At 39.8% G+C, this 144,179-nt stretch overlaps 1 protein-coding gene across 1 annotated transcript; it reads right to left on the reverse strand.

Annotated features, from left to right (window-relative positions):
- Positions 1–312: 312 nt before the first annotated feature.
- On the reverse strand, positions 313–120,895 carry SCARA5 (scavenger receptor class A member 5). The gene is made up of 9 exons (XM_081322813.1): positions 120,739–120,895; positions 105,299–105,411; positions 87,081–87,209; positions 48,941–49,618; positions 43,044–43,124; positions 40,122–40,211; positions 25,631–25,687; positions 14,619–14,816; positions 313–1,130 (listed from the first exon to the last, which is right to left on the reverse strand). The coding sequence occupies exons 2-9, from the start codon at positions 105,408–105,410 to the stop codon at positions 994–996; spliced, it is 1,482 nt and encodes a 493-aa protein (XP_081178939.1). The 5' UTR covers position 105,411; positions 120,739–120,895; the 3' UTR covers positions 313–993.
- Between the last annotated feature and the right edge of the window lie 23,284 nt (positions 120,896–144,179).

Consider the following 144,179-nt stretch of genomic DNA (forward strand, 5'->3'; position numbering starts at 1 on the left):
AGATTTGGAAAGAAGGGCTGTATGAAAATGTGCCTGAGGAATCAGTGATGAATCCACACTGAGATTACTTGAATACATGTGATTGTTGTTGTTTTAAAAGTGGGTGTTCAAGTGCATGAGAGAGAGTTTGTTATTAAATGTTAGGTTTTTCCCTGTTCTAGGTTCTGTATAATTCTGCAATCTATGGAAAATGACTTCTGGGGGCCCATTTCCACTGGCCACTGACAGTTTGGAGCTCATTTATACTGCCACTGTACCACAAATATATGTTCTATCTGCATGAACTATCATCTTTTTCCCTGACAAAAGAACTGTACATTTCAGCATGTACATAAACACCAAGGGCTCTATCCCTATCTTTTATAATTATAGTACAGCTCTTATTGTTATGCTAAATACTATACTCTTTCATATGTAGGCCGCCTCCTATCCTATATAGCTTTGTAAAAGGAAGAACCTTTTTTCTTGTGCAACAAAGAGAAATACAGAACATCTCAAATATTTTTATTATTCAGAATGCAATAATCATCAGCTTGCTAAGCAAACAGGTTATTATGTCTGTAGCTGCTCAGCTTCTCCCTGTATAGCGTATCTTCAGCTCCGGAGCTGTCCTGCCGGTTTGATGGCTGCGTCACACATAGCTTGCAATAATATGTTCATCAACCTTTGTTATTCAAATTCTATGTAATGAATGGAAGCCTTAAATGGCTTGGCTTCTTGTAACTTTGTTGTATACATTAGGAAAAGTGGAGGATATAAGGATGAAGGATGAAATGGCACCTCCCCCGGTAGCATTACAGGCTGGATAGAAGAATTACAGTAGTTTCTACTGTAGCACCTGAGTCATATAAAGGCAGAAGTTGGGCCGTTCCTTTTTGATAGCATTGGCAATAAGAAAGCACAGTATCTCTGCTATTCTAACAACCTCTGAGGTCTCATAGTTTCTTCTCCAGTAAGTCCTTTGTTCACTCTCTGGTTGTAAAATTTGTCCTATCACTGCCTAAAGCACTTCACTCCAGCATCCTCAGCATGCCCACAGTTTGTTTTTCCCCAGCTGGAAAAGCTACATTGGAGAAGACTATCTTCTGTTCCCTTGCAGGCCACATCATCCATCCAAATCCGTCCTTTCCCTGGGAGAAGAATTGAATAGAATCATTAGGTTGCAATGGTTAATAATCTTTCATTTTTGCATCAAATTGCAATAGCTATGAGAACATTCACACTTTGCAAAATCTAAATCTGTGTTTCTCAACCTAGGCAACTTTAAGACATGTGGACTTCAATTCCCCAAATTCTCCAGCCACCCATCATTCATTCTGTTGAGAGTCAAGCTTACACCATTCTATGCAAGCTTTGTATCTAATCTAGAGATTTACAGGTCAACATACTGTTCTATGTAACCCAAGAGCTTGGACATATAAGTAATGTAATGACCTATACTCAAGATGCACAAGTCTATAAATTCGTCCAACCCAATGATAACATTTGGAAGCATTTTTAAGGCTGCCATCATATAAATAATAGCAACTTAATCAACTGCGAGTAGATAAATAGGCACCACTTTGAAAGCAATGGGGACATGATAGGAGGCCCCCAACTGGGTGTTCCCTAGGCAGTGGTGTTATCACTGGTCAATCCTTTCAAGCTCTTCCAGTACATTAATATAAAATAATAGATGAGCCATGGCAGGGGTGAATCTAAAAGCACAATCCCACTCTGTGGGCAGCACTGCAAGGTTGCATAGATAAATAATGTATATAAATACTGTGAAAGTTGCTTTCTGTCTTGCAGTTCTAAAAATTAAAATGGGTATCTTCAATAACCATTTCTAAAAATGAATAAATGTGAGTTTTTCTGAGATAATTTTAAGCAAAATGCTCCATTGCCTCACCAACTGGTTTCCAGCAGATCCTTCATGTCCAAACTGCTTTGACTTGTGTCATTTTGCTGCATAAATAGGACCAAGGCCAAACCACAGAAGATGTTCAGAGATCTGTTACTGGGATGCTAAAAGTCATCTCTGAATGTCCCACAAGGTTTTTTAGGATAGGACCGCCTCATAGCCTAACAGAAAGATCTTATCCCAGGCCAATGCTAGTCTTTCCAATTCCCTGGAAGACATGAGTCAGGACTCTCCCTTTTCCAGCCTCTGACTCACTAACTATAAAGGAGATTCTACATACAGTTCAGGGCTCTGTAAAAAGCTCTCTGGAGAAAGTGGATAACAAGAATAAATCCCAGCCAGAAAAAGCACAGTTTGGCTTTGGTGGTCCAAAGGGAACAAGTTTTCAAGCATCAAAGGAGGGTAGAGCTGGAAAGATTGTATGTAACAACCACAGGAACACCCAGCAAAGTTTGGAACTACAGCTGGACCAGGCACAATTATTTATCCAGCATGTATCATGCTGCCTGATATGACAGATTACCATTGGTAGAAAAGCCATGTTTACTACAGAGGATTAATGGGATTCTTTGTTTTGAGTGGGCAGTTGAGGGAATATTTCAGGACTGTCAAGATACAGCCAGTGTGCTTTCCAATGAAAGATGGGCAGGATGAGTAGATTCAAGGGAAAACAAATGAAGAGTTTCCTAATTCCCCCATCAGAAAGAGTCTGAGAGCAGCTTTTCAAACTAACACATTTTGTTCAAAGGCATAAGCTTCATGAACCAAAGTTCCCTTCTTTAGAAGGAGAACAGCTACACTGATACAGAATCTCAGCGAGGAAGAGGTGTAGGTTTAACCACTTCATGCATCCAATGAAGAGAAGTACAGCTCATTAAAAAAACTTATGCTTGTTAATTAAATGTCTTACTCTAAAAAGCTGTTCTCAGATTCCTCCTGATTTTGGGCAGCCATAGAGCAAAATGGCTCCCCTCTTATGATGTCTTTGTTCCCAGTGAGTATTGGCTGGAAGCTCCTGCAGGAAACAAGAATCTAGAGAAAACCTATATGCAACTGTACCTAAGAATTAAATTCCAAAATCTAAAATACCATGGGAATATTGGAAACACCAAGGTAAAAGTTGGTGGAGAATATTAGTTAGTCATGGGGATATCCTTTATTTCTTTGAAGCACTGTTAGCTCAGCTTTGAGTAGTTTTATATCCTATCCTATTCCCTGTTTATTTATTTTGCTCAGATGGCTAACTCAGCCATGCAATTTTATGCAAAATTAACTTCAACATATACTCAGATCTGCATTTTGCTGCTTTTAGTAAAATGAAAACCATTTCCTTGATCATTCCTACTTTGAGTTTGCAAGCTGTAACTGCAGATCTTAAAACTATTTGGACAGTGGTGCTGGAGAAGATTCCTGCAAGTCCCTTGGACTGCAAGGTGATCAAACCGGTCAGTCCTAGAGGAGATCAACCCTGACTGCTCTTTAGAAGGCCAGATCCTGAAGCTGAAACTCAAATACTTTGGCCACCTAATGAGAAGGAAGGACTCACTGGAGAAGAGCCTAATGCTGGGAAAGGTTGAGGGCAAGAGAAGAAGGGGACGACAGAGAATGAGGTGGCTGGATGAAGTCACTGAAGCAGTAGGCGTGAGCTTAAATGGACTCCAGAAGATGGTAGAGGACAGGAAGGCCTGGAGGAACGTTGTCCATAGGGTCGCGATGGGTCAGACACGACTTCGCAGCTAACAACAACAACAAAATGAAGGTAAAAAATGCAGCCATTCAGTTAAAAATTTATCCCTGGGAAAGAGGGGTTTCCTTCTCTGCCTGTCCAGTTTCCAGGCACCTCCTCATCCAAGAACAAACTATGCCAGGTTCTAAAAAAACAAGAAATACCTGTTGAGATTCTTCTAAGCAGGTTCCTTGCCTACAGACAGATATCTAGCCAAAACTAAAGCAGACCTTGCACCATAAAACATATACTCTGGTAACTATTGGGGAGAAGCCATCTTTGTTAAAGAATTTATTGTGCAGAGGTCTCCTTGTGCTACCAAAGAGTTGCACAGACAAGGAAGGGCACTGAGAGCAGTAAAAATCACACACAGAAATACACTGAGTTCTAAAAGCAAAAAGTAGTTTACTTTTGAGGTGGTGTAAAAACAAAAATGCACAGTCAAAAATAAACAGTCCAAGTAGCAATCCAAAATACAAAGTCTTCTTACCGGTCCAGAGGTCAATACACAGTTCAGCTTACAACAGTAGTAAACCAACAGCAGAGCAAAAACAGTAACAGTAGAAAGCAGTGAATTCAGAGAGAGAGAGAAGCTACGTTCCTAGCTTCCTCTTATGGCCATGAGAACACTTACACACCCATTGGCCAATTAACTTCTTAAAGCCATAGCATTATGGTTAATATATTTTCAACCCAACATTGTAGGCTAGCACCATATGCCTAACATTCTCCCCTTTGGGTAGAATAATATATAACTCTTACAATCTTATGCACATTCTTTCACAATTAGCATTGTGTTTCACAGCACTTTGTACCTTCGTAAAATGGTCTGCAATATTTACATCAGATGGACAATACTCTAACTGTATTAATTTATCTTTGACACATTGTCTGACATTTAAATAACGAAGATCAGTATGTTTAGATCTTGTTCTTACTGCAGCATTATTAGCCATCTTTATTGCAGCTTGATTGTCCTCATACACAATGAATGGATCATTTACATTTAAACCCATATCTAACAATAATTGTTTGTACACTAGCAGTTCTGTACATAACACTGATAAACATGAAAATTCAGCCTCCATTGTAGATAAGCTTATGTGTTTTTGTCTAATAGACTTCCATCCAATCAAAGAATCACCCAACATTACAGCCAACCCTGAGGTAGATTTACGACTGTTTGAATCAGAGGCAAAACTCGCATCTGCATATGCAGTAAGGATTAACTCACGATTTGGCTCTAAATATAACGAGTAGTGAATAGTCTGCTTCAGATATCTTAATACTCGTTTAGCTGATTGCCAGTGTCTAACAGTTGGATTATTGTTGTACCTAGCTAATTGGTTTATACAGTAAGAAATATCAGGTCTAGTCCAATTACTCAGATACATAAGACTTCCTATCAAAGATTGGTACATAGTCTTATCAAATACAGGACTCTCAACATTAGTGTCCTTAATATCCATAGCCATCGGAGTTTTTGCTGGTTTACACATTTCCATATTGTATCTCTTTAATAACTGAGATATTTTACTGGCTTGTGACACCTTAAAACCCCTATTTGTTTTCACAATATCTAACCCCAAATAGTGGCTTATTTCCCCAAGATTTCTAATTGTGAATTCAGTTTGCAATCTTGAAATGATAGTTTGTGCTTCTAACTCAGTTTTTGTTATTATTGCAATATCATCTGTGAATAATAAGAGAAAAGATAATGCTCCGTTGTGTTCCCTTCTAAACAAACAAGGATCAGCATTACTGGCTACAAAACCTATTGCACTTAACTCATTAACTAAACATTTGTTCCACTCATAGCCTGATTATTTCAATCCATAGAGGCTTTTCTTTAACTCCCAACAATCATGGTCTCTATCACTGGTCAATCCTGGTGGTATTCTTAAATAAATAGTATGTTGCAATGGAGCATGTAGATATGCAGTTTCAACATCTACATGATTAACCATATATTGGTTTTTAGCCGCCCATACTAAAGCTGCTCTTAAAGTAGTTGCCCTTAGACTGGGTGCAAACACTTCGTCATAATCCTCAGTAGTTTGGGCAAAACCTTGTGCAACCAAACGTGCCTTATGGGTTATAGTTCCATCTACACCCTTCTTTATTTTATATATCCATTTACAACCTATAGCTTGCTCACCAGGTGGCAGTTTTGCTTTCTGATAAACCTTAAGATTCTGCAAAGACTTCAACTCCCTGTTCATTGCAGCTTTCCATGATGCCTGTTCTTTTTCAGGATACATCCTGATCTCATCATAGTTAGAAGGTACTGAACTAACTTGACATATTACACTGGCTTCATAGCGATCAGGTGGATGTCTGATGCGCGTTGAACGCCAAGGAATTACAGGGTTTTGAGTTTCTGACTCCTTTCCTTCCTCTGATTCATCTATTATCTCCCCTATCTCCTCTTCATCTTTTATATTTACAGGAGATGCATTATCATTACTAGTTACGTTATCAGAGGAGTCCTCAAACACTAGAGGATCAGTATTAACAGTTTCTTGCTCTAACCTATCCCAACCAACGTGCTCAAGGAATTTTGCACTAGCACTGTTATATACATTAGTTGTGCCTCGTTCCCAGAAACGATAGGATCTGTGGTTAGCTTCGTAACCTACGAAGTATAATTGCCTAGCCCTATGTTGGCCTTTACTCCTGAGTTGTGCAGGAATGTGGACCCAAGCTGGGGTGCCAAACGTGTGCAGGTAATCAAGGTTTGGTCTTCTACCATGCCATATAGTATATGGTATTTTACCAGTAGAAGTATTAACAACTATATTCAGAACATGGTTTGCACATTTTGCTGCCTCCCCCCACAGTCTATCTGTTAAGCCAGAATCTCTTAACATGGTTCTCATCATGGCTTGTAACGTTTGCCCACGTCTCTCAACAAAAGCATTATGTTGAGGCCTATAAGGGGCTGAATGTTTATGCTCAATGCCAGCTGATTGTAGCATATCAACAAAACGCTTATTTGTAAATTCAGTACCATTATCAGTAATTATGCACTGTACCTTTCTCTTTGTTTTTCTCTCCACGAACTTCAGCCAGTTTGCAAATTGTTGGAAAGTATCTGCCTTTGACTTAAGCAGATAACAAAATCCATAACGAGAGTAGTGGTCAAGGATACTTAAAATATAACATGACCCTCCTAAACTTTGTTTCATGGGTCCAATTAACTCAGCAAACACAACTTCCAAAGGAACAGTTGTTTTGAAGCTGTTTATCCTGTGTGCAGGAGTTGCCTTACTCTTTTCCTGATTACAGGCATTGCAATTCAAATACTTACTACATGGCTTCAGTTTAACTCCCTCTACTAATTCCACTGTTTTACGTAGTGAGTTAAAGTTTACATGCCCTAACCGCCTATGCAATAAATGTATACATTCATCATGTGGCTTCTTGTTCTCACATATCGAGTTAGCTTTAACTGTACTAACCTGGTTACTTGTGAGAACGAATAAACCATTTTTCAAATTAGCAGTTACACAGGTTCCATTCCTCTCAATAGTGCATTGCTCCCCTCTGAATGTTACCACAAACCCAACTTTAACCAATTCCCTTACAGATAACAGGTTGAATCTTAGCTTAGGTATATATAACATAGGTAACTGTTCATTAATGCATGGACAATAGGAATTACCTTCACCAGAGGCCTTCATCCTCCAACCGTTTGCTAGTGAAACATATTGGTTGCTGTTTTTCATATTAACAAACCTCTTTTTCACTTTAGTAATGCATTGTGAAGCCCCACTATCAACAACCCACAATTCATTATTTCTGGATGTTGGTTCACCTGAAACAGCCAAACCAATGCCCTTCTTAGCCTTCCCACTGCTATTTACATTCTGTTTTTTACCCTTTCTACAGAATTTGGCTATATGCCCTCTAGCCCCACAAGAATAACATTTCTTGACGTTGTAAGCAGTGGAGAATGGCTGCTCCTCTTGTGGCTGTGTCTCTCTCAGCTGGTCTCTGTCACGCCTCCTTCTGGACTCTTCCAGCAGTCTCCCAGTAATGTTAGTCAATGTCAGTTCCTCTCTGGTCAGGACTTCCAAAGAAGAAACATACCCATCATAACTCTCATCCAAAGATGACAGAATAATGTAGACCTGATGCAACTCTGAAAAAATCAGCTCCTTTTCATGAAGCTCTTGAAAAGTTGCCTTCATGTAATTTAAATGGGTCAGCATATCTCCATTCTTCTGCAGACGAGCCCTAAACAGCTTACGTGTAAGGTGTATATGTGCACCCACACTGTCACGAACATAAAGCCTTCGCAAAACATCCCAACACCTAGCAGCAGACTCCTCACCACGAATATGGACAAGCTGCTGGTCATTCAGTGTTAGTCCAATAATGCAAAGAGCTTTCTCATTGCTACGTTTAAAGTTGTCTAACTTCTTTGCATCCTCTTCATCATCTGGATCCCAAGCAGTAGTATCTGGTGGGTTATTTACAACAGTCCATAGTCCTTCCTTGCGCAAAAGCAAGCAGCATCTTGTGGACCAGGAAACATAGTTTGTCCCATCCAACCGGGTTATCCAGGAGATGCCTGACAACAGTTCCTGTGCCATTTTACACCAAATACAAACTCAGCTAGGAAAACTGTGTGTACTTACTCTCAGTACAGGCCTGGGCCCATAACCAGTGTTAAAGAATTTATTGTGCAGAGGTCTCCTTGTGCTACCAAAGAGTTGCACAGACAAGGAAGGGCACTGAGAGCAGTAAAAATCACACACAGAAATACACTGAGTTCTAAAAGCAAAAAGTAGTTTACTTTTGAGGTGGTGTAAAAACAAAAATGCACAGTCAAAAATAAACAGTCCAAGTAGCAATCCAAAATACAAAGTCTTCTTACCGGTCCAGAGGTCAATACACAGTTCAGCTTACAACAGTAGTAAACCAACAGCAGAGCAAAAACAGTAACAGTAGAAAGCAGTGAATTCAGAGAGAGAGAGAAGCTACGTTCCTAGCTTCCTCTTATGGCCATGAGAACACTTACACACCCATTGGCCAATTAACTTCTTAAAGCCATAGCATTATGGTTAATATATTTTCAACCCAACATTGTAGGCTAGCACCATATGCCTAACAATCTTCACCCTCTTTCTCTCACATAAATGATCTAAACTGTGTTGCCTCTTGCTCTTCTGGAATGCATTCCCATGCTCCTGGGAATCTGAACAACATTCCATCATACTGTGGCACTGTGACCTGCTTGCGCATGACCCTTTTATCTGCAGGAACTATACCCAGACCTCCAGCACTCAAGATAGAGGGGGAGTAAGAGAATTGGTAAGATTGTATGTATTCTCCCCTTTGCTTCCTGCTACAGTTAAACATAGCCAAGCTCAACTTGTACAACTCTCCTTGTTCTGCAAAATAAAAAATGTTGACTATTTTGAAATACATTCTGCAAACTGAGATTTTGGCAGGTTTAGAATAAAGAATTTTTGCCATATAAAGCCTGATTGCTCTGAGAGATACACCTTAAGCTTTACATGGATTCCTTATATACATAAAGACATTGGTGTTCTGGTGTACCAGTTGGTGTTCAAATCAATACTTTGATAGTTTCAGCTGCTGTGAGAAAGTAATGTGGCAGGTGCCTTCGCCTATTATCTTTGCCTGACATGCCATCGGAAGAGAAATATCCCATGTAAATAGAGTGAATCAGTGCCATTTTGGGCAACCCATAGAATTCTGAAGCACCCACTTGCCAAGATTATGGACTGAGAAATTGGGTAAAACAAGGAAAAGTTCTGCCAGTCTCCCCTTCTAACCAAGTGACCAGAAAAATAGGAAACTTATCCACCAGAATTTTATAAGTTTGGGAAATATCTCCCCAAACATAGCTGGAGGACAGCCAGTACTTCCCCCTGTAGCCCTTTTCTGTTCTAAGTTACCTGAAAGATAAACAGATGTTTCTGGACCAAACTCTGCACCATGAGATGCTAGAATTAGCCTTCAGTGCAGGAAAGTTGTTGCTGTATGATTGTTGCTATTTTGTGCTATAGTAAATTAGCATAGGTATCTCTCAGGAAGGAATCAAGATTATGTAAAAACACATTAATTGTGTTTACGAGCAACAGCTAACAATAGGTTTCTTGTAATCTTAATAATTCATCCTTAGTAGACTAAACAAGGGGAGTACATACTGTAGGTACCTCAGTTATATTTAGGCGTTACTTCTTAGACTTCTTAGCAGTAAAACTGGTTTCTCTGTATTGGCATTCAGAATATCTATCATCTATCTATCTATCCATCCATCCATCCATTTTCTGATTATCAACAACCTATTTAATTTTCATGACATGCATAATCCATTGAACTATAAACCAGTTAAAGAGGTTGGATTTAAACAATAGGCTAAGCCACATAAAACCTAAGCAAAGTTAAAACGAACCAAGCTTAGTAGGTCATAGAAATATATACACCAGCTCTTTCTCTGGCATGATTAAGCATATTTTGTGAACACAGCCATGGGGAAAGCGATTTGCTTTCCTATGCAAGCACACATACTGGTTGAAAACAGTAAAACGGCTGGAGATGGATCACATCCCTAAACATATTTCTACAAGCTGGTCGTGAGAATATCGAAGTATGTGAATAAGAACATTTTCCTCCTCTAAAAAAAAAGCAATAAAAAACACTGGAGTGGTGCTAACATTGCTTTACGCTTTGGATTCAACCAGGACACCTCTCCTTTCCCGTTACATGGGATTTATTCTGGTGTTACTCAGTAGGTTTTGTGTGAAACAATTTCCCTCCAATACCTCTTGTGCGCCCCTCTCTCTCAAAAGAGTGCCAGGGTAGCCTCTCGATCCCCTCAAACACGTGCGCAGTGCCAGCCCATCAGCTAGAAAGGCACCACATGGAAAACCTCTTTATGCAGCTAAACATTTATGAGAGACCTTCATCTAAATCTGGGAACTTGTAAAATTTTCCCCAGTTCCTGTTTCTCATAACCTGGGGTATTTAGAAAAACATGAGTAATATTGGAGCATCACTACGCTGACGTTTAGAATTGTGCAATAGACTTGCAATCTCAAGTGTCTTGTTTTTCTTGACTTACAAAAATAAAGCAATTTGTGAATGCCTTAAACATGCCAGGTTTGGAGTGAAACTTTTATTAACTGAACGTTTTTATAGCAGGGAATAATTAAAGCTCTCTGGGCCCCAAAGCAAACCTGTCATCTGAACTGAGCTGAGCACACCAAATGACAGCTAGAAGGCAGCAGAGTGAATGTGTCCTGTATCTCTTTCGTCAGGAGATCTTTGTAGGCCATATATGATACTGTAATCTTGAAGAATAGAATAGAGCTGGAAGGGACCTTGGAAGTCTTCTAATTCATCCCCCTACTCAAGCAGGAGGACCTATACCATCTCAGACAAGTGACTGTATAGCCTCTTCTTAAAAGTCTCCAGTGATGGAGTGCCCACGATTTCTGGAGGAAAGCTGTTCCACAGGTTAATTGTCCTCACTGTCAGGAAGTTTCTCCTTAATTCCAGGTTGCTTCTCTCTTTGATCAGTTTCCAATGATTGCTTCTTGTCTTGCCCTCTGGAGTTTTGGTGAATAACTGATCCCCTCTTCTGCATGGCATCCCCTCAAATACTGGAATACTGCCATCATGTCTGTCCTAGTCCTTCTTTTCTCTAGACTGGCCATTCCCAAATCCTGCAACCGTTCTCCATGTGTTGTAGTCTCCAGGCCTTTAATCATCTTAGTTGTTCTTCTCTGATTTTTTTCCAAACTCTCAACATCTTTTTTGCGATATGGTGAACATGATAGCAGTGTTCCAATATCTCAGAGGCTGCCACAAAGAATAGGGAGTCAAGCTATTCTCCAAAGCACCTGAAAGCAGGACAAGAAGCAATGGATGGAAACTAGTCAAGGAGAGAAGCAACCTAGAACTAAGAAGAGACTTCCTGATAGTTAGAACAATTAACCAGTGGAACAACCTGCCTCCAGAAGTGGTGAATGCTCCAACACTGGAAGTTTTTAAGAAGAGACTGGCCAGCCACTTGTCTGAAATGGTATAGGGTTTTCTGCCTGAGCAGGGGGTTGGACTAGATGACCTCTAAGGTCCCTTCCAACTTCTTCTTCTTCTTCTTCTTCTTCTTCTTCTTCTTCTTCTTCTTATTATTATTATTATTATTATTATTATTATTATTATTATTATTATTAAAATTGGCTGCAGTATTCCAGGTGTGGTCTTACTAGGGTTTTATAAAGCGGTACTAATACTTTGCATGATCTTGATTCTTTGCCTCTGTTTATACAACCTAGGATTGTGTTAGCTTTTTTGGCTATGCTGCACACTGGTGGCTCATAGTCAACTGATCGTCCACTAGGACTCCAAGGTCCCTCTCACAGTTACTGTTTTTAGGCCACGTCTTTCCCATTCTGTACTTGTACCTTTGCTTTTACCTGCCTAAATGTAAAACTTTGCTTTTCTCCACATTGAAACTCATTTTGTTGGATAGGGCCCATTATTCAAGATTGTCAAGATCTTTTTGGATCCTGAGTTTGTCTTCTGGGGTGTTGGCTACCCCTGCCAGTTTGGTGTCATCTGCGAATTTGATGAGTTCTCCTTCAATTCCCTCATCTAAGTCGTTGATGAAGATATTGAAGAGTACTGGGCCTAAGATGGAACCTTGTGGTACCCCATTGCTTACTTCTCTCCATGTGGATGTAGTGCCATTGAGGACTACTCATTGAGTACGGTTTGCCAGCCAGCTACAGATCCATCTGGTAGTGATGTTGTCTATTCCACCTTTTTCTACCTTACCAAGGAGTAGGTTGTGGTCTACTTTATAAAATGCCTTACTGAAATCTAAGTATACTATGTCCACAGCCTTTCGCTGCTCTACTAGTTTATTCACTTTATCAAAAAATGAATTAAAATTGGTTTGGCATGATCTGTTTTTAACAAACCCGTGCTGGCTACTAGTTATAACTTTGTTTGCTTCTAGTTGTTTGCAGATCTGTTCTTTATCTTTTCTAGGATCTTCCCAGGTATTGATGTTAAACTGATTGGTCTGTAGTTTCCTGGGTCTGTTTCCCCCCCCCCCTTTCTTGAAGTTGGGAACCACATCAGCCCTTTTCCAATCTTCAAGTACTTCCCCGGTGCTCCAGGATTTATGAAAGATATGGTGCAGTGGTTCTGAGATAACATCTGCCAGCTCCTTCAGAACTCTGGGATGTAATCTGTTGGGTCCCAGTGATTTATATTCATCAAGGTCAGATACTCTTATACTCCTTATACTCTTATACTCTTTATTCTCCTCCCATTTCTTCAGTCAGGAAGGAGACGAGTGAAGAGTGAAGAGAAGTAGACAGCAATTAAGGGCAATCCACCAAAAAACCAGCAGAAACTCTAAGAGCTCTTCTTGTAAGTGTAGGTTGCTGCAGTTATTGCTGCTAAGTCAATCGGGTCTTGAATAAGAGATGTGATAGTAGCATGGGAGTTTTTCCTTCTTTGCCTCATCCTTCATTCTGTACTATTATTCTTTTATTCTTTTGACCCCACAATTGGCTACAAAAATGTTCGGGATGCAAAAATCTAGACACCCACTAGACAATGTAACAAAGAGATGCAAAAACTCTTAACTCAAAATCTTAGCTGCCATGAAGTATGGACTGAAAAAAAACCCTCATCTGATTTTTTTCTAGTCAAGATTTGATAGTGGAGAGGTTTTGTGAAGATGAGGGCAAGGAACGGGCAGTAGGGAAGTATAATGGTACCTGGGACTGAAGTTGGGAGATGAAGAGATGCTGAATAGGGAATGGCCAGATAAGAGAGAGCATAGCCAGTTAGCTGGATAGTACGTAGGGCAAGAGGTTCAAGAAGGGACTCTCTCTAGTTTCTTGGGCTATAAAGAAAATGGTGGGGGAACTGTACTCTCAGACTTACAACATTCTGTTAATGTGGCTTTACAATAAAACAGAATTAGCTTATCTGGTCATGTTTCCTATATGGTCTACCTGATAAAGCAGGCAGAAAGAGGCTACAATCGCTCCTGCTTTTTGTTAAAGTTGCAGATCATGGAATGGAAAAACCCAGGGACTCGGTTGATTTCAACCAAGGGACTGAGTTTTCTGCCTCTCTACTGTCCTCTGGTGGTCCTCCAGATTTGTCCAGCTCAGAGCAGTCTAGTTTTATTAGCCCAATATGCTTAATATGTTGAATGGACTCAGTCATTCTGAGCCATGAGTCATCTAATCCTGATGAATTCCCTTTAATTGGATATTGAATTGGCTTCTTACACATTCTGAAGTGTTCAGATTATTTTGCAGAGTTATGTTTTGGTGCCAACAACTAAACAACTCTGAGCTGAAAAATCTAAGCAGAATTGGACCTAGTTAGTACTTGGATAGGACTTCTATGAACTATCGGGGACAGAGACGTTGGAAAACATCCCCGAAGTTAATAGAAAACTACTTCTGTAAAATCACCGTCATCTTTTTATGATCCTGGATTTATCCAACAAACAACCCTATCTGGTAGGTCGCAGGCAACATATTCTCGGGAAAACCTGTCCAAAAAAATAAATGGAAGTGTGGAACTCGTCAGGCTGCAAAACCTAACCATGAAGGAACAATAATTATAAATTTCCAGGAGCCCTGACCAAGAGGAATGGGGCTTCTGAACATCAGCTGACAAGACTTACCATTGGACCTTAGAAAACCTGCTATGGGTGCTTCCGAAAAACAGCACTGAGCCAGGATTAGATGGCTGAGTTCATTAGATTTTTTTTTCTTAGTCTCTTCTGAGTCTGGTAAAATCTATTCAAGTTGTCACAGAGCCCAATTTGAAAAACATCCTACAATAAAGGCACTACATAGTATTTGTTTTATTTGCATTAACACCCTTACACTAAATTCTTTGGATCGGTTTCCTGGGGTGTGTTCTACCATCAGTGTAACTTATTTAATCTCAGGAATGTATTTATTTTCTTACCCTGTCCAAATGCGGCCATTCTGTAAATCTCTTCAATGCCTCGGAAACCCAGCATCCGGCACACCACATCCCCATCTTTCTTGTCCCATCCATCGTCACACACAGTTCCCCATTGTCGATCATGAAAGACTTCCACTCGCCCTTCATGAGGACCGGAGCCATTCATCAAGCGGATAATTCCCTCCTCCAAAGTAAGAGCTGTGCAGTCATGAATCAGGGGAAGTAAATATATGGGATTAGAAATGATTTTCTGCTACCGATCCTGGTGAAATATTGTAGAAACACCATTAAGTATTTCCAAGTACCACCTTAAAGAAGTAAATAAAACTGTTCAGTGATTTAATGCAATCAATCCAAGTGATTCTTTGCAAAATTCATAATCAATGTATCTGTTCTTATGTTCATATCTATCTTTTCTTTGAGATCTGAAGGTGATGTGTTTGAGAATCTTCCCTTACTAGTAGTCCTCACTTAACACATGGTTGCTTAGAGAACATTAGAAGTTATGACAGGCCTCCAAAATGGTACTTACGACCCTGTTCTGGAGTTCCAATGGCTGCAAACACCCTTCCCCCATGGTCACATGATTCTATTTTGGGAACTTGGCAATCAGCTTGCATTTACAGCTGTTTGCAACATCCTGCAGTCACATGACCACAATTTTGGCATTGTTTGCCAGTTTCTGGCATTTACTATTGCATTTGTTTAATTACTGCAGCATTTGCTTAATGACCGCTACAAAAAGATAATAAATTCAGGCACAGTCATATGGTGATCTACTTAACCATCATAATCATCACAAACTTAATAATCATCTACTTAACCAATTACAACCATAATTCCACAGTCAATTATGGTTGTAATTGAGGACTACCAGTATTACATTGCCCAAACAACAAACCTCTGAGATCGCTCAACTGAACAGAAGTGACAAGACAATCCACTTTCTTCCAGCATCCACTTCTTGTAACTTCTACTGCAGGGCAAATAAAATAGACAAGCCTCTCCTACATTTCCTCCAGATTCTGCCCAACAAACTGTCATCACTGGCCATTTCTGCCAGTTGCTTCCTTCTAAATCAGGGGCCTCCAACCTTGGCAACTTTACGACTTGTGGACTTCAACTCAGCCGGCATGGCTGGCTGAGGAATTCTGGGAGTTGAAGTCCACAAGTCGTAAAGTTGCCAAGGTTGAAGACCCCTGTTCTAAATGACATCACTTAGTTGGAGACATACTGTAGCAATATCTTACAGTCTTGAAGAGGCAAAAGAGTTACAGCTCTGGCAACAGCTGCTCTTTACTCCAGAGTCATATTCACCGGCTTTAGCTGTGAGGAGAAGACAAATGCATTCCTGGTGGAATAGTTCCCTGGCCAGAACAGCAGTTTTATGCAGTTTTATCTCCAGACTGATATATAGAGTGGAAACATCCCAGAATTGAATATTAAACAGTACTACAAAATGTTCTGGGAGGAAATACGCTTTTTTCATGTTTGGCTTAATAGCAAATGGATTTAATTCAGAACAAAACCAGTGTTCAGGTTTAGAAGTGTCCTGGTTGGCCACTCTCCCTGACTGTTCCTAGAAGTGCAGCTCAAGGGCTACTTAAGTACAGGCATGAACTGTCAATTGTTAACACATGCCTGAAGGTCTGTCTTTGTTCACGGATGTGTTTAACTGTCAAAGTTACACCTACAAGCCCGCAACCCAATCCCACGAGTCCTTACAGTTACATCAAGCTTAGGTTGGCTCCAAAGACCTCATGATCTATTGTTTAATGTCTACCCATGGAAAAAAGTGCATACTTTAAAAAATGTTCAGTATGTACACTGCATAGAATACACAAATTGCCTAAGTAAAAAAATATGCAATTTTAGCTATTTTACGATGGCTGTGGGCCATATCAGGGGTGTCCGTAGGGTGCGGTTAAAAAAAATCAGAATGGTGGCCATGATAATTGAAGTTCTGCCTAGGTTTTTTTTTTATTAAAGAGTTTTACAATATTTTACAATATATCCCCAAATCCCTCCCACCCCAACCCCCCCACTTCCCCCCCCCCACTTCCCAGAGCTAAATACAGGATTATAGTTACAACAATCATATTCTAAATAAAAATTTACACAATATACAATCAACCAAATTCGTACTGCGCTTTAACTCTCTCTTAGCATAACTACTAACAATAACAATATCCCACTAAATTCTACTCATAAGCTAAATGGAACTTTTTGGTCCCATATTTGTTTTCAATATAATTTATCCATCTCCTCCAAACTGAAATATATCTCTCCTGTGAGTGATCCTTTAAATAAGCAGAAATCTTGGACATTTCTGCAAGATTAGAAACTTTAAACACCCATTCTTCTACCGTGGGCAGATTGTCCTTCTTCCAATATTGTCCCACCAGTAACCGTGCTGCCGTTATCATATTCAACATCAGATTAGTCTCTTTGACATCACAATTTACAACAATACCCAGTAAGAACAATTGCGGGGAAAACTTTATCTTCCTCTTAAAAATCTTTTGAATGTTCCACCAAATTTTAATCCAGAAGGCTTTTATGTTTCTACAAGTCCACCACATGTGGAAATAGGTAGCTTCTAAGCTACCACACCTCCAACACTGAGACTGCAGATTAGGATACATGTTGGACAACTTCTTGGGATCCAGATGCCATCTATAAAACATTTTGTAAAAATTTTCTCTTAAATTTTGAGCCTGGGTAAATTTAACATTTCTAACCCAAATTATCTCCCAGGTGTCCAACGAGATTGGTTCCTGAATATTTTGTGCCCATTTTACCATGCAATCTTTAACCAATTCCGTTTCCGAATCCAATTCAATTAAAGCATTATATATCCTCTTTATATGTGCACATTTTGAATCTCTAATTTGCTTTACTAAATTTTGATCTGTAATTGTGATACCAACCTTTTGATCTGACTTCCACCTAGCTTTCAATTGGGTATATTGAAACCAAGAGTAATTTATGTTTTCTTGTCTTAACTCCTCTGCTGATTTAAGTTGCCAATCATTCCCTTGCAATTTGAGTAGTTCCTTATAAGAAACCATATCCATACTCACTCCCATAGATACACCCTCTATCGCGTGTCCAGGAATTCCCCAAATCGGTATTTTATAATTTAACTTATTATAGTACTTTTTCCAGACATGCAGTAAAGCACTTCTAAGAATATGGGATTTAAAAGCCCTGTCTACCTTCTTATCATAAAGCAAGTATGCATGCCATCCATATACCAAATCCCATCCCTCAAGATGAAGTATTCTCTTGTTAGTTAAATTAAGCCAATCACTAACCCAGGTCAAAGCAGCCGCATCATAGTACAATTTCAAATTCGGCGCCTTGAATCCCCCTCTTTCCCTGGCATCCTGTAAAATCTTGAATTTAACTCTTGGTTTTTTCCCCGCCCAGATAAATTTGTTAATACCCTTCTGCCATTGATCAAGGTTGGCATCCTTTTTCAGTATAGGTATCATCTGATGCCTAGGTTTTTTTTTAACATACATCACATATGTTCATTATACAGTTTAGCCTCCACATCCTCTTGTGAACTTTGTTGCTCTTCTCCACACTCTTTCTAGGGCCTCGGCATCTTTTTTAAAATCAGAAGTGGATGCAATACTCCAAGTGTAGCCTCACTACTGCAGTATAGAGTGGTAAGTTCAATGTACATACAATGGAGTTTCTTCAGTGACTTTTCTGGTTGAAAGTTGGCAATGAAAGTTGCACATAGCAGTCACATGACTGCAGGATGCTGAGGTACCTAGCCAAGTGTGGTGCACCTGGATCGTGATCACATGACAGATGGAACTTCAAGAACAAGTTGTAAGTAACCCCTGTTTAGTGCCGTCATAAGTTTGAACTCTTGCTGAACTAGTAATAGTTAAGTGAAGACTACTTATATTTGCATCTCTCATGAGAAAGTTGAAATGGGACACAAAGACTAGATGAGAAGGCTGGGTCTCCTTTCACACTGACTCAATATCTCCAACTTTTTAGTCCATTTAAAACTGAAAATGGGCTTCTTTTGATACTTAGAAATGTATAGCAGTGACTGCTGTTCTTGATATTCTATCTTATTGCCTGAAAGCAACCATTTTATTGCACAAGTGAGTGCACTGACTAATCCACCCCTTTCCATGTATTCCAAGAGATTCCCCATGGATTCTATTATTTTTATATATATATTTGTTTGCATAAAGCCAATTACAACCCAGACTTTTTTCCCAGGGGAGAAATATAAGGAAAATACTTAAACATTGCTTAAAGAAACAATATCTCAAACTGCTGCAGCTGTACAAAGATAGCATTGGCTTGGATAATTGGGACCATGTGTTTATGAGGGAAGTGGAAGATTTATGCCTGCACAGAAGTACCACTGCTTTCCATTTTCCCAGCCCCACCTCCACTCAGGAAAAATAATCCATTTTTCATTCCAGTCCACTAGGCCCAGGAAATGGACTTGGTCTAGGATGCCAGAATTGAAATTCCTGAGGAATGTGTATGTGGTTGTCTATGTCTTTGTGTGTTTATTTGTCAATAAGCCTCCTTTGGTATTTAGTATGAAAAAAAATTAATTTCTACCTCAGCTTTTTTTCCAAAATAAATACCATATATAATATATGCATGAGAAAGAGTTACTTCTATTATTTATTTATTTATTATTATTTATTTTAATCCCATTTATATCCCGCCCTTCTCCGAAGACTCAGGGCGGCTTACAATCTAAAGCACAAATCAATGTGCTTAGCAATAGCCTTCATTCTATGTATATGCCTGCTTATTAGGGCTTTTGCCCCCCCCCAGCGACATTATTACAAAGTCAGCTTATTGCCCCCAACAATCTGGGTCCATAGTCGTTGACTTACAACAGTTCATTTAGTGACTGTTCAAAGTTACACGGGCACTTTTTTACAGTTATGACCTTTGCAGCATTTCCATGGCCATGTGATCAAACTTCAGACAGTTGGCAACTGACTCATATTTATGACTGTTGCTGTGTCCCAAGGTCATGTTATCACCTTTTGGGACCTTCTGACAAGCAAAGTCAATGGGGAAGCCTGATTCACTTACAACCATATTACTAACTTAGCAACTGCAGTGAGTCACTTAACAACCATGGGAAGAAAGATCATAAAATGGGGCAAAACTCACTTTTACAAATATCTCACCTAACAACAGAAAGTTCGGGCTCAATTGTAGTCCTAAGTCAATGACTACCTGTATATGGAGGACTATATATATTTATATAGAGTATCATAAAACTACAGAATCATGAAGTTGGAAGGGATTTTAGAGGTCATCTTTTTGAACCTCCCACTCATTGGAGGATCCACCAGCATCACCTGCCACTGATGACCCTCCAGACCATGTCCGAATATATTCAGCACAGCAAAATTTCCCACTTAAAATGGAAAATTGTTCCATTGGCAAACACCATGTACAGTCAAGAATTCCTCCTAATGCGCAGTCTGAACTTCTCTCCTTCTAAAACCATTGCTTTTGTTAATGCCTTCTGAACTATAGCAAACAAGTTCACTAAAAGTTGAACTCCAAGCCATCCAATCCCATTTTAGTCACATAGTAATGTGTATATCAATTCAGTTTCAGACTGTTACTCCCAGTGCTTTTTTTGTAAAAGAAAAAGGTGCCGGAACTCACACGTCATACAACCCGCCTTGCCTACCCTACAAGGTTCCATCCAAAAAAGGTGCCGGAACTCCGTTCTGGGCGTTCTATGAGGAAAAAAAAGCCCTGGTTGCTCCTCTCTGGTGGCTCAGTGGATTTGACTTGGAAAAAAAACAAAGATCAAGAGAAGGGTCATGCTATTGCTGAATGTGATATTGGGATCCAACTGGATTAGTGGGCAGGGGAGAACAAGTAAAAATATATAATGAGAGCCTGTGAGAAGCAAATTTTGGTATTTTACTGCACCACAACACAACAGCAAGTGTTGCAACAAGTCCAGTAAGAGCCCTGATCAGAAAATGCTTTATTGGAGAAACGGTTTCTTTCTCACTTATGAACATTAGCTGAATTCAAAATTATGATTTAAATCCTAGGAGTTTAGGAATGTTGGGAAAATTCCTTTTGTCTGTTGCTTTATTTTTTAAATTGCTGGTTTTTCTCTGGATTTTAATTATTGTTTTTGGATGTTGACTATTTATCTTTCTGTGCCACAGTCATAAAGAAAACCTAATGTGGTATGTGGTAGCTAGGCTTCAAAATGACTTGATCAATCAATCAATTCCCTGTGTATCACTATGATTGTGGCATTATATAATGTACTGTATATAAAATATACATTAGTTCCAGTCCTTGGGTCTCTTCCTCCCTCACCCTCCTTTTTTTTTATCAGGAAGAGTTCTTTTATCAGTCCTGAAAATGTCTGCTTTTACTTATTTACACAGTGGCTTGTGAGAATGAGATATTCTTGCTTCAACAGCTTCAGTCCTTACACTTATAGTAACAATCTTGGCAAGTGGAATGTTGGACTTTGATTGTAAGAAGAACAAATGGTAAAGACTATTATGAATGAATTTATGAATGAATGAAGAGTGATATATTGTCTTTTTACTAAACAAATAGAAAGGGGAAGAATATAATAGATTTAACCATATATGGTCTGATCTTTGTGATGTGGAATGGATAAATACCTGTGGAAAGTGAAGATATAGCATTAGTTATAATGAAAGGGCTAAACTACATGTCAGGAAGTATAAAGTGGTGTCATTAAGGCTTTTAAGGGTGTGTATGAATGTAAGAATTCATGGATTGCTGACTAATTGTATGCTGTGCTTCAGTGAGTGATTATTTACTTATTTGTTTTTATTTATCATATTTATATAGCCAAGGCTTGGAGACTAAAACATATGAAGAACAGCTGCAGGACTTGGGTTTGGCTAGTCTAAAGAAAAGAAGAAATAGGGGCGACATGATAGAACTGTTGCAGTATTTGAGAGGCTGCCACAAAGAAGAGGGGGGCAAATTATTCTCCAAAGCACCAGAGGGAAGGATGAGAAATAATGGTTGGAAAGTGATGAAGGAGAAAAGCAACCTGGAATTAAGGAGAAACTTCTTGACACTGAAGTCAATTAACCAGTGGAATAGCTTGCCTTCAAGAAATCATGGGTGCTCCATCACTGAAGGTTTTTAAGAAGAGACTGGACACTTCTGAGATGGTATAGGTTCTCCTGCCTGAGCAGGGGGTTGGACTATAAGACCTCCAAAGTCCCTTCTAGCTCTAGTCTAGTCTAGTCTAGTCCAGACCAGTCCAATACAGTCCAGTCCAGTCTAGTCTAGTCTATGTGAATCTGGGTGGTGTACAAAAAATAATGTAACAATCAGAGATGAACGTCAAGGAAAAAATGTTCTATGTTCAGAATGAATGTGGAAAAAATATTCTGTTAGGTGACGTGATCGGGACTGAGATCACAAAAGTCAGAAAAACTGATTGGAACATTTAGAGATAGAAGAATGAATGAGAATGGGGACTACTGTGTACTACTCTGTGTGCTTAGGAGAAAATAATTTGTTTCAAATACACAATGTGTCTAGAGAGGAGAAAATAATTGCAAAGAACGTAATCAAAGATAGCAACCTTAAGGTTAAGAGGAAGAGAAGATTCAGAACAATTATAAAATAAAAATGTGGGTGAAAAAAGAATTAATAAGGAACATTCACCAGAAAGAATGGAACTCAAAATAAAAATGATGAAATAATTTGGAATGAAATTGAAGTGAGACAGTCCTGAAAAGAATGTTTTTAGCGATTAGTTTGGTGATGATAATGATGTTAAAGAGTACAGTTGAAAAGAATGCTATAAATAATCCATAAGTATGTTGAAAAAGATGGCATAAATGCTGTGGATACGTTAAAAATGGCAAAACTGCAGGAAAAGTCTTATAAATGAAATAACATTAGAATAATGGATGTAATTTTTTAAAGAAGCAGCTATCCAATTTGTTTAATGAAGCCTGCATCTGTGCTGGACTACTGAAAGAAGGCCATTACTGGTAATAGAGAAAAGTAATAAAAGTTTTTGCAAGACTAGACAGGGATTACCTCGTTAAATGTAGCTGGGAAAGTATTAAGTAGAATTATCTTTGAAAAGTACAAGTTACAACAGCAATCAAATCTAGGAAGTGCAGCCCAGCTTTACAGTGGGCAATGAGTACATGGATCAAATTTTGCTCTTCAGTTGCTCATTGACAAACATATGAAAGTAATAATATTTATTTATTGGTTAATTTAGTGAAAATGTATAATGAAATAAATGGGCTTGACTTATGGCCTGTTTTCCACAAATGAAGAGATAAAAGTTGGCTGCTGAATGAGATTAAAGTGGTATTGGATGAAAATGACGCATGCATAAGATTATATGGAATGCTTAGCAAATGGTTCAGTGTTGAGCAAGGAACAAGAAAAAGATCTGTGGTACACTCTTGGTTGTTTAATGATTTTTGGATAAATGTATAAGGAATGCTTGTGATGATGCTACTGATGTGTTCATTGGGAATGTAAAGGTGTGTATACTTTGTACATAGATGATGCCCTATTGTAGCTGAGAACTCAAATGTTCTGTAATGAATGTCAGATAGATGGTATGATGCAATGCAGAGTACTGATCTGAAAATTAATGTATCAAAAATCAAGGAAGTCAGGTTTCACAAGGAAAATAGAGCAAACGATTGCAAGTCACATATAAATGACAAAATATGATGTAATATTTATTAAATATAGGGAAAAGAATGGAGAGATTTGAAAATGTGCAAATGCAAAGTAATGAGTGGTCTGCTGTAAAGAATGACGGTTATTTAAAAAAATGAAAATAGCTATGAGAATAGCTGCCATGCTATATGGAAATGAGAGCTGAGTATGGCAAGGAGGTACTTCAGACTTGTGTAAAACAAGAAGAGACAGAGTTTAGAAAGAAGGGTATATGGAGAAGCATTTTGAGATGCCTTTCTCGTACAGAAAGTATGAAAGAGTGTTAAAAGGGAAAATATGTATATGATTGATAGTACGTTCAGAGAGGACGACTTAAAAAGCAGTGGTTGGGTAAAGGAGATGTGATCTTCAGAACGGAGAAGGTGAGGATTTTAAAGAACAAAAGGGAATGTATGGATTTAGCAGAAACAAGAATGGTGTGCAAAGACAGAAAATTATGAAGAGATATATTGAATGGTGTTGCTTTAAAGTGGATTTTGCTGTGGGTTTTTTTCCTTATCTTTGCTTTACAATTTCTTACTCCTTTTCTGTTGTTAGCATAGCATTGCTCTAAAGAAAAAGAGCTTGATGGGTACAAGCAGTGCTTTTTTGGGGAAAGAAAAAGGTGCCAGAACTCACACATGTCATACAACCCACCTTGCCTACCCTACAAGGTTCCATCCCAAAAAGGTGCCGGAACTCCGTTCTGAGCGTTCTATGACAAAAAAAGCCCTGGGTACAACGCATTGATAATTGAGTAGTATGCAGAAAGTGCCACTCTGAGAGATTAGATTTCATATCATAAGTCATTATTTTTCAGAACTCATATTTTCAGGACCTCCACTGATCCCTCCAAATCTTGGTAGGACAATTGCATGGTAGAGGCTCATAGTAATTTCTCTATATCTGTTATGCTGAATCTGAGTCACCAATTATCTCCTCTTCAGTAATTTTTCTCCTCTAGCAATAGAACTGTAACAGACTTGTGTTTTTAATAAGTTAACTAGCTAAGATCAGTGGGATGGGAATGCAGGCTTCTCTGGCTTTATGCTAGAACTCTATTCCCTCAAAAATTCACATGGTGACTTCACGTGGAAAAAAGAGGCTTGTAGGTGTGTTAACAAATTCTGTAACTCAGATATTTTGATAAATATATCTGTCAAATATATGCCTTCCCTGTTTTGTGTTCTATGTATAGGGAAAGCATTTTTTCCATCCTTTCTATAGCTAGATTTCTAAAATGTGTGGTTACAATATCATAGAATCCATCATAACACTACAGTTTTTATTAGCATTCTTCATTATGATGCATACAGAAATTTGCCGAGGTTAAAAGCCGGTCCTGGGGTTGAGGATCTATCACCAGCTTGGTGTGAAAGAATACACTTCACTTTGTTTGTTTGTTGGGTAAGGAGGTTGAACAAGGTGTTGATGCCCCATTGTCTGAATGTAACCATTTGCAAATATGGTGGTGGTAAGTGAGAGATAGGACACACTACTGGAACAGCAATACAACAGGATGGTAAGCATGAGGATAAAAAGGGAGGTTGGTAGAAGGACTGGCCCATTTCCAGACCTTTGGTGCAAATTGGCTATGGTGGCCCAAATTGTATAAAAGCGGGGGGGGGGGTGTTCCACATAAAGCAAATTCTTGGACAAAAATGAGTAATCACATAAAGTGCTTTCCATACAGTAAACAAAATTTATGCTCAAAAGCAGCAGAATACAGGTAGTCCTCAACTTGCAATTGTTCATTTAGCAACCATTTGAAGTTACAACAGCACTGAAAAAAGTGACTTACAACCAGTTCTTATACTTACAACCGTTGCAGCATCTCCACAGTCCCATGATCAAAATTCAAGTGCTGGGAAATTAGCATGTATTTAGGATAGCTGCAACATCCCAGGGTTATGTGATCACTATTAGTGAACTTCCCAGCCAACTTCCAACAAGCAAATCAGTGGGGGAAGCCAGATTTGATTAATTTGCATAATTAACATAATATCCATGGTATAAAAGTTGTAAAAATTAGGTGTGACTCGCTTAACAATCACCTTGCTTAGCAAATTCTGGCCCCAATTGTGAGTCAAGGACTATCTATTCCAGAGGTCTTCAAACTTGGCCACTTTAAGACTTGTGGACCTTAACTACCAGAATTCATGGCTGGCTGGGGAATTCTGGTAGTTGAAGTCCACAAGTCTTAAAATGGCCACGTTTGAAGACCCCTGATCTGTACTGTGAAAATCTAAGGCAAAATAAAATGTATGAAATTTAAGATATACCTGTTTCTCCAGCTTGGTCTCCTTTCTCACCTTTCTCTCCCTTTGGGCCCCGTTCACCTGATAATGGAAGAAAAAAGTATCATGGAGAAAAGTATAAACTTAGAAATCAGTATTAGGAGTACATGGCTCCCACACATTTTGAGGGCCAACGACAATCCGCTTAAAAGACTGCAGTGCTCTTGCTTGGCCCCCATTCACTGCAATAAAGCTTGTGTGGAAGAACTGTGCTGTATCAGTCAAGGAGAGAAGCAACCTAGAACTAAGGAGAAACTTCCTGGCAGTTAGAACAATTAACCAATGGAACAACCTGCCTCCAAAAGTCATGAATGTTCCAACGCTGGAAGTTTTTAAGAAGAGACTGGACAGCCATTTGTCTGAAATGGTATAGGGTTTCCTGCCTGAGCAGGGGGTTGGACTAGATGACCCCCCCCCCCAAGGTCCCTTCCAACTTTATTATTATTATTTGGAACTGTCAGTCTCCTAAGCTGCTGTCCTTATTGATATATTGAAAACAAAAACTGCTAAGCTAATAACCCATTTGTTACCCTAATTCCATCCATTTATTTATGTTTGGCATGCATAGCCGGATAAAAAGCTAAAAAATAAATCTTTGTCAAATTTTCTGTCCTACAAGGCTCAGTTGCAGCTTATTTACTAGGGGCAACAAACAGTAAATGATTTGGATGTTCCCCCATAATGGCATCCCAAATTCATCAGTCCAATTGCCTCTGAGCCATGAATGACATGTCACATAATTAATCAGTGCATAATTGCTTCATTCCAAAGCAGTCAATGAATGTGAATGATCAAGAATAATGTATACTTCCTTTGAAAGGCTGTACCGGATCTATGCCCAATTCTCAGAACTGATTTTGATCTTTAAAAGCACTAAAGGTAGTGTTGCCTATTTGTTGCTTTTATTATTGTTGGTTGCACAGCCAGCCATGTATTTTTAGACTGGATGTGACATTTTTGCCCAGCTACTGAGTCCTTCCCAAATATCTGGGATAGGCAGATGTTGTATGGTGCTGTTAAAGGTATTGTCACAGGATGTAAGCTGTTCCAAGAAAAGCTGCCTTTTGCAATTGACTGATGGTGATTTTGTCAATGTCAGTGGCACTCAAGTGGTGCTCCAGGTGTTTTGGGAGTGCATTCAAAGTGTCTATCTCTATTCTAGTCTTTCTTATCAAGTATTATTATAAGGGTGACTATCCTGAAACAGAGAAATGCTATGCACAACTGTCAAGGTCATTTTTTTCTCTCTGTAGCACTCTGTCAGTGCATAGCTTAAACCTGGAGAAGACTTCTACATCATTGCATGTCAGGGAACGTATGCATCTGCCATTCAGAGACAGTTGCATAGCTGCTGCATTTATATTTAACCCTCTAGCTGTTCCCTTTTGTCATTTGAATGTGCTGGCTGCCTCCCAAGAGGAGGTCGGATCAACCAATCAGCATACAGGATGTGAATCTCCATGTTCTGTTCCAGCCTACGACTGGCCTGTTTGAATATCAGGGGCAACCCCTTTTTATAGTCAACAGGCTGGAAAACCCCAACCAAATTTATTTACAAAGAAATCAAAAGTTCAAACAAGAGTTAAACCAAAAGTTCAAACAAGAGTTAAACAGGAATAACAGACCAGGACTCTAGCAGAAGATCTTCAAACGGTTGCCTTCAGAAACCAGCACCTCCCACACCTTCCCCTTTTATCAGCAGTCCCAAGGCGTGGCTTCTCATTGCCTTCTCCTCCTCTCACTGAGTTGCCTCATTGCCTTTCTCTGTTCTGCTCTACTGGATTGCCTCCTGCTCCTAGCGTCCCTGAATAGATCCAGCTGTGAATCATCTACGTCCAATACCTCGTGCTCACACGGCTGTGTCTGATGAGGAACATGACAGGAGGGGCCAGGCTGAGAGTCCTGCAGTGCATCAGAGCCTCCCTCTGACACCAAAGGCTCTCCAAACCCCTCCTCCTCCTCTTCAGAATCATCAGACTCAGCTGCCGGTACCACAGGCTGACGCTGAATCACCCCACCCCACACAACATGTAGTTGAGATTTGGGAGGTGTGCACATCAGCCCATCTGCAACCATCTGCAACCTATGCTTACTCATCAATCCCTCTGCAGCAGAGGTAGATGTCAACCCCTACATGCAGTTGCAGGCAAGTCTAAATCAAACTTCAGGAAGGTGGACAATTATACAGATGAAAGGAAAATAAAGTTTAACTTCCTTACAATTATCTACAAACTGGCATGGTGGTTTTGAAATAAAGAATAATAAAAGATGTTAGAGCAGGTAATGGGGGTGGGTGGGTGGAGTGTCTTCTTCTAGGCCTGGCAGGATGTGCTGTTGGAGTGACAGGGCATGAAGCATAAAGGAAGCTGCCTGGGAAAACCAAGACTCAGACCATCTTTGGCCAAGGAGAAAAACTGAGAAGGAACCTATGACAGCTGAAGCCAAAGAAGGAATCTACCAAATGAGCAGAAAGGAAAATTTGGCTCTGGAATATAGATAGTAGCAAAGCAAGAGGTTCAGGGCTGGATAACTTTTCAGGTGTGCGTTAGGAGAGAAGTTGATAGCATTTGGTGCTAAAAATAAGTAAGTATGGGAGGGAGCACAAACCAGCAGCTAAGCATTTTGTATTATAAAGTAAAAAATTACATTTTTTTAGTTACATTTTGTTTACAAATTGCATAGTTTGTTTTATTAGTGTACATATTTGTGCTAGATCACCAAAGACAGATAGATACGCATAAATGCTTATGTCCTAAAATTTCTTATAAATACACCACACACTATGCTTACGAAGCAATAAACAGATTTTACATACTTGTTAGCTGCACATGTGAGCCTGGCCTCATCCTTATCTATTCCCACTCTCCAACTTTATTTTTGTTGTTTTCTTATTAGAAGAATTAGAGGCCACCTGATTTCAGAACAATTCTGGATGACTTACATTAAAAATAAAACAGAAAACAATAAAAAGCAAAGCCTATGGATCCATGTAAACATAATACTGAACAAAAGTTACAAGCCCCCTAAATCAGGCCTAGGGAACACTGCCAAAATTTTAAGTACTTCCAGAAAACCATCAGGGTGAAAGTCAAACAGATTGGGGGTGGGAGGGAGACGGGATATCAACCTTTATTTTAAACTAAAAATTTCTGCATAAAGTTGATGTCTTCCAAATGAGTTGACCCTTCTCAGAATTCCTACATCCCAACACAGCTGTCTTCGAATGCTCCCAATGGAGGGGAGCCCAGCACATTTCTGGTAATAGTTCCAATGTCAAACGGCTGTTACTCACTTGGCCAGAAACACATTTTTAGTGGGCATGTTCGCCCCGTGCGGGAAAGGATGTTTTATATTCAGTTTTGAATATTTAGTACAGCTAAAAGGTATAGTTAATTTCATATCCAGTGATAAGAGAATTGTGTCTTAGCTGATAATGAACGTAACTGCTTGCTTGCATACAGGAAATCAGACTATTACACTATCATTTAGGCATTCATACACACACACACACACACACAAACACACACACACACACACAAACACACACATTCATATATACATGTACAAAGAATGAACTGGAGCTCTAGAAACTGCATCCCCATCAGCATCCTAAGTAAAGGTAAAGGTTCCCCCGCACATGCGTGCTAGTCGTTTCCGACTCTAGGGGCCGGTGCTCATCTCCGTTTCAAAGCCAAAGAGCCAGCGTTTGTCCGAGGACGACTCCGTGGTCATGTGGCCGGCATGACTAGACGCCAAAGGCGCACGGAACGCTGTTACCTTCCCACCGTAGTGGTCCCTATTTTTCTACTTGCATTTTTACGTGCTTTCAAACTGCTAGGTTGGCAGAAGCTGGGACGAGTAACAGGCGCTCACTCTGTTACGCAGCACTCGGGATTCGACCCGCCAAACTGCCGACCTTCTGGTTGACAAGCTCAGCGTCCTAACCCACTGAGCCACCGTGTCCCTTATCAGCATCCTAGTACTGTATAATTTCTCAAATCAACTAAAAGGCCCCTTTTTAATATAAGACATACTGCATGCCATGCTGGACCCCTTTAGATGAGTATAGAAAATGATTAGACCATGAGTAGGCAAGTAGGTTGCCTGTCAACTTGTCAAATGAGCATGGCTGCAGCCATCTTCCTTATTCCTTTTCAGTTGACACATTGATAGGAGGGAGGGGTGGGGTGTTACCAGTTGCTTCGCTAGCCTAAATAAAGTTTTTGTCCCATGGGAACTAAGCTCATCAGCAGCTCCTGAGATTGCAGGCTGGACGTTTCGTGAAAAGCCCGCCAAGAAAGATGTATTGGGGAACGTAGTTGCTTGCATAGCCTTAGGGGCAGTGGCGTAGCATGGGTTGTCAGCACCCGGGGCAAGGCAAGTAATTTGCGCCCCCTAACCTGTGGATTTTAGGACTCGAGTCTCTTCCACTAGCTCAGGAATTCTGGGAGTTGAAGTCCATGAGTCATAAAAGAGCCAAGGTTGCCTACCCCTGAGTTAGGTTCAAGGCAAAAAAGGGTCTCTGGAGAAGAGGGAAAATGCTAGTTTAACACTGAAACAAGGCAACTTTAAGGTGCCTCAGCTGTGATTTAGGATGAGACAAAGAGAGGACATGGCGTTGAAAATGGTTAATGGGGCATGTTTGTTCCACTCTTAGTGGACGTCAGGATTAACCCCACGAGAGAATGACCTTACAACAGATGTGAATAGGCTTGGACTACGTTTGTAGATTGAGTGCATACATCACATGGAGCGATGATGGGCTTCATCAAGATTTATGATCCCACAATTGGCTAGTTTTCTCCATCTTGTCCTAAACCCTGGATACCAACCACGGTTTATGGCTTAGCATGTGGCGTGGGGTTGACCCAACATGTTAGGCGACAAACAATGACTTCCAACTTACAATGCCTCAGCTTCCCAAGGTTATTCCAAAGCCGGAAAAGCCAACCAACCCACCCTGCAGCTTTGCCTGCTTAGGCTGAACCCCAGGAATTCATACTTGCTGCGGCGCCCGACCTATTTTCTGCCCAGACGCTGCTTATCCAAGCCAAGCCGCCTCCTTCTCTTTGGCACCTCACCCCAAAGATTCGCCGGCCTGGCTGGAAACTCTCGCTGCTGGCGATGTGTGTCGGGGGGGGCGGTCCCGATCGCCGATGCACGGTTGGATCGGCAACCTGCCGACGCAGCTTTCGTTCCAGAGCAGGGACCCCCGGAGAGACGCTGCAGCGATCCTCCCCCCGCGGGAAATCCACCCTCTTTCAAGCCCCGCCGTGCCCCCCCCCCGCCTTTGGCAACCCCGGGAGCGCCTTGGGAGAGCCTCCGCAGCGGAGCCCCGGGCTTGCAGGAGGGCCGCGCTCTGTGCACGGCAGGAGCCGCCTTCTCCTTTGCGGGGGGGGAGGAGGGAGAGAAGGCTTCCGTCCAGTGCTGGAGCGAAGGCGGAGCGGCCTGAAGGAGGAGTCACGCTGTGTGGTTGTGTGTTTGTGTGTGTGTGTGGCGCGCCGTGGGGCGTAAGGCCCTTCCCGGCTGGGGCTCCGGTGCCTCCGCCCTGCCGGATCCCGGCACCGTCGAGCGCGCCCCCCCAGATGTTGCGCCCGGTGCGGCCGGCCCCCCCTGCACCCCCCACGCTACGCCACTGCTTAGGGGTGGGATTTCTTAACTTTGTATTGGGGAATTGTCACCTGTGTCTTCAGACTTAGTTTCACTTTTGACATGCCGATACATGGGTAACTAATAAACATGTTCTTTGAGGAATTTCCAAGCCTCCGAGTTCTGCTTTATTTGTCTCTGTCTAAATGGTTTGCATATCATGGACAATCTCACAAAAGTGGGATTTGATTGGTTGTGACCATTCAAAACAGATCCTATTATTGGAAGGAAAATGGATCAAAACTGCTCTCAGCTTTTGTCTCCCACAATCTCAGTTCTCTATTTGGTTTATTGTTTTTCAACAATGCATCCAAGCATTATTTCTGTTTTCTAAGAATGCCTATGGGATCCATGGTTTAGATACCAACAGGCATTTTTATAGCATAGCATATCAACTTGCCATCTTATTTTTTTAATTAAAAAAAAACTTTTTAAAACTGTTATTTTTCCATTCAAATGCTGGAGACTGTTGTTTTCACCAGTCTGCTTTTAAGATAGATCACGGCTGGGCATAATGGAAATAACAGTTATATTATTTTCATGGGACGTTGCCAAAAGAAGATACACACTATTGATAGAAGCACAGAGGCTGGAAACCCAGCCATTTTCTAGTGCATGGAGGAACTAACTCAAGCAGTATGAAATTGACCAGATGGGGTTTTCTGACTAGATCAGGTTGTACAGTTTAACACAGAACTGGCAAAGCACCAAAAGAATGTTGGAAGGGAGGCAAAAAAAAACCCTTTGATTTTTGCATCTCCTAAGGTGCCTAGAAAAAAAAACTTGATTTCTTTCTTTAAAAAAAACATCCCCTGTATTAAATATGCAAAACCCAAGGAATGATAACTGAAACCCCAGCCATGTTTCTATTGGAGAGTCCATTTCTGAAGTGTTAATTCTTTACCATTTTTATGCTATTTTTATTCTATTCTAATCTGTGTAGTGGTAGAGTTAGCAAACAAACAACTCCCTATTTTCTATCTTAATCTCTCCTGTATTTCCTGGCTGGGAGATTTATGCCCTTTGGTTTTTCTTTCAGACTGCCTCCTACAGATTGCGGAGATTATTTCCTTTCATCTCCTCTTTTCTATCATAAGGCTAGACAGCTCAGAACTGCAGACCTTGTATTGGAACATAGAAAGTATTTTTTTTTCCTTTTGGACCTTAAGCATTCATCCTACATAGATGCTATTAATAGGCTTAATTCTACTTAGTTAGTCCTTTGAGTTCATTAGTTCAGACAAGATGCACAACCGTGAATGCGACGGTTATGGTAGCTTTGTTATAAAGTTCCACCAAAAGAACCTTGCAAGACTGAAAGTATTTTTCCCCCTCTTCTCCTTTTACTCTCCATAAGACTAGGGAGGGTCCCTTTTGAAATGCTTCCCATGCCTCCTCCCCTTTCGTGTGCTGAGATATCTTTTACATCCCAATTGTCTAGTCTGCAATTTTTTCACCTATCTCTCAAGGTCATTCCCACACATACCATTACAGACTAAACTGGTGATGACCTATAAAGCCCTTAATGGCTTGGGTCCGGGTTATCTGAGGGAACACCTGCTGCCGGCATCAAGCTCCCTTCGTCCCGTGTGCTCCCACAGGGAGGGCCTTCTCAGGATACCGCCGGTTAGGGAATGCCGGCGGGTTATTCCCAGGGGAAGAGCGTTCTCTGTGGGCGCGCCTGCCGTCTGGAATGATTTACCCGTGGAACTTAGGACCGCCCCCGATCTGTGTTCATTTCGCCGGGACCTGAAAACCTGGTTTTTCGATCTATCAGGCCTGGACTGAAGGGGTTTTAGCTTTTTTTAAATGTTGTTTTAATTGGGCTTAATTAATTTAATGTATTTTAATTCTATATTATTTTTATATTGTATTTTATGCTGCCCTGTAAACCGCCCTGAGTCCTTCGGGAATAGGGCCGTATAGAAATTTAATCAAATAAATAAATAAATAAACATGTATGCTTTGCTAAAAATGAACCAGAGTGAATGCACAGATAGAATTCAATTGGCTCCAAAGCTGTCTTGGAGCTCGCTCTCTCCTGCATGCATCTTATGCTGTATAAGCTTCATAGTTGCCCACAAATATATTTTCTGCAAAAAAAAAAAGGTTTGCACAACTCTGGAGAACAGAGAAAAGCAACAGCAGCAGTGAAAATCCATAACAGTCACATGCGTCAAAGCCAAAATTTATCTCTGTACTTCCATAAGAAAAACATTTAAACAAGTTAAATAGTATCATGTGATTTTTTTAAAAAAAGCAAATATCTAGTAAATACCATGAATCTGAAATATGGGTTTAATACCAAAAGATAAAATCTTCTTTGAACCACTGACTCTGTTTGCCCAGCTTGACATCCCTGAGTCTGGGAAAAGTGTTACGAACAACCCAGCTGGATTCCCTTCTTACTTTTCAAGTTTATCTTGGCCTCAGGGTGTTACCCGTGTCTGTTTGCATTGGCAGAGGGGTCAGCAGTCTGCATGGTTCTCTCATTTCCCAAAACTTTTATCTCTCTTTCTATCCCCTGAAGACAGATTGAGAACAATCAAAATGGCATTAAAAAAGTCAATGGCTAGCAGCAACTGTTTTTCCAAGGACATCTTTTTAATAGTACCATAAATGTCTATGGACATTCTCAGTACCCAGGTCTTTATTTTATTTTTTTCAAAAGCATTGCTATGTAAAATACTCAGGAAAAATTATCTAGTTCACCTTCATAGGATGTGAGTATATTTGCTAATATTCTTATTTTATAATGAGGAACTGAAACCAAAATAAAAACCAAATTGACCATGTTTCCCAAATTACCAATAAGAACTTTTCTGGCTGCTGGGAAGCACTTATTCAATCTGTATGCACCCCTATAACTCACTTAATTTTAACTTGCACTTTATTTCTGAATTCAAAGAGCTTCCTTGGTTCACTTCCAAATATAGTGGCTTCTACAGGCTGGAATATAGAATCTTATTCTAAAACAGGGGTCCTCAACCTTGGCAACTTTAAGACTTGGGGACTGCAAAGCTGGCTGAGGAATTCTGGGAGTAGAAGTCCCCAAGTCTTAAAGTTGGTTGAGGACCCCTGTTCTAAGACATGCGAGCCATAGGCATATACCCCAATGATGCTGCAGACAGGATAAAATGGTGGGTGAAATGCAAAACTGTAGATCTGTTTGACTGCCCTACAGGTGAAACTCGAAAAATTAGAATATCGTGTAAAAGTTCATTTATTTCAGTAATGCAACTTAAAAGGGGAAACTAATATATGAGATAGACTCATTACATGCAAAGCAAGATACTTCAAGCCGTGATTTGTCATAATTGTGATTATGGCTTACAGCTCATGAAAACCCCAAATCGACAATCTCAGAAAATTAGAATATTGTGAAAAGGTGCAATATTCTAGGCTCAAAGTGTCCCACTCTAATCAGCTAATTAAGCCATAACACCTGCAAAGGGTTCCTGAGCCTTTAAATGGTCTCTCAGTCTGGTTCAGTAGGAATCACAATCATGGGGAAGACTGCTGAACCTGACAGTTGTGCACAAAACCATCACTGACACCCTCCATAAGGAGGGAAAGCCTCAAAAGGTAATTGCAAAAGAAGTTGGATGTTCCCCAAGTGCTGTATCAAAGCACATTAATAGAAAGTTATGTGGAAGGGAAAAGTGTGGAAGAAAAAGGTGCACAAGCAGCAGGGATGACCGCAGCCTGGAGAGGATTGTCAGGAAAAGGCCATTCAAAAGTGTTGGGGACTTTCACAAGGAGTGGACTGAGGCTGGAGTCAGTGCATCAAGAGTCACCACACACAGACGGATCCTGGACATGGGCTTGAAATGTCATATTCCTCTTGTCAAGCCGCTCCTGAACAACAAACAACGTCAGAAGCGTCTTACCTGGGCTAAAGAAAAACAGACCTGGTCTGTTGCTCAGTTGTCCAAAGTCCTCTTTTCTGATGAGAGCAACTTTTGCATCTCATTTGGAAACCAAGGACCCAGAGTCTGGAGGAAGAATGGAGAGGCACACACTGCAAGATGCTTGAACTCCAGTATGAAGTTTCCACAGTCTGTGTTGATTTGGGGAACCATGTCATCTGCTGGTGTTGGTCCTCTGTGCTTCATTAAGTCCAGGGCCAATGCAGCCATCTACCAGGAGATTTTGGAGCACTTCATGCTTCCTTCTGCAGACGAGATTTATGGGGATGCTGACTTCATTTTCCAGCAGGACTTGGCACCTGCCCACACTGCCAAAAGCACCAAAACCTGGTTCAATGACCATGGGATTACTGTGCTTGATTGGCCAGCAAACTCGCCTTACCTGTACCCCATAGAGAATCTATGGGGCATTGCCAAGAGAAAGATGAGAGACATGAGACTGAACAATGCACAAGAGCTGAAGGCCACTATTGAAGCATCCTGGTCTTCCAGAACACCTCAGCAGTGCCACAGGCTGATAGCTTCCATGCCACACCGCACTGAGGCAGTAATTGCTGCAAAAGGGGCCCAAACCAAGTACTGAGTACATATGCATGCTTATACTTTTCAGAGGTCCAATATTGTTCTATGTACACTCCTTGTTTTATTGATTGCATGTAATATTCTAATTTTCTGAGATTGTGGATTTGGGGTTTTCATGAGCTGTACGCCATAATCATCACAATTATGACAAATCACGGCTTGAACTATCTTGCTTTGCATGTAATGAGTCAATTTCATATATTAGTTTCCCCTTTTAAGTTGCATTACTGAAATAAATGAACTTTTGCACGATATTCTAATTTTTCAAGTTTCACCTGTATGTTCTTGATGCAAGCTAAGTACAAGATTTAGGAAACAGCAATGAGGATACGCAGAGCATTAAAAACTTAGACTTATGAAGAGAGATTGCAGGGATGTGAAGTGTTTTGCCTTGAGATAACTAGACAGAAGTCCTGATGACATTCTCCAAGAACCTTGTAAGGAAGTTACATAGAGTCACAGCTTAACTTGCATTATTCCAGAAATAATGGAATAATAGATCTGTGCTACTGCAAACATCCATCTGGGATGCTTTAATTGGGTTTCCTATACAGTGCAGAATTGGACTTGAACTCGAAATGGCCCTATTCAGTTTTATGGCCTTTATGATTTATTCTCAGGACATTATTCTGCAAAGAGGAATTAGACTAAGCAGATGCAGATCCAGATGAACTTAGTGCTCAGAGGGATATTGTGCATGGCAACCTCATCTTTTCAAGGGAAGCCATTCACCTCTCTTGCTTATTTCCAATAGATGTAAAATCATCTTATTTATTTGAATATTTTATTTAGCAAACAGCCATTTTTAAACAGCAAAGTAGGTATAAATAAGGGTCCAGCACTTGCATTTCTTTATTATATAAAAATTCAAAGCCAATCTTCAGCCACATGTTAGATCTCCAAAGATCTGTAGAAACAGCTGACAAGCAAATTGGATGATACTGGATTCAGTAGACCATGTGGTCGGAGGCAATAATTTTGTGGAATAATTCTTTAGGGATGCGGTGGCTCAGTGGGTTAGGATGCTGAGCTTGTCGATCAGAAGATCGGCAGTTTGGCGGGTCGAATCCCGAGTGCCGCGTAGCAGAGTGAGCGCCTGTTACTCGTCCCAGCTTCTGCCAACCTAGCAGTTCAAAAGCACGTAAAAATGCAAGTAGAAAAATAGGGACCACTACGGTGGGAAGGTAACAGCGTTCCATGTGCCTTTGGCATCTAGTCATGCCGGCCACATGACCACGGAGACCTCCTCGGACAAGCGCTGGCTCTTCGGCTTTGAAACGGAGATGAGCACCAGCCCCTAGAGTTGGAAACAACTAGCACGCATGTGCGGGGAAACCTTTACCTTTTTTATGCCAAGGAAGAACAGCTGTGCATTTTTTTTCCCTTGCTCTTGATGGTAAACAGTGAGCAGACATGCAAAAATATGTTTGTGAACAAGATTATTTCTGATAGAGGAAAAAAAGATCAACCCAAAATGATTACAAGTTAGATAAGTTCCTCTACATGGAAAGGATGTAGATTTTAGAAGCTTTTTAATTTAGAAAATAAGAACAATACTGTAACAGGCAAAATGTTGTTTGCACAGATGTGTGCAAATTGATGCAAAGTATGAAGTAGACAGGATAATATTTTCTCTTTTTCTTATAATGCTGGAATTGAGATATTATCCAAAGAGGCAATAGGAAATGCTAATTCATACAGTTCATAAGCTAGAACTCTAAAAGAGAATTAGACAAACTCACAGAGGAAGAAGAACAGGAGGAGGAGAGCACAACCAAAAGCTACTCATCATGATGACTGCACTATTTCCATGCTTCAGTATATTAAATTACCAGGGAGGAAAAGCTGAAGAGAGCCTTACATCCACCTCCCAAACCTGCCTAGGATCTTCTCACAGTCATCTGGTTAGCTATGTGGGGAACAGAATGGTTGATTAGGTGCACCTCTGGCCTAAACCAACTGTAGGTTCCTTTTAAGTTCTCACTTTTTTTTTAATGGGGGCACTCACAGCATTCTTGAGCCAACAAACACTTGGCTCAAGAATGCTGCAATTTTCATTTTAGAAAATGCCTCCACCTCAAGAAGTTCCAAGAAATTTGAATATGTGAAATCCAGCACCTGCAAGGCTGGCTCTGACCACAAGCAAATCACCCTCATTGGCTTTACCTTCCAAGAGATTGTTCTGATAAGAGGTTGAATTTCAAGGGCCGGTTTTGTTTTTTAAACATGTGGTTTGATTTGGCAAGTAGCCACACATATATAACGGAAAGGTTCAGCTGTTTTGTGTACCTAATAGCTGCAATGGGGGCCTATCAGGAAATTTTTATGTAGGGAATTCAGACTTACATCCTGGGAACAGAGCCAAGCCAGATGGTCTTTCTTTTCCTTAGCTTAAGAGTTCATTGCTAGCATGCCATCTTAAAAATCTTAAAAACACCCTCTCGGACTGTTTTCCTTCTGCCCGTTTGTTCATTCTTCCATCCCCAGATTTGTCAGTTTGCAGTACCCAGATTGCATTTTATTGGATTCCAGATGCTGTGAGCAAAAGAGGAGCAAGGAAGCTGTGTTGCCATCACCTTAATGGAGGGCTTAAATGCTAGGGGGAGGGAGGGAGAAAGATGATCTATCTTACCTTTTCAGCTCCTCCTGCTGTTTTAAAATGCTACAAGAGAGCCATGATTTAGCTTAAACAGAGTAGGATTGGAAGCCTCCAAATAAATCAGAGGCTACAGCTCTACCCCGCCTGTATGCTTTTTCAGAAGCTTCTGACAGGTTGATATTGGAAGCAGAATATTATGCTGGATGGAACTGCTGGTCTGATCCAGAAAGATGTTTCTTATATTTGTATAGGATCTGAACTTCAATACCACTGAAACATCTAAAGTGTTTTCTGGGCCATGCCACCCACCCAAACTTGGGTTCAGGAAAAAAAACCAACCAAAATATGCATTTAATTGAATGTGTAGTTAAAAGGGAATTGCTTGGCTCATATCAAAAGAAAATTGACTCTGATCTTATGTTTTTGCACATAACCTATCAGGTTGTTTGCCAGCAATCACCAATCGACAGGGGAGAAGGGGAAGCAAGGGGCAGTGATCCCCTCCAAGAAGATGTGGAAGTTATGGGCTTAACTATAACAACACAGTGCCACTTACTTAAATTTAAAAAAGCACCAACCCCTTGATTGCAGACAGAAAGTTAAAAGAAAATGTTGCCTGTTTTCCATTTGGTCTATTGGTTAAAGCACCAGACTAGAAAGTTGGAGATCATGAGTTCACCTTCCGTCTTAGCCATGAAAGCCAGTTGGATGATCTTGGGCCAGTCACTCTCTCTCAGCTCACGTCACCTCACCTCACCTCACAGGGTTGTTGTGGAGAAAATAGAGGAAAGTATGTTGATATATTTGCTACCTTGAGTTATTTGTACAAATTATAAAGGTGGAATACAAATAAATAAATATTCTCCTAGTTTAAGTCTCCACTTTATCAAAATGTTTTTGTGTCATGGAATCCAGAACATGGACACTTTGCTAGGTTAAATCAAGTTGGAGCCTAACCAGTAAGAAGGAAAGACTTCCATAAGAAGGTAAAGGACAAACTCTTCCAGCAGTTCAAATGTAAAACAGCTGAGCTTCAGGAAGGCATTTTTATTCTGAATCTACATTCTAGTTGTAAGAGATTTGTAAAACTGTGGTTCATTTGAACATAGAAGTTATCTATGCAGTGTGAAATAAGAAGTGGCAAATAGCTTGTAAACAGAGCTAGCCCATCCCCAGTTCTCTGTAGATTAAGGTGATAGATGGCACTGGGATATGCTTGCTGGGTATGTATCTTTTTTGTACAGTAATATTTAATATTTAGCTTTAATGCTGTATTTAATATTTAGCTTCCAACAATATAACAAACTGTATTGTTTCTAACTTCTAACGTGCAATCAAATGTAATATTTTCAGACTGATCGTGCTAATTTAAGTAATCAAAGCCCTAACAAGATTCCAACTGGGAATTCAATTTGCTGCCAGATTTCAACATCAAATTCCAAATGCAAATTTGAATTCAAATTCCAAATGTGAATGTTTTCATAATAGTAGTTCACTTCAAGTTTTTCAACATAGGCAATCATTTAGGCTACAGAAATAATAAATGGAGAACTGCAGGCATAGTTTTTATCTATATCAGAAATCAACAACTTTCTTCACCTAGAGTTTTGCAAGGAAGACCAATTATGAAATTTGAACAAGCACTCCTTTCGGTGGATTATGGTGGTTTTGTATGGAGTTTTGTTACCAGAGCATCAACAAGCAGCAAATATAATACCTGTCATTCCACGGAGGCCAGGTAGCCCACGTTGGCCAATGTCTCCTTTGTCCCCTTTTGGCCCTCGTTGTCCTCTTTCACCAGGATGCCCTACATTCAAGATGAAAGAAAAAAAATCCAAGAAGAACAAGTCTCAGACATTTGCAGTTTGCTTTTTTTAAAAAAAATGCATTCATAATGCATTTGCATAATGCAAAGAATAATAAAAACTAGCAGCCTAGCCTTCATGCCATGTAGCTTTTCTAATTGTGGAACTATTAGACTGTGCTACATAGGCTTGCTTAGTAATTACAGTGCTCACTAACTATGTCTTTGTTGAGTTGTCGCAGGAAAAATTATAAATACTGTATGCTGCTATTTGCTTTGCAGGGCTTGACTGAACATTTCATTTCATGGCTCTCTTGTAAATTTTCACATCCCAGCACACCTGTATTTCCAAAAAATAACACACGGCTACCCAGAACTAGGTCCCATTCAATTCCAAGTAGACTATGTCCTCCATACTGCTTAACATTAATATGAGACCATTGGGAGCATCATTCGGGACTGGAATCCCCAGGAAATTGAAGATACAATAAAAAGGGGTGAGTGGATTCATTTGCTTGATTGTAGCACCTATTTTGAAGCCAGTGGTTCTGGCTGCAGGGGCCCCTGCCATAGATGAAAAGGTTAGATCGGGAGTTAGAATTAGCAACATTTGGACAAGGAGTGGCTGTATTAAGGACTGGCAAGGCAAAAATGAAACCAAAGAGTTAAAAAAAAGATATATAAATGGAACCAAGTGCAAGAAAATTAAATGTCCAAAGGAGGAAGGAGCAGAAGAGAAACAGTTTGGCCTGGAGTCATGGCTAAGAGAAAGAAAAAGAGGTAGCTTGACGCAAGCAGCAATCTAAGGGAATAAGGGAATACAATAAGAATAACTCTGGGTAGCCTTTCTCTTTTTGAAACAAGGGATAAAGAAAGACTGCTTATGAGCAAGCAACAGATAGAAGGGAGACAGAATAAGTTTTTTTTTTCCTTGTGGCATAGTACTTTGCCCTTCTGGGTTCTGCACCCTGTGTGAAGCAATAAGGAAGCTCAGGGGGCATCAGTGGGCATCGGTCAGTCAACAGAAGAGAGTCTAACAGCTTTCATAAGGAGAGGATCGCCAAGAAATTCTACTGGGGAAAGGATCAAAACTTGGAAGTGTCAAAAGGAACAATGAGAAAGAGGTACTGACTGAGTCAGGTGGATGGAAGTGGTCCAAACCCCATGTAAGCAGAGGGAAAGTGAGGAAATTGCCACACATTTGCTATGCTACATACTTGGAGCAATTTTCATGGGAAGAATGGTGGCATGTTTAACATGCACTGGGCTTCTAACATGTACTGTGGCGAGGAGATTGTTTAGTCAGCAAATGAAAAAGGGTGGTTTTCTAAGCTTACAGCCAACTTCTTTGCGGGGTGAAGAATATAGATCCAACTAGTCCATAGTTTAGAGCTGCAGAGAGGCTGAGGAATTTTGGGGATTTTCTTTGTTAACTTCCGGGAGGAGGCTTCGTGGTATCTGAAGCAGAACATACAGATTCAGCTGCAGTTTTGTTCCATACAAAAAGACCTCCAAGATCCCTTCCAAATAATTATTTATTATTATTATTATTATTATTATTATTATTATTATTATTATTATTATTATTATTATTATTATTATTATTATTATTATTATTATTATTATTATTATTATTATTATGTTGGACTAGAAGACCTCCAAGGTCCCTTCCAACGCTGCTATTCGGTTAAGCTGTATTGTATGGTCTTTGTTTACAACATAGTTTCTTCTGGTTTTGGCTGCTTCCCTGATCATCTTGATGATTAAAAGGAGTTCACAAGGAGTGCGGGAATAATTATTTCTGAACTGAATTGTATTTCAACGAAGGGATCCCCAGAAGGGCTGGAGAAATCCCCCTTAGGACTCTCAGGTAAGAGGGCTTCTTAAACCCTGGACAGTCTGCTTTAAAATAGTGGCTGCACATAGTGAAAGGACTGCTTCCATACATCTCAAGGCAACTGATTCTCCAGAGCTTCTCTGTCTTAATTCTAGCAGAAATTTAAGCCAATTGTGAGCAGTTAATAATGGCCTGGTGCTTTGGCCAGAAGCTTTAAGAATATATACAACATAACCTTCTATTTAGCTTGCAAATCTCTTTCAGGGATTTAATTTAATTTCCCTTTACAAACAGTGGTTTCAAAAGAGGGGAGAACTGTTTCTTGAAACCTTCAGAGGCTCACTAAGAACCCACAAAATGAACCCCACCCTCCTTCAGGCACCAAACATCTCTCTCACTTCCCTGTTACTGCAACTGAAATGCATCTAAGAATTAGTTGCTAATGATGCAGTGCCAATATAAACTGAGGATGATCCATAAAAGCCACAATAATCTTTTACATGTCTATTGTTTGCTAGAATAAAAACATGAAGAGGAATTTCAGGCAATCAAACGCAATCAAGAGGAATTGCATATAATCAAATTAAAGCAGGGAGCAGAGAGAAAAATTTGCTTCACCAGTACGATACACGCTATTACAATTCTATAATAGCAGTTTTGTGGGGGTTTTTTAAAGGCTCAAATCTTAATGCCACCTATTTTGACCTGAAAACAGCTTTTTAATCAGATCAGATTCTCTGTCCATTGAACCGCTGTGATGTCTACCTGGAATAAGAGTAGGTTTTAGGATCTTGAGCAAAGAGCGATCTTTCCAGTCATCTTATTATCTTTTTTTAGCAGACAATGCCACTTAAATTAGGGAGAGGTTTTTTTTCCCTTTTAGGGTTTCCTCAAGGCAATTGCAAGGACTGAGACAGCGTGGACTTTCTTAGTCTCTGCTATAGTCACTCAGTAACAGCACAGGATTCACACAAGCCCTTTGAATAATAACACACTACCTTGCAATCCAGGCATACCAGGCCGGCCAGGTTCACCTTCCATTCCTTCATTGCCTTGATCCCCTTTGGGTCCTGGTGGCCCTAGAATGTGGGGAAAAAAAGTATTGGTGTATGGCTTCATGTTATAACTGTCAAAGTTTAGCAAAGAAACCATCAGCTGTATTTGGGATTCAGGGGCAATCAGACTCATGAATCTCAGCTGAAGGTCCTACCAGCTGAGTATCAGGGCCTCTTCTCATCTGCAATATTTTAATGGTTCTGTCATCTGGAGCAACCAGTCAGTTTCCTGTCCAAAGTTACAATCACATTCTATCAAGTTTTAGCCCCAAAGCTAAAACTTTTTAAAAACTTGACCTCTCCCTGATGATTTTGTCTACATTCCCATCCCTAGCCCCTGTGATCCTTTTTTTTATGTTCTGGAATTTAGCCTGTGAAGTAAATAAATATACAGTGCAGAAGATGTCATATTCTAGGAGGCTAAAACAACACTTAGTTTAAGGCAGAGTGGGGAATGATGGCCCCTTTATGATTTGTGGACTTCAACTCCCAGAATTCCTGAGCCAGCGTGCTGGCTCAGGAATTCTGGGAATTGAAGTCCAGAAGTCATAAAAGGGCCATTGTTCCCCACCCCTGGTTTAAGGGTCAGAATCATATATTCAGAAATATATATTTAGCAGCCTGATGCAGGGGAGGGATAAGGTGCAGGGTCTAGTCATTCAGGGAAACAAGAAGAGGGTGGGAAAATCAAAGAACAGCAGACCAAATCTGACAGACTGATCTCTGTATTCCAATAGCACCATGGAGTACTAGTCATCTAATTCACAAGGGCCAATCGTTTTGCTCCATGACTTGGAAAATCTTCAGCCAGAGCAACTTATTCCTGGTGTCAAGATACTGTCTAAGCTCCTGCTTGTATTTAAGCATTCACTCTCTTTTGCATTCTCTTTTTGTAGCATTTCTACCCTGCCACAATCTAGGCCGGTCACAGTAATGAAATCGTGAAAAGCTAAGCCAATATAAAAACATAACATCATCAATCTATAGAGCATAATCAGTGTAAAAGATTGTCATCACAGTTCTCAGAACACCATAGATAGCATTACCACTCTTGTCACCAATGGAAAAGAATGGTTTGTTACCAGATTCTTAAATGACAGAAAGGAGAGGGATCTTACTCTTTAATTCCAAAGAGTTATGACACCCATGGAAAAGGCTTGTCTCTGTGTTCCTGTTTCGACACCATCTGGGGAGGTGGAATCAGAAGCATACTCTCCCAATCAGAGTGCACAAAATAAGAAAATTTCACTCAGAGCAGAGATTTCTACAAGAACTGTAAATCTGAACCCTAAAGGGTTTTATAGATAGTTCTTAACTTACAATCACAATTGTGACTGGAACCTCCACTGCTAAGCAATCAAGTCATTAAGTGAATTGCACCCAGTGTTATGACCTTTTTTGCTGTGTTAAGCAAATTCACCTTTGGCCATTGACTTCGTCTATTGGAAGCTAGCTGAGAAGGTTGCAAATGGCAATCATGTGACACTGCAACTGTCATAAATACATGCCAGTTGGCAAGCACCCTAATTTTGATCATGTGACCTCAAGGATGCTACAATAGTCATAAGTTCATGGGTGAGTCAAAAGTCACATTTTCAAACTTATTGTACTGTCATTAAATGAATGGTTGTAAGTTGAGAAGTACCTAAATAGGTAAAGTCTAGCATGTTGACAGGTATCTGGAAATTTACTGGAAACCAATCCAGCTCTTAAAGAATAGGTGTCGTTGTGTTAAACAGTCTGACCCACTATCTGATTGTAGTTTCTAAATCATATTCATAGGCAGCCCCAAGTAGAGTGCTTTACCGTAATCCTCTAAATCATTAGCAAGATGAGCAGAACTGAGTGATCGTTGCGAGAAAGTATGCATTTAGTGCATTTAAAATGATAGCCAGCTTTCTGTAGCTCTGCTGAATTCATCTTTCTGAAACCTACTCCTCATTGAAATAGCAAATGGGGAAATGTTATGATGGGATTGTTCTCCACTAAAAAACAGGGTAACAATCTAGGTCCAGAACAGTCAATACAGAAAAAAGGCAATAGCACTTAGACTTCTATACCGCTTCACAGTGCTTTACAGCCCTCTCTGAGCAGTTTACAGAGTCAGCATATTGCCCCCAACAATCTGGGTCATTGTTTTACCAACCTCGGAAGGATGGAAGGCTGAGTCAACCTTGACCCGCTCAGTATTGAACTCCTGGCTATGGGCAGAGTTAGCTTGCACAATTGCATTCTAACCACTGAGCCACCATAGCTACCATTTATCTATGGTAGCTATGTCCTTTCTTTTTACAATACTGTTCATCATATATTAGGAGCGTGCCACAGTTTGGGGTTCTTTCCATATCAAAATAATGAAAAAATATGCCATTAAGGTTTGGCAATCACACTTCCAGCCGAAGGCTGCAAAAGAGCAATTTGTAACCACATAGAGCTCAGTGGGTTAGGACGCTGAGCTTGTCGATCAGAAGGTCAGCAGTTTGGCGGGTCGAATCCCAAGTGCCGCGTAGCAGAGTGAGCGCCTGTTACTCGTCCCAGCTTCTGCCAACCTATCAGTTCGAAAGCACGTAAAAATGCAAGTAGAAAAATAGGGACCACTGCAGTGGGAAGGTAACAGCGTTCCGTGCGCCTTTGGCGTCTAGTCATGCCAGCCACATGACCACGGAGACGTCCTCAGACAAGCGCTGGCTCTTTGGCTTTTAAACGGAGATGAGCACCGGCCCCTAGAGTTGGAAACGACTAGCACGCATGTGCGGGGGAACCTTTACCTTTACCTTAGAGCTCTAGGGCTGCAGTTGGCCACTCTTGCTGTAAACTAATTTAAACAGGGCCATCTGTTAAATGCTTGTTTTTGTTGTTGTTTTTAAAAAAGCACAGGATGTGGAATTTGGATTAGGGTTTTTGTGTGAGGGGAAAGGATTAACAGTTTTTGTCTTGTGCTATTTACATTATGTAAACTCATTTGCCCAACTTGCTGCTTGCCTAGATGATTGACTGATTGACACACAAACAGCAAAATTTCAGGTTCTACCTCTGTGTTTTGAGACAAATAAACAATGCATTTTCTTGGGAAATATAAAAACTCTCAGTTTCAACAAGATCACTGAAAGGTTAACTTGCTCAAAAGCAAACAAAACAAGAAACACAACAGGACTCAGCAGCTGTTTACTATGCATGTGTGTGATATCTCCTATATGTATTCAGTTTAAAAAAAATGAATGGGAATTGGTAAAATAGAATGGTTTTTCACAATGCAGTATACACCAGGAATCTTAGACAACAGCCAAGTTGTTAGGGATTCTAAATATTGTAGGCTAGCATACTAAGAGGGTGAAAATATATGGAAAGTTGAACAGATTTTAAGAATGCTTGAAAATTTTAATTCTTTATAACTAATGATTAAAATGACTTGTTAGCTCCTGGACTATTGTGAAATTTGTAATGTAATTTTCCTTCCAATTCTATGCTTCTCTAGATTTTTAGGTGCACTTTTCACCTTCAAAATTTTACCAAAACTTTTTTAAAAGCTATATTTGAAGAAAAAATAATCCATAAATGAATGATTTGGGTGAAATACATTTATAAAAACATACTGTGACAGGAAATCCATTTTGATATATATTTGTGTATTTTTGTGCATTTAAAAATATTGCATTGTAGTCTGGAAATTAGATTAAATGGATTTATGGGTAACATGTGTGAAATTGACACCATCTGGAAATAGCCCTAAAAATATGATTGAGGCAGAATGAATGACCATGTGTGAAGCTGGCAGAATGATCTATCCCTAAGCAATTAATGCCAATTCAAAACCCAAAGTCAACTTCTTGGTCAAAATCATATTATGCAACATTGACCACTGGGAAGAAAGTGAGGGGAAAACGTATTACAGATACATAACAAACAGAGCATTTGATGGCTTTAACTGTTCAATCAAATTGCTAGTATTTCAAGCATAGCTTAATTTAGAATTTGATCAGCATCTGAATCCATGGACCAGAACAACAATACCAGAACTATTTTGTCAAATATCCATAATTACATTTTGTTCTAGAAAAAAAAAGCCAAACACATCAAGTCTTGCCACTAGGTGGCAAAGTTCCCGTGACCATGAAGCTAGTTGCAAAGGAAGCATTTCTCCCTTTAATTTTTCGTGTAAACTGAAAACAGAATTTCTCTGTTCAGAGCCACTGATCATAAAGGCAATATGGATGGGGGGAAATCTCTTTGTCACATAATAATGTCACAACCAGAAATGATTGAGAACAATATTTTTAATATGAATATATTTTCTTGATGGCACCTCATAGCTAATTATCAGCTACCCAATGATGTCACAAATCCAAATAAGAATTTTAAAAAATGCTTTCTGCCCTCACATTGACTTATTCAGGTTTCTCACCTGATTTTAAGAAATGTTTCTCCCATAGTTACAAGATATTGATTGATTAATTTATACAACGTCTATGTGGCCAACTACCAGTAACTCTGGAAGTCTTAAAATTAAAAGTTCAAAAATTACAAAGCATAAAAAAGAATCATGAGCAGTCCCAGAAACAATATACAACCAAAGAAAATGCAAACACGGGGGTAAATTTTCATTCTGCCCCCAAACGTGGAAGAATGGCTAGAACAGGGGTGTCAAACTGGCGGCCCGCAGGCCAGATGCGTCTTGCTCAGGCCATGCCCACCCCAGTACTGCAAAGGCAAAAAACGTCATGATGCGTCAAGATACATGACGTGATGCAATCCAGTTTGACACCCGTGGGCTAGAATGTTACCAGGGGAGAGCCATATGGGTCTCGGGGGGGGGAAATATAATTCCAGATTAAGTTAATTAATAATACATATATCATGCAGAGGATGAGACTTCACTTTAAACCTCTATGATATGGTCCATGATTAACTTGGAATGGTCAAAATATATTTTATTTTAAAAATGTATATGCTACCTTTCTAGTGTGCTGGATGTTAGCAACAGCAATAGCACATTATTATTATTATTATTATTATTATTATTATTATTATTATTATTATTATTATTATTATTATTATTATTATTATTATTATTATTATTTATTGAATTTCTATACCACCCTTCTCCTAAAGGACTCAGGACACATAGACTTATGTACTGCTTCATAGTACTTCACAGCACTCTCTGAGCGGTTTAAGAGTCAGCATTTTGTCCCTAACAATCTGGGTCCTCATTGTATTGACCTCAGAAGGATGGAAGGCTGAGTCAACCTTAAGTGGTCAGCATCAAACTCCTGGCAGTCAGCAGAGTTAGCCTGCAATACTGCATTCTAATCAGTACATCACCACGGCTCATGTACAAAGATTAGCTGAATGCATTCTATGTAGCTTTACTACTATGTTCTAAGCTACATATGCATATAGCGACTAAGTTCTCACAGGTTCCAAGTGGGCTTACAGAATGCCACAATAAAGTTAAAGACATCCAACACATAAACACCTCCAATATATCATGATAGTACCAACCAAATAGGGCAGGCTAAACCTCCACATCCCCAAAGGCATTCCTAAAGAGCAAGGTCTTCATGGCCCTTCAGAAGCCCATTCAACTAGAATACAACAAAATAATGAGGAATAGCTGTTCCGAAGACTTACCCACATGATCCCTATAGATGACATCTCTTCAAATAAGAGACCCTCAGGAAGCCCATTCTTTCTGATCTCACTGGGCAGGCAGATTCTATCCAGAGAAGATGGTCACATAGGTATGCAGGCCTTGAGTCATGAAGTGCCCTCAATTTGACAACTAGCACCTTGAATTATGCCTGAATCCAAGAGGCAATTACATTTGCTGAACTCCTTACCTCGTATCACTGAGATATCCTTCAAAGCAATGGAGTGCTCCCAATCCTTGAGCCTCAGATCCTCGGTCACATTGTTCAGAATGGCCAGTTCATGTTTGAGCTGCTGTTCCATGGCGATGTGGACAAAGCGCATCTGCCGAGCATCTTCTGAGGCATTGCTGATGAGGACTTGCAGGTCCTGGATACGGGTATGGTGGATTCCCACGTCATAAGACAGAGTCCGGTTCATGCTACCCACCTGACCACCTACCTCTGTCAGTTCATCATTCAAGCTCTCCACTTGAGATGTCAGCTTAGAGAGTAAGTCCTCATGGTGCCTCAAAAGCAAACGGCTACTATTTCCCTCTACAGCAAGCTTGTAGATTTCCATTTGTGCCATGTCGTTTTGCTGGCTCAGGCTATCGTGTAGGCCTGAAAGGACTCGATCTGCCTGAGATGCCTGGGCCTGCAGGCTCCTGAGTGCCCCTTCCAACTTCTGAAGTGAGCTGCTCAACATCAGCAGAGAGTCAGAATGATTCTGAAGCATGTCTTGCAGGCTCCAAATTTGGTCCAGGATGTCTCCTTTGACAGGTAACTGCTTCCCTGTTTTCAACTGAAGATTCTGAAAACTTTCATTCAACTGATTCACACTTCCCATTAGCATCTTCAGGTCTTCAGGAGACCTCTGAGGTCTAGAAACTACAAAACATAGAAAGGAGATAGCAGAAGTTAGAGATAGGAACAGAGTGAATGTTCTAGAGATGGCAGAGAAACAATTTGAGAGGTATTTTCATGATCATGAGATTTTTTTTTCCAGGATTTTTTTTAATAAAATAGAGGAAGGTTAACTTACTGTAAGATTTTTACACTGAATCTTGTAGTTACAGAAACAATCATTTTGGTAAGGAGGATAATTTTGTATCCCTGATACAAATGTGTGCCGTGTCATTATCTGGGAATTTAGAGACATTTTGTTTTTTTCTGTTTACATAGTAAAGGGGTGTTAAGATCTTCTAGGATGTGATAATGCAGAGACACTTATTTTTCTTTTGCTGATTCATACTTTCTTACAAGGTCAGGGTCAGCTTCTTTTAACTTCTTATTGCAAACAGTCTTGGATTAACACAGCTGCTAAATAGCTGTGGCAGTGGGGAATCTTCTTATTCTGAAGCTTGTAAACTCTTGAGTTTGTACTGTATCATGGAATGAAAAAAAAACGATCTTTTCTTCTCCCTTTGATTGGAAAAAGATGCGTCACTTTTTATTGATGTGACATGCTGCATAAAAGGCTCCTTTTTAGAATAAATTTGTTATCTTTTTTTAAATATTGTTTTTGACAAAGGATTTTTTTTCCAGGTATCTTGCATGTTTAACTCTAATAAATGTTACAGTACATTGTTCCTAAGGGGCTTTGGGTGCGGGAATTGATAACGTATCTTTGTTCCTAATAACGCATACAATAATCACAATATTTTATGTTTTTTTCATGTTCCTGAAGAAGAGCAACAAGCTGGGCCATAAATATAAAGACTGATCACTACAACAGGTTGATTTTTTCCCCTCTTTCCTCCCCCTTGAGCGCTACGTTTCCTCTCATTTGCACGAACTTACCTCCATATTCCTCTTTTTACCCCATCCCATCTGTAAAGCTTTGGATTAAATTTAAAAAGCCTATCCATAACATTTTCTTGAGCCAAAGTATGGCAAATATTTAATACACAGGTTAAATTCCCAGAACACATTAAATTCCAGAGCAGGGCTAACAAATCACAATTACTTGTTCACCAGAAATATTCATTTTCAAAGAAACTACATTATGGCTTAATATAATTACCCAAGGTGTTAAGAAAATGACTAGGTCCCACAAGATGCCAAACTGCAACCTACCGAACCCCATTTCAGCATGAAACCATGACACATAATAATGTAATTAATTGCATTTAATTCTAATTAAAATATATCTTCTTAAAATTTTGTCTTGATCCCTATGCAATTTCTGGAGTGTAACTTTAGTGATCTGTGCAATTAAATCGCTATATGTGTTATGTAAAGTAAGTATTGGTTTGAGGGTTCTTGTTGCTCTCTGAGCTTGGTTGTTTTCTTGAAGATGTTTCAATACCCAAACTAGGTGGCATTGATGATGCCACCTAGTTTAGATAATGAAACATCTGCAAGGAAACAACCAAGCTCAGAGAGCAACAAGAACCCTTCATTTCAACCCCGAGCTACAAATATTCTCCTTCATAAGTATTAGTTTAGTTGGATTAGCTTTTCCCAAACCCTCAACCTCACCCTGAAGTTGGATTCCCATTATTGTCTTCCAGAAACAAAAAGCAGCAGGAACTGAAGTCCGACAAATCTGGATTGGTAAATGCCAACCAAAATAGTTACTGATATATTGACAGAGGAACTGAAATTCAAAATATTTAGAGAGAATCAGTTGGGGGCTGCTTCTCTTGTTGCATCTTAATAAATCTCTCGTGGGGTGAATCTCAGACTTAGTACCACTTGTATACCTAACTGATTTATTCTAATTACTTGTTTGTGATTATTACTGGGACATCTATACTCCCTGATTACAGCCCAAATGCGCTGTAAGCACTTGAGGAAATGAATGGAGGATAAGTGGGAAAATATTGCAGGAGGCAAAAGAATGGGTGTGAGCAAGATCAAAAAGCTGAAAGCAGATGAAGGGTGGGGAGAAACTGGGTTCACCTCGAAAGCTGAACATCAGAAATGGTGAGCAGATTCCAGCCTGCCAAGATGGAGATAACAAGAACACTGACGCTGCTACACTAAGGAATTTGCTAATAAAAGACTTGTAATGTGAAAAGCAGATGGCCAACCCCCCAAGCGAGAAGTAGGATGACTTAAAAAAAAAACACTTTTGAAGCCTGCATGCCTTGACCTCCAAAGAAATCCATCATACCCTGAGAGAAGACCTCCTCCATTGTAGCATAAGCATGTGTGAGTATCAGTAAGGATCTTTGTTAACAAAGAATGATCTCTTTTAAAAAGAGTTGTACTAAACTCTGGTATGTTGTTGTTGTTAGTTGCAAAGTCGTGTCTGACCCATCGCGACCCCATGGACAACATTCCTCCAGGCCTTCCTGTCCTCTACCATCTTCTGGAGTCCATTTAAGCTCACGCCTACTGCTTCAGTGACTCCATCCAGCCACCTCGTTCTCTGTCGTCCCCTTCTTCTATTGCCCTCAACCTTTCCCAGCATGAGGCTCTTCTCCAGTGAGTCCTTCCTTCTCATTAAGTGGCCAAAGTATTTGAGTTTCAACTTCAGGATCTGGCCTTCTAAAGAGCAGTCAGGGTTGGTATACTTTGGTATACTAGGTCTCATAATTGGATTACTCAATACCCCATTGCAACAACTCTGGATATTCTAACCTGTATGAGAGTAGGTGGCAGGGGTGGTAAATCACATAAACTGAATTCCTTGGTAAGTCCACACTTGGAATATTGCATCCAGTTTTGGATGATATGAAAAAGAAGTTGCGACTCTAGAAAAAGTGCAAAGAAGAGCAACAAAGGTGATTAGGGGACTGGAGCTTAAAACATATAAAGAACAATTGCTGGAATTGGGTAATGTCTAGTTTAATGAAGAGAAGGACGAGGGGTGACATGATAGCAGACTTCCAATATCTGAGGGGCTTCCACAAAGAAGAGGGAGTCAAGCTATTCTCCAAGGCACCTGGAGGCAGGACAAGAAGTAGTAGATGGAAACTAATCAAGGAGAGAAGCAACTTAGAACTAAGGAGAAATTTCCTGACAGTTACAACAATTAATGAGTGGAATGACTTGCCTCCAGGAGTTGTGGGGGCTCAGCAATACTGGAGATTTTTAAGAAGAGATTAGACAACCATCTGTCTGAAATAGGGTTTCCTACTTGAGCAAGAGGTTGGACTAGAAGACCTTGAAGGTCCCTTCTGTTATTCAGTTATTAGACTTTAATTTTACACATGACCATTTTGTGTACTGTAACACTGGTATCGACCAAGCGTGCTAATGATAGTAGCAGTAGTAAGAGCATCCAAGAAGGGTTTGTAGTAGCTACTCCACAAGAAGAGAGACTCCTCTTTAGTTATCTTCACTGAAAGCTAGGCTTTAGCAATTTCGGGCAAACTGTTTTTCACCTATTTAATGGATCTCCAAAGAGGGAAGCAGGACAAGAGAGCCAGATCTGCAGCCTATACATATTTAGCTGAAGCTGAGTATGGGGCCACTTGCAACTCAGTGCATATAATTCGGGACCATAGAAGCAAATCTTGATTGGTAAATTGGAACCTGACATGAACTCGGGCTGCTGTAATTAGCCCCAGCTGGTGTAGGACTGCTAGGGGCAGCACTCCAAGAGCTGCCAATCTTTAGGCAAGCAAAAGGTTAAAGGGCACATGAACCTTGAGAGAAATCCCAAACTGGACTACCTTAAGACTGTTTTGCTCTGATGATCTGCATTACCCATGACTGTTTCCATTCAGGTGTGGTAACCAGAGCATCATCGGATCTCCCATTCTGATGGCATGCAAGAATTTATGATAGGTCTGGCTATTCTCCTGGGCTTTGGGATAGAGTGGAGCTTGAGCACCTGTTGGGTGGAGTTGTTTTGTTTAGATGTTTGCTGCACAGTCCTTTTTTTAACTATAAGCCACCAAAGGAGTCGGCTGACCCTGGAATAAATAAATAAGTAGACAAATATCTGTAAAATGGTACCCTACAGAAATAAAAGAAAAGGAGACCCTGCCAATTTTACTCCACCAGTGGTTGTTGATGATAGGGGACAGTTCCCATCTCAAGGCCATTGAGCCAGTGCTGTCCAAAGGCTTTTCCATGGTCATGTGGCCAGCATGACATCATGGAGAACTGTTTCCTTCCCACCAAAGGGATATCTATTTATCTTATTACATTTGCATGCTTTCAAACTGCAAGGTGGGCAAGAGCTGGGCAAAGATGGGTGCTCACCCTGTTGCACGATGGCTGTGGTCTCGAACCCAGGCTGACAAGCCCAGCATGTTGACCACAGAGCCACTGGGCCGTGCATTTTTATATTTTATATTTTCTGTAAAATAGTATTCTAAAGAAATAAGATTGAGTTTTATTCCATGGAAGTCATGAATAAAGTGTTGAGGTTTATATATTTTCTGGAGCTATAAATGTAGAACATGCCATATTTCTGGTGGGATCTGATGAGAAGTCCCTAACTAGAAAATTAAACCAGGAGATTTGTGCTGGTTTAATTTATCTTTCAGAATAGCTTTTGGATCTGAAAGTTTTATGCTCTCACTGAATGTTGATTTGAGTAATGTGATTTCTTCAACTTTTTATTTGACATTCTGTGAGTTACTTAGCATTTACAGGACTTAGTGACATAGAAGTCCAAATAAATAAATTGTAGTTATTTTTAGATGAAAGGAAAGAATTAAGAAAGAATCTTAATTCTTTCAGAAAGAATCTGAAAAGTAGAGAAATATCAAGTATGCCAATCAAGTAATGACTAGCAGGCTAGTGACTGGATTCATTAAACTAGCTTTGTTTTAACTATATTTTGTTTATTCATCTTAGTGACCTGCTTCATACATATTGCTAAGCCATAAGCTTATTTACAAACTTCATAGTGGTTTGGTGTGGTGTCTGGCTTCTGTTTGAGTTAAAACCTTGCCATTGGCATCACTCCATAACACCTTTGGCAACGTCAGACTTTGCAACATCCCAAAATAAGCTAAAGACACCCTCAGATCTTGCCCTTGGAAAACAGAAATTGCCAAACAGAGTTGTGAACCTTCTAAGCAACTTCAAATTCAATTCATCCAAAAATGATATTTTGAGAGAAATGAACACAATTATATGAGGACAGTAGGAGGAAATGGAGCATGTTTAGTCTAGAAGAAAGAGGATTAATGCATGTGTACTTTTTTCAAATATTTAAAAGGATGTCAAAATGAAAAGAGAGGATTAGCTAAAGAAGCCACTTTTCTAAAACAGTTTTAAAAAGGTCCCCCTTTTTTGGCCTGGCTTCTTCTGTAACATTTCTCATCTTGCCCCTAACCACAGTGTGAAAACACACCAGGCAAAAGCTCTTTGTCTGCCATATCCCCATGTCATTGCCTTTGTCCCCAGTCCATGAATGAAGAGGTCATTCTTAGCTGCACTGGGGCTAAGATAGTGTTTTCCCCAATATGCTAACAGCAACAGCCCCAATTTGGATAAAACTGTTGAACTTCACATTCATAACATCTAGGTCCAGGGCTTTTTTTCTCATAGAACGCTCAGAACGGAGTTCCGGCACCTTTTTTGGATGGAACCTTGTAGGGTAGGCAAGGCGGGTTGTATGACATGTGTGAGTTCTGGCACCTTTTTCTTTTACAAAAAAAGCACTGTCTAGGTCAAGTCAGAGAACTAGCACTGGGTAAAGTCAAAGGCCACTAATTGGTAATTTCAGAGGATGTAGGTATCCATGCATCCTCCCATCCAGGTCCTGGACAACCTGTCCCTATTTTGCACTTGTTTTCATCAAAATCTGGATATAACAGTGTTCTAGGCATTTGGATTTATGCAAGAGCAGTAGAACTGTTATTCCCAGCACAGAGGTCCCCTCTATATTCATTGTCCACCCACCAATAGCACAAATAGTTACGTTTCATGAGAATAGTTCCACAAGAATGCATATGCCTATATTTAGGGGTGTTCTGGAGCTGACCTGCAGGAGCCAATTGGTAAATTTTGTTGTAATTTGCAAACTGGTTGTGAGCAGAGCCGAACCACTACGCCAGTCAACTATTCCATGACCAACACCGTGCACCACAATAACAGTGGTACCTGCAGAGCCAATTTTTATGTGTTTACCACCACACCACTGCCTATATATCACAATGTAGCATGGGAAAGACACAATTTTGCATCCTCCACAGCAGTGTTTTTCAACCTTGGTAACTTTAGAGTTGGGAATTCTGGGAGTGGATGTCTACTCATGTTAAAGTTGCCAAAGTTGAAAAATACTGCTCTACAAAAAGATGGAAGGAATGGGCCACTGCTAAATGCAAATGGCGATTAATCAGAATTGTGGAATAGCACTAATCTGCTCAGTTGGCAGTACTGCATATACTTTAACTCGATGGCTATTAGTTTAGCACAAGGCAGAAACAGTATAATTTATTATTTATTTTATTTATTTTATTGAATTTATATACCGCCCTTTCCCGAAGGACTCAGGATGGTTTACAGGGTGCTTAAAACATTGATACAAAAATTAAAAACAATTAAAAAGAATTAAATTTAATCCCTGAAAAAGTATAAAAAACCCCAATTAAAAACTTTCAGCCTGGGCCGGAAGCTCGAAGAGCCAGGTCTTCAGGTCCTGGTGAAATGAATGAAGGTCGGGGGCGGTCCTAAGCTCCACAGGCAGCTGGTTCCAGAGGGCAGGCGCACCCACAGAGAAGGCCCTCCCCCTGGGTGTTACCCACTGGCAATCTTTAACCGGTGGCACCCTGAGAAGGCCCTCCCTGTGGGAGCGCACTGGACGAAGGGAACTTGATGCCGGCAGCAGGTGTTCCCTCAGATATCCCGGACCCAAGCCATTTAGGGCTTTATAGGTCATTACCAGCACCTATGGGTCATTACCAGCATCGGAGGGCAACCGGAAGCCAATGCAGCTCGCGGAGTAGAGGTGTTACATGGGAGTGTTGGGAAACCCCCATCACAACTTGCGCGGCCGCATTCTGCACCAGCTGAAGCCTCCGAGTGGTCCTCAAGGGCAGCCCCATGTAGAGAGCATTGCAGTAGTCTAAACGGGAGGTCACGAGAGCATGAGTGACTGTGCGTAGGGCATCTCGGTCCAGGTAGTCGCAACCCAGAATGACTAGCCCAACCCTGTTGCCTGCCCAGAAAATGCCATTTGTTGACTGTTTAAAGGAAGGAAAGGAAGAGGAGAGAAACCCTAAATAAAAGCACTGCTTGTGACTCCACTTGTTTCATGATCCTGATCTGTTTAGGTTTGATCTGATATTTTATTTAACTGGAGCTATGAGAGAACTGGGTCAAAAGAAGGAGGAACAAAAGAAGCCTAGAAAGATTAGACAGTCCTACAATCAGGCTTGCCCTATTATGCTCCAATGCTGGGAATTGGTTTCTCATTGCTGGTGACCTGCTGAAGAGGGATGGTAGCAAAACTGATTCAGTCAATCTATTGATCACTTTGCTCAACAAATGCTACACACACCCTTTAGAACAGAAATAGCAGTGATTGTGAATAGATGCAACAGCCAAGAGAGGGAGTGGAATTTGTTGATTGATTCTGTGACTCCTAGTGACATATAGACTTTATTCTATGATTCCTAACCTTTTCTTTCATATCTTCCAACGATGTACTGAATAGCACTGTTACAGGGTTTCTGTCTGCTGCAATTATCCAATTCCTGCCGAGAAAAGGTCCTTCCTATGACAAATGGCTCTTTCTATTTTGTTTAAGCCAGCTCTGTGAGTCTTTTCTTACTGTTTGGTCCATCCATCTTTGAGGGGAATAAAACTTGTGGTTCTCATTCAAGGCATAAATGAGCAGGCTCAGTTTTTTAAACTTTGGAGATATCATGCAATGATCTAACACTTTGGAGAAGGCTCTGTTGCTGGGAAAGGTGGAAGGAAAGAGAAGGAGAGGACAACCAGCAGCAAGTTACATTGGTGATGGGTAGACTGTTGGAAGGTATGAAGGATCATTGCAGGGACAAATTTTCATGGGGAAGAATCTATCTATGTGGTCACTAAGAGTCAAATGACTTTATGTTATATAAACATTCAATTGAAACCTCTGGAAATGTTTTCTTCTCTTCACGTTTTCTTCTCTCTGTTTGCTACACAATTTCTTAATCCATCTAAGCAGTGCTTTTTTTGAAAAAGAAAAAGGTGCCGGAACTCACACATGTCCTACAACCCGGCTTGCCTACCCTACAAGGTTTCATCCAAAAAAGGTGCCGGAACTCCATTCGGAGCGTTCTATGACAAAAAAAGCCCTGCATCTAAGTAATAAAAACTGCATCCTTAAAATGCCTTGAAGCAGGCATTGCTGTTGGAAAGTATCATTTTACATTCTGGAGCATATATTCTGAAGTCACCCATTCAGAAATGTTTTAGAGTATATATATTTATATCTCACTTTCTCCACCCAGACGTAAACAATATTTAGGTCAAAGTACTGTCGGTTGCAAAGCATAAATGTGGATACAATTAAAAATAAAAGCACATAATAAAAAACAAAGACAAAATTACATAGTTCACCTGGCAAATTTAGTCAGTAAAAAAAAAGAAAAACAGCACAAACCCGTAATAAAATAATATGTTTATCCTGAACTATAAAGGGTTCCTCAACACCCAACAGCAAGGGGAAAAATACAATATCTGAAACACTTGTAATTGTCAGTCCCAGAGAGGGCCATCCTGGGCATCATAACACAGAATTTTGTCTCCATTAATGAAAAATAAAATTCCAAAGATGTAATATGAAACATATTTTATTCCTGCTTCCAGGTAAATATAGCAACTTAGAAACCAGCCTTATGCCAACTTAGAAGACTGGTCCATCTAGTATTGTCAATGCTTGCTGTGTTCATACAATTTGTGTGCCATGATTTGCTTAACTGTGACACAGAATAAAACCTCAATTGACTAGGCTCACACAACATGTTAACCCATGAATTATAGTTTACAATGAATACTAGTTGCCTTTGTAAAGCCTACAAAATAAAAATAAGAAAAGCACATTTTTGCCAAGTTCACACATTACTCTAAGTTAGGACTTCTCAAAATGTGGATTAGACCACATCTGTATCTGTGTATTGTCCTCAAAATGGACTAAGTTTAATTAGTTTTAACACTGGTTGTGGCCTTGGTGTGCAAACCCACATTGTTACTTAGCTTAAGAGTCAATATATTGTGTGAGCTCAAAAAAAAGGCAATTCACTATGTTAACCCAAGCAATGAATGTATGAAATTGAACTTATCAATCTGTATTTCAAGATCTGTTTCCCACTAGACCCAACCAGGAGTTTAAGCCAGGAATCAAAAGGAAACCCACTTTTCCACTGTGCTTCTTAATAACTGATTGTCAGAATAATTTGGGGTTCCAACTTGAGCCGAGTTGCGCAAGAATAAATAAAAATGAGATCCCGACAGCTGTGAGAAAAGAAGAAATATTTATTCCTAAAAGTAAACAGTTTGCCTTTAGAGGTAATTGCAGAGAAATGGGGTACAGCAGCAGATTTTTATAGGGGGTGTGGAAGTGTCTACACATTGATTCTAGGCTGACATTTGAGGAGTGTGTGTGTGTATTCTTGTGAACATGCAGTTCCGCTGGGAGACTAATTTAATTAATTAATCTATTGTGTTTGCAGACCTTATCCTTTGATATGTGGATTAGGTCTGGGTAAAGTATTTGGGAGCTTGAGGAAATTCAGGCAAAGGATTTTCCCATTTGCTACTTTTACTTGATTAGTTTAGTTTCAGTTGGACTGTCAATTATCTAGTGGAGACACTGATTCTCAGACCATTGTGGGTTCTGTTAAGGTTTTAAGGGAAGATGGAAACAGTATAAAATAAAATATATTTGAATATAAAATGTCTCACATGATAGTTACCAATATTTTACTTCTGAACATAGGGAAGAGTAAGGACGGAGATGGGGACCCTCCATTGATACATTAAAAATGTTATATTTTGATAGTCCTCACCACTGCCACAAATTTATCTAATTCCTTGACCAAATTCCACATAATATTAATCATGCCTATTAAAAAGTGCACTTAGCTGCCAAGACCTTGAATTGGCACTGTCCTCCTACCCAAATGTGACACTTATACTTTGCTCTGTTGTGGGTTTTTTTGGTAGGGTGGGGGAAGGGCAGCAGGTCTGTCCTGAATCTGTGGCCAATCAATGTAATTGGATTAGCATTCAAATTCTAACTGTGAAGTAAATTTTCCTCCTGTGGGAACTGCTCCAAATTGTTGGTAATTTTGGTTGCCATCTATTAAAAAGGTAAAAGTAAAAGTTCCCCCACACATGTGTGCTAGTCGTTTCCGACTCTAGGGGCCGGTGCTCATCTCCGTTTCAAAGCCAAAGAGCCAGTGCTTGTCCGAGGACGTCTCCGTGGTCATGTGTCCGGCATGACTAGACACCAAAGGCGCACGGAGCGCTGTTACCTTCCCACCGTAGTGGTCCCTATTTTTCTACTTGCATTTTTACGTGCTTTTGAACTGCTAGGTTGGCAGAAGCTGGGACGAGTAACAGGCACTCACTTTTTTACGCGGCACTCGGGATTCGACCCACCAAACTGCTGACCTTCTGATCAACAAGCTCAGCGTCCTAACCCACTGAGCCACCACGTCCCTTGCCATCTATTACTTGGTTGCAATTATCTAGATCTATTCCATCCCTTAGACTCAAGAAAGTCTTGTTAGAATACAGTCGTACCATTTAATTTTAATAAATGTAAAGGAGTCCCTGCCGATTTTACTCCACTAGTTGTTGCTGACTATAGGGGGTGGTTTCAAGGCCATTGAGCCAGCACTGGCCGAAGATATTTCCATGGTCAAGTAGCCAGCATGACATGATGGAGCACTGTTACCTTCCCACTGAAGTGGTACTTATTTATCTACTCGCATTTGTATGCTTTCAAACTGCTAGGTGGGCAGGAGATGGGGCGAGGACAGGCTCTCACGCCATCGCATTGTGCTTGGGTCTCGAACCTGGGCTTCTGGCTTTCCAGTCGACAAGCCCAGCATTTTAACCATTGAGCCACTGCACCACCCTCATTTAATTTAAGCTGAAGGGAAATTTAGTAAACTAATTCATGCAAAAAGAATCACACACTGGAAAGAAAGGCAGTCTAATTTCAAAATTAATGAAATGACATCTGGAAATCAACATGGCAATATTCTAAGGGCTCTCTTAAATTTTTCAAGTTGGGAGGAACTAGTGCATTTCCTAGGCAACTCAATTTTTGTGTGTTCAACAGCTGGTCAGAACTAGTATATGAAATGCAGTGACTGATTTTCAAAACCATGAGTGGGTGGGGAAAATAAAGACCAAGGACATAGTTGGGGTCTTCAACTTTCTCAGGAAAATAGAAAGATCTATATCCATAACTGGCTGCATTTTTAACATAAATAGAAACTAAACTTTATTCTGTCAATGGATAGCTCCCACTTTTCCCGTAACTAAGCCATACGCAGAAACATTTTTAACATATGTAATAAAAAGCCAAATAGTTGCTATCCCCTATCCCCACCTTTGTAATTTCTAGGGAATTTTAAATTTATTGCACATTCCGCAGTGCAAGTTGTGGATGGAAGCCAAACTCAACCAAATAATAATAAAGCAGTAATTGCTTAAAATATTATTAGAATCTGCCTGGCTCTGTGCCCCTGGTGATGCAACTGTTTGTTTATAGAAAAAGCAGGGGATATTAACACAGCACATTTGGTTCAAATTAGGGGAGAGCAGGGCACATACAAAGAGGATGTTCATATACATATAAAGAGTGCATCAATACTATGCAAGCCTTCAGGCTGGGGTTGGCTTTTATGCTAAACAGACTGGCCAATGAGATTTGAATGACTTAGCTTGATAACAGGCATAAGGATTTAAGAAAAAGACTTAGAAATGGGTGCAACAAGATTATTGAATGCAAAAAGATGGAAAATTAATAAAATGCCTACAGTGGCAGATTGGATTATGAAAATACTTGAATTTGAGGGGACAGTAAAGCTGATCAGTTTTGGAAGAGAAAAATCAATGAAGACTTTTTTGAAAGACTGGAAACTTTATATTGGCATTTTGTTGAAGGAAGGGGGAAAAATCCAATGATTTCTGGATTTGATTATTCAAAAGGGTGAAAGAGGTTAAAGGAACAAAACTGAATATTCAATTATTCAGCAGAAAGAAGGATAGAAGGCATAATTATATGTTTTTATTTATTTTTAAAAAACTTTTTTTGTTTTCTATACTTTTACTGCATCAAAAATTCTTTTACTCACATACACGCATACAAATTAGATTATCTTCTCTTTGGAGGCAGCAAAATGTTCATTTCATTGATTAAAGTTTAATTCAAACTGTCCACTGTCCAACTGTAGGGTTAGTAGTAGTAAAATATCCAGGGGGGGAGGCGGGAGAATCTATTAGAGAATGCTAGAAAATTACATTTTCTAAATGAATATTGAGATTTCTTTTGATTATGTCAGTCCAAGTCCCATTATAGTTGCAAGAGAACTTTGAACTAGGTTCAGCAACCCAAAATTTGTAAAACATAATAATTACGTAATTAAACTAAAGTGGGTTGGATTTGCATGAATTAGGAATGGGGCAACCTTTTGGGGACTAAGGATTGCAATGAAAATTTGGAAAGGACTAGGACTGTGGTGGGAAGGATGATGATGCAAAATGGTGGAACCATAAGACACCCAACAGTGGGCAGGGATTTTCCATTTTTCCTGTGGTTTTGATAGCTTGCTTTTTAAAGTGTGTGATGCCTATTTGGGACATATAATAATAGTTTTTGTATATTCCCACCTCAAAATGGTTCTGAACTTTGCAACCCAGTCTTCTTGGCTGGAAGATATTTTGGAAGTGACCAAGAGGCTGTTTAAGGACAAACAGTTACCTAACCCTGTCATAAACTGTGATTTTTCAATCATATCTGTGAGATGGGGGGTATATAAATTTGCAAACCACAATGGTAGGATTTTTCACAGCAGACTAATCCAAAATCAAAAGATGTGTGAGCCCAGCTATTAACTGGCTTAAGACACAGCATGAAGACATGTTTTATTTAATCTTGATCTACTGAATAAGCCACAAGTGGTGGTTAACTCAGTACCATGTTTTTGGTTTAGAATATTGTATGAACCCAGTCACAGTGATGCCCAGATAAATCAGAACCATTTTAAACTAGGATGCCAACTCAACAATTTTGGCACCTTACTATCGCCTTAAATTACTGCATTTATAAAATACAGTACTCACTTTTCTCTTACAATGGCCCTGTCTCCTATGTCATAAAGGACAGATATTTTTTTGCTATAGTTGTCATACTATTGAATGTTAAAATTAAAGCAGCCTAACTAAATTGTTTATTTCAGTGAATTCCTGAATTGAAACTGATACTATCTTTATGTGGTACAGTTAAACCCTTTTTTTTTTTGCAAGTTTGAATGCATATTTATTATTTAAATACAATTGTTTGCACATTCAAAATAAGAAAACTGCAGTGTATGCCTCCCAGCATACACAAAGGACAGCACAGCAGGAGGCTGATGGTGCAGATCAGCAGAGGGGCTGGACAGCTCCGGGCGATGACTGCTCACTCAGGATAAGCCTAATGACTTAAGCTGTTGACAGCCCCAGGCATGGTCAGCCTGGTGGGAAGCCAGGATCTACACCCATTGTCACCTGCACTGGCAGGAAGCCCAGGTTTGAACTGATTGGATGCCATCCACCTGGGCAGGTACAAATAGACGCCAGGCTTCCCTGTTTCCCCAGTTCATTCTGTTCAGAATAAACTCATCTTCACCCCAGCTCTGTGTCCATCTCTATGTGAAGCACGCGACTTTACAAAAACCTTTATATTTCTTTCTGGTAAGTACTTCATGGGTAGCTTGGTGATTTGTTTTGTTTTGTTTTTGGTGCCTTCAAGTCAATGTTGACTGTTGATGACTGCCTGGAATAATCCCTGTAGTTTTCTTACTATAATTTCAGTAGTGGTTGTCCATTGTTAGCTACCTAGGGCTGAGAGAGAGTGACTGGCCAACTTTATCTAGCTGGTTTCATGCTCAATGTGGGCATGAACTCACAGTTTTCCACGTTCTAGCCTGATGCCTTAACTGTTACAACAAACTGACTCTTTTGGATATTTATGCAATTTCTTGTGAAATAGTCTTCAGTTCTCCAGACTGAGAATCTTCTAAGAGATTTCAAATATGCAGTGCAAGCAAGGAGACCTAAGAATATTTTTGAGCTCCAAGACGTCTATGAAAAGAGCAGAAATAAATTCCAAAAGCAAAAAATAAACAGATTCATTTTAGCTGGCTACAGGAAATGCTTAGAAGCTGTTATTTCTGCCAAAGGAGATATTATAAAGTATTGTCTGAAAGACTGGCCAAATTTCTGCACCTGCCATGTTCAATAGTTTAATACCTCACATATGGCTAAATTCTTGCACACAACTGCAACACATCCTGATTTCATCAAAGCATTTGAGAGTCCTTTACGACATGCTGATTAGAAGTTAGTAAAATGCCAGTTAAATAGCCTGTTGATGAAGTGGATACAAAACTACTTTGAAAATCATAATCAAAGAACGTTCACCAATAATGAATCCCTAGGTCCCTATCCTTCAATAGTATTTGAATTGGATCAAAAGGAAGTTGGTGATGCTGATTAAATCTGCAGATGATACAAATTTCCCATAGTCAGAAAATATCTCCTTAGTTTGAGTTTTAATATCTCTCTGTAAAGCTTCTTTTAATTGTTTCTTCTGCCATGAAAACCCCATGGACAGTACCAAAAGGCAAAATGATATGACACTGGAAGATGAGCCCCCTCAGGTCAGAAGGCATCCAATATGCTACTGGGGAAGAGCAGAGGGCTAGTACTAGTAGCGCCAGAAAGAATGAAGCGACTGGGCCAAAGCCGAAAGGATGCTAAGCTGTGGATGTATCTGGTGGTGAAAGGAAAGTCCGATGCTGTAAAGAATTTTTCTCCATAGGAACCTGGAATGTAAGATCCATGAATCAAGGAAAGCTGGACGTGGTCAAACAAGAGATGACAAGACTGAATATCAACATCTTAGGAATCAGTGAACTAAAATGGACAGGAACGGGCAGGAATGGGTGAATTTAATTCAGATGACCATCAGGTATACTACTGTGGGCAAGAATCCCCCATTTCCCCAGAAGAAATGGAGTAACCCTCATAGTCAATAAAAGAGTAGGAAAAGCAATACTGGGATACAATCCCCAAAATGACAGAATGATCTCAGTTCAAATCCAAGGCAAAACCATTCAATATCACAGTAGTCCAAGTCTATGCCCCAACCACCAGTGCTGAAGAGGATGAAATTGACTGGTTCTGTGAAACCCTATAGCACCTTATAGAACTAACACCAAAAAAATGATGTCCTTATCATCATGGGGGATTGGAATGCTAAAGTAGGAAGCCAAAAGATAACCAGAATAACAGGCAAGTTTGACCTTGGAGTACAAAATGAAGCAGGGCACAGGCTGATAGAATTTTGTCAAGAGAATATGATGGTCATACGATGGTCTTTTCCAACAACCCAAGAGACGGCTGTACACATGGACATCACCAGACGGTCAACACAGAAATCAGATTGACTATGTGCTCTGCAGCCAAAGATGGAGAAGTTCTATACAGTCAGTAAAAACAAGACCAGGAGCTGACTGTGGCTCAAACCATGAGCTTCTCGTTGCAAAGTTTAGGCTTAAACTGAAGAAAGTAGGGAAAAGCACTAGGCCACTCAGATATGAACTAAATCATATCCCTGTTGAATATATAGTAGAGGTGACAAATAGATTTAAGGAATTAGATATGATAAACAGAGTGCCTGAAGAACTATGGACAGAGGTTCACAACATTGTACAAGAGGTAGCAACTAAAACTATCCCAAAGAAAAAGAAATGCAAGAAAGCAAAATGGCTGTCTGAGGAAGCTTTGCAAATAGCTGAGGAAAGGAAGGAAGCGAAAGGCAAGGGAGAAAAGGAAAGATACACGCAACTGAATGCAGAATTCCAGAGAATAGCTAGAAGAGATAAGAATGCCTTTTTAAATGAAATAAAAGAAAACAATAGAATAGGGAGGACCAGAGATCTTTTCAAGAAAATTGGAGAGATGAAGGGATCATTTCATGCAAAAATGGGCATGATAAAGGACCAAAATGGCAGGGACATAACAGAGGCAGAAGAGATTAAGAAGAGGTGGCAAAATTACACAGAAGAACTATACAAGAACGAGCTTAATGTCCCTAATAACCACAATGAGGTGGTCAATGATCTCGAGCCAGACATCCTAGAATGTAAAGTGAAGTGGGACTTAGAAAAGCTGAGCAACAACAAAGCTAGTGGAGGTGACAGTATTCCAGCTGAGCTATTCAAAATCTTAAAAGACGATGCAGTAAAGTGCTACACTCAATTTGCCAACAAATTTGGAAAACTCAACAGTGGCCACAGGATTGGAAAAGATCAGTTTACATTCCAATTCCAAAGAAAGGCAGTGCCAAAGAATGTTCAAACTATCGCACCATTGCACTCATTTCACATGCTAGTAAAGTTATGCTTAAAATCCTTCAAGCTAGACTCCAGCAGTATGTGGATCGAGAACTACCAGAAGTACAGGCAGGATTTCAAAGAGGCAGAGGAACTAGAGATCAAATTGCCAACATATGCTGGATCATGGAGAAAGCTAGGGAGTTCCAGAAAAACATCTACTTCTGCTTCATTGACTATGCTAAAGCCTTTGATTGTGTGGATCACAACAAACTGTGGCAAGTTCTTAAAGAGATGGGAGTACCAGACCATATTATTTGTCTCTTGAGAAACCTATATGTGGGACAAGAAGCAACAGTGAGAACTGGACATGGAACCACTGATTGGTTCAAAATTGGGAAAGGAGTCCGGCAAGGCTGTATACTGTCGCCCTGCCTATTTAACTTATATGCAGAGCACATCATGAGAAAGGCAGGGCTAGATGAATCAAAGTTGGAATTAAGATTGCCGGGAGAAATATCAACAACCTAAGATATGCAGATGATACCACTCTAATGGGAGAAAGTGAAGAAGAACTAAAGAGCCTCTTGTTGCAGGGGAAGAAGGAGAGTGCAAAATTTAGGTTGAAACTTAACATTAAGAAAACCAAGATCATGGCATCCTGCTCTCTCAATTCCTGGCAAATAGATGGGGAAGAAATGGAAGTAGTGACAGATTTTATTTTCCTGGGTTCCAAGATCACTGCAGATGGAGACTCTAGCCAAGAAATTAAAAGATGCTTGCTCCTGGGGAGGAAAGCCATGACAAATCTAGACAGCATCTTAAAAACCAGAGACATCACCCTGCCCACAAAAGTGTGTATAGTCAAGGCTATGGTCTTCCCAGTTGCAATGTATGGCAGTGAAAGCTGGACCATAAGAAAGGCTGAGCGCCAAAGAATTGAAGCCTTTGAACTATGGTGCTGGAGAAGACTCCTGCGAGTCCCTTGGACTGCAAGGCGATCAAACCGGTCAGTCCTAGAGGAGATCAACCCTGACTGCTCTTTAGAAGGCCAGATCCTGAAGCTAAAACTCAAATACTTTGGCCACCTAATGAGAAGGAAGGACTCACTGAAGAAGAGCCTAATGCTGGGAAAGATTGAAGGCAATAGAAGAAGGGGACAATAGAGAATGAGGTGGCTGGATGGAGTCACTGAAGCAGTAGGCGTGAGCTTAAAGGTACTCCAGAAGATGGTAGAGGACAGGAAGGCCTGGAGGAACGTTGTCCATGAGGTCGCGATGGGTCGGACACGACTTCACAGCTCACAACAGCAATTGTTCCTACTTTCAGGTTCTAAGAGTAAATTCACATCCTCTTTCCTGTGACAACCATTGAAGTATCAGAAAATTGCTATCATTTCTCCTCTTAGAATTCAGTTTTTTAGGTTAAACATACCTAGTTCTTTTAACTGTTCTTCAGAGGATTATGTCTCCAAGCCCCTTACGAACTTTTCCACTCTTTTGTGTATTCTTTCCAGTTCCTTTGCATGTGTGTGTGTTTTTTAAAAAATGGGATCATTTAGAACTATTGTAAGCATATTAGTCCAGATGTAGTATGACCAATGAAGAATATTATCATTTCTTATTTTCCCGACACTATAAATCTATTGAGGCACCTGTTTCATCTTCCACTAGGAGCAGAGTTTGTTTCTCAGTTGATGTCAGGGTAGTTAAAGTCCCCCACTGTGGTGTGCTTCCTACATACTTTAGCTATCTGATTAGTAAAATGTTCCTCTATTTCCTCTGTTTGGTTGGCTGGCCTGTAATATACACCAGTGGCAATGTCATACCTTTTTCCTTTTATATTAATCCAAATGCATTTGAGGTTTTCATCACTGTTTTGTTCTATAGAACTATAGTTATTTCTTATATAGAGCACAATTCCATTTCTTCTTGATTAGATTTTATTAGATCCTCTTCTATTAGGTCTATACATCAGGACATGGTTGTCCCAAAGGTGCTTTTTCCAAAAGGCAACTGAAGAAGCTTTCTGGATGAGAAGCGAAAAGTTTTCAAGGAAAAAAACCAAGAATGTCCAGTTGCCTTTTGGAAAAAGCACCTTTGGGACAGGGGGAGGGGCTGATGGTGCAATACTGTTATTATCAGTCTCCCTCTCCTGATACTCCAATCCAAAGACTGTACATGCCTAAATACAGCCATATCTGCTTCTTTCAACATTCATTCCTCAAAACAAGCTACTTATTATCCCTTAGCATTTGCATAACTTAAAAGTTTTTCCATCCATTTTCCCATCTTCAGTAAACATTGTACAGAGTACCTAAATTTATATATGGTGGTACCTTGGTACTTGACTACTTTGAAACCCATTGAATTTGGTACTCAATTCACTTTGACGTGAAATTTTCATCTCAGTACTCATTGTTTGTTTGGTACTCAATGCACAAGCTAGAACTTGTCAGTGTTGGCTGCCTTGTGACTCCTTATGGGAAAAACTTGTTTTGGTACTCATCATTTTTTGCATTCATCATGCCTCTCAGAACCAATGAATGATGAGCACCGAGGTACCACTGTCCTTACTCTGGTTTTTTGCCATTTATGCATACGTTGCAATCATTAATCCCATCTTCTTGTCATTCACAACCACCTTGGTTTTTGATACATTAATTTTCAGATTCATACTCCTTATGGCATTATGGCATGTCACTCTTTTGGGTTCCCAGCCAAAAAGAAGTACACTTAGCAAACTAATTCTCCCACAGCGTTTCATTCATTCTTGCTATCTTTCTGTTTGTGTAGGGGAACAATAACAGCATTCTTGCAGAGATGCAATCTTCACACTCCAGCCAAACAAATTGTACAGCCAGCCGAAAAGTAAATCACATCCCCTATTATCACATTTTTCAAATTACAAAATATGTTATAGTATTTGTCAACATTGTTACATTACATTTATGACTTCCTTGTTATTTTTCTCTTGGACAGTAGCATTTAACATTTATTTCCCTTCCTATTGTTCAACATATCACTATCATTCCCACACAATTCCCTAAAATATTCTTTCCAAGACCATGTCATCTCATTTTTATCTCAAATCCATTACGTTATTAGTGAATTACATCGGCATATTTAGGAAAGTTTAATTTTCAAAGCCAACTACATTTTAATTCATTCATTGACTCAAAAAAATTGAAAGTAGCACTAAATTGAACTCTTCTCCATCCCTACAAGGAGGCAGAAGGATGTGAATGGAAACAGAAGTGAGAAAGCCAAAAGAGCTGAATTCCGAAAAAAAACACAGAATGTCTGGAAGTTGCATGACTATTGAACTTGTGAAAAAGGAGCTTGTTTATAAAAGCAAGAAAAAGGAAGTAGATGCTCTGCAATTTATGTCATAGATGCTCTGCAATTTATGTTTGTTCATGAATGTATCTGTCTTCCATTTTACTGTGCACAATCTGAAAAATGTTATAGAAAGTATGACCTACTTGGTTATGGCACAACTATGGTATTGTATGAGCAACAGCTCTGATTTCAGGTTCAGTCCTTGACAACACTCGTTAACAATGAATTTAAAGTTGCCACTCAGAAGAGTTTGGGGAAGACTCTAACAATGAAAGTGTTCTGAGCTGGACAGAATAATTTTTGCATACACAAAGTCACTGCTTCCATGCATTTTTAGTTTCGGAATCTCAAGTAGCAAACCTGGAAGTGTGTTTGAAAATCCCCTGAAATCAGAGAGAGCTGCATCCCAGATGAATCAACAGCCCAATTGGTTATAGTTCACCCCAGATAAAGACCTGGTATCTGGATTTTCTTAGGGCTTGTGTGTTTGTGTGTGTGGTTTAGAATCCTATACAAATCCATCCGAATGGTTAGTATATAGTATATAGAAAATAAATTGATTCAGTTACCATGTTATCTATGTTGTCTGAAGGCAATTAATCAGTAAAGGACAGTTTTGTTTATATGCATGCATCAGCCACAAGACAAGGAGGCACCAAAGCTCATTATGCAGTATCCCATTTCCAGGTATCACCACCTAAAATTACTCAGTAGCAATAAGAAAGCAACTCCTTGCTATTGCCAGTGCATGTAAACACTGATAGATGTATGAATGAACGTTTATTAGCAAAGTACAACATGTATACATTGAGATTGGCTGAGCCTCCCTTTGTGCCCTCCCCCACCACAACTCACAGTGACAACAAACCCACCGTCTTGTTACACCATGTGAGCTAATTGCACAACACACCGGCCTTGCAAGTCAATCATACATAAAGTTATTTCCTGCTCAAGAGCCTGACAGCCCATGGATAGAAGCTGTTCTTCAGCCTGTTGGTACTGCTGGCTATACTGCTGTATCTCCTACCCAATGGTAGGAGAGTAAAGAGGTACTGACCAGGGTGTGAGTTGTCCCTGAGAATTTTCCTCACTCTTCCAAGGCAGTGAGCCTTGGAGATGTCATCTAGTGGTGTCAGGGGACAGCCCACGATGTTTTGTGCTGTGCTCACCACCCTCTGTAATATATTCCTATCTGCGGCTGTCAGGCCAGCATACCAAACCACACTACAGTGCGAGAAGACACTATAGTAGACCTGTAAAAGAACGTCATTAGCCATTGTTCTACCCCAGACATGTCAAACTCGCAACATCACATGACGTCACGCAACGTATCAGAGCTTTTTCTCTGTTGCCGGCAAAGGGTTGGGTGCAGTTTTGGGATGACGCATCTGGCCTGCGGGCCAGCAGTTTGACCCCTGTTCTACCCTGTACTTCCGCAAAACCCTGAGGAAGTGGAGACTCTGTTGGGCCTTTCTGGCCACCTGGGTTGTATTGACTTTCCAGGTAAGATCTTCACAGAGGTAGACTCCCAGAAATTTAAAGGAGGAGTCTCTCCACACAGCCCCCCCGTCCCCCGATGTAAAGTGGGGCAGGTTCCTCTCTTTTCCTCTGGAAGTCTAGCACCATCTCCTTTGTCTTGCTGATGTTCAGGTGCAAGTTGTTCTCTAAACACCATAAAGATAGTTTTTGTACCTCCCCTGTACGCTGTTTTATCTCCACATGTAATAAGACCCACTATGGTGGTATCACCTGCGAACTTAATGATCGCAATGGATGGGTCGGATGATACACAATCATATGTGTACAGTGAGTACAGGTAGGGGCCAAGCACACAGCCCTGTGGCGAGTCTGTGCAAAGCTTCAGGGGGTTGGATGAAACAGACCCGATCCTCACTGTTTGTAGCCAGTCCCTTAGAAAGTCTTTAATCCAATCACAGATGGAGGAGGAAAAATTCAAGTCAGTCAGCTTTTCAATAAGGATGCACGGCAAAATGGTGTTGAAAGCCAAGCGATAGTCAATGAAAAACATCCTGACAAAACTTCCAGGTTTCTCCAGATGGCTTGCTACAGAATGTAGAGCAGTAACTATGGCATTGTCTGTCGACCTATTCCCCCTGTAGGCAAACTGATGTTTGTCAAAGTCCGGTGGGAGTGCACATAAACACTGATAGATGTAGAGGTCTACAAAGATTGCATTCTCACAACATGCTCAGTTAAAACCAAACATTAAACCTAAGCTTAAGTAATAGGCCTAGTTTGTTGTGGGAACTAGGCAAGTGCAGAGCAGTTCTATATCTCCAAATGAAATCCCTATGCCTTTAAAATTATGAACATTATCCTTCTTCACAATTCAAATAAAAACATACAACTGCATTTATTTTGGATCTGAGCAGGGCAGTTAGCCATCATTCTGCAAACAAATAAATGAATCCTTTAGCAAGCCAAACCCCATCCGTATTCCAGCTGCACACTTTATAGAGTTGCTGTTTACAAAGCCATTCATCATATTTAATCTCTTCTCTGTTGTCACTTCTGCCCATATCCAGACATTATGTATGTATGTATGTATGTATGTATGTATGTATGTATGTATTTATTTATTTATTTATTTATTTATTTATTTATTTATTTATTATGGCAAGCAAAGAAAAAGGACAGGCAAGGTGAGGAAAGTTTGGATGAACAACAACTCAACATGTTTTTTGAAGCACTACTCTATTTTGGCCCACAAACACAGCCTCCCAACTGCCTCACACTTTCCACATTCTTTGGCCCAAAACTAGAGTCTTGGAATTACGGGTGGTTTAACTGAGAATCTTTACTGGAACAGGACTAGACAGAAGACAAAAAGAAAATAAACCTTCCTATTTTTGATTTTTCTTTTTAATTGGACTTGAAGCCTATTTCAAGGAAGAACATAAAAAAAATCTTTCTGGCTATTGGGACTCTGCTGGGGGGGGAAAAAAGGGGGGTTCATTTTGAAGTTCCAGCATTGATATCCAGCACCAAGTAATCGAACAAGGAGCTAGAGAAGAAATGTAATTATCACTGCAGCTCTGTTTTCTATTGCAGACATTCTGGAACTGAGGCCTCTATGCATCTGTGAGGATAAAGTCTTAACAGCAGAATCAGAAGAAGTTGCCTTTAAAATAGAAAGCTATTAACAAGGTATCTCTGGATATGGTTCAGATATTTCAACCTGTCTAGGACCCTTAAGAATTGTTAGATTGTAACTCCCATTATTCCTAAACTGTCATAATGGGTGTACAATCTAGCCCATTTGCACAGCACTGGCTTGCTGAAAGATACTTTAAATTTGTGAAGGAAGGGATCTTTCTTCTTTTACAAGTGCCAGCAGACCAATCGGCTGATGTAGAGCTGTAGATGGATTTCCTGGCAAGCCCAAGTAGCTGTTTATGTGGAACAAGTTTTGGTTCTTTATTATCCCAAGATTCATCTTTACAAATTCATTTCTGTGCCTAGTTTGGAAACATTTCACTTTCAAGTTCTAACCATCCTAGATTTTATTTGTTAGATTTATTTGCTGCTCATCTGTTCCACATACCTTAATAAAATCATTTACATAGGGTTAAAGAAATTCTTATTAATGCCTTCACAATATTATGTGACACCTATATTGGTTATGCCCATAAGTGTAAAAAAAAAACTGGCAATCTATTACAATGACACAATGATGTTGAACCTATAGGCCTCCAATGGTTTCCAGGATATTTTTTTTCATGTAAATGCAACTTTATTTTCTTTTAAAAGATTTGTCAAGGTGTATACAGTTTACACATTGTTTTAGAGTCACCGGTAAAAATAATTTGGAAATTGTGCTGCTCTTTTAGTGCTTTGCTACTGAATTTTAGTGATATAATTTCAAATATCTATGGAGATTCTCAGTCATCCAGATTATGGTTGTCCCAAAGGTGCTTTTTCAGAAGGTAGCTAGACTTTGTTTTTGCTTGAAGATGTTTTGCTTCTCATCCAAGAAGCTTCATCAGTTCTGACTGAATGGTGGAGGATGGAAAGACTTATATTCCTTGCAGTTATCTGGTCATAAGCACTCTTTCTGAGAGTCATTGAGGCCACTTGGAGGTTTATCTGTGCCCTCAGGGTCACCTGAAGTGTGCAAATGGGTGTGCAAGCTTCTTGGAACTAAGTCCAAGCTAAGAACCAGATGACTGCAAGGAATTTATATCCTTCCATCCTCCACCATTCAGTCAGAACTGAAGAAGCTTCTTAAATTAAAAGTGAAACATCTTCAAGGGGGAAAAAAGTCCACTTGCCTTTTGAAAAAGTACCTTTAGGACATAGTTTCAGATAGATTTGAATGGCTGAAAAAATGGATTGAAAGCCTGTATATGCATTGTGGATTGTTAATCTCTCCCTTGCAGGTGCTGTTCTGCCTGATATGATTAGCTATGATGTAGGGCAGCATCTAAGACTAGCCGTGTTTGTCCATGTAGGCATCAACTGTTGATGTAAAAAGTGTTCAAGATTGGCTAAACCAGCAGAGACTATTGACAGAAGAAAAGCATCCAACACTGACAGCCAATTCCTGGCCAGGGAGAAGTGAGATGAGGCAATTATCTTGAAATGGCTGAGTGAAATTATGAAGTTTTCCCCTCGACACTGTGGTTTGGAATGTTTTCTTGGATTAACATGTTTATTTCGGAATTCTTCCCTTGTCCCTTCTCCCCAGATTAGACGAAGGAACCATTTTCCCCTTTTTTGATTTGTTTTTTTCCAACTGGAAATTATACTTGGCTACTAAAATTGTTTTGAAAGGGCTCTGGATGGGGTTGGATGTACCATATGCCTGCATTGCCTTGTTAAAGCCCAACAATAGTTAAATAGTCTTTAGAAGGCCATATGAGTGGTTTTGCAGTCAACACATAAGAACACACATGATTTCAGACAAGAATTCTGCAAATACAGAAAAAGGACGAAGATATAGATTTAATTATGAATGAAAAGATTAAATACAAGGGCAATTCGGAAATAAACCTCCATTTGGTTATCAATGACAGACACTCACATATATAGAACTTTTATTATACACATTAGAAAACTACAATATTACATTACTTTTCGATATAATCACCATTCAAATTGAGGCACTTGTCATAATGTCTTACAAGGTTTGAAATTCCTTAGAAATAGTCACTCAGTGCCAAATCTGGGCTATGGGGGGGGATCAAAAACATCCCAACAGAAATGTTTCAAACATTCTTGGGTGCGTCTAGCAGTGTGCAGACGAGCATTATTGTGAGCCAACACCACAGCAGAAGTGGTGCAATAGAAAATCCCACCAAATGTGAAGATGCCAAAGGAGTACTGCTAGTGAAGTTCATGGAGTATAGTTCGACCATCAATTCAGAAGTCTACTGTGAAACGTTACAAAAACTCAGATAAGCCATCCATAACAAGCGTTGGGGCATGCTGACTGCTGGTATGGTGTTAGTTCACGATAATGCTCACCCGCACACCACTAGACACACCCAAGAACTTTTGAAGCAGTTCTGTTGGGATATTTTTGATCACCCCCTCCCCCATAGCCCAGATTTGTCACTGAGTGACTACTACTAAGAAATTTCAAACCTTGTAAGATGTGCCTCAAATTAAGTACCTCAATTTGAATGGCGATTATGGCAAAAAATAATGTAATGCTGTAGTTTTCTAACATGTATAATAAAAGTTCTGTATCTGTGAGTCTCTGTCATTGATAACCAAATGGATGATTATTTCCAAATTGCCCTCATATATGATTGCCCTCATATATCATTATCTAGACTGTTACAGGTGTGTATGAAACTAGCAATCAATAAATTGATGATAGTTGCATATTATACTCCCGGAGTACCTCAGGGAACACCTGCTGCCGGCGTCAACTTCCCTCCGCCCTGTGCGTTCCCACAGAGAGGGCCTCCTCAGGGTGCCACCGGTCAGAGAATGTAGATTGGTGGCCCCCAGGGGGAGGTCTTTCTCTGTGGGCGCCCCGGAGCTATGGAACCAGTTACCGGTTGAGCTCCGGACGGCGCCCGATCTTCGCTCCTTTCGCCGCGATCTGAAAACATACCTGTTCGAACAAGCCGGCCTGGCCTGAGGGGGGATTGGTGGGGTTTTTACTATCACTTTATTGGGGTTTTATTAATGTATTTATTGTTGGGCATGTATTTAATTACTTTTTAATTTTTGTAGCTTTGTGTTTTATTCTTGCCCTGTACACCGCCCTGAGTCCTTCGGGAGAAGGGCGGTATACAAATATTAAAAAATTAAATTAAAAATTAAATTAAATATTAATAATAAAAGAACTAGAATTGAAACATTCTAAATTACTGCCATGTTGGGGGGTGGGGAACTCTTAGGTAGTGTCAATGGTGGGTAGAAAAAAGAGAATAGAAGGAATAGACTTTCTCAGATTCAAGAATGTATGACAATGATGATGAGTATTTACTTAGGAAAGGGAATGTTCATTTCAAAAACATGATTAAAATATTGTTGTATTTGTGCATATGAGTGGGAAAGGAATTAGTAAAAAAGCATGATTTATTTCATGGTTTATGATGAAAGAGTGAGAAAATCAATGAAGGATAAAAGGGTTTGAAAGAGAAAATAGAAGCTGTTTGGAACAGAATAAGAAGACTTATGCTATAGAGAATCAGAGAAATGCCTGGCATTACACTAATGGGAAGTATAAAAAAGACTGGTGGAATGATGACGTGAAACACAATGCAGAAGAGAAAAATCTTGCATGTAAGTGTTGCAATATTGTAAAGAAACAATGGTTGCTTAGAATATAGTCAAAGAACAACTGAAATTGAAAGAGGCAGAAAAACACTGAATCATTTTAATGGAAATGAATAAATGTTTTTGGAGTGGTTAAAAAGGGCTAGACAAGGTCACCCAGCAGAGTGAATGGAATTACAAACAAAAGCATTGAAATTATTTTAGACAAAAAGTGAAGGAATGCTGGAAGGATAATTTTAAGAAGTTTAGTTTTCCAGGAATGATAGCGATACTGTAGGTTAAAGAAAGCACTGAAACATTGTGAAAAATATTATTGTATAAGAATAAATGATTAAACGCGAATGCTGTAAGAAAGCTGAAAAGGAAGCAAGCACGGAGAAATGTTATCATATGAGTTTGATTCATTTTTGGAATGACTTTGTGATTTCCTTAAGATGTGTGCAAAGGCTGCAGTTGGTCCTAACAATTAGAAGAATATATTACTGTTCTACATAAAGAGAAAGGTAAAAAGAGAAAATGCAAAAACTGGAGGGCAGAAAGTCTGTTAAGAATGATAGATAGATAGATAGATAGATAGATAGATAGATAGATAGATAGATAGATAGATAGATAGATAGATAGATAGATAGATAGATAGATAGATAGATAGATAGATAGATAGATAGATAGATAGATAGATAGATAGATAGATAGATAGATAGATAGATAGATAGATAGATAGATAGATAGATAGATAGATAGATAGATAGATAGATAGATAGATAGATAGATAGATAGATAGATAGATAGATAGATAGATAGATAGATAGATAGATAGATAGATAGATAGATAGATAGATAGATAGATAGATAACCTTTATTATTTTTTACTGTGGGCACAATGACACACATTAAAAATGAAATGCAGTTGCTTGCTCTCAAAGTGTACACATACATAACACATGTTGTTGGAGATGTTTGGCAGAATTCTGACTGAAAGAATATAAGAGGTGACAATGAACAAAATGGATGTAGTGTTTAAAACATCGGGCTAAAATCAGGGAGATCATAAGTTCTAGTTCTGCCTTAGGCACAAAGCCAGCTGGGGAGACCTTAGACCAGTCCCTCTCTCTCAGCCTTAGGAAGTAGGCAATGGGAAACCACTCCCAAAAAACCTTGCCAAAAAATCCTGCAGGATTTGTGAACAACATTGACTCAAAAGCACTCAATTTCCCCCCAAAAAGCAGGTTTATGTTTGGTAAGGAGCGTATAGTGTAGACCAGATCATTTATTTATTTTATTTAAAAGATTTGTATAGCCACCCATTTTAAACCAAACTCTGAATGGCTTATAATTAAGAATAAAAACCCCAATAAAAGAAGAAATTTTGCTGTTCATCAGACCACTAAAAGATGTATGGGTATGAGAATAAAGTTCATGACATCTTCAGCTGGAAGTGTTCTCTGAGCTTCTTCTTAAGTTGCGTAGGAGACTGTCTCCAGTGGCGTTGGCACGAACAGGTTTTCAGCCAGATCGAATGTTGCTGGGCCGCACACAGAGCAGCGTGGTGGCCTTCAGTCCATCTTCTGCAACCTGGTTTGCCCGGAGGTAGTTTTCAACCTGGGACAGGTAAGATGGCCATTCTTCTGGTCGCTTAATGTCGAACTCTCGCAGCCTTCCGACCTTGGGCATTCTTCTGGTCTTTTTGGCTGGTTCCTGCATCTTCTGATCCTGCTTCTCCGATGCCCAGGGACTGATCCACTGAGCGCGTGGTTGCTAGCGTGTCTGGCTAGCCGACCGTAGGGGGGGGAAATACCTTTCCCACCAGGCATGCGCTGCCCTCTCCCCTAGTGACTTTCAGCTCCTTCAGAGAAGCAGGATCCCACCTTCGTCGCCAGTGTTGTGTAGTGAGTTCATTGTGCAGGAATGAAGACGAAGCGAGTGAGTTCAGCAATGGTCATGTTTATTTGCTTGCAGGATCTGAACTGAGAAACTGAGCTGCAGCCTGCAGCAATTTATAGCCTGGCCCCTAGGTGGCAGCCAATAGGTTTAAAGCAACCCATTGCCACCTAGGGGCAGCCAATAGCAGCACCGGAGACGGAATGTCTGAGTTGCTGGGAACCATTAGCTAGCTCCAGCTTACCAGGTGGTGTTACACTTAAGCTCAATACATAACAATTAGTATGCAGGACTTTTAAGGGCATCAAAAAACAGCAGAGCTTGGTAGAAGTAACCCAGAATAAAGTGGCTCCTTTATTCTGTCTTTATTCTACCTAATAATAGGACCAACTTTCTATGCAATGTCAAGTTTAATTAACATTTTTGGGCTTAGCAGTTAGATTACTCAATACAAATAGAAAATAGAGAAGAAATTTCATATTAACTGCTTTCCTACAACCAAATTTGTGAGAGATCACAGATTTTGCTTAGATACTGCTTCCTTTAAAATAAACCAAATTTAACAAGTTAGCCAAATATGCAGATGAAAATTTATGAAGTGGCAAAGAACTTATTTTAAAAAATAAATGAAATAACAGTGAATTGTTGTTAATGATTTGATCTACCCTTGGGATCCAATTGGCTTGACATTTATTAGAGGCCCCTTGGCTTAACTAACTTGTGGGATCAGATCTAAGCCAAACATGTTGCACAAATAGCTGTCCTCTGAATTTATATAACAATCAGCAGAAGTATATTTAACTAAAAGAAATCAGACCAAACAATGGATTGTGACATGGCTAGATATTTAATAATAACTACTTAAGGTGTTTATATATAACTATACTTGGAGTCATATGTTATTTGGTAATTTCCTAAAAGTGTCCCAATACAGTAAAAAAAACACCTTCCTTCCTTCCATCCTTCCTTCCTTCCTTCCTTCCTTCCTTCCTTCCTTCCTTCCTTCCTTCCTTCCTTCCTTCCTTCCTTCCTTCCTTCCTTCCTTAAATTTTAAGCATTAAGTTTAAACTTTATTCTCTGTCACTTAGGATAGTTATAACATGAAGTAAATTAAAATAGCATTAATCCTAATAAAAATTAAATGAAATCCATTCTAATGTACAGTATTTGCAAAGCTATTTCTGAACATGAATATGTTGGCGTAGTTAATGAAAATAAATATGAAATGTTAATTTTATATCAATGATGTGTGAAACTGTTCTATGGTCACAACTACAGAATAGTTCTTGAGAATAGCTGGACAGTATTCAACCCACCAGTTTTGGATTACAACTGTAATATAGATTAGAATATCTATGTACAAAGGTACACAAAAGTGTGGTGACCCATGGTCTGTTGACCTTTTCTGTAGCATTTTGAATTTCAAACAAATTTCAGTGCTGATAAGACTCAGTAATGTTGTGTCTCAAAGGTTACTCAAATGTTGATGCTAATACTGCTTAAGGCTGCGCTCATGTTTACAGCTGCTTTTCTAAGAACTATTTCAAACAATGGGTAGGCCCACCCCAGCTGCTGCAAAAATAATCTACTGGAAAGCACTATTATTGTTCAAATATTTTCTGTTATGATTGACAGTGGGTTCTCCTTCTCTAACTACTTTTGAAGTGCCTCTGTTTGTAGCTTTTATTTCTGTTTTTACAAGTTATTGCTTCTAAAGCAAAGGATATATGCCCCATTTCTTGCAGCATTACAAACAGTGTTGAAGGATGGCCACCTAAATCCTAAAGGAAATCAGGAAATGAATTTAGATCTGATGAACATTGTGCAACATTGTTAGGGGCTGATGCAAAGCTTCATAATTCTATCTATTTTGCTTAGGACAGATATGAAAATGTTCTACAAAAAACAGCTGAGACTATCAAAATATGGTCTGCCTCCCAGTTCTGCTAACATGTATCTTTTTTGGGGGGGAAGGGCAGGGACAAAAGGAATGGGTGCTAGGAAACAATTTCATTCATTCTTCTCAATGTTGTGTTTCACACTGCATTTAATCAAGGATTATTTAAACACTGCTGTACTTTGGAGGAAGCAGAATTGCATCCGATTTCTTTGTGGACAATCCAAAATATATTGAATGATTCCAATAAAAATATTCATAAAAGGAGCAGTGAGAGTCATGAAAGTACAGATTTTATTATGTTGGATTCTCCTGTAACAACATACATAATTATTTAAGGACAGGATAGTCCCTGTGCTGTCAAGGTTGTATCTTATTTTGATACAAAATGGATTTTCACGTTCAAATGATGTCACACTTTTTTCTATAGCTATGGAGAGTTGGTTTCCATTATTACGCTTGCTTCTAAACAAATAGTGAAAATCACCTTGCCTTGGGGTGGTTAAAGCATTAAGCTACAAACCAGGAGGCTAAAAGTTCTAGTCCCGCCTTAGACACAAAACCAGCTGGGTGACTTTGAGCCAGTTACTTTCTCTCAGCCCTAAGAAGGAGGGCAATGGCAATCCTTGGCAAGAAAACTGCAAGGGCTTCTTGTCCAGGCAGCTTCCAAAAATTAGAGAGAAGAGAGAAAAAATAGTGCCACTGGTACCAGCCTGGTACCAGGTCTTGGTCCATTGGGAACTGGGCCATGCAAGTGGCAGGCGAGCGAGCAAGCAGAAGCAGCACACACAAAAAACCATCCCCTCTCCCAGACCACCATTGCCACTCCCACCAGTCCACAGAGCAGGAAAGATTGGGGACTGCTGGTCTTTAGGGAAGAGATTTAGGAAAAACGCTGCTGCTATCAAAGGAGTGATCTGCCTGACTCCACTCCAATTGGTTACTCTGTCCCGAATCCCAGTCACTACTCTCCATAGTCATTTGGGGTAGTTTTGCAAGTTTGTCAGTAGAATGATGAAAAGCTTGGTGGCTTTTTTAATGTTCATTAATGGAATAATAAATGGAGAGTACAACTTTTTTACAAGTTCATCAATGGGAAAACAGAACAATGAACAGATGTTTAAAGTTTAAAGGTTGTTTTGTTACTTCTGTAAGGTTTTTTTTAGTATATGTAGATGTTTTGCTAAGATTTTCTTGCAATTTGTAAATACAATTTGGACAAAAAAAGATAGGTTTTGATTGATTGATTGATTGATTGCAGTAAAATTGATCAGAGTGCTACCACTTTCCCCTTCTACTCCAAGTGACAGGAAAAATGGTACAATTGTTTGCTTCTTTCCTCCCTTGTCCCAAAGGGGCAAAGAACAAGGAAATCTACAGCCAGAGCCTTTAGTAAACACACTGTGGTCAGAACTTCAGATACATAATCAGTCCGAAGAACATCCATATGCTCAGTTCCAGGAAGGCTTTTTGCTCAAGAATGCCCTGCATGGAGACTGTCCAGAGTTAATTCTTGGAAGTACCCTCCCAAAATGCTGCTGCTATCTTGTGAAATTTGGCCTCAAGATAGGGAAGTGTAGAGAGCACTCATAAATGAAAGAATTAAACTTGTCAGGAACATAGAAGGAAGCTGAGGATTCCTCAGCTATATAGCTTAGTAACAACAGCTACTTCCTATTCTATGCTTTCTTGTCTAGAGATTTTATTTATTTATTTATTTATTTTATTACATTTATATACCGCCCTTTCCCAAAGGACTCAGGGCGGTTTACAGGGTGATTAAAAAACAAAGATACAAAAGTTAAAAACAAATTAAAAAAATTATATTCGTCCCTGCATAAATAAAACCCCAGTTAAAATTAAGATTAATTCTCAGCCTGGGCCAGAGAGCTCAAAGAGCCAGGTCTTCAGGTCCCGGCAGAATGAACGGAGGTCGGGGGCAGTCCTCAGCTCCACTGGCAGCTGGTTCCAAATGGCAGGCGCACCCACTGAGAAGGCCCTATCCCTGGGTGTCGTCCGCCGGCAATCTCTTACCGGTGGCACCCTGAGAAGACCCTCCCTGTGGGAGATGGGGAAGAAATGAATTTAACCAACTAAGCCAAATGAATAAGAGCTGATGGCTATGATTTCTCTACTCCTAGTAAGGAGACTCTGGATTAGTCCGTCCTTTTCTCAGCCTGTTGGTGGCCAAACTGGATAAGAACTCTGGAGGCACATTCCCAGTATAGCTGGAGATTGGCCAAGGATAATTCAAATGTTTTATATTTGTAACTCACTTTTGATCAAGGAATCTCCTGTTTCTTAATACAGAGATAAGTTTTATTTCAGTGTACAATGTCAACAGCCTTCTTTGATTTCCTTTATTTGGGATCACGTATACTAGTTTGTAAGCTGTTTACTGGGACAGGTGACTCCTACTTTGGATAAAGGCTTCTTGAAACTTGAGCTATCTCATATGAGTTCTTTGTCCAGCTGGGATAATTTCCACAGCATGTACTGTATCTATTCTGAGGGTCAAACCACATGATTCTAATCAATCCCAACTGACCTGATGAATCACTTTGGAACAGTCTTGAAATGCATATCATGTTTCTTGGATTTTGTTCATCTGGTTTTCCCTTTCAGAATGGCCGTAATACCACCAGGTCCTACATTTTTTTGGTCAGAGAGGCCAATTTACTAAATGGCATTGAGAAACACATAAGCTAAATATCAAAGAACATCCCCATTTTCTGATGCAATTCTTCACTGAAATGCTACCTTTGAATACAGAGTCACTGTGGCTAGTTTCTGCTAATGGCCACATAGTCACCTTTTTTTCAAAGTTGATGTTCTTAGATCTCCTCCTTTCAGCCTGTAAGGTTAGTGCGGTGGAAAAGATCTCTGCAGCCTTGAAACTAGATATGCAGTGCTGAGATAAATGGACCAAACCATCTAGGCCAGCTTTTTGCAACTTCAGTTGTCTGAGATTGTATGTTACACCAATCAGTTCCAGCTGGTATGTCTATGAGGATTGAGAAGAATGCTAATATAGTCTAGCTATTACTATAAAAGAGTTTTTCTTTCAATTCTACATATTTCAATAGCAAGTCTAAATAAACCCACTGTGATGACTTAGCTGGTGATTCACGCTCATGTTTCTCCTCTTAGGAAAATGGGGCCTTCTATTCTAGGCACATTGCAATTTCATCCTCCGCCCTGGAAGAAGTATTTTTAGGGAGGTGGGTGGGCGGATGTTTTCATATTTAATTTCATTTACCATCCTCAAGGGAGAAATCATAGTGGGGTGGGAGAGAGGGAAAAAGCAAACACAAAAATAACAATTTGGCATCATAATAATCTCTCATAGGAGGGGGAAAGTTCCTGTCTTGATTCTGATTGCAATCAGATGTTGCAAAAAAGCCACCTTTGGCAGTAACACCAAGGTGGAGAACATTTTACCCTCATCCTCTCATTACTCCATTAAGGAAAAAAAACGAAGCTGTTAATCTGAGTGGTAGATTAGGATGGGAAGTGAATTAACACCAAACCTCCATCCAGTGCCACTCTGACCGAAAATCCTGAACAGCTGCTTCCCGGACCTTGAATGCACAGAGAACAGCTTGCCAAATTAGCTAGCTGCTTCATATGCTTTGCTTGGAGAAAATCTTTAGGCAGACATACTACATGCTTTGTTGTTTTATTTCTTTCCCTACTACAACCTCACAATTGGCTGTTTACATAACTGCCCAGCATTAAAACAGGTATGATTAGAAAAAACAAGAAAATAGACAACTGTGGCCATCTCAATGGACTCCCCTAGGGCAGGGGTAGGCAACCTCGGCTCTTTTATGACTCATGGACTTCAACTCCCAGAATTCCTGAGTCAGCTGACTCAGGAATTCTGGGAGTTGAAGTCCATGAGTCATAAAAGAGCCGAAGTTGCCTACCCCTGCCCTAGGGCCCTGCTTACAACATAGGATTCCCAGCCCGCTACATGATTGTCAAGAAAGTGGTGGGACTCTCACTTTCAGAGAAGGAATACAAGGTAGAAGTAGAAGATAGCAAATCTTTCTCCCTCTTTAAACATAAGTCCATCTAAGTCAGCAGGCCTTTCTAGGTCACTTTCTCCACAGCAAGGGCAACTAGATGAATTTTTAAGAAGGCACACGTATTGAATTAGAGTCGGTCCTAGTGTTAGGCAGAGTGTGGAGACTGCCTGAGATAGCAAATGATAAAGAACAGACAATAACTGGAATAAAAAAGAACGGTGTATACCTTAATCTGTCCTGCCATTTTCAGATTTTATAGAACAAAAGTGCCAGAACTGAAATAAGGTTTGGTTGCCAGCCTGGCTATAGAAGATGGTGCCAGCTTGTCTTTCAGCTCAGCACTGTCCCTCAAAAATACCAAGAGTTTTCATGGATAAGGCAAATCAATGCAATGATATCTCAAATGAAGTTTCACAATAGAGCAGGGGTGTCAAACTGCCGGCCCACAGGCCGTGTCCACCCCAGCTCCGGCAATGCAAAAAAAGTCGCAATATGTCACGACACGTCACATGACATGGCGAGTTTGACACCTGTGCAATAGAGAATAATAATTAAAGGAAGAAATAAGTTGGTTGTATAATGTGGAAGAATGCAGGAAGGCAAGCGGTGGGTTTCCATAAGAGAAAGGAAACACCTGAGACCAATCCTTCAAATGAAAAGGGAGCCCAAGAAACCTGGCCACAACATGGCCATCCAATAATGCTTAGCTGGCCTGCAAAGATGGGAGAGAAAATAAGCAACTACCTTGGTCGCAGTCCTACCTGAGCAATTCATTGCCAACCCATAGAGGAAATGACACCCAGAGATATTTATCACCTTCATTTCTGTTACATCGGCTAAGAGTTGTTGGAGTCAAAACAGCCTGAATTAATCTGCCCTGCCTGGCATCCTCCAACCTGGTTGGGAATACTGTGAGCTGTAACCCCAACATAGCAGGTGACAGGCTGGACCTGACATGAATGAAAATCAAGAACCTTGAAGCAAAAGCAGAGATGAAAGGAACAGTGTTGTGAACAGATGGTTTATCTGGGCCAGAAAATGGTGTCTTTAGCTAGTATGAAATAGGACTGAGATACATTGCACTCTGTGGTGCACATCAATTCAGTTTTGTCCAAGAAACCTGATGGCATAGCATATTGCATGGACCTAGTATTTTCATTTGTGAACCATGACATATGGTTTCACATGACTTATTCAGTAAACAAACCACAATTTAGCATGGAGGAATTTTTTCATAGATGGTTGCTTCTCTATATCCTCATGATCTGTTGGCTGTTATCTCTCTGATCCTGTTTATTAATTTTATTCACATAACTGGGCAGCTTCTGGGGTGGCAGAAGATCCATGGCTCATATTGGCAGGAAGGAAAGAGCAAGACAGACACTGTTGGGGAGATCAGCAGCCCACTGTAGTGTGTTAAAATATCAAACTTGTCATTGTCAGATTTAATATCAAATGTCAGCTACTGTGCTGCAATCATCCATGAATCTTGCTAGTGCATTGGCCTCAGCACATGCCTATAGATGCCAAGTCTTGATCTAAGGGTCTGCTTTGGCATAGAGCTTGGCCAGCAACACTCTTTCCCTTCACACTATGCTGATGACTGTTCTTGATATGGTAGGGTTGAGGCAAACTATTCTAAGATGAAGGAGGAAGCTTATAATAATGTGCACAATATGTGCTCTGAATTCTGCTTGGGCTTTACTGTGATGTGCTTGTCAAAATGTTGACTGTTAATGCTCCAATGCCACAGTGGCAACAACAGATGTCTCTATGTCCTTAACAGTATTTTGGAATAAGATTTCAGGAAAGGGGAAATAAAAGAAACTGCAAGTTGGTTCTTCCAATGGGTCATCATGCAATATTTAGAGTCCCAGAGGTTTTGGTGCTAGGGCCCATATTCTTAGCAGAAATATATAAATTTGACTTATATCAGTGCTTATCATCGTTAACTGTGGATGGGGTTGCACTACCGCAGACAGATCCAGTGCACAACTTGGGAGTCCTCTTGGACTCACAACTCCTGCTCAAAGAGCAGCTGGCAGTCTTGGCTAGGAGAGCCTTTGCGCAACCTCAGGTGCCCCAGTTGCCCCCCTTACCTGGACCTTGAGGCCCTGTGCATGGTCACTCATGCCCTAGTCATCTCTCAGCTGGATTACTGCAATGAGCCCTACATGGGACTACTCCTGTAGACTATTCAGAAGCTGTAGCTGGTGCAGAATGTAGCAGTGTGCACAGTCCTGGGAGTGCCTAGGACTGCATATATAACACATGAGCTGCATTGTTTACAGGTTTTCTTCCACATTCAATTCAAGCTGTTGGTTCTTACCTTTAAAATCCTACATGGCATGGGACCAGGGTATCTGAGACGCCATCTCTCCCCAAGCTCATCCCACTCATTCCAATGGAAGAGGCCTGCTACGGATCCAGTCTGCTAAGAAACTCCAGCAGGTGGGTGCAAAGAGAAGAGCCTTTTCCACTGTGGTTCCATCCCTGTGGAGCACACTACAACCAGCAGTGATAACTACTCCCATTCTTTTGGCTTCTGGAAGGGTATTAAAACTGGCCTGGAGCTCCAAGGGGGTTGCTCACCTCTGGAGGTAGCTGACAGGATAAGATCTCAACCCCCTCCTATGATATCTTGGTTCTGGTTTCAGTATAGCTTTAAAATCATAATTGGTGTAGTTTTAATGTTTTAATATTTTAATTATATTTTTAATAACTTGTAAACCACCCAGATTCACCTTATAGGGGAGAGGGGCAGCAAAAAATAATAATAATAACCCAGTTTGTACACAATTTATTTGAATCAGCAACCATTTCTCCAATTTCCTATGCTAAACCAAGTGGAACTTAAATGTCCTCTTATTAGCCAATACCAATCTGTTTGCTAGACGGGAGTGAGAAGACAAATTATTCCTGCTCCACAAAAGGTTTTGGAACTTTTTGTACAGGCAGATGCTCCAATATAGGTCTGATTCTTACCTGCTAGGATAAAAAATCCCACAAAGATCAGGAACACCAGCAAGTAGAGACCAACCACAGCATATCTGAGAGCAGTCAAGGATCCTAGATGGCCACAGGGTCCTGAAGCTTTCTTCTTGCTGCCTGAACCTGTCAGACAAAAATGATGGTAATGGATGTGATAAGTTTGCTATTTTGTAATATTCATTGTGAATACAACTGGCATCCTGACAACTTCTTGGACCATAACCTCTTGGCAAGATGAGGACCACAAAACTGCATAATTCCAGTTTTTATATGATGTATGGAAAGTTTTGCTCATTCTGCAGTACATCCACCTGAGTAGCCAACTCTCCAACGATAAAAGGTCCTTCCCGTTGGCTGCTACTGATCCTTTTCATCAGAACTTGCCAAAAACTGAAGTTTTACCTCCAAGCCCTGATTCTCCTGTGGGACTGCCATGGATTCAGGAATGGTACTGTTGTGGCGGTTCGGGAATCAGAGAGACTCAGACTTCAGGCGTGCAAAGACTTAATTAGGAGGAAGCGTGGTCCAGAACTGGGGAACAAAGGTTACCTGCTTTATTTTATACCTGACCAGGTGAATGCCTGGCCAATAGGTTTAAACTCAGGTTTCCCGCTGGCTGGGCAGCCAATCCCTTTAAATCCGGCTTTCCCACCGAACGCTGTTCCTGCACAGAGCTGTCCAGCTCCGCGCCTCCTTATTCAGCTGTCACATGTGTATGCTATGCCAGCATACACTACAGGTACAGACTCAGATGGGACACAGGTCAATGCTAGTTTGACAACATGTTTATTACAAAGATGAATGTACAAAACAAATGTTTTCTAAAAGAACTATGATTTCACATGAAGGGGGCAGAGACTCTTAACAGAACTTTCTGAGATGCTTCCCTTGACAGACAAATTCAATTTTGGCAAGGCAGGGTCCAATGTAACCAGATCCTCTGCCATATAAAATTATGTAGAGCAGTGTTTCTCAACCTTGGCTACTTTAAGATGTGTTGACTTCAACTCCCAGAATTCCAGCATGCTGGCTAGGGAATTCTGGGAGGTGAAGTCCAGACATCTTAAAGCCTGCTGGTTGGGGAATTCTGGGAATTGAATCCATGCACCTTAAAGCAATGCTGGCTGGATAATTCTGGGAGTTGAAGTCCAATCCTCTTAAAGCTGCCAAGGTTGAGAAACACTGATATAGATCATTAGCTGAATTGAGTCTAGAAGCCTATTGGTAACTTGTGTATGAGTTCAAGAGAGGTGTTACCCTGCAGTAACAGAACTGATCCATTGTGGGATCCATCTCACCAGTTGTAATTTTTCCAAAGGCTGTTCCCTGTTGTGGACATTACAGTAACCCAGTCAAATCGTGAGTAAAGCATGATTTACAAATGCCAGAGGATTCCAATACAGGTGGCGTCATAACTTTTGTTCCGGCCAAAGATAAGCAAAGACCATGTTGACCACACACTCTCCCTGTTGCTTAACCCCAGGAAGAGTAGTGCAGGAGCTTCTTCAAGGGAAGCATGATCCTGTCCAGAATAACTATCAGGACCAGTATATAGCAGTCCAGTCTTGCAGCAAACGTGTGCTTATTTTGCCCTATTAAGATACCAGTCCAAGCTTTTCACAGTATCTTTGGCTTGCCCCAGATTGATAACTGACTGCATCTCATCCCAAAACAGCAGATGACCTCCAGCTTTATATGGATGTTAAATAGCATGGGGGAAAGCACTGAGCCCTAAAGTACCTCTCACTAGAGTAACCAAGGTCTCATGTACTGTTCCTGTCTATAATTACAAGCAAAAACCACTTTGGTAGGAGAGGAAATATTGCAAAACATTGCAAATCCCAGCCCTAGAAGCTGAATCAACAAGATGCATGGTTAATGGTACTGAAAGCTGCTGAGATGTTTGAGGCAGTGTCCCAATGACCAACCAAGGCTGTTTCCATCCCATAAACAGATCTGAATCCTGAATAGCAGGGTCCCAGAGAATCTGTTTCCACTGGGACTCTGGTTTCTAACAGATTGTGTAAGAATACAGAATCCAATTTCTCACACATTCCCTATATAGCCAAGAAACTTTGGTTCATTGAGAACAAGATAGTACTTTTCCAAATTAATGGTCAAACCAGATACAATTGGCTTCTCAAAGCATACCAATTTACCAAGATTTCTGTACCTAGTTCTCTTTCCACTTTCAGTTAATCTGGTTAAGGAAGATATTGTGCAAATCCTGCTTTTTTGGTTATAAGCAGTTGTCAAAGACTTGCCACTGGTCATCTAGAATTGGTTATAGCAGTTCTGAGGTGGGGCAGATGTTTCTTCTAGGTCAAATTGCTGTCATTAAAGTAGTTGAGGTAGGCTTTACAAAACTTTTCTTGGCCTGAGAGAATATAATCTATCAAACTCCAGAAGATTGCAAAGCCCCATCAAATCCAAATAGCATCCACATAAAATAGAATAGTCCCTGTGGGACAATGAAGGCATTATTTTTCCTTGAAGTTATTTCCAAAGGGATCTGCCAATAGCCCTACATTTGATTCAGGGTTGGCATGTACCCATCTCTCCTAGTTATCCAGTGAGTGAGTCATCAGTTCTTGGCACTGCGTAAATTGATTCAACTTCAGAACCACGCAAAATGTTGCCTCCCTACTAGTCTTGGTCACAAGTACAATGGGCAAACATAATTTACTCTGGGGTGGTCCAGGCATACTTTGACCAAACCTTCTTATCCAAAGTTATCCAAATAGGATATCTGGATAGGAAAATCTGGATAGAGATGTTCTAAACTGTAGCAGGGATATTCATGCTCCAGGTTTGTCTTCCTTTGTGCCAGTCTGTTTCCCTTGGCCCATTTGGTTATATATTTGCAAACTAGGTTTTTGTTCTTCCTATGCCCAACTCTATATGTGACCTTTGAAATTTATACTCTTGACTCTGGAGGAGGAAGAATACTTGCTCTCCCATTTCATGATTTTTCCTATCGTATGATTTTTGTTGTGTTTCTATCAAACCCCTAACAACAGTACATAACCAACCACAGTGTGACATGTTGCACTAGTCTTTTGAGCAAAAGCATGGGATTCACTATAGGCATACTGTCTCCTCATAACTGATAAGGATTGCCAATGCCAAGCCTTTTGAATTTTACAGGCACAAGCAGGCCAATAATCCCGATTCCCACACACTTAGAAGACATTTTGCCGGCCGCAACCTCTTCTTTTATCTTAGCATGATTTCTCACCTTTGAGAGCTGTATGCAATGAAATTTCATTTTGATGTATGCCGATTGGTGTACATTCAGTGACAATAAACCTACTTTGCAAATATATAACCAAATGGGCCAAGGGAAACAGACTGGCACAAAGGAACACAAACCTGGTGGAGCATGTATATCCCTGCTACAGTTTAGAACATCTCTATCCAGATTTTCCTATCCAGATATCCTATTTGGATAACTTTGGATAAGAAGGTTTGGTCTAAGCATGCCTGGACCACCCCAGAGTAAATTATGTTTGCCCATTGTACTTGTGAACAAGACTAGTAGGGAGGCAACATTTTGCGTGGTTCTGAAGTTGAATTAACTTATGCAGTGCCAAAAACTGATGATTCACTCACTGGATAACTAGGAGAAATGGGTACATGTCAACCCTGAGACTAATGTAGGGCTATTGACAGATCCCTTTTATCTGCTTTTATCTGCTTTTGACTATTAAGTGCTGAAGAGCTGAAGAACTGAACTGAACTGAACTAAAGAACTGAGAACTGAAGAAGCTTCTTGAATGAGAAGCAAAACATCTTCAAGCAAAAACGAAGAAAATCCAGTAGCCTCTTGAAAAAGCACCTTTGGGACAACCATGACCTGGATGATGAAGAATCTCCATAGACATCATGTACTCAGGTTACTTATTCCTGGTGGTTCTGTCTCAGGAGTGTCATGAAAGTACGTCATTTGCTGAAATAGATTTCACATCCAGAGAATTAATATAGAATAGGGAAAAGAAGAAGTAAGAAACTACTTTGATATGAGGAATTTCCAGAAATTCTCTCCATCTAGGATCTATGTTTTTTGTCTCTTTCTGTTGGGGAAGTACAGCTGTGTTCCACCAAAAAAAGGTGAGATTTGGTAGGTGATTCTCAGCAACTCATAAGCACAGCAACAAGGAGAATGGACAGAACATTAGGATCTAGACTTTAGAGCCAAGAAAGGAAAAAATTGCTCACAAAGTAATATTTAATAAGAACGTTTGCAAAACATACTTTTAAAAAAATGTATCTGGCATGACAATTTTTTTTACAAACTGATTGCCAATAGCAAGAATCTAACACAGAAGTCCTGAGCCAAGGCTGGCCATAGAATGCTGCAAAGAAGCAACACTTACTTTCAAAACGGGAAGAAAATAAACAACAGAAATATTTAAGGAAGGACTGGATTTATAAGTTTACTGAGGTATCCAAATCCACAAACAATACGTTAACGTATCTGGTAAAGAAAACATTTTTAATGCAGATGTTCTAAGCAATTTTTCACATTATAGCACAGGAAAAAACCCAGCAGTAGACACCCCATTACAGTCCACTGACCCTGATTTTAAAAAAGGCCAGTGAAAATTCAACTAACCATCCAAACAATTCATTCCAAATTGCTCCTATACAACAAGTGTTTTGTCTATTAGTTATTGGTATTATTGATTGATTACAGGTAGTAATCAATCATTTGAAGTTACAACAGCACTGGAAAAAAAGTGACCTACAACCATCCCAGCCTTTCCCCATGGTCACATGATCAAAATGCAGGAACTTGGCAACTGCCATGTATTTACAATGGCTGCAATGTCCTAGGGTTGTGAGACTGCTATTTGACACCTTCCCAGCCAGCTTCTGACAAGCAAAGGAAATGGGGGAAGCCACTTAACGACTGCAGTGATCGCTTAACAACAGTGCCAAAATAGTTCATAAAATCAGGCATGATTCATTTAACAACCCTCTTGCTTAGCAATGGAAAATCTGGGTCAAGGTCTATCTATGACTATGCCTGCAGTCTTATACTGTTATTATAGTATTCTGGATTGCCAACATATTGGAATTCTTGCCAACCTTTAAGATGTTTTTTAGAGCCCTGGTGGTGCAGTGGTTAGAATGCAGTATTGTAGACTAACTCACTTCTCACATTGCCAGGAGTTTGATTCCTTCAATCCTAACCGGCTCAAGATTGACTCAGCTTTTCATCCTTCCAAGTTCAGTAAAATGAGGACCCCAATTGTTGGGCGCAATATGCTGACTCTGTAAAACTGCTTAGGGAGGGCTGTGAAGCGGTATATTAATCTAAGTGCTATTGCTATTGCTATATTTCTGTAATGCAGACAACAGAAGCAACAATTCCTGACTTTAATAACTTTTGTTTGATCAATGGAAAAGACACAGCAGAGACAATGAAGAAGGATTGTTAAAAAAAAAAAAGCTCTGAGGGTGTATTTTGTCTCTTTATAGAAAGAAAAGGCTATAAGACAATAAAATTGAAGTGTTTGCAGGGAAAAGAGAAAAAGAAGACAGAAGACAGCTAGCCTTGTTGTTGTTGTTGTTGTTGTTAGTTGCGAAGTTGTGTCCGACCCATCGCGACCCTATGGACAATGTTCCTCCAGGCCTTCCTGTCCTCTACCATCTTCTGGAGTCCATTTAAGCTCACGCCTACTGCTTCAGTGACTCCATCCAGCCACCTCATTCTCTGTCGTCCCCTTCTTCTATTTCCCTCAATCTTTCCCAGCATTAGGCTCTTCTCCAGTGAGTCCTTCCTTCTCATTAGGTGGCCAAAGTATTTGAGTTTCAGCTTCAGGATCTGGCCTTCTAAAGAGCAGTCAGGGTTGATCTCTAGGACTGACCGGTTTGATCGCCTTGCAGTCCAAGGGACTCGCAGGAGTCTTTTCCAGCACCATAGTTCAAAGGCTTCAATTCTTTGGCACTCAGCCTTTCTTATGGTCCAGCTTTCACTGCCATACATTGCAACTGGGAAGACCATAGCCTTGACTATACGCACTTTTGTTGACAGCAGCTAGCCTTAGGGCAGTGTTTTTCGAATGGCAACTTTAAGATTTGTGTATTTTAACTCCCAGACTTCCCCAATCAGTATTCTTTAGGAGAATCTGAATATGCTTAATTGTGATATGGATGGCTGGACAGTATCTACCAAGACACTTGAACAATTTTCTGAGAAATTAAATAGTTGCTGAAAATGGATGCCTGTTGAGGTTTAATGGAGGCAAACAAGACAGCTGTTTGAAAAGCTTTGCCATATAAAGTCCCTTGCAATTCAATTTTGAAGTTCTGGAAACCATAATTCAGGAACATTTGTGACCATACTTAGTACGGATGAAAGTATTTCACAGTTTTATAAGGACAAAGAAAACAAAGAGAGTTTTTTGCAGCATATGAGCTAAATTTAAAAGGCTATCTCAGCACTGTGAATTTGGTAAAGGGCTAAGTGATGCATTGAGACATCAGCTTGTCTCTGGAATGTTGAAGCTTTCAAAAACATCATAAAAATTAAGCTTTTAGACAGCATTTGAAAGTGCTATCTCTGTGGAAATCGCTGCTAGAGACACCATAGGACAGCAGTTGGCAATAAAAGCAAATAGGAATAAGTTTTCCATAGTATACAGAGTAAAATGTCAAAATGAAAAGGGCTACCGTGTGGCAGAGATTCACAGACACGGGTTCAATATTGATTTAAAAGAGAAATCTACAGAAAATGAAATAAGAGATCTCTGTAGAATATTTTCAAATATGGGACGTATTTTATCAATGGCTGGAAAAATGGGGTAGAAATTAGGAATTTAATGTGTATTACCAAGTAAGACAAATGGACCCAGACAACACGTTGTTTACCAAGCAACTATGAATTGTAAATATAGAAAACTAATAAAATATTATTTTTAAAAAAGAAAGAAAATGTAATAAGAGAAAAAGGCAAGTATTTGCTAAAGATAGAGCTAAGCTACTACTTTAAAAGTTCTGCAGTGGCATGTGCCATTGATAAAGAACTTGATAATGAAAGTGAAACAAGGATAGATAACCTGCAAAAAGAATCAAATGAGAGCAGCAATACAGCTCATACCTTTACCATGTATGAATGGCAAAACCATATCAATCCAATTGAACACTGGTTCTGCTTTATAAGTTATACCGCATCATAAATCTGAGTAATGTTTCAGAAATGCTAAACTAAAGCAAACAGAAATGCAACTTGCAACTTAAACTAAAGCAACTTATAGCAATAGCACTTAAACTTACATACTGCTTCATAGTGCTTTACAGCCCTCTCTAAGTGGTTTACAGTCAGCATAATGCCCCTAACAATCTAGGTCCTCATTTTACTGACCTTGGGAAAATGGAAGGCTGAGTCAATCTTGAACCGGTAAGAATCGAACTCCTGGCAGTCAGCAGAAGTAGCCTGCAATACTGGATTCTAACCACTGCACCACCATGGCTCCTATGCTGGAAAAAAGATTATTATTATCTAAGTCAGGGGTCTTCAAACTTGGCCCTTTTATGACTTGTGGACTTCAACTCCCAGAATTCCTCAGCCAGGCATGCTGGCTGAGGAATTCTGGGCATTGAAGACCCCTGATCTAAGTGATACCTGCAACTGTAACTTATGATAACCATACATCATATGCAAAAAAAAAAATAGAAACAGAAGTGGATTGAAGGAAGCTAGGACAATTATTTTAAAAGTTGATTGAAGCCAGCAGCAATGCACCTGTGCTATAAAATAAAATTATCCAGGGCTGACATTACCTTAAAGTTACTTTTAACCCACTATTATAGAGCCAAGGACAGTTTTGCTAACCTCACTGGAGGAAAGCATTCCAATAAAATAGATCTAGCCCAGACTTACTTAAAGCATTATGGAGTGCTATACGCATAGACCTTGACTTACAACAGTTCATTTAGTGGCCATTCAAAGATACAATGGCACTGAAAAAAGTGGCTTATGACCGTTTTTCACATTTATGACCATTGCAGCATCCCCATGGTCACATGATCAAAATTTGGATACTTGGCAGGTGGCTCATATTTGTGAGGGTTGCAGTGTCCTGGGGTCATGTGATCAGCTTTTGTGACCTTCTGACAAGCAAAGTCAATGGGGAAGGCAGATTCACTTAACAACCATGTTACTAACTTAACAAATACAATAACTCCACAACTATGGCAAGAAAAGTCGTAAATTCACTTAACACATGCTTCTCTTAGCAACATAAATTTTGGGCTCAATTATGGTCGTAACTCGAGGACTACCTATATAAGTCTAAGTACTATAGGAAACGGAGGAAAATTCTGAGGTGTTTCTTATTATTATAAAGAGCTATAAAGTATTATATCATTCTAAAGAATCTTAATGTTATAACAATTCAGTACTTTGCCACAGAGCCATTGAACAAGCATTGTAGAGCTGTCCAGACACCCAGGGATATTTGGATGGTGACATTGTCACCAGAGAAAAATGATGGATCCATCTGTAAATCTCAAGTTATTATTGTAGAGATTAGCATACAATAATTTCCCAACCTTGGCAACTTGAAGATGCATGGATTCAACTCCCAAAATTCCCTAGCCAGAGCTTGATAGAGAATTCTGAAAGTCTAAGTCCATGCATCTTAAAGTTGACAAGGTTAGGAAACACTGGTTTAGATATTGGACCACAACCTAATATATGTGAGTTTTTGAACATTGTATCATGCACTGAAGTCACACTGGTGACACAAAGCTTATAAAAGTGTGCTTAAAACATTCAAGCAGTTGTGAATCCCCCAGACATGTTACAGCTTTCTTATACTATAAAGATTTCTCCTGGTGAGATTTGGAGATGATATGTTGACCAGCTCAAGACAACAGAGGTATAAAAAGAAGCTGTATCTGATGTGATTGCATGTACAACTGTAATTCCTACATTATCGTCAGCAACACCTATCCCTCAAGTAGACATGCAACATGTAATTGCTTCATGGACATCAATACTATTGGATACACTGAAGGTTTTCTTTTGGGAAACAGACTTTCTCTGTCCTTCTGACTCAATCTGAAGCCATAACCCATTTCAGGCAGCATAGTGGAAGAATGTCACAAAGGAAGGACAGCTTGCACACTGAATCAATAGCAGATTTTAAAATGAATGAAAATAAACCAAGGTGACCCTAATCAAATTTTGCAAATTTTGCAAATTATGCAAATTTGTCTGTTTGATTCCTAACTTACCTGATAATTTGTGATGTGTGAACGAAGCCCTAGAAATGAAACTATAGCATTTATCCTTTGGATTGACATGCTATTTTGGAATAGAAGTTTCTGGGTGGAAGAAAACCAAGGTAATAGCAGGTTTTACTATGATGGAGATTTTTGCACACATTCAGATTTTCTTCCATGCCCTAATTTTAACTTAGCATTGGTTTGAACAGATTGAAAATTAACTGGGACTCATTGGCTACATCCCAGAAGGGGTTTTTCCCTCACATAAATACACCATTGCAGCTGCTGCTCTAGCTTTCTCACAGTAGATGGGAGAGTCTCCCAAAAGGCAAATTTTCACCTCATTTGGCAACTTGGAGATCTCTTTCTGACCTAGATACTGCTGCCTGTTACTAAAAACATATAGGACTATGTTGTAATGGGGACATGCTTATGCATAGCTTAAGACTGTGATTTTTAACTTTAGCAACTGTAAGATGCTGGCTTGGGAATTCTGTAAAATGAAATCCACACATCTTAAAGTTGCCAAGGTTGAGAAACGATGGCCTAAGAAAGAATTTAATACAATGGGGATTCTCCCCTCCAGAAGGGCTTTTTAGAAACAAATCAGAAAGAAATATATGGTAGGCCTGGTATGCTTAGCACAGATGGGAATCCAGTATTTCTTTGATGAGATTTTCCTGTAGGAAGCAACCTCCAGACCTAAAATGTTTCAAATTTTTAAACAGAATAGAATTAAATTTCAAGAATTAACATATGAGTACAGCTGCAGGAAACAAAATTATTGTCATGGTTCCAACAGATGAAACTCTTCAAAAGAACTTCGAGGCATTGTTTACCTTAAAGAATCTTTTATTCGAGAAACAAAGTATCGGCACTACATAGTTGAAACCAGAAACTGAATTCCCCTCCCCTGGGCACAAAATAGCAAAGCACAATTCCCTCCTCCAATTATCAGTCATAAATCACATTTCTCAATTAGCTTGAAGCGTGGGCTTTCTCCCCAGCTGTCCAGCCCACCAAATCTTTATCAACTCTGGGCGCAATAACCTTGCATTCACACGGCTGAGTTATTATTGTTATGACTAACTGGACTCTCATCCACATCCCCCCCTCCCAGCATCAACTAACTCTAAAAGTGAAAGAGAAAAATAGCTGCATTTCCATCTGTTGTCAAAGCAAGAACATCCAATATTAGCAGCGTTGACAGTTATAGTCACACTGATGCTCCAATTTACATGGTGCCACAAAGCTCAACATTGTCACCCTTCCTGTTTAACATCTGTGTGAAGCCACTGGTGAGGTCATCCTTCAAGATGGGGTCTTATATCAGTAAGGTCCATCATCAGTTGAACTGCATCTCATCCTTAGGCTGGTCAAGTGATGCTATTAGGGTCTTGTTCCAGTGCCTGGATTTTGTTGGGGGCCAGATGGAGAAGAATAGGCTTGACCCTGGCAAGCTGGGGATGTAAGTGCATGGATTTACAGGTACAGGAATTCTCCATCTTTAGCTAAGAATAAGACTATACTTTCCCAGATAGGACTGGTGTGTAATTTGAAAATCTTCTTGGATGCTAGTTCCTTCCTGAAGAGCAGGTGGCAACTGTGGCCACAAAGGCCTTTCAACAAATTCATCCCATATGTCAGTTTTGCCCATTCAAGAGGTCAACTATGCCTTGGATAATTCATGCGTGGACTATTTCAATATTTCAAGATGCTGTCCTTGAAAACCATTCAAAAGCTTAAAATGGTCCAAAATGTGGTGGAGTAAGTAGTGATAGGTATGACATAGTATCCCCATGCCACACTTCTGATACATGAGCTATGTTGGTTGCCAGTAGGTTTCAATTAAATTGCAAAGAAAGACATTATTTATTTTATTTATTTATTTTAATTCCATTTATATCCCGCCCTTCTCAGGGCGGCTTACAAGCTTAGCAGTAGCCTTCATTCTATGTATATGCCTGCTTATTAGGGCTTTCATACACCCCCCCCAAGTGGCATTATTACAAAGTCAGCTTAATTGCCCCCAACAATCTGGGTCCTCATTTTACCTACCTCGGAAGGATGGGAGGCTGAGTCAACCTTGAGCCTGGTGGGATGCGAACCTGCACTAATTGCAGGCAGCTGGTGTTACTTAAGGAGGCATTAGCCCACTGCTCCACCAAGGCTCTTGGTGATACTTTTCATAGCATGTTTTTCAAACTGAAATGTGAGGAGATGGACCACCAGGCAGGAAAATGTGCAACAGGAAAATATGGGGGAAGGAACCTTTTGAGAAAATAGACATATTGGTGTAGCATAACGATCATTAGATATTCCAAACTTAAACTTACATATTCAGAAGCTGTAAAGTTTGATGCAGTCACTGATTGGCCAAAGGTTATAATATTCATTAATTCGCAAGCAGAATGAAGCCATTCAAGGATTCCTGATTTCATATACCAATTAAATTAAATTGGTACTTAATTAAGTCAAATAAATTAAATTATAAAAGTTGATCTGATAACTCATAATGCTTTTTCTCAATAAATCAGGAATAGATCTTAAGCTAAGTTTCTGCTATTTCCTGAACCTTCCCTGCCCCATAGAAAAGGATGTTAAGTTCTATACTTTCCAGTTCTCTGATCTAGTAGAATGACATCTCTGTATACAACCTATACAATTTTAAGTCAAAAGATGATAGCAGTTTTATTTTTGTATCAAAGTGAAAACACAGACTGAACAAGTTTACTGATGCAGAAACTCTATTTTTCAAAGCAATACAGATTAACCTCTTTCTGAATTCCATTATTTGGAGAAAGACATATTTGCAAAAGGGGGGGAGATACTTTGGTGGGGAGGGGTATTTTTATATCCCAGTGCTGGAGTCCATACACCCACCACACCTACACACACACACACATACACACACACACACACACACACACACACACACAACCCGTCTGAAGGCAGTATGGCCAGCTCCATTCAATTTCCTTTTTCAGTGCCTGGTCAGAAGGGTTTTATTTGTTAAAGCATTTTAATATACTGGGTTGTCTGTTGTAGAATCATTATTGTGGGTTTTTTAAACAAAGCATTGCATCGTTACAGAACTGAATGGAACACAGCAGTATAAATACCAGTTAAATAACCAAAGATGTATAGAATTAGGTAACAGTTCAAATCTGCATGATATCAGCATACAGTCTTGGATACAGCATACACTGGCCATCTAGAAATATTCTGCCTCCTTGTTCACATCATCAATAAAATTGTAAATTATCTGCCAGATGACTGCTTGGTTTTATATTTATTTATACTATTATAATTAAATATATAATATTTATATATAAACTCTATACTACTTATACTAAAACTCTTGGTTTCCCAATTTCTAGCCTGGTGCCTTAACCACCAGAGTACATCAAACTGGCTAAAACATACAAGGAACAGTTGCTGGAATTGGGTATGTCTAGTTTAATGAAAAGAAGGACCTGAAGACAGGACAAGAAGCAGCATATGGAAACTAACCAAAGAGAGAAGCAACCTAGAACTAAGGAGAAATTTCCTAAAAGTTAGAACAATTAATCAATGGAGTGACTTGCCTCCAGAAGCTGTGAATGCTCCAACACTGAAGGTTTTTAAGAAGAGATTGGACAACCATTTGTCTGAAATTGTATAGGGTTTCCTGCCAGAGCAGGGGGTTGGACTAGAAGACCTCCAAGATCCCTTCCAATTATTGTTGTTGTTGTTCTTGTTGTCATTGTCATCATCATCATCATCATTATCATTATCATTGTCATCAAAGCTCTATCCCTTTTTGAATGGTACACATGTACAAAAGGGCAAAGTGCTTCAACTGTACAGTTTCAGCCATTATCCTGACTTTTTTAATGAACCCAATTTGCCCCTTACTTCATGCTAAGCTATAATTACAGCTCATAAACTAATGGTAAATAACAGCTTCAAAGTGACCTACTACCCTGAACCAAGCTATGTTTACACATACTTAACTTGCATATCCCAGTAAATTAAAAACATGTTACTCGTATTTATTCTGAAATACTATAATAAATCACTAAGATAATTCTTTTTAATATCTAAATTGTGTCTCTGAAGGAAAAAAAACAAGGGATTTCTTAATAACTGATTAAGCTATGATATAATTTCTTTGCCTCTCTCCTCTCTGATTCAATATGTCTTTAATTACTGGCATAGTTTTATTGTCAACTTGTGGCCTTCTTCTTTTCACTGGCCAAACAGATGGAGCAAAAGTTTCATAATGAGGAAAATTACAATCTGTTTTTCTGATATTAATACTTATACTGGGCCCTTAGGGAGCATGATGGAAATTGGAACCTATCGTTCCTATTCTGGAACAGAAGCAGACCTTAGGTGGTCTCTGACTAATTTCAACAGGGATATATGATTTCTGTGAGGAAGAAATCTCTGATTTGCCCAGTATCCTTTCAAATCCAGATCTATACCACATTTTGGTATAGTGGTGCCATTCAACCTACCACCACCATCACCAATTTAATGGCACAAATGACTTCTTTAAAAAAAACTTATCCTTTTCTCTCCCTCCCACAGAGGCCCATTGGGGAAATGAGGATCAAGTGAACCATTACAGCCCACCTAACCTCAGTTCAATTTTCCAGTGTAAAGTAAAGAGGAATTGGACTTTCTATTTTTTTGTTAGGTAAATCCAACAAACCATCAAAGCATATGGCAAAACCCTTCATAGTTATTATGCTGCGTGATACAGGATCAGAAGCAACATGGCAACCTCTTTGGATTTTTTTTTCTTATCTAGGGAGATGATAAGGTCTGGTTTATGGACATAACAGAACATAGTCTATAATGGAAAGAAATAATACAAAAAGATAAATTTTGTAGATAGTTTTTTTAAAATTACATCATATTGTTTCACCAAATTGTACCTAGATAGCAGCAGTGATACCAATATAATCGAACACATAAAATGAAAGCTATCAAGTTCAATTTAAAACAGCCAGGAAAACCAAATGCACATCAGTCAATGTGGTTCTTTGCTTCTTGCTGTAAACTCCTCAGATCAGAATACTAGACAAAGGAATTCCAGATTCTGGGAACAGCTACCAACTTCACCCTGATAACCATCATTTTTAATTACTTAATATGTTGCAATAAAAGCACAATAAGGAATATATATATATATATATATATATATATATATATATATATATATATATATATATATATATATATATATATATATATATATATATATACATACATATATACTGTATATATATATATATATATATATATATATATATATATATATATATATATATATACATATATACTGTATATATATATATATATATATATATATATATATATATATATATATAATTTATATATATATATATATATATATATATATATATATATATATATATATATATATATATATATATATATATATATATATATATATATATATATATATATATATATATATATATATATATATATATATATAATTTACACTGCCAAAGCCATGGCTTTCCTTATAATTAAAGTTACCACACAGCCAAATCTGGTAGACCACATGGATAGGGATGCACTGTGCAGACTGTAGGAACCCTAATTAGCTAGCTAGGATCATAGCAAAAGTCCTCATTGAAAAAAAAAGGATTTAAACAGCAGCGAAGAAAGTTGCACATTGGAAAGAGTAGGGAAAAAATGAATCATGTAAATTTCAGCATTATCACATGACAAAAAAAAATTAAGCCACTTTTCTATCTCAAAATGTCCTCAATTAAAAGTTTGGAACAGCTCTAATCAAGATGCAAAAAGAATGTCAAGTTTCTGGTTTTTATTTTTCAAAAAAAAACACAATTACAAAAATTATTTTTAACAAGTACATTGTTATTAGCAAGACAAACCTTAACATGTGTGGCAAATTTCAGTTGTGGTAAATTGCTTGTGTCAAAGTGGTCCTTTCCAGAGTCCACACTAGAATGTGCCAACAGACAGTACATCACTCTTGTAGTCATAAAAGTAGCGTAATTGTCTTAGTCTTAAGCTAAAGAAGTCCAGATGGTTTAGGTCAGAGCTACCAAATGCAAGACCTGCAGTTCTGGACACATAATTTTCAGCACAATTTGTTGCTAAGAAGTGACATCCTTTGAAGGTTAAAAGCATGTCCCAATTGTTCCCTACCTCATTTACTTGCTCAAATTCCTGAAGAATTGTGAAATTCAAAATTCCCTGCACTTGAAAATTAGTTTCATTTATTTTAGGAAGTGGCCCGTGATCTTTGAGAGACCTATTCTAGTAACCAGATTCACACATAGGGCTAAACTGTGATTTATCTAAATCCATTATGGCTCAGGATGCCAAGGAAACCCAGCAAGTGAATTGAATATATGAAAATTGATTATTGGGGTGGATGAAAGCTCAATGACTGAAAATTTGGCTGCACCTTGCTTGACTTCAGTTTGTTCCCAGTTTCTTGAAAAAGAGATGGCTTAGAAACAATTAAAATGGTCAAAACTCAATGCATATTCCCAATTTCCCACTGGTACTAAAATGGTTTCATAATAGGTTTAGCTCCTTTTCAGAGGTCTAAAAAAGTTGTAGAGAGTTGTACAGAGTAGAATAAATAACCTTCACAGAGAGAGAGAGAGGGAAGGTCCACTACCAAGGCAACAAACAGATAAACATGGCTTAAATCCATACCAAGTTGGAAATTTTTGAAAATTTCTTATCACTTAATGACCAGTTTAGATTGGGAACCTTTGTAATTCACTGGAATTGAAACTTCCAGGATTCTCTTTCTGCAGTCATTCTAGATGAAGATTTTATTTTTATGCAGTGTCTTGATATGGTCTACTGTTTAAGGCTACCAGACATTTTATGTTATAACTTCTAACAAGTATTTTTACTCATTTTCTCTACCTTTTATTGACAAAGTTTTTGTGACACAAATGTCGTACCACCCCAGATATTTTTTTCACCACTGTTTCAGAAATGTATTACTATCTTGGCAATGTGTGCTTGTTGTTCCATTTTGCATCACTTAATGTTTTCCTTTTATTTCCCTTTTATAAACTCAGTGAAATTCTTTTGGAATTTTTGTTGTCCCGAATAAGGTATTATCTATGAAAACATAGGAAAAAACATAGAATAACAGAATTGGAAGGGATGAGGTCATCTAGTCCAACTCCCAATTCAAGCAGGAGACCCTATACCAGACATGTCAAACACAAGGCCTGGGGGCCAGATCCGGCCCGCGAAGTGGTTTCATGTGGCCCACGAAGCCATCATGGAAACAGTGAGGGAACGGCCCCCACTGCCTTGGCCCTGGCCCAGAGACCTTCCTTCTGCCAGAGACCCTCAGATCTGTCCCACTCCTGCCCGGGCCCCCATAGGCACCCTTGATGCGAATGATATAGAGCTGGCCACGCCCACCCAGTAGGCCATACGCACTTTAGCCATGCCCACCCAGTAGGCCACACCCACCCAGGCCATACCCACCCAGCCCCCTGAGGGCAACTGCAATGCTGATGCGGCCCTCAATGAAATCGAGTTTGACACCCCTATACCATTTCAGACAAATGGCTGTCCAGTCTCTTCTTGAAAGCTTCCAGTGATAGATCTAAATCTCAAATGTGCTGATGGAAAAATCAGTCCCAAGGATGTAAATCCATGCTGCTTTACAGGAAGTTTTTTTTTTTAAAAAAGGGGGCTCATTACATGATGGCTTGCTGTGTCAAAGGCAGATTCACACAATGGCCATTTAAACCTCATTGTACATGGGCGAGTATGTATACCTGCGGTGTGAGGAAGGGTTGTACTCCGGTATTAAATTCGTAAGATTTGCATGCTAAATACCTTATGTTCAGTCCCTGGCATTTCTTAATGTTTATTTACTGACATTTAGAAATAGTATACCCCAGTATCAAAATTCATATATACCGTACTATAAAATCAGAAACAAATATAGAAACAAGAGGCTGCAAGCAATGAAAACTGCAAACTAACCAAAACAATATAAGTATAAAAATGCTTGGCTGAATAAAAATACCTCAACTCAGTGCCAAAATAATTAATTTTAGTGAATCAAAATTCAGACTTGGTATGGAAGAAGAAAATATTGAACTTTTGTCTGACTCACAGTGACCCAGCATCTTCCACTTATGCTGGACTAGGCGCCATGTGCCTCAGCAGTTACGTGGGAAGACTGGTGCTCAATTTAGTGCTCAGATATACATTCATCTGCCACTTTCACTGCTACTCCAAAATAGTCCTCTACGAAGTTACACTTAGTGCAGGGGTGTCAAACTCGATTTCATTGAGGGCCGCATCAGCATTGCGGTTGCCCTCAAGGGGCCGGGTGGGTATGGCCAGGGTGGGCGTGGCCTACTGGGTGGGCGTGGCTAAAGTCCGTATGGCCTACTGGGTGGGCGTGGCCAGCTCTACATCATTCACATCAAGGGTGTCTATAGGGGCCTGGGCAGGAGTGGGACAGATCTGAGGGTCTCTGGCAGAAGGAGGGTCTCTGGGCCAGGGCCAAGGCAGTGGGGGCCGTTCCCTCACTGTTTCCAGGATGGCTTCGTGGGCCGCATGAAACCACTTCGCGGGCCGGATCCGGCCCCCGGGCCTTGTGTTTGACATGTCTGACTTAGTGTGTTCAGTTTATGAAGCCACTCTTCTGTCCTATGTTTCCGGTCTGTCACAAAATGCATTTTAAAATGTGATTTATCTCTCCAAATACACTTTGCATGTTGAAGAATATTTTTCTGAGCTGAGAACAGTGCTGGAAATTTGACAAAGTGTGGATTCTTAATCTTTAATCGAGAATTGATTCAAGGGGCGCAATTCAAGAATGTTGATATGAGAATTTGCATAAATTAGCACTCCTGGGCTACACATCATCATGCTCCTTTGATTCTTGGTGAAATGCTATTTGAATCTCAGAGCTGCTCCCTGGGACTTACCGTCATCACAGAGATTCAGCTTTGAAAGGTTCTTTCCATCGAACGGCTCTTCCAGGATGGATCCATTCTCTCTTTCACCCAAAGTGTGCAGATACATGGCTTTGTTCTCCATCCTGTGCAAAGCACACAGAAGAATTCATTGAGGAAACTGGTGAAGATTGATTGATGTTTAGATTATATATTTTGCATGCATGCACTGAACATTCTGAGATGTCACTGAAGAATTTCAAAGATTTGTCAATTCAGACTTCAACATTCACTCCAACTTACTTGCCAAATGTTGGGGGGAATGGCAGGAAGTAATAGACATAAAGAAGCATGAAGGGGGCAACCAAAATCCAACCTGAAAGTGTTCTAATACTTTTTATACAAGCACAGACTAGAACATTAGGACTCTTATTTAGGAAAAAAAATCTAACAAGGGGAGTACAGGATATGGTTGAGAGGTATAAAGTTATACAAGGCATGATAAAGTACATAGGGAGAATTATTTCTCCTCTCAAAAAGGAGATTTAGAACAGATATAGCAACTCAAGCGGTTCGCTGTCCAAAGATATGGTGGGATAAGAGATGATGATCACAAACATGGGCAATTTAACAGGGGATTGTATAAGTTCCTTGGAGAAGGACTGTTTTAAAGTCTCTGTGTAACCCTTAGGCAGAATGGAGTAGCATTCTTCGAAATATCACTTGCTATGTGTATCCATCTGCTGCTTGTTGTTGTTGTTGTTAGCTGCGAAGTCGTGTCCGACCCATCGCGACCCTATGGACAATGTTCCTCCAGGCCTTCCTGTCCTCTACCATCTTCTGGAGTCCATTTAAGCTCACGCCTACTGCTTCAGTGACTCCATCCAGCCACCTCATTCTCTGTCGTCCCCTTCTTCTATTGCCCTCGATCTTTCCCAGCATTAGGCTTTTCTCCAGTGAGTCCTTCCTTCTCATTAGGTGGCCAAAGTATTTGAGTTTTAGCTTCAGGATCTGGCCTTCTAAAGAGCAGTCAGGATTGATCTCCTCTAGGACTGACCGGTTTGATCGCCTTGCAGTCCAAGGGACTCGCAGGAGTCTTCTCCAGCACCAGAGTTCAAAGGCCTCAATTCTTTGGCACTCAGCCTTTCTTATGGTCCAACTTTCACTGCCATACACCGCAACTGGGAAGACCATAGCCTTGACTATACGCACCTTTGTTGACAGGGTGATGTCTCTGCTTTTTAGTGTGCTGTCTAGATTTGTCATGGCTTTCCTCCCCAGGAGCAAGCGTCTTTTAATTTCTTGGCTACAGTCCCCATCTGCAGTGATCTTGGAGCCCAGGAAAATAAAATCTGTCACTACCTCCATTTCTTCCCCATCTATTTGCCAGGAATTGAGAGGGCCAGATGCCATGATCTTGGTTTTCTTAATGTTAAGTTTCAACCCAAGTTTTGCACTCTCCTTCTTCACCCGCAACAAGAGGCTCTTTAGTTCTTCTTCACTTTCTGCCATTAGAGTGGTATCATCTGCGTATCTTAGGTTGTTGATATTTCTTCCGGCAATCTTAATTCCAACTTTTGATTCATCTAGCCCTGCCTTTCTCATGATGTGCTCTGCATATAAGTTAAATAGGCAGGGCGACAGTATACAGCCTTGCCGGACTCCTTTCCCAATTTTGAACCAATCAGTGGTTCCATGTCCAGTTCTCACTGTTGCTTCTTGACCCGCATATAGGTTTCTCAAGAGACAAATAAGATGGTCTGGTACTCCCATCTCTTTAAGAACTTGCCACAGTTTGTTATGATCCACACAATCAAAGGCTTTAGCATAGTCAATGAAGCAGAAGTAGATGTTTTTCTGGAACTCCCTAGCTTTCTCCATGATCCAGCGTATGTTGGCAATTTGATCTCTAGTTCCTCTGCCTCTTCGAAATCCTGCCTGTACTTCTGGTAGTTCTCGATCCACATACTGCTGGAGTCTAGCTTGTAGAATTTTAAGCATAACTTTACTAGCATGAGAAATGAGTGCAATGGTGCGATAGTTTGAACATTCTTTGGCACTGCCTTTCTTTGGAATTGGAATGTAAACTGATCTTTTCCAATCCTGTGGCCACTGTTGAGTTTTCCAAATTTGCTGGCAAATTGAGTGTAGCACTTTTACTGCACTGTCTTTTAAGATTTTGAATAGCTCAGCTGGAATACTGTCACCTCCACTAGCTTTGTTGTTGCTCAGCTTTTCTAAGGCCCACTTCACTTCACATTCTAGGATGTCTGGCTCGAGGTCAGTGACCACCTCATTGTGATTATCAGGGACGTTAAGCTCATTCTTGTATAGTTCTTCTGTGTAATTTTGCCACCTCTTCTTAATCTCTTCTGCCTCTGTTAGGTCCCTGCCATTTTGGTCTTTTATCATGCCCATTTTTGCATTAAACGTTCCCTTCATCTCTCCAATTTTCTTGAAAAGATCTCTGGTCCTCCCTATTCTATTGTTTTCTTCTATTTCTTTGCACTGTTCATTTAAGAAGGCATTCTTATCTCTTCTAGCTATTCTCTGGAATTCTGCATTCAATTGGGCATATCTATGTTTTTCTCCCTTGCCTTTCGCTTCCCTCCTTTCCTTAGCTATTTGCAAAGCTTCCTCAGACAGCCATTTTGCTTTCTTGCATTTCTTTTTCTTTGGGATGGTTTTGGTTGCTACCTGTTGTACAATGTCGCGAACCTCTGTCCATAGTTCTTCAGGCACTCTGTCTATCAGATCTAATTCCTTAAATCTATTTGTCACCTCTACTGTATATTCAACAGGGATATGATTTAATTCATACCTGAGTGGCCTAGTGCTTTTCCCTACTTTCTTCAGCTTAAGCCTAAACTTTGCAATGAGAAGCTCATGGTCTGAGCCACAGTCAGCTCCTGGTCTTGTTTTTACTGACTGTATAGAGCTTCTCCATCTTTGGCTGCAGAGCATATAGTCAATCTGATTTCTGTGTTGACCGTCTGGTGATGTCCATGTGTAGAGCCGTCTCTTGGGTTGTTGGAAAAGAGTGTTTGCTATGACCATCGTATTCTCTTGACAAAATTCTATCAGCCTGTGCCCTGCTTCATTTTGTACTCCAAGGCCAAACTTGCCTGTTATTCCGGTTATCTTTTGGCTTCCTACTTTAGCATTCCAATCCCCCATGATGATAAGGACATCATTTTTTGGTGTTAGTTCTATAAGGTGCTGTAGGGCTTCATAGAACCGGTCAATTTCATCCTCTTCAGCACTGGTGGTTGGGGCATAGACTTGGACTACTGTGATATTGAATGGTTTGCCTTGGATTCGAACTGAGATCATTCTGTCATTTTGAGGATTGTATCCCAGTATTGCTTTTCCTACTCTTTTATTGACTATGAAGGCTACTCCATTTCTTCTGAGGGATTCTTGCCCGCAGTAGTATACCTGGTGGTCATCTGAATTAAATTCACCCATTCCTGTCCATTTTAGTTCGCTGATACCTAAGATGTCGATGTTCAGTCTTGTCATCTCTTGTTTGACCACGTCCAGCTTTCCTTGATTCATGGATCTTACATTCCAGGTTCCTATGGAGAAAAAATCTTTACAGCATCGGACTTTCCTTTCACCACCAGACACATCCACAGCTGAGCGTCCTTTCGGCTTTGGCCCAGTCGCTTCATTCTTTCTGGCGCTACTAGTACTAGCCCTCTGCTCTTCCCCAGTAGCATATTGGACACCTTCCAACCTGAGGGGCTCATCTTCCAGCGTCATATCGTTTTGCCTTTTGGTACTGTCCATAGGGTTTTCATGGCAAAGATACTGGAGTGGGTTGCCATTTCCTTCTCCAGTGGATCACGTTTTGTCAGAACTCTCTGCTATGACCTTTCCGTCTTGGGTGGCCCTGCACGGCATAGCTCATAGCTTCATTGAATTACGCAAGCCCCTTCGCCACGACAAGGCAGTAATCCATGAAGGGGTCTGCTGCTTGAAAGTACCTCAAAAATACAGTATCTGGCCACAATGAGTATCAACATGTTGGACTAAGATGACTTTTCATGTGATACAGCTGGACTATTCCTGTGCTTGTATGTCTTATAACTTTCAATTTAATGACGTTTACTTCTGTGGAGGCTGCTGGATTTCATCTGGATCCCCCACTTGGGATCAGAAGATCAGTGAATATTTGCAGCTGCTCTGGAGCATAAAAACGTTTTGGAATCCCAAAGAAGATCCATAATCAGTGATGATGGACATTTGGCACAGATAGTATACTACTGCATGACTGATTGACTGATGTATAACTATTATCAAACCATACAGAACTACAGGTAGTCCTCGACTTGCAACAGTTCATTTAGTGACCATTTGAAGTTACAAGGCACTGAAAAAGTGACCTATGACCATTTTTCACACTTACGACCATTGCAGCATCTCCATGGTCACTTGATCAGAATTCAGATGCTTGGAAACTGATTTACATTTATGACGGTTGCAGTGTCCCATGGTCATGTGATCACCTTTTGTGACCTTCTGACAAGCAAAGTCAATGGGGAAGCCAGATTCACTTAACAACCATGTTGCCAACTTAATAACAGCAGTGATTCACTTAACGACTGTGGCAAGAAAGGTCATTAAATGGAGCAAAATTCACTTAACAACTGTCTCCCTTAGTAACAGAAATTTTGGGCTCAATTGTGGTCATAAGTCGAGAACTATCTGTACACGACAAAATAGATAAGGTCTCTGTATTCTACAGTTTATACAGAGTGAAAATCTAGTGAAAAGAGAAAAGGATAAAGGCCAATGTATGACGGAAAGGACATGAGTAGGAGCATCAGCAGCTGAATAGGGAGGCCTCTGGTGTTCATCTAAAATGCTTGCTGGATTTTCAGGTTTGAAACACCCAGCCTTATTTCCAAAGCAAAACTGATAGATTAGGAAAACTCTGGGCCCCTCTACACACAACATATCCTACAGCTTCAGTTTATCTGTGCTTTCCCAGTCTGTCCTGTTCTGCTAATGCTTTATCTATGCATACAAAAAAACAGTATGTGATACAAGTAAGGACCTGCCTCAACTAGGTCTCCCAATAAAGCAGAACTCTTGAAACAGGCATTGTCTCAAAAGGAACTTTTATTAGGTGATAGCAAAGAAGCAAAGCGAAGTCTGAGGAAATAGCCCGCATAAGCAGTATATCAAAAGCAATATTCGTTACTCCTCCCCCCCCCCCAGGGTCCCACTGTCCATTTGAATCTCGGCCAATCTACAGGTGGTATATTGTTTTGGTAACTGGCTCCTATGGTGAGCTCTTCAAGGTCTCTCTTGGCTCCAAGTGCAAACCATCTTCCAGATAAGGGTGATGGTATTCGGCCGCATTCCTTCCCCTGGGGGAAGAGCAGTGTGGCATGGGCAAAGCAAAGCATATTGTATATCCCCGTAATGAAATCCCCCCTCCCAACAGAATGGCAGGTGCCTCCCAAATGGTTATAGAAGCATGTATAGGTTAGATAGAATAGTGATACATTTCTTTGAGGCCCTGACATACACCTTATTTTCAACAGTAAACTTTTTAAGGGTTCTGGTGCTTCTCAGAGTTCATGTTAAAGCACCAAGGAAATCAGGAAATCCAGGTGGTAGATAAGAATCAATGGAATTCAAGGTGGGCTGGACTTAGATCTCTTGTGGGCATGAAAAGACTTGAGAATGATGACGTGTTTGGCCCCTCCCTTGGGATCAGCCTGGTCATCTCCTACAGTCCAGTTCTCTCAAGAAGTAATGCAGGATTCATGAGTCTTTCAATGATTTTTTTATTTATACATGTATAAAAGCTCACTATAAGATGAAAGTTTGCAGCGTTGATAGTCAGACTCCTGTTTCCACTTGTTCCCACAACCCTGTAAGATTTCCTGCAGAATGAAGACCACTGTGTCTTCTTTCCTGGTCAAATTCCTGCATAAATCTATTAAATAATCAGACTTTCCTTTTCCCCATGCGCTTGACTAGAGAGAAAAAAATGTAATTAATACCTTCATCCTTATCATCCCCCCTTCCTCCATCTATTTCTTTGATTAATGGTCTTTCATTTTTTAAGTTAGTTATAATATAATCTCAGTTATCAGATTGCTCCCATCATCCTATTATAGGAGGCATTGCTACAAGACATCTGAATTGATAGTCTGTTCAAATCAATATTTAACTCTGCTCATTTTTCAAAATCTCACATAAACCTTCCTGACTTCATCTCTATTAGAAGTTCCATCGTTCCCCATTATTACCATTCTGGCTGAGAATCATGGGACTTGAATTCTAACATATCTAGAATGCACAAGATTGAAGAAATCCCTAAGAAGGCTTCTACTGATCAAATTCAAATTCAATTTACTACCAAAACTAAAAAAGCAACCTTGCTTTGCAGCTTATTTATAAACAGTTGGATCAAAATTGTTTCTGTGTTATATTATATTATTATATTATAAAGAGCCTTGGTGGAGCAGTGGGCTAATGCCTCCTTAAGTAACACCAGCTGCCTGCAATTAGTGCAGGTTCGCATCCCACCAGGCTCAAGGTTGACTCAGCCTTCCATCCTTCCGAGGTAGGTAAAATGAGGACCCAGATTGTTGGGGGCAATAAGCTGACTTTGTAATAATGCCGCTTGGGGGCGGGTGTGTGTGAAAGCCCTAATAAGCAGGCATATACATGGAATGAAGGCTACTGCTAAGTTTGTAAGCCGCCCTGAGTCTTCGGAGAAGGGCGGGATATAAATGGAATTAAAATAAAAAATAAAATAAAAATATTTTGTTAAACTGGAAGAGCAAACTATGTGCCACAGGTAACAAAACAGCACAAATGAAATGTTCTTCATATAGTCAACCCCAAACAGCCTTCTCTAAAGGGCTTTATCAATGCATACTGGCTGACTGGGTGGTTAACTCAGCTAAGCTGAGCTTAAACTCTGATGAAATGTTTAGAGAGTGGAAGATGTTGAGCACAGAACAGCTCAGATCAAACCAGCTGGATAAGTATGAGATCAGCTCAAAGAGGTTATCTTATCCTAAACCCTGGAGGCAAGCCGTTCCACTGATTAATTGTTCTAATTTTCAGAAAATTTCTCCTTAGTTCTAGGTCAGTTCTCTCCTTGATTATTTTCCATTCTTGCTTCTTGTCCTGCATTCAGGTGCTTTGGAGAATAGCTTGACTCCCTCCTCTTTGTGGCAGCCTCTGAGATATTGGAAGACTGCTATCATGTCCCCCCTCGTCCTTCTCTTCATTAAACTAGACATACCCAATTCCAGCAGCCGTTCCTTATACGTTTTAGCCTCCAGTCCCCTAATTATCTTTGTTGCTCTTCTCTGCACTCTTTCTATAGTCTCAACATCTTTTTACATCCTAAAGACCAAAACTGGGTGCAACATTCCAAGTGTGGTCTTACCAAGGCATTATAAAGTGGTACTTACACATTGCATGATCTTGATTCTATCCCTCTGTTAATGCAGCCTAAGACAGCATTGACGTTTTGAGAGCTGCAACACACTAGTGGCTTATATTTAAGTGATTGTCCACTAAGACTCCAAAATCCCTCTTGCAGTTGCTACATATGTTATCATCCAGTTAGTTTCTCTGGCTTAAGGTAGAGTTAAACTGGTCCTCTCTGGATCAATAGAATAGAATAGAATAGAATAGAATAGAATAGAATAGAATAGAATAGAATAGAATAGAATAGAATAGAATAGAATAGAATAGAATAGAATAGAATAGAATAGAATAGAATAGAATAGAATAGAATAGAATAGAATAGAATAGAATAGAATTGGACGGGACCTTGGAGGTCTTCTAGTCCAGCCCCCCTGCTCAAGCAGGAGAGCCTATGCCATCTCAGACAAGTGAGTGTCCAGTCTCTTCTTAAAAACCTCCAGTGATGGAGCATCCATGATTTCTGAAGGCAAGCTGTTCCACTGGTTAATTGTCCTCACTGTCAGGAAGTTTCTCCTTAATTCCAGGTTGCTTCTCTCTTTGGTCAGTTTCCAACAATTGTTTCTTGTCCTGCCCTCTGATGCTTTGGTGAATAACTTCCTCTTCGAATACTGGAATACTGCTGCCATGTCACTCCTGTTTCTTCTTTTCTTTAGAGTAGATTTTCTTTAGATTAGACTGATATCTATTCCTTTCACCTCCCCATTTTAAGTACATGGAACTTCTAATTATTTGAGATTTATCTTTTGCCACAGTCCAGATGAATTCCAGGCAGTAGTCCAATATTAATAATAGATATAATACACTAGCAATAAATAGTTCAATTCTAACAACATACTGGTACCAATGCCTCCACTATCAGCTGCCTTTGAGTTAGAATTATGCAGCATTTGCTTGCACCGCAACATTTCTGATATGTTTTTCCCAGCCTTGCTGTAAGGTGTTCAGAGTCACTGATGAGTGGGCAGCCTTAAAATCAGATGAATTAATTAATTAATTAATTAATGCCACCCAGAATAACCAGGCTTTTTTTATCCCCTTCCAGAAAGCCATAAAAGTTGGGACTATTCTTTCTCGGGGGTGGGGGGCAGACTATTCTATAGGTGAGGACCTCCCACAGACAAATCCATCCATTGTATAGTATTTTAAGTAGGGTCTCTTAGCAAAGGCTCTATAAAAAAATTAGAATAGGATCATACAGCCCTGGATAATTTTATAAGGGCATCAAGTCCAACCCCTTCTCTGAGAGGAAATCCATTTTTTTCCCTCTTGTGACATCTGAAATAATTAGGAAAAATATGTACTGAATACCCAGACAGTATTCAAAACTCGCTTTATATATCCCAATTTTAATTAATTTAATATCCTAACAGTCGCTGGCCATGCATTTTGAGGTTCAGTATAAAACTCTTTTAAAGATGTGTATTTCTATAGTTTCCACAGTACTTATCTTTAGAACACCTTGGAGACACCCCCTCCCCAAAAACATTTTTCTCTCTTTTTCCTAAAGCAATTTCCATCACAGACTAAAATAGGCAAAAATAAGAGCCAAGGGTTACAGAGTGTGTTTATCATAGCACAGTGTTCATTCAGTCAAATCATTCACACATTTCTCTATCTGTTCTTGTTATACTGATCACAAAAGAGATCCATCTGAACTTCCCTCAAGTAAGAAGCAAGTGAGATGACTATTTCAGAGGGCTGACGTGCCCTCAACCTAAGATTTGTTCTTATACAAGAAGATAAAAAGAGGTCTGATGCTGATCAAGGACAGGTTGTGGAGCTGGGAGCCATAGCTGGAGTGCCTGGAACGTCCTCTTCATAGCCAATAGATGGCAAGATTTTGACATGGAATGTTAATGGGGTGAATTCCCCACAAAAGAGAAAAAAGTTATTTCACTATTTGAAAACGTTAATCATGGTATAACATGTCTGCAAAAAAAAACCATATTAAAGAGACTGACAAAAAGTATTTAATAAACAAGACTTTAGCTCTGGAATTTATTTCTGTTAATTCTAAGAAGAAAATTAATGGGGTAATCTTATATATAAAACCCCAATTACATCCAAATTTATTGTTTGCTGATGATCAATGCAGATATATAATGGTGCAAATTGAATTGTTGTGGAATTATACACCCCACAAGAAGAAAAAGCTATGTTTTTTTAAATATTTGCCCGAACATCTACTTGCTTATTCCTTCCAGTATTGGTGTGTAATTGGAGATTACATTGGGGTAGTAACCCCACAACTGGACAGATCAGCTGACAAAGAAATTAAAGAAACACAAGGAAAACTGCCCCAAACGTTTTTTGAATTGACTGATACTTTAAGTTTGATTGATGTATGGAGAGGTAAAAATGGACTGACAAAATACTTTACCTTCTTTTCAGAGACACAAATCTTTTTCTAGGACTGATATGAGTTGAATTATAAAAGCTTTTCTTGATGATTGATAAATTTTCTTATCTAAATTTGTGCTGATGGTGCTTCCATTGCCATAAGCTCAAAATTGCCAAAAGAAAATACTTCTTCACACTTATTTTCACTTGATATATGCCGGTAGCCAGTGAATTAAATCACTTTTTTTTAAAAAAATGTTATTTACTGTTTATTGTTATATTCATTTAACAGGCTGCCGTATTCCAGCACAATATAAAACAATGTAAAACAATTTCAAACCATGTCATGTGCAATCAGTACAAAGAAGGATTCTCCGGGAAGACATCTTTCCAAAGGGCAGGGGCTGCAACAGAGAAGGCCCACTTCCTAGGGCCCACACTTTTTAATTGGTGGGACCCAGAGGATGCCAACTCTGCCCAGTCACATCTATTTCCATTCATGAATTTGCCAACACTTATTGGCTATTACAGTTGAACAGAAGCTTGCATGAGGAGATCTAATCTTATCACTGAATTCACATATTCTGCCACTCAAATATTGTTAACTATAACTTGTTGATTAAGTCATGGTTGACTACATTTATTCATATATCCAACCCTAAAGTAGTAGGCAGGCAAGGCTCCAGCTTCCACAGCATCATCCAACCTCTCTTTCAGAGTTTAACCTATTAATTAAAAAAGGTAAAAGAGTCCCTGTGGATTTTACTGTTAATCGTTGCCAACTTTAGGGGATGGTGCTCATCTCCATTCAATCCTGCCAAGACTGAGTGGCTGTGCGTACAGGCATCTCGAGTGAATAATTCTATTCCACCTTTAATGATGGGGGGTAAGGGGTTACCCCCCGTCGATAGGGCTCGCAACTTGGGTGTCCTCCTGGATTTGCGGCTCAGTTTTGAAGATCATATAGGAGCCGTGACCAGGGGGGCTTTTGCCCAGGTTCACCTGGTGCGCCAGTTGCGGCCCTATCTGGACCGAGATGCCTTGCGCACAGTCACTCATGCACTCGTGACCTCCTGGTTAGACTACTGTAACGCTCTCTACATGGGGCTGCCCTTGAGGACCACTCAGAGGCTTCAACTAGTGCAGAATGCGGTCGCGCGAGTTGTGATGGGGGTTCCCCAATACTCCCATGTAACACCTCTGCTCCACGAGCTGCATTGGCTTCCGGTTGCCCTCCGGGTGAGATTCAAGGTGCTGGTGGTGACCTATAAAGCCCTAAATGGCTTGGGTCCGGGATATCTGAGGGAACACCTGCTGCCAGCATCAAGTTCCCTTCGTCCTGTGCGCTCCCACAGGGAGGGCCTTCTCAGGGTGCCGCCGGCAAAGGATTGCCAGAGGGCGACACCCAGGGGGAGGGCCTTCTCTGTGGGCATGCCTGCCCTTTGGAACCAGTTACCTGTAGAGCTCAGGACTGCCCCAGATTTTTGTTCGTTCTGCCAGGACCTCAAGACCTGGCTCTTTGAGCTTTCTGGCCAGGACTGAGAACTTTTAATTTTTAACCTATTGTAATTGAGTTTTTTAATTAGAGTTAAGGGTTTTAGATTTTAATTAAGGATAATTTAATTTATTTTAATTTGTTATTAACTTTTGTATTGTTATATTGTTTTAATCACCTTGTGAACCGCCCTGGGTCCTACGGGAAAAGGGCGGTATATAAGTTTAAATAATAAATAAATAAATATTGGCTTAACAACGATAATTTATCCTTACCCAGTCTCAGCTGCTTCTGTTTAGTGCGCTGCCACTTTACTTCTTGTTGTTAAAAATGGGGTGGGAGGAGAGATTTGGATTCTTTTCCTTTGCTATCCCAATTATGGAAAACCCGTGCCTAGCCCTGGGTGGTAATTGTGAGGCTCTTTGGTTAATTTATTTTAATTTAATTTGTGCTTCAGCATACTAGGCAAGTCTAGAAAAGTGATTCATTCAGGAACCAAATTAATTGTGCTTGCAAATGCACCCAGAGAAAAACAGCTAGAAGGGTGGGGGGGGGGAAGCCTGTCACTTTGATCAAGGGGAAGAGAGCAGGCATTGCAAAAACCACACTTTGAATTACAAATCACTGGAAGATTTCTGTGGCACTTACAGTATTATGCTTTGCCTGATGGATGTGTAATGTGTTTATCCAGATTACTTCAGAAGTTTTATGCAGCACAGACTATATGTCCACGCCACTTGCCTGATAATGGAAGATCTGCCGCTTTCACTGAAGAAGTTGAAGGTGCTTTAATGCCATCTCATGCCAATTATGTGCTTTACGATGATCTTAAAATTGCATGTAGTGCGAAATCCCAAAGGTGTTTTTTTTTAAAGGCAACTGGACTGTTTTTCCTTGAAGACATTTTGTTTCTTGGATGAGACTGGGTGACTGAGAAACTCCATAGACATGTAGTGCGAAGATTTGCCTTTAGAAACAGGATTTGATGACTTACTCGAAACATCAGTCAAGACTTTATATGCCACCATTTCTTTCATCTGCAATACAATGAGGTGGCTTAAATCTAGGAGGTGTAATGTTTTTCTTGTTAACCTGGCCATTTCTTCCCAAATTAAAGGAGAATACCAGCTGTGAGAATACCAGCTGTGCCTCAGATAGTGGAGAGCTTCTATTAGCAGATAGCCCTGAACCTGGGTGGCTAATGGTTTGTCTCCATAGAAGTTAGTTCCATATATAACTTGCCACTATGGTAAAAGGAACATCAAGCTTATTTAAATACAGTATACAGATAGTCCTTGACTTATGACTATTGGTTTAACAACCTTGCAAATGTATGATGATGCTGAAAAAAGTGAGTTACGACCAGTCCTCACACTTATGACTGTTCCAGTGTCTCTATGGTCACATGATCAAAATTCTGGCTCTTGGCAACTGGCATGTATTTACGACGATTGCAGCACCCTAGGTCATGTGATCACCATTTGTGATCTCTCCCAGAGGGTGTCCAACAAAGCAAAGTCAATGGGAGAAACCGTATTCGCTTATGGTGATTTGCTTCACAACTACAGCAAAAGAGTTTCTGTAATTAGGTAGGACCAGTAGTGGGATTCAGCCAGTTTGCACCACTTCGGCAGAACCAGTAGCTAATTTTTTGTTGCCCAGGCCCAGGATGAACTTTCAGAAGCAGCATCCACACAGAGAACTGGTTGTTCACATATCTGAATCCCACCACTGGGTAGGACTCACTTAATGGCTGCATCGCTTAGATGACCAACTCCAGTCATCAATTGAGGACTGGCTGAGGGATTCAGAGAGTTGAAGCCCACAAGTCTTAAAGTTATTAAGTTTTGAGACCCTTGGTTTAGTTCAATGTTAGCTGAGTAACCATCGTACACTAAGCCATAGCTAAAAACACTGCACTATGATTAAACATTATGTGGATAGTCAGCCAATGTCAGTTATTTTTTGTTTAACATATTTATGAGGCCAATTGTTTTAGTTTGTAAAACATAGTGTGATCTAGTGTTACATACAAACACCGTCTAACATTGGCACTCAGCCTAACACTTGATGGCCTTTTGGAAGATCTTGAAGTCCTGGCTCTGCCATCTGGTTTAAGGATCAGAGAATAATATAGAACCCATAAAATAGCTCTGCTGGTATTGAATGGCTATGCTCTCCCAGTGATTATATTTTATTCCTTCAAATGTTTGTTTTTAATGCTTGTATTATTTGCATTTTATATTTTTTATATTTTGGGGGGGTACTGTTTGTATTTTAATTGTAAGCCACCCAGAGTCAAGTATGTGAAATGGGCAGCTATAAAAATTGAATAACAGACAAACAAATAAACCTTTCTACCCATCCAACCCAATCTGGCATGAAGAGTATGCTGTGGGTAGCAATGGCTAGGGCAGGGGTAGGCAACCTTGGCTCTTTTATGACTCGTGGACTTGGAAGTTGAAGTCCACGAGTCATAAAAGAGCCAAGGTTGCCTACCCCTGGGCTAGGGAGTGCCAGCTGGTGGGCCCAGAAGATCCCACCTTTTTTGGCACGGCAAAACATTGAAACATCATCCCCTGAGAAGTAGATTGGCCCCATCCTTGTTGGCTTTCATAAGGTTTTGAAAACTTGGATTACTGCCAAACCTTGGGCCCTGAAAGTGGATTAAAACCCATCTCCTGGTTGTGTGGATGATAGGCTAGATTACTACATGACCAGCTGGTGTGTGTTTTATTTTTATTTTCTATTTTTCTATTGTGTATTTTATGGATTTATTTTATTTATTGTATAGTACTGTTAGCTGCCTAAAGTCACTTAAGTGAGATGGAAGCTATATAAATAAAATCAAATAAATAATACTAAGCCTTTATGGTGTATTTAACAAATTATGATTAAAGTAAACCAATTCGTAACATAAGTGAAGATTCTCCTGGCTGGTTTGATCCAGAAAGAGGTCTTTCCATTTTAGTCCATACCAGAAAATGTGGTACCAGATATCATAGGTGGATGTCAGAAATAATTCAAAACCAACATAAATTATTGAAAGTCTAATTATTTAATATTTACTGTACATTCTAACTAAAATATCAGAATTGCTGTGAACATAGTCATATCCTTCTGGGCCTCTTGTCATGGAATCCAGATTCTCTAACAAATTGCTTGGTAGAGTTTAATTTATTTATTTTTTTAAAAAAGTAATACTAATACTTAAACACCTTCCAAATATGTTCTTAGACCTACAGTCCCTTTCATATCTCATCTTTTCCCTCTCCGCTGGTCTCCAGTTCCAGTTGTCGGCATCTCCATCCACAATCAGACACTTTTATTTCATCTTCCTTACAGCCCTATTTCTGCCCCATTGGAGATTTCTACAGATGGATTGATGTTGTTGTAGCTAAGCAGTGATGTTTACTTGATTTATATTGGGCTATATTTAAATACCATAGGGTTTTGTTGTTGTTTTTTGCATTGCATTTCAAGATGCAGAATGTTTTTTTCTTCTTCTTTTTAATTCACCATTCTCCAGGGTTAGACAGGGCACCTTGGTAGAGGAAACACTATAATAATGTAAAATGCCCTCTTTCTTCCCACGTCAGCCCTGTACATATGAAGTTAGGCGCCCATTATTTCCAATTCACAGATAGGGAAGAATAGCTAAGAGAGAAAAAGGTAATCCAGAGCTATGCTGGAAATAAGTGACTAAGGGTTTTTCTCCACAGCTGATCTGAAAGGCTCATATTGCTTCTTCAACTGAAAGAAAAGTACATTGGCATGATTTTTTGCTATTGTACCGCCTACTTGTATTGTACTTTCACTGTCTCTATTTTTAATCACCACAAAATCACCTGATTTTGTAACAGTGAAAAAAGCCAAGCAAATTTTATATAATTCTGGGGTGTTTGGGGGATGGCTTCAGGATAAAAGGGTTAAGATGGCTTACGCTCATCTCATTCAGCAATTGGAATGAACTCAAGGTCAAGGTCCAACTCATGAGGATAAGACAAAAAAAATGATATTAGCAGGCCCAGAACATCTTTGTAGCATGATTATGCACAAGAGGGAAAAGACGCTAACAAAACATTCTTCTGCCTCCCCAACCACACCACAATCTCACTACTTCTTCAGTCCATTCAATAACAAGAGGTAAGATCTTAGATATGCTACTCACCTTAAGAAGGATTGCTGGGCAGCTTAGGCACTTGACTCCTCAGTTCCTCTTATTTCCTGCCACATGACATGGTGAAGGAGAGGAGAGAAAAACAAAGTGTTTCTTCTTGTCAGGTTCTTCCAAACTCAGAAGAAAGGGGAAAAGCCAGCTAGGCATATATAACAGCCCCTTCCATAGTCAACTGGAGGTGAAGGGGAGGTGCTGTTGAGTTGTCTGCAAACCTCCCCACCCTTTGTGACAAAGGACTTCAGATGCTTTCTCAAAATCCAGCACTCAGCATCTCCAGCAATGCTGGTGACTAGGACACTCACCACACATGGAGAGACAACAGGAATGGGAAGCGGAGCAAAAATATGCACTGCTGAATCAGATGCAGGTCCAAAGGCTCAAATATTGTTGTGCTTTGCAAAAAGTTCCAGTTGTTTGGAGTTTTAAAAAGTTTTTGGGAAGGTGGAACGTTTGTGGCTGCAACTCGTGCGGAAATATGCACTCTCTGGTGGCCAAACTAAGAAAGGCAGCTAGAATTGCTTTTTATTTTCAAAAGTTAGCTACAGATCCTTGTTTGCAATCTGAAAGCTTCCGAGGAGCCATTGGCTTATCTAAGAATGCAGCCAGGGCCAACAAAAACTAGAAACAGAACACACAGTCTCTTTGTAATGGATTTTGCTGATTAAAACAAAAGGACAGAGGAAGGAATGAAAAATGCTATCTATCTTTTATATAGAATTTAGCAAAGTGACAGAAAATAATCAGAACATGTATTTGCTTCCCACAAGGTGAAATCAAAATGAAGAACATTTGCTTTATAGAATGCACAAATGTAGAAGAAACAATACAAAGCCTATGTCCCATGCCAATGATCTCCAAGTATGTTGGCATAGTTAGTGCACAAACCCATGAGTAGGCTCAAATGAACTATAAACCACCAAGAATTAGATTTGCACAATAGGCAAAGCTTGTCAGATCAAATTGCCCTGGTACTGATCAGTATAAAGCAGCTCTGATGTTTATCATAGGAATAATCATAATCTTTTTATGCAGATCCAGAGTTTTGAAAGAAAATACTTGCACTGGAAAATTTTCCATTGAATCATACGCTTTATTTTACTTTATTTGTTCATAGTACAGATTCAACAACCTGCTGTTTTTCATATATTTTGAATTATCCATATATATGGATATAATTCTAAAACGCCAAGGCAGCATGGCCATCAGTCTTCTCAGGGTTGAAGTCCACATATATTCAAGTTGCCAAGGTTGAGAAACATTGACTAGAGAGTGCCATGATATGGGAAATCTGGCATAGACAGATAAGGTGGGCCACAGCTGTGTTTATCTCAGCCCAGATTATGGTTGAGTTCTGCAATACTCCCTATTGAACCGTATTGAGAAACAAGATCTACTTTTTTATTTAAACAATGAATAGGTATATTTAATCACCAAATCAGATTCAACTTCAACTGAAGTTTCCAGTTGAAGAGAATGGCCTTGAACTGAATTTTCAGATCACAGGTATTATGATGGTAAATAATTAGAGGGACACAACAAAATAAGGCATACAGCAAGGACATCTGTGACTGCAAACCTATTTCTGTGGTTCTTCCTTCTTTTGTAATATTTTTTAGCTTTTCCTCACAAGAGTTAGCTCTCATACAGGAGGGTGTTGTTGTTTTTTGCACAATTTTCAAACAAACGGAAAATGGAGATGGAAAAACTTTTGGAGTTGCTTACTTTGCTTTTCACAACTATACCCGTCCACTCATGTATGATCATGAGCAGGTGCGTTCATTTCTTTTATAATTTCCATTTCCATTGTATGCTGTCCGAAACTATTATAAACCTGTCAGTTTCTGCCATACTCTTTCCTAGGATTAGGAGCTTCAGTACAATCTCTTCTGCTTCCTTTCAAATCAGCCTTTTCATTGTAAGGTGAATTCTCCTACTATTGGGGAGGACTTGTCCATGTAGGTTAATTGAAGGTGGTGAAGGCCAGCTTCAGCAGTGAGGTGTCAGCTATTTTCAACATGTATTTTTTATTATTAAAGTAACAGAATTTTTCAACTCTGAAAGTACTCCTCCCCTGCCCCCACATCTTTAACTAAAGAGAACTAGGAACAGTCCAGTCAGATGTTTTCTCAATTTCCATTCTTGCTTTGGTCTTATGGACTTATCTGCCCATTTGCCTTGCAGCTCTTCCTTATGTTCCTCAAGGTTAGTTTCACAGTTAGTCCCACATATAGCAGCAATGGGCAAAAAGAAGACTTGATTGTATTGTTGCAGTTTGAATTCTGAAGTTGTGGCTTTGGTTTTATTTTGAGCTATATACCTTGAGCCAATCTTCTATGAGCTCATGTGTTCCATTTATGTTGAACAGGAATTATCCTCTACGACCTCTGGATGGCCCCAATGTAGGAAACAATGTCACTTTTCCTTGAGAAACAAGGTATGAAAGTATTGTATGTGAAATGGGGCTTTTCCTCAAAAGAAATTCATATTAGAATTCATTTTGCACTTCCATTTTAAGCCATTATGCATAATCATCAGCACTTATTTAATAGTCAGAGTTTCAGAAATATATTTGTAACCCTGTCCAATATCCCAGGACAGTCTGTTTCCTTTCTGGTCTTTGGGGTGTTCTTTCATTGGCAAGAAATTGTATGTGTCCTCATCGCTGTCCTCCCACATTTTCCCTCTACAATTCCTGAACTGAGCTGACTCTTCCCTCTGCAGTTTCTCTTTGAAGTCCAGCTGTCTGGCTATGTGGACAAATAGAGGTTGTCAAAGAAAACAGAAGCCATCTTCTTACTTTACTCTTCTGCAATCCAATGTGCAGCAGCCCCACAAGCCTTTGAAGAAGGACGAAGCAACATTATGAAGTCTGTGTTTAGTTGTCTGTGGAAATATTGGAAATGGTAGTTCTACACTTGCTGTAACATCATCATGTAACATTTCTTATGACCAAATCATTCATTCATAAAGGTAAAAAGGTAAAGGTTCCCCCGCACATGCGTGCTAGTCGTTTCCGACTCTAGGGGCCGGTGCTCATCTCCGTTTCAAAGCCGAAGAGCCAGCGCTTGTCCGAGGATGTCTCCGTGGTCATGTGGCCGGCATGACTAGACGCCAAAGGCGCACGGAATGCTGTTACCTTCCCACCGTAGTGGCCCCTATTTTTCTACTTGCATTTTTACGTGCTTTCGAACTGCTAGGTTGGCAGAAGCTGGGACGAGTAACAGGCGCTCACTCTGTTACGCGGCACTCGGGATTCAACCCGCCAAACTGCCGACCTTCTGATCGACAAGCTCAGAGTCCTAACCCACTGAGCCACCGCGTCCCTTTTCATTCATTCATAGGTCTTTATAAAAAAGGAGAGATTTATAACAGATATGCTATTTTAAAAATCCACATTCCCAACTTATTTATCTCCCATTTAGGAAATATTCCCTATCTTTTCAATCTCTTTCAGGAGTTGGAGCATGATGATATTCAATGTATATCTGATAGAGCATATCACCTGAGACTGATAGGGCAGCCAAACAATTCATAGATTAAGAAGTCTTGTTTTAGACTATTAAGTAAACCTAGCCAATTGAGGTTTTTCTCCTAAATGCTTAAATAAACTGTGGGGTGCATGAATCTAGGAATTGAATCTAGATCTCTAAGAGCTTATTTCCTTTTTTAGTTGAGAGCTTCCTTGAACCAACTTCCCAGCAACCCAGAAAGTGAAAGAAAGATCTTATATACGAATGACTCCCATCACCATTTCCCCTATGAAAAGCCTGTATCCCTTTTGCATTTTATGTCACTGCTTTTTGACAGTTCTGAGTTTATTAAAAATAGAATGTCAAGGCATCAGATAGAACATAAACAAGCTAAAACCATGATCCAGAAAGGCATTCATGCCAATAGGAATTTTGCCACTTGAATAAATGTAGATTGTCATAATAATGTTCAATTCTGAGTTGTCCTGCTGGTGATGTTTACAAGAAGTCAGAGACATGCTGCATTGAATTGGTGCAGAAGATCAGCCAGAGAAACAGATGGCTTCGGTTCCTCAAAAGAGAGATGATGTTGCCAACCTTTAATTTACCTCCTGCCAAAAGAGTAAGGAAAAACAAAACTGGAGCTGTTTTGCTTATATCCAGAAATAAAGCAGTTGTTCCATATGATTCAGTGAAGAATCATTCCTCTATAAAGCAGGTTAAAATATTCTAGCTTTATACCAAACCTTGGTATAACCTCACCTTCCGGGTGAGGTTCAAGGTTTTGGTGATGGTTTTTAAGTCCTTACATGGCATGGGTCCGGAATACCTCAGGGACCACCTGCTGCCGGCGTCGACTCCCCTCCGCCCTGTGCGTTCCCACAGAGAGGGCCTCCTCAGGGTGCCTCCGGTCAGAGAATGTCGGCTGGTGGCCCCCAGGGGGAGAGCCTTCTCTGTGGGCGCCCCGGCTTTATGGAATCAACTGCCGGTGGAGCTCCGGATGGCACCGGATCTCCGCTCCTTCCGGCGTGGGTTAAAGACCCATTTATTCGAACAAGCTGGCCTGGCCTGATGGGGGAATGTCAGGGCTTTTATGGGTTTTTATAATTGATTGTTTTAACTGGGCAATTTATTTAATCTTTTTTTAACTTTTGTATTTCTATTTATATGCCCTGTTCACCGCCCTGAGTCCTTCGGGAGAAGGGCAGTATAAAAATCCAATTAATAATAATAATAATAATAATAATAATAATAATAATAATAATAATAATAATAATAATAATAATAATAATATTGAAGATGCTTCTGATAATTTGTTACACCTTCAAGTAGAAGAATTACCTAAGCTGTTTCATGTTTCAAAAGAGTAACAGGTTGCTTCTGTTTGGTCTGCATGTCAAGATATGACTCTTCCTCACCTTGGTTGCCCTTCCAACTGTATGAACTGCAGCTCCCAGAATTTCCAACTGTAGATCATTGCCAAGAATTCTGCAAGCTGAAGTCCACACATCTATCTGAAAATGCTTGGCTTGGGAAAGTCCACTTTGGAAAGCTTTAATTAATGTGCCACCGCTACATTAGATCAATATTTGAAAAGAAGGCCCCAATTCGCATCAAATCTGCAACCTGTATAAATCTCATATATGTTGTGCCAATCTTGGTTACTTTCTAGTTCTTTTTGACTAAACAGTTCCTGAAAAGCACTTTTAGCCTTCCGACACTAACTCCTCTGATTAGCCATTTTCTATAATTTTCTTATTCTTACTAAATTAAATCACTCAAATAATAGTAATATGTTTTAAACTGCCTGTTAATCTGCCTTACCCTTTAAAAAAGAGCTACAGCAGTCTTTTCTGAAAGATTGTTTTTATCCTGTCTTTATTTTTATAAATAACTCAAGGCAGTGATCAAACCTAATACTCCATTCTCTTCCTATTTTCCCCACAACAATCCTGTGAGGTAAGTTGGACTGAGAGTGATTGACCAAAATCACCCAACCAGCTTACATACCTAAAGCAGGACTACAAGTCACAGTTTCTCAGTTTCTAACCAGGTACTTTAACCACTAGACCAAACTGGCCTTCCCCCTACTTGATATCCTCCAGGGATTTTTGGCTTCAAGGCCCAAAATGTCCAAGAACCAAAAGTCACGGTGGCTTAGGATCCTGTGGGTTAGAAACCAATACACTTGGTAGACGTCGGTTTGTAGAAAGTTTAGTTATATATGTGTCTTGAGAACCCATATGCCTCTTTCACAGATAATCACACACACTACAAATATAGTATGTGCTTCTATTAGTTCAAGTGTTTTTCCTTGCTCTGTTTTTCTGGATTCTATAAGGTAAAGGTAAAGGTAAAGTTTCCCCCGCACATGCGTGCTAGTCGTTTCCGACTCTAGGGGCCGGTGGTCATCTCCGTTTCAAAGCTGAAGAGCCAGCGCTTGTCCGAGGACGTCTCCGTGGTCATGTGGCCGGCATGACTAGACGCCAAAGGCGCACGGAACACTGTTCCCTTCCCACCGTAGTGGTCCCTATTTTTCTACTTGCATTTTTACGTGCTTTCGAACCGCTAGGTTGGCAGAAGCTGGGACGAGTAACAGGCGCTCACTCTGATTCTATAAACTTGCCTTCAAAACGTTGATCTTACTTTTGGCATTAAATCTTCCTTTGACCACGCTGCCCTATGATATTTTTGCTACGTCCATCATCATTCTTGCAAATTCTTTCCTTTGCTTTACACTTGCCTCTTTGCTTTTTAGTTTGAGTGAGGTCTAGGAGCATAAAAAGGATAGGAAAAGGGTGCCAATATCATGTTTGCATAGTATGGCTCATAAATTAACTCCTGATTGGGTTTGCACAGTACCCTAAATCATAAACTACACCTAAGGGTTGGTTCATACAACACACTAAATTACCAACCTTGCTCAAAAAATAAATGATCAAGGTTAAAATTACAGCACATTGCTTTAAAACTGCCACAAAGCTTTAAACTGACCTACATGTGAACCCAGCCAAAGGAAAGTTGGAGGTTTAGAGCCAGACTGCCACATTGGGGCTGCACAACATTTTATTTTCTAGGCGGTTAGCCAGGAATACTATATGAAAATGTATATGGGATTTGCAAGCTAGGTTAGAATGTCTCTTTACTGTATCTAAACCATACTATTAGAGGATTTGTGTTTCGCCACCTGGCAGGGAGCCACGTTAGAAAGGCAGTTTTACTATCTCTTGAGAGGTAGAGGAATAAGAGAGGGGAATGGCAAAATTGGGCATTCTAACAACCTAAATTTAGTTTTATACAATGTATCCTTTATAATAGAGGTGCATATTTTGCTTTGGTTCAAAGTCTTCTCTTGGTCTTTGAGGATCCTGCCAAGGGCTACACTCCAAAAACTAAAGTGATTTCCCTTTTAATATTGAAATTAAATGTAATTGATACAGAGTCTTATTTCCAGTCCTATTGTGTTGTGAACCCACTGCAATGTGGACTGAAATTTTTGAAGCTGGCTTAAGAAAAGGCCAAGAGCATTATGGGAGACAAGCAGATTAGGCTGCAGGTCAGAACTGTTCTCAGCCTGACTGCACAACTGGCCATCATGGTGTCTCCCAAACAACCCTGAGCTGTGTTTTGGGAAATATTTGTGGACATATTCTTAGGATGACCAATAAAAAGAAATGTCATATGGGAAGCCTTGGGGGAGGGAAGTGTTTGGAACTATTGCTGATGAAATGACTGAGTGACAGATCTTTATATTCCTATTTGTATATATTATACTGGTTTACACGAACTATCAAGTCAAATGAAGAGTTAGCAGTTTGCACAATATGTTAGTTTGGACATTATTAACCTAGGTTACATTTTTGTGGTATAGTGTGTTCTGTAACCCCAACCCATTTGGCTAACTAATAGTTCAGATCAGTGTATGGCATGAATCCAGAAAATTCAGTAAGGACGTTAAGTGCATTATGAAAACACAGCCAGTTTGTGGTTTATTTGAAGCAATTCTAGACTCTGTGTTTAAAAGACCATAATTTATGATTTAGGGCATAGTGCAAAACCAGCCAGTTTTAATGTATTCAATAAACTAAGTTAAAGCAAAACATGTTCTAACAAGTGAGAAGCAAACCCACTAATACACAGAGAAAGAGAGAGACCATCCATCTCACTCCTACTTATCTTGAACATCCCACCAACTGATCAGACAGGAAAAAAATATTTTCATAAGACCATTGATTGATCATTGATTCAAGAGACTGAACAACCATTTGTCTGAAATGGTTTCCTGATTGAACAGGGGATTGGAGTACAAGACTCCCAAGGTCCCTTCCAACTCTTGTTATTCTGTTAAATTCTGTTAATTCTGTTGATCTCTACATCCTTTTTCTTTGAATAAGCCAGTGTGTGCATTTGGGGTTTCTTTTGGGGTTGGGGTTTTTTTTGGGGGGGGGGGTTGTCGTAGTTTTGTTTTGTTGTTGTTGTTTTATTTTTTGCTGAGAAGCTACCAAGAAAACCCACATTCTCTTCCATCTGTTCTGTTCTTCCTAAGATGCAGAATGGGAGTAACATAAGAAAAGGCGTGAAGGAAAGGAGGGAGAGGGATATTGGTGTGAGAGAAAAATAAGAGCAAAATATAGGAGCGGGTGGGGAATAGAATTGCTTGAAGGCCAGTCATGAGATGCTGTTGCATTCCAGCATTTCTGCAAAGATAATCGCCAATCTCTTTTCTGTTTCTTCTAAAAGGGTTGTCTTTCCCCCTCCATTTCCTGAATGCTATTTCCTTGGGATGTCCTCTACACTCTCCCCCATTCTCAGCTACAGTGCTGTAGTTTATTTTCCATGGCTTCCCTCATATAAATAAAGGTTGGGACTACAATCCAGATGACTCACTAGACAGCATCATATACACATCCCCTGTTCACACAGGATTATTGGTATTCTGATTATTGGTGTTCTAGGAAATGGATTGCCCCGTGACCTCCCGTTTAGACTACTGCAACGCTCTCTACATGGGGCTGCCCTTGAGGACCACTCGGAGGCTTCAACTGGTGCAAAATGCAGCCGCGCGAGTTGTGATGGGAGTTTCCCATTACTCCCATGTAACACCTCTGCTCCGCGAGCTGCATTGGCTTCCAGTTGCCCTCCGGGTGAGATTCAAGGTGCTGGTGATGACCTATAAAGCCCTATATGGCTTGGGTCCAGGATATTTGAGGGAACACCTGCTGCCGTCATCAAGCTCCCTTCGTCCTGTGCGCTCCCACAGGGAGGGTCTTCTCAGGGTGCCGCCGGTCAAAGAATGCCGGCGGATGACACCCAGGGGGAGGGCCTTCTCTGTGGGGGCGCCTGCCCTCTGGAACCAGCTGCCCGTGGAGCTTAGGACTGCCCCCGACCTTCGATCATTCTGCCGAGACCTGAAGACCTGGCTCTTCGAGCTTTCCGGCTCAGGCTGAGTTTTAATTGGGGTTTTAACTGGGGTTTTACATGTTGCAGGGACTTAGTTTAATCTTTTTAAATTGGTCTTAATTTTTGTATCGATGTTTTATATACCCTGTAAACCGCCCTGAGTCCTTCGGGAAAGGGCGGTATATAAATTCAATAAAATTCAAATTCAAAAGATCAAAATATTTATGTCAAAGAAAGAAAAGAGAGCTCTTAGTGACTGGAAGAACTAACCTGAGGTACAGAGCAGAGAAACCATCACCAGATTATTCCCAATGCTATTTTGCCTCTGGATCTTTCTTTCCTTTTTTTCATTCCTGAAGACCATGGCACCTCTGAATCATTTTTGGTCAAACAGAATCTCTTTGCCACCTCACATTCCACAATTGTCTACTAACATTGAATGTTATTGCTTGACAGTGCCCTTCTTTCCCAGCTCATGCACAACATACACTGAAAAGCAGCACAAAAAAGTTCAGCAAACTCGACTGAATTATCAATATCCCATGTCAAAAAAAAACAAATAAACAAGAAGTTCCTGGTTGACAGAACTATTGTTCTCTGGAGACTAATATTCCAGTGTATAAGACAGAGAGAGGGAGAGTGAGGAGGTATCCAGAATCTTTTGCAACCCAGGCCAATATGACCATGAAGAACAGTATCCAGCAAGCATATGAGATAATATTTTTTTCAGAACCAATATGTGGGCATACTAGTAAAATAATTGTTGCTTGCCCCTTTACAAAATAACTGCCATGGGAGATACAACTTTGTCCATCTGCCTTCACTTCCCAGAATCTCTATATTATTACAGTTTTTTCTCCTCTCTTTCTGGGCAGATAAACATGCTTCTAAATAAAGTATTGTCCTGTAAATGCCCGATTTTATTTTTTTAAAAAGCTCTGGAGCTCAGTTGAGGCCTACCTGCAGTCCTGGAAATAAAAGTGATGATACAGATTGGCATTTTTCTTTATAGTATAACTTCCTATTTTTAAAAATGAAATATATGTTTAAAAATTATAAGGAGGCAGTTTGGAACCTGGCAGACACCCACTGTACAGAGGCCCGCTGTACCCTTGGAAGCCACATGCAGGATCTCATAATTAAACTTGCTACATCTCAAAATATTCTGCTAGTACCATATATGCATACACATATTAAATAGTTAAGCCTGCTGTTTCATACCCTAAATTTGATGAAACATATTTTCAATTTTCTATTGAATATTGTAGGCAATTACATTTTTCATTGAAATGCTAATCAAAATGCTCAAGGACTAGGCCTTGGGTGCAAAATGTGAGACTGAGGGATGTTGGAGTGGTATCTGGACAATTGTAAGTCAAAATACAGAAGCATATATACTTTTTCTTATAATATTTTATTGGTTTTCCAGTTTTACATTTGAGTATTTAGAAGGCAACGTGGTGATTGGGTTAATCAATAGTTCCATGACAAAATCTTTAGTACATATCTCAGGTAACATCATCAAATATTTCTCCTCATTTGCTATTTTGTATTTAGGCTAGTAAACTTCTAATTGTATCAAACTCAGTGAAAACTTCATTATCGCATTTATGAATACATTTTTTTGCTTATACATATCTTAATAAATCTAGATAAACAATCCATATCCTGTTATTAAGTTTTACCTAATCTTTAATTTTTAATTACAGTACTCCAATTTAACCTTTAATATCCATAGTATTTGACTTTCAGGTAAGCCAAATTTCCTTTATCTCACTTTATAAAAATTCTAATGTCTAAAATACACATATTAGTTACTTAAATATATTCTTATTCTATTTCGTAAACATTTTCTGTTTCTCACCCTAATACATCACCACCTTAATAATAGAGTATTATATATATCATATATACTTTGACTAAATCTAGGAGCATCTTGTTTGAGCAAAAAGTAATCTGTGGGAACTTATTCAATACACAGCTAATGATCAGCCTAATGGAGTCATGTCAGAATGACTTGTTCATTTGAAAGCATGCCTAATGAAAGAAGTCATGGCAGAGTGGATGAGGAAACATTCCATTCCAGTCCAGCACTATTGCATCAAAGCAAAGAACATCTGGGACCACACAAGAAATGTGACCCAACAATCAACAGGCAAACCACTCATTCTGATGCATGGACACTTTGTGGAAACTTGGAATCTAAAGTTAAATCAAATACACCATTCTGTTTTGTACTTCAAAACTTAGAGAGAAGACGAGGAACTAGTTCATTCCATTTTTCCATTTTTTTAAAAAAATTCTCCATCACTTCTGCTTAGATTATCAGTAGTGGCTTGGCCATCCTAGTTCTATACTAAGTAATGCAATGACAGATGGGATCTTGTGGCCCATTGTTCCAATGGCAAATGACATTTAACCATATATTATGGGAGTATGAATGCTATGTGGAGGGAAAATATGAATAGATGAAGAATGGTGAATGAGATTAAACGAAATATTTTTTTTGAGTTGACATTTTGTATTTAGTTTCTCAATTATTATCTAATGCTAACATGAACATGCAACCTATCTACAACAGGAGAATACTAGGAAACATTCCTTTAATCCTATCAAGACTCATATTGGACAGACTGGAAACTAAAACATAGAATGAATTGTTCCAGAATTGGGTATGACTAGTTTAGTGAAAAGAAGGACCAGGGGAGGCATGACAGCAGTGTTTAAATATTTGAAAGGCTACCAAAAAGAAGAGGAGGGGATCTATTTTTAAAAGCACCCAAAGGCAAGATAAGAAACAATGGATGGAAAGTAATCAAAAAGATATCCAACTTAGAACTAAGAAGAAATTTCCTAAAAGTAAGAACAATCAAACAGTGGAATGGCTTGCCTTCAGAAATACAGGAGGGTTTTAAGAAGAAACTGGACAGACACTTGTCTGAAATGTATGGGGTCTCCTGCTTGAGTAGGGGGTTGGACTAGAAGACCTCCAAGGTCCCTTTCAACTCTGATATTCTATGTTCTATGTTGTGCTGAAATTGAGAAATGAACTAAGGAGCAATTTGTTTTGTAATGTTGAATCAATAAACCTATGCAATCATTATTGAAATGCATTCTATTACCATTGGTGACTGGTGTGCCCACTGGGAACAAAGATCCCCAATTGCTTATGACTAGCTTGTTCAAAGGTGCTATACATTTGGCCCACCAGTATTTCTTTTGTAGCCCCCCAAATCTGCAAACAAAATATTTCAGCCTCATTTCTTTCCACCTTTGAACAAATTGGGAGTGCTAAATGGCAAATGTCCTCCCTTTACTTTCCCTGAAGCCCTGCAGAAAGGATTCAGGCTCCATCGACTAACTCCAGGATCCAACTAGAAATCCTGGATTTGTATTATGTAAGGATGATGGAATCCCAAAGGTGCTTTTTCAAGAGGCAACTGGACTTTCTTGTTTTTCTTTGAAGACATTTTACTTCTCACCCAAGAAGCTTCTTGGATGGGAAGTGAAACTTCTTCAAAGAAAAACAAGAAAGCCCAGTTGCTTCTTGATAAAGCACTTCTGGGACAGCCATGACCTGGATGACTGAGAGACTCCATAGACAAGGAGGATGGAATGGTCTTGTGAACTAAACAGACAAATGATGGGAGTAGAACGTAAACTACCTTGTAAGTAAAAAAAATGAGTTTAGATAGCAAGATTAAGAACATGCATTTGGACTTCCAGTTTGATGTCGCAGCGTAATGGACACAGAAAGATGAGGCTCCATCTTATGCATTCAATTTTGCCCCGCTGGAGACCCTAAAAAGGGTCGAAACTCACCCCGGAGAGGCAACGAAGAAGGAGGGGACCCTCGTTGATTGCAGAGGGGTGGTGGCCCTTCTGTTTGATCCGAGGAAGCCCTCCAAACCAGCGGGGGGGGGGGAATGGCTACATTCATGTAGCCAGTCAGAAGCTGATGACAACCAAAGGAAATAAGCACTAAAGAGCAACTTTTGGGCAACCTGGATGAAACTGGGTGAGACTATCCTCTCTTTATAACTTTAAGACTTTTTCTTGGGGAAAAAATGCCCAAAGTAAAGAATCCTCCCTGATGAGAGAGGGAAAGGGAATTTCCGCCCCATTCCCTTAGGGAAAAAAAAGCAGTTAACTAACTGCTTGGGGGGAAATGGAGAATATTATAAGATTAATTTGGAATCAATAAATATATAGCCTTGAAATTTGGGGACTAAAAGTGCTTTTGAGAGTTTTTTAGAAAAGAGACTTGAAAAGCTTGCAATATAAATTTGAAGATGGAAGAAGGTGTTAACGACATCTAGTGGCGAACCACGGCACTACAGTTTATTATGCTTAAAGGAAATTTGGCCTGAAGCCCAGACTCAGATAAGACCTTGGGTGTCCTTGGAAAGTTTCACTTTTGAAGACTGCAGCTGGAGAAGGAAAAAAAATCTTTTGGGCTGCTTATCTGCATGGCAGAGATGATAAACTATTTTGAAATTGGCCTGCTTGGATTATGAATATAAATACTAACTGACTTTTAGAGCTGTGTTATGGAACTATTCCCCTGTAGAATAAACAGGCATGACTGATGGAGATGATGGAACACTTTGGATTATGAACTTTTGATTGATGAATAACTTTTAATTGTCTCTTTTCTCACTGGACAGAAAGGATATGTTTTTCATTGGACAGAAAAACCTGGACTTTGCTTATATTTGTTTAGGGGAGGCCTAGGGATGGACTGACAGGCTGGCTGGATAATTTGGAGTTCAAATGACAATTGACTGAAACTTTTTAAATCTCAAAATAAATTGGACTATAAAAATCAGGGCTTTTTTGTCATAGAACCCTCAGAATGGAGTTCCGGCACCTTTTTTGGATGGAACCTTGTAGGGTAGGCAAGGCGGGTTGTATGACGTCTGTGAGTTCTGGCACCTTTTTTTTTTTACAAAAAAAGCACTGATAAAGATCACATACAAAAATAAAATGGATGTTCTGCACTTAGTCTTAAATAGTAAAAAACCATCTCTAACATTTGTCTCCAAACCCCCCAGTTTCACATACCAACAAGAAAATCTTGATGAATCTCAGAAAGAAATTCTTTCTATGTTGAAATCAATACAAGAGACAACTGTCTTAGCTCATGATGAGACTAAAAATAACACAAAAGAGATAAAAGAACAACTTTCTCATCTAAACTTACAAATTCAGAAAATGACTACAAAGAAGGAACCAGTAACCCATAAAATAGAAGGAAAATTAGAGGAAGCAGATCCAAAGATGGAGGACCTAAAGGAAGGAATTGACAGACTCAGACAAAAGAAAAATTAGAAGATGCAGCAATAATACTGGAAATGGAAAAGATATCTTACTTCTCAAGATCTCAGAACACATTTGAGAATAAGGAAGAAGAGCTGATTGAACAGAAGATAAAGCTATCAGAGGAACTGTGGAAAACTGGAGACGGAGGGAGGCTGTTTAATGAATATAAATGGGCTGAGGGTTCTTCCCAAAATACTTTAATCAAATTGTCTTTCTTACATCAAACAATATAGACAAACATAGGGGAAGAACTACTTGAGTACTCAAATGCATTGACTTGGAAAGTTAGTTGGCAAAGGAAGAAAGCCAGAGTAAGACTAAAGAAAATAGAGGTTTTGACCCATTAGATGGGACATTATATTATTAAATAGATGTTCGAACGTGGCTAAGAGAATAGATAATTGTTAGAAACAAAAGTATTACTATACCTAGAAAGATAGGATATGCAACTAGAATACTATATTTTGGTATGAGAAGGGAAATATGAAAATGCCAAGAGGGTCTGAATAAGAGAAACCTTTGGTTACCAAATATAATTTACTATAAGAAAACTATAAGCGATGGAGACAGGATATTATATTATTAAACAGATGTTTGAATATGGTTAAGAAAATAGATAACTTAGAAATAAAAGTATTATTATAACTAGAAGGATAGGAATTCTAACTAGAATATTATATTTTGTTATGAGAGGGGAAATATGAAAATTCTAAAAGGGTTTGAATAAGGGAAGCTTTTGGTTACTCAAATATAATATATTATGAGAAAATTATAGAGCTATTTTGAACATTGATGGGTAATTATTTTTTAAAATTAATTAATTTTAAATAAATTAATTTTTTTTAAAAAAACGGGAAAACCAGGATACTGATTGAACAAATGGATTTTAATGCAAAGGCAATTTTAAGTGCAAAGGCAATTGAGATATGTTTTGGTTATAAAAAATATTATAAACTGACATTATCGATATTACGTATAATACCAGAAAAATGTGATGAAGATGTCTATATTTAATTGTATATGTATTAACAGTAATAAGAATTGTATTTACCGAGTATGGAAAAATGCATACCACCAGAAGAAGAATGGATCAAGAAAGCACTGGATGGCATAGTGTTGGAACTAGACTGAGAAAGTTAATATGTACCACTGAATTACCAATGGACCCAGACAACACATTGTTTATTAAGTATTTATGATTGTAAAATTAGAAAATTAATAAAATGTTAACCAAAAAAAGAATATGCATTTGAATATTTCAGCTTTTCAATTTCTCTTCTAGCCTATAGATTATTCTGAACCAGCCTGCTACCGGCCTTGCAGAAAGGCAACCCCTGTACAAACGGCAGAGGCTGGAGAGCGTCTGAAGCTGGAAGGCGTCTGCCAAGATTTATTACACAAACAACAGAACAAGAAACAAAACACTGGAACTGTGATCCTCAAACGGAGCGGTTGCTTTCAGCAACCAGCCCTTCCCCAAACACTCCCTTTATTAGAGTTCAGGGCGTGGCCTCCCTGTGCCTCCTTCCGAGGAGTCCCACAGCCTTTCTCTGCTTGTTCCTGCTTGACTGCCTCCTGCGTCGGGCGTCCTTGAACAGGGCCAGCTGTGGGTCATCATCATCCGCACTGTCGGGCTCGCGCAGCTGAGAAGAGGGCCCCGGCTGGGGGCTCTGCGAAGCCTCCAAGCCATCATCAGCAAGTTCGTCTTCAACACCCTCCTCCTCCCCCTCGTCTGAGTCATCCGAGACATCCGAGCCGGCTGCCGGACCCACAGGCTGGCCCTGAATCACAACACAGATCACCTATGGATCACTCCAAGGAAAAGGGGTAATCAATACTTTCTGGCAGCTGTTTGTCTAAAATATTGAAAGACACCAGCGGGGGAAAGCAGCTGTTCAGAATAAACACATATAGAAGAGAAAAGAAGGACTGTGGGGGACATGATAGCAGAGTTCTGAAAGATCTGGCAGATATTATCTCAGAACCACTGCACTATATCTTTCAAAAATTCTGGAGCACTGGGGAAGTACCTGAGGATTGGAAAAGGGCTGATGTGGTTCCCATCTTCAAGAAAGGGGGAAAAATGGACCCAGGAAACTACAGACCAATCAGTTTAACATCAATACCTGGGAAGATCCTAGAAAAGATAATCAAAAAACAAATCTGTGAACAACTAGAAACAAAGTTATAATAGTAGCCAGCACAGGTTTGTTAAAAACAGATCGTGCCAAACCAATCTTATTTCATTCTTTGATAAAGTGACTAAACTAGTAGCCAGCAAAACACAGTGGACATAGTATACTTAGCTTTCAGTAAGGCATTTGATAAAATAGACCAGAACCTACTCCTTGGTAAGCTAGAAAAAGCTGGAATAGACAACATCACCGCCAGATGGATTTGTAGCTGGATGGCAAACCGTACTCAATGAGTAGTCCTCAATGGCACTACATCCACATGGAGAGAAGTAAGCAGTGGGGTACCACAAGGTTCCATCTTAGGCCCAAGACAAACTCAGGATCCAAAAAGATCTTGACATACTTGAACAATAGGCCCTATGCAACAAAATGAGTTTCAATGTGGAGAAAAGCAGTTTTACATTTAGGCTGGAAAAATCAAAGGTACAAATACAGATTAGGTGAGAGCTAGCTTAAAAACAGCAACTACCTTGGAGTCCTAGTGGACAATCATTTGACTATGAGCCAGCAGTGTGCAGCAGCAGCCAAAAAAGCTAATACAATCCTGGGTTGCGTAAACAGAGGCATGGAATCAAGAGCATATGAAATATTAGTACTGCTTTATAAAACCCTAGTAAGACCACACCTGGAATACTGCAGCCAATTTTGGTCACCATTTCACAAAAAAGATGTTGAGAGTTTGGAAAAAAATCAGAGAAGAGCAACTAAGATGATCAAAAGCCTGGAGACTAAAACATATGAAGAACGGCTGCAGGGCTTGGGTTTGGCTAGTCTAAACAAAAGAAGAAATAGGGGAGACATGATAGCAGTGTTCCAGTATTTGAGGGGCTGCCACAAAAAAGACGGGGTCATGTTATTCTCCAAAGCACCAGAGGGCAGGACAAGAAATAATGGTTGGAAACTGATCAAAGAGACAAGCAACCTGGAATTAAGGAGAAACTTCCTGACAATGAGGACAATTAGCCAGTGGAACAGCTTGCCTCCAGAAATCGTAGGTGCTCTGTCACTGGAGATTTTTAAGAAGAGGCTAGAGACAGTCACTTGTCTGAGATGGTATAGATTCTCCTGCTTGAGCAGGGGGCTGGACTAGAAGACCTCCTAGGTCCCTTCCAGCTCTATTCTACTCATTTAAAAATAATCATACATAATAGAGCTGTACAAAATTGCATATATTCATGGACATAATATACAGAATTGCCATATTTCAGGGAGGGAAAAACCCTCCCTTTTTACAAACCTGTAATCCCTTAATTTGGGGTAGAGTTGGGGCAATTGAATGAAGCTGAGCATTTACTGGCCAGATGCCCTTCCTGATGCCACACAGAATTCGCAACAGGTATTTTTTTTCTTTGCGACTTAGGACAAAAACATCTGCTTCTGCCTAGGATTAAACTCTGAGTAGGAGGTATCTTCACCACTAGGTAAAATTGCAAAAAATGTGCAATAGATGACTCCTCTAAAATATGTGCATAATTGCCTTAAATAACCAAAGGTACTTATTTCTAATTTTAATTCTAATTTTAAAAATCTTGGGGGATTAAATGAATTTGACATATTTGCAAAAATGAAGCAACCCAAATAAACAGATTCACTCATAGCTATTGTGCATTTTTCTTTCCCAGCAGCCATCAAGGAGAGCAGGAACTCAAAATATCCAGGAGATGGCACTCCAAGGCCAGCTGTTTTTCCTAGACTGAGACCAATCTCCTGCAATATTTATCAGTGCATACCCTAAAAACATACCCTAGTCAATCTTGTTGCCTATTGGTGGTTTATAAGATTCTAAATAACCTCTTCCTTAATGACATGAAGACTGCCTGGATAGGTTGTAAGCCTAGCACAATGTTCTCTGCCAGAACAATAGGCTCTGTGCAACAAAATGGGTTTCAATGTGGAGAAAAGCCAAGTTTTACATTTAGGCAGGAAAAATCAAAGGTACAAATACAGATTAGGCGAGAACTGGCCTAAAAACAGCAACTGTGAGAAGGACCTTCAAGTCCTAGTGAAGACTCCAAGACTGATGCCATGTTGAGTCAGCTGCTTACTGTTTTGGCTAGCACCAGAAATAGATCTACTTAACCACTGTGATTTACTCAACCAACTGTAGTTAAGAACTCAGGCTGTGAGAATGCTACATTAAATGTCATTGAGATAAGACTCAACCCCAAATGACTATATTGAAAAATGCTTAGGATTTCAATCTTATAATTCGTCAAAAAACATCTCAAACCGGCTATCAATCTTTATTTATAATAATAATAATACGGTTGGAAGGGACCTTGGAGGTCATCTAGTCCAATCCCTGCTCAGGCAGGAAACCCTATACCAGGGGTCTTCAAACTTGGCCCTTTTATGACTTGTGGACTTCAACTCCCAGAATTCCTCAGCCAGGCACGCTGGCTGAGGAATTCTGGGAGTTGAAGTCCACAAGTCATAAAAGGGCCAGGTTTGAAGACCCCTGCCCTATACCATTTCAGACAAATGGCTGTCCAGTCTCTTCTTAAAAACTTCCAGTGTTGGAGCATTCACAACATGGGGAGGCAGGTTGTTCCACTGATTAATTGTTCTAAATGTCAAGAAATTTCTCCTTAGTTCTAGATTGCTTCTCTCTTTGGTCAGTTTCCATCCATTGCTTCTTGTCCTGCCTTCAGGTGCTTTGGAGAGTAGCTTGACTCCCTCTTCTTTGTGTGCATTGGAACACTGCTATCATGTCACCCCTCATCCTTCTCTTCATTGAACCAGACATACCCAATTCCAGCAACTGTTCTTTATATGTTTTAGCCTCCAGTCCCCTAATCATGTTTGTTGCTCTTCTCTGTACTCTTTCTAGAGTCTCAACACCATTTTTATGTCGTGGTTACCAAAACTGGATGCAGTATATCAAGTGTGGCCTTTCCAAGGCATTGTAAAGTGGTATTAACCCTTCACGTGATCATGATTCTATCCCTCTGTTAATGCAGCACACTGCTGGCTCATATTTAAGTGATTCTCCACTAGGACTCCGAGATCCCTCTCACAGTTGCTACTATTGAGCAAGATACCACCTATGCTATACCTGTGCATTTGGTTTTTCTTGCCTAAATGTAGAATCTTACTTTTTTCATCATTGAATTTCATTTTGTTAGATTGTGCCCAGTGTTCAAGTCTGTCAAGATTTGGTCCAGGACTCGTGGTCTGGTTTTTCTTACAATCTTTGGTACTTTTATAACTACTCTGAAAACCATAATTGACCACAACAAAACTATATGATTTGTATGGAAGAGATTACCTTTATGGAATTCTGAACAGGTAAGCAACCTGAATGAAATTGCTAGAGAAGGATTGAATGCAAACACATGAATTATAATCAATGAACCAGTCCAAAACTCAAGAGAAAAATTGCTCGGGGGATCAATATGCTCTTCTACTGAAAAGTTGATCTGGGGAGGCCAGATGAGTTCCAATCTCAGGAAGGGCTAATCTGATCTGACCATAGCAATGACTCAGTCTGTAATATCTGCTAAATCCATTTATAATTGTATTTATATAACATGCTATAACATGCTATGAAGAAACTGGTTCTGGTGGGTTCTCAGCATGAATAGTGGACTCCCAGATTGTGTCAGCTCCCAAAATGGGGAACAGGATGGGAAAATGGGGTTAAATTGGTTCCTATCCTTGGTTTAACCACTCTTCCATTCTACCTGTCACTCATTTTCCAGGCCAGGGGGGGGAAGTGCTATTTTAAGGGTGGATCTTGTTCTCCCCACTTCTTCTACTGGTCTGAAAGAAGCGTGACAAGCAGAACATAGCAATGCAACTCCCTAATTAATATGGCAGGAAAAGTGAGGAAAACTGAATAACTGACAGCTAAAAGCTGCTTCTCCCTTCTTGATTTGCAGCCTTTTTTTAAAAATATATCACCAGTCATCTTCTCAAAGACCACTAGACATCTGTCAAAAAGCACAGTCATCCATCACCTCCTTGTGCTGAAGTGCCTGATCTAGAGGGGGAGAGTGCATTCTGCCCAATGAAGCAAGTATGTTTTACCAAAACAGTAACCACCCCCATTTCCCTGCCAAAGCACCTGATATGCACTTTCTGTATAGTATTTACTACATGGATGCATCCTGTGTAGTAAAGTAGGCAATCTCCTGCTTTACCAAGCAGAATGAACCCTCCCTGCCCACCTCTACACACACACACACACACCTACCTGCAGGCCACAAGCATTCCTGATCTGCAGGAGGCAGGCAAATTTACTATAAGATAGGAGGGAGAGGATGCTTTGTTTAGTAAATCCGCCTCCTTCCATGTGAATAGGAGTGGTAGCTTCTGCTTGGCAAGTTCAAGCTGTCAGAAATACAAATACAGAGACAGATAAATGAACACACAGATATAGATATCAGCTATGTTGGGAGCAGGTTTCAATAGAAGAACCAGCCATTTGTCACAACTCGCCTCGTCCCTCAGAAAAACCATTTTTTTTCCTAATAGCACATGACTCCAGAAGATTCCACCAATCATTTTCCTTATATAGTCTCAAGTTAAATTTATGGGGACAGCACCAGTCGCTAGCCTTGTTTCTGAGGCATAAGAAGACTCATAATGAAGGCAGCACCCAAGTATGCCAGTAACTTTGTGTTATCAGTAGATGGAAGGAGATCTCATTAAAGTGTCTCTGAAGAGCTCTAGATCATCCAATGAAGTCCTTCAGCATTTCCAGCTCCAGCTGAGAGTTAGCAGGGTAGAGAAACATATATATATATTTCTGGCATCAAGCATCTTATTATTATCTCAGACTTTTAATTCCGCAAGTTACGGAATGCTCTTACTTTATTGACGCTATTTCTACTTTTTAATTCTAAAGCCTTTATTGAAATACTACCTAGTTTATGTTACTGCTGCTGCACTAAAGTAGTTTATAGAACTCCTGGGACAGTTTAAAGTCATTTAAATTACATTATTTCAAATAGCTTAAACTGTAACAGCTTCAAGACATATTAAACATTTGTTAAAATTCCCTAGCTGATCTCAAAAAGCCAAGCAGGGTCTGCTCAGATTAGTGCTTGGATGGGAGATTACCAGGAAACTCCAAAGCTAAAAGCTAGATTGGGAAGTTGATAACACCTCTTGGAAGAAGGTAATGGCAAACAGCTTCTGCACTACTACCAAGAAAATTATATGGAGATGTCCATGCAGTCTCAAAAAACCAAGGGCAATTTCAGGGAGCTTTTACTTTTATAATGTGATGACATAATACGCTTGTTCAGTTTATGGAAAGTGTTACGCTTTGGGGCAATTGCCACAGCATTGTGATTTTCCTTTCTTTTTTCTTTTCTTTTTTTCCCTTTTCCAGTTTACTTTTAAAAATGGGTGTGATTTACACCGCAGTGTAAGTCCTCCCAGTGACATAGGGGTTTTCTGCAATGAAGCCTTCAACAGCTTGTATTCTGTGTGAAAACCAGAAACAGATTCCAACAGGTTGGAAGGGACCTTGGAGGTCTTCTAGTCTAACGGTCGGTCAGGGAATGTCGACTGGCAGCCCCCAGGTGGAGAGCATTCTCTGTGGGCGCGCCTGCCCTCTGGAATCAGCTCCCTGTTGAGCTCCGGATGGCTCCCGACCTTCGCTCTTTTCGCCGCGACCTGAAGACTTGGCTATTTGAACTTGCCGGCCTGGACTGAGGGACTGGGGTTTTAGATTTTAAATTTTAAATTTTAATTTTAGAACATGTTTTATTGTTTAGGGCTACTTGTATTTGGTTTAATTTATTTTAATTTTTGTATATTATGTGTTGTATATAGTGTTTTAATTGCCCTGTACACCGCCCCAAGTCTTTCGGGAGAGGGGCGGTATATAAATCCAAATAATAATAATAATAATAATAATAATAATAATAATAATAATAATAATAATAATAATAATAATAATAATAATAATAATAATAATAATAATAATAACAACAACAACAACAACAACAACAACAACCAACAACAATAACCTCCTGCTCAAGCAGGAGACTCTGTTACCATTCCGGACAAATGGCAGTCCAATCTCTTCTTAAAAACCTCCTGTGGTAGAGCACTCACAACTCCTGAAGGCAAGCCGTTCTACCTGGAAATTAAATTTAACAAATCCCTTTTCAGATTTCAATCCAATTCTTTTTAGCCAGAGTGATGGTTTGATGTTCTGTTTGGATCATATTTAATACAACTCCTATCATATTTAGATTTTGCTTCTTGAGGGAGGGAGGGAGGGAGGGAGGGAGGGAGGGAGGGAGGGAGGAAGGAAGGAAGGAAGGAAGGAAGGAAGGAAGGAAGGAAGGAAGGAAGGAAGGAAGGAAGGAAGGAAGGAAGGAAGGAAGGAAAGGAAGGAAAGAAGGAAGGAAGGAAGGAAGGAAGGAGCTAGAACAGAAGGGACAGAATTCTTGTCAATTTCATCTGTTAAAAACACAAAAACACAGATCTGTCCTTGCACTATTTCATCTCTGGTTCTATAGTAAACTTTTTATGGAGCACCAGAAAACATAAGCAGTGATTGTGTTACTTTCTAGTTAGGGCTGGATTGAGGATGATTTCATGCATACTTGCCCTCAGGCTGAAATACACAGTTGGGATAAACTGGAAATATGGCTATGTCTAGATGTCTTCTAGGGTCATCCAACATTGTTCTGCCAAAACAACAGTAATGAGGACAAGTTTAATGAGCCTTGGTGGAGCAGTGGGCTAATGCCTCCTTAAGTAACACCAGCTGCCTGCAATTAGTGCAGGTTCGCATCCCACCAGGCTCAAGGTTGACTCAGCCTTCCATCCTTCCGAGGTAGGTAAAATGAGGACCCAGATTGTTGGGGGCAATAAGCTGACTTTGTAATAATGGCCGCTTGGGGGGGGAAAGCCCTAATAAGCAGTCATATACATAGAATGAAGGCTATTGCTAAGCACATTGGTTTGTGCTTAAATTGTAAGCTGCCCTGAGTCTTCGGAGAAGGGCGGGATATAAATGGGATTTAAAAAAAAATACTGCAAAAATAGCTATGAAGAAGTTCATAGTTACAGATTCATTAGT

This window comes from Vipera berus, assembly GCF_964194415.1.
Source record: "Vipera berus genome assembly, chromosome: 1".
NCBI classification, from domain to species: domain Eukaryota; kingdom Metazoa; phylum Chordata; class Lepidosauria; order Squamata; family Viperidae; genus Vipera; species Vipera berus.

Bases quoted from the DNA above. Each gene is read 5' to 3' on its own strand.
- SCARA5 (XM_081322813.1), bottom strand. From the start codon at position 105,410: ATGGAGAACAAAGCCATGTATCTGCACACTTTGGGTGAAAGAGAGAAT. The intron at 43,125-48,940 runs GTAAGGAGTTCA...CCCACATTCTAG, and splicing joins GGATATCTCAGTGATACGAG to GGCCACCAGGACCCAAAGGG. The intron at 1,131-14,618 runs GTAAGAAAATAA...TTCTTCTCCCAG, and splicing joins AATGGCCGCATTTGGACAGG to GGAAAGGACGGATTTGGATG.